Raw genomic sequence first — 121896 nt, 5'->3', positions numbered from 1 at the left:
TCTGAAACACTGCTATAAATTTCAAAAACTGAATTTTTGCCAACATTATATAAAGCTTGTCTAACTTTGCAACAGTAGCTACAAAAAATTGTGGGTGTTGCATGGTTAGGTCAATCACAAAATGAAAAACTAAGCTGCTTTTACATAACCATATCTTATTATTACAAATCTGGGTTTGGGAAGGCTAGAAAGATTTTGAACAATGGTCATTCCCAAGGTACCAAAAAACCAATAAACTGCTTTAATTAAAAATGTCTTTTTATATACTTAGTCTACTATTTAAAAAATTGTTATGCCAAAGGAAACCATGATCTATTTATTATACACCTGCATGCTGTTAATTGCATTTGTGTATATATCGTCATCTCAGTGCTTTGCTCATAAAAAAGACAGTTAAACATGAAAAAAAAAAACAATGAGAAACTCATTCCAAAATGAATTCTCATCACCAGTGCACATCAGTCATGTGATGAGAGAAAACAGGAGTGGTTTCGTGGGGTTCTGAGGAATGCCAGTGGGTAGTGCTCACACAACATCCTTCTGTGCATACTATTTACCCCTGGATTGCTTGAGGCTAATGTCTCAATAATTTTCCCTCCTTTTTTTGCAGGTCCTTCCCACAAAGGACTTGACTAATGATCCATGTACAAAATGAAGCATTTAAATTTATTCATTAATCATTCATCTCCAGCTCATTGAAAATGCTAAACTTCCACAAAATTAAGATTGAATATTGAAAAGTGATTGAGAGAGACAGCTCTCAGAGAAGATGGGGAAAAGCGGGGAATAAACAAAAAAAAAGAAAAAAGACAGAAAAGAGAGTGTGAGGGAGGAAGGGTATAGCTCAGCCAAGAGACTAGTTAGGGCCATGCAGGTATACTATCCACAGGATAAGGTCAGCAGGGTTTTAGTAGGTGTAATTAGATCCTGGAATCTGGAGAAGCGTAGAATTTCTGTCAACACGGCCCCGTAATTATTCTCTTTTCCAATTAATGGTGACATAGATTAATTATCTGATGAGGCAAAGCCAATTGCAATCATTCACCCAGCTAAAATTAGATCATTCCTGACAGCAGCATGAAAGTCACCTGTTTCATTGTTATGGATTGGACTGCAAGGAGCAGAGAGGGTGGAGAGAGTGAAGCATGCTGGGGTGTGGGGGGTGGGGGTATAAGTGAGTTGTCTGGCACACAGGTGAGTGTCCAATTACTCTGCTATCTGAACTGTAGGCATCGCCATGTTTAATCCATCGTTGTCCATGCGCCTCTGTTCGTCTGCTGCGGCAGCAACAGCAGCATCATGACCGGTAGTTGAGTCATCTGTCAGCAAGTAGAGGAAGGCAGAGATGCGGCAGATTGCTCTCGAAAACTCCTCCTGTTAAAACAGGCAAGCAAATGGAATCAATGAGAGCTCACTAATAAAGTACGAAGCAGAGGCAACGTGGCCAAGGCCAAAGCTGGCTGCAGCAGAGTGCTGGAGATGACTGCCACAGATGCTACAACCTCGCACTGTGCCTTCACAGCCACATCCTACTGAGAGCAGCCCCGGGCTCTGCTGTTTTTGTGAGAGCAGAGTGAGGGAGGGGAACGAGACAGAAAGAAAGAAGAAAAAGAAAAGAGAAAGAGATGGCATGCACTGCTCCTGGTGAACTGTGCATGTGGGTTCAGTGCACATCTGTTTTAAAAAACCTCAGCGACCAGTTTTTCTATTAAACTGCCTTGCACTGTCAACCAGCTTGGGAATCTGAGCTAGCCTAGCCATGCAGAAATTCTCTGACTAACAATTATATCAGAAACAAGATCTTGGATTACGGTCCCCCGAGAGCAGCACAGCGGGCATCCGCTCCAATTATTACCGGCCATTCACAACTCTCCACCCTGCTCTCTGTTGTTAGCAATTGTCAATTATGCTATCCCTGGTGTAAACTTGCATAACCCAGAAGTGAGTGCCCGATTTGGCAGCAGCGTTATGAGATGACAGCCTCATGCTCTCCCTCTCTCCTCTGCACTACATCCCTCCACTCCACTTGAGCTAGTTGGAGGCAGTCATTTGTGCCTTAGGAAGACACAGTGACAAATCAGTGGCGCTAGTTTTGTGATGGGCGTTCCTCTCCAGTGGGCGTGTGGGTGTCTTTTTGCCTGTGCAACCCGACAAAGAATTCAGCTGCTTAAATAAAACCAGTGTTGATCAAAGCGTTTGAAATATTGCGGGAGAAAGCGAATATACGCCAAGTCTGCTGGAGGCATCTGCTATGTTACTTCTTGTTACAGGTGCTCAAGCTGAAGATGTGAAGTTTCAAAAGTTGCTGATGCAGAGACATTCTCTGAGACACTCTGATAAACAACCATCAAACAAATCCATCATGCACAACATATAACCTCCCAACTTCACATCCTTCTAGGCTTCAAGTACAATATTGGGAGGTCAAATGTATAAGCTTAAAAAGGCTTTGCTGCTCATTTTGCTTTTGTGCAAATTAAAACCATATAAAGGATTACACTAAAGTCTAAATAACATGCTAGTCTTGCATTCCTCCATGACTAGTGTTACTCTACCCCATGTTCCTTCACATGTAGCATTGTAGGGCTGTTTTTTAGCTTACTTTGGCACTTTCCCTGCACAAACACACCTAGCAATTAAAAATAAGCTGAATCAGGTATGTATGAGCAAAAAAGATCACCAAACTGTGCTAGATACCAGCCTTCCAGGACCAGCACTGACTAGCATCTCTTAAAAATAAAGTTGCTAAAAAGGGTTCTTTGAAGCAGTGCCACAGAAGAACAATTTTTGGTTCCTTTAGGAATCTTTCAATGGATAGTTCCTTAAAGAACCATGGTTATGATCCTACCTTCATGACAACTATAATCTCCTATTTCCCACCTAAAAGCTTCAACTTCAGCTCTTTGAGGTTTTGAAAAAATTGACCTGCATAAAAAGCTTAACATTTGAATAAAAGAGCTGTTTGGTTAGGGCTTCATTTATTTTAAAAGAGGATGTAGAGTATGACAATTTCCCAATAATATAGTGCACATAAATGATACAAAAGCATGCAGTTTTACCAAAAAAACTCAGTGTTTATCATATAGACTATCATATACACAAACATTTAAAGACAAAACAAAAAAAATCGAAATCCTTAAAACAGGCTATTACTTCTTGTTCGGTGTGCATTTCCATATTAAAATGACCCCATGGATTAGCAATTCAAAGACGTCACTTCTTTCTGAGTGGGAAATTTTTGGCAACTTCCCAGGTCCCATTTGGTCAAAAAAGCTGCATAAATGAAACATGTAAGTGTGAGGAACTTTTTAAAAGACCTTCCACATGATGTAAAGGTTCTATACCAAAGAAAGATTTTTACTAGAACCTAATGTCAAAGCCAATAACTAGTCTACAGTTTTTTCTTTTAAACAGCTGCGTAAAGCTAACCTACGCTATGGTACATTTTACTTGTACTTTACGTTTTCTCGTTGATGTACACTTATGATGATTCTGTGCACTCCTGATAACTTTAATATGCTGTAGGCTGATCAGATAGATATATGTAAATATTGTTTTTGTAGCTTAGTTTCCATTCATGGACTGCATGGACTGCCTGAAGTGAATGTTGTTTTGAGCCCCTAGTGGTTGAATAGCATAAAAGCAAAGGGAGAAAAAGCTTGCATTTTCTCAACTAAAAGCATCAATTGATCCTTATATACAATTATGAAAAACATATGATATGATTAATGAAAACATCAAACTTTACCTGTAGAACTCTTTCCTCAGGAATAACCTGCAACTACTGTCACTTTAACTGTAGCACATGTTTACAATTGCACTATTGCACTTTACCACTCATTTCTGCTGCAGATAATCATGTTCCCGGCAAGGCACAGTACTATCCATCCATACCACTGAAATTTATATATTGTGTTATTTCTTGATTAATATATATGGTTGTACATATACTCTTTTGTATTTTTTTAATGTTATATCTGGCATTCTTAGCGAGGAGCAAAGTAAGCTTTTCATTGTATATAAGGAAACCTGTTTCCTCTGTACAAATGACAATAAACACGTTGAACTTGAACTAGATTTCATAGCATAACATGCCTTTGCCTGGGAATCTATTTCTGTGCCTCTTACAAACAGAAATAAGTATTTCTTTCTTGGTCTAGTAATCTCAAAGCAGAAGCTGGTGTAAGAGCTCATGGTCACATCATGACCCAGGGTTCAGGCACGTGTAATATTTGGATGAGAAAAATGGTCAATTCAAATTACAATACTGGCACCAAGCTCCGCAAAGATGGCAGCCTCCATTGTTTTCCTTCAAGCACTGAGATTCTGCAGGCGCTGAAATGAACAGACCAAGACCAAGCCTCAAGTTTGAAATCTTGTGGTGATCCTTGACTCTGAGTTAACATTTAAATCTCACCATGATCATGTCTGAACTCTTTATAAATAAAACATGAGTAAGACCTGACCTCAGATGATCAGATGTTGATTTAGATTTTTTTTTAAAAGGCTATATTAATGTGTTGCCAGATTAACCTAAAATACAATACTTCACTACATTCAACCCAAACAAGCTTCCTGCTTTTGCTAAAGTAAACAAGGCAGTTAAGTGGTAAACTGGGCTTGATCAACTGATTGTAGATCTAAGCTGTTCTGTCTGAGTTACATGAAGTAGGGGAGACTGATATATCAACCAATTTATTTGAGTTTAAAAATATGACAAGAATCAACCATCCTATTTGACTATTCACTGTTGAACCGACATTAGTCAGTAAAGCAGAATTAAAACCATTGGAACCTGCCTCAATGCCCTCATACAATTTTACCTCCTGTTATGATATGTTATAATGTGTCATAGGTATTTGAATGTAAACAAGACCACCCTAGATGAACTGGGTAAAGTATCTCTGCGCTATGTAGTATATACTTCTTAATATTTGCTCTCTGTTATAAGCATGGAACAATGCTGTGTGAGTAGCTTCCATGCTTTGTAAGGTCATTGCTGAAATATGCAAGACCATGACAAGAGGGTAGTAACAATGAGAATGAAGAGGCCCTAAGCTACTGTCCTACAGCAGCGTTAGACTGCATGGCAACTGTAGTGTCAAGTAAGCTGTAGCTCTTTGCAGCATTCATTCATTGGATTAAAAGAGTTCAGCTTGATGTCTGGCCTGTTCCAAGTGCTCCAGAAGTCACTCTTATTTTGCAGTCAATGCAAGATCTTGCTACGCGTACACTGAGCTGTGCTGTGGTAGGCTAAACTTTTCCTGTAACAAGTCAATAGGCTAGCGTAGCACAGTTTGCAGAACCAAAATCTATACTTAATTTTTCCCAACACTGGAATAAACCTTTATGCATTTTCATCACTGCCTTAAAACTGTCCTAGTGCAAACACTGCACCAGTGCTTGGATACTACATTTAGTCATGTTAGCAAAAGGCATACTAAACACTAGGTTCTGTCTTAGATTGAGTGAGTCTGTTTTGAGTACAGTACAATCTCCCTATGCTAGACCTTTTACCACTATTGCAGCAAGGCATTTCTTTAGTAACGTTAGCAAGGCAGCCATGGTGAAAGCTAGGTTGAGTGAGTCTGTTCCGTGCTATGCAGAAATTCAGCAGGGCTGCACTATATGCATTAAGGGCAGCACTAGATAGATCACTGAAAGTCATTTAACTACAAACTTTTTGTTTTCTAAGGTAGGCCTTTTACCATTATTGCAGCAAGGTTACTCTCTAATACTATAGTTATTACAGTATTAAATCACTGTGTGTGTGTGTAATGTGTGTGTGCGTGTCTGTGTGTGTGTGAGTGCGTGTGTGTGTGTATGTGTGTGTGTGTGTGTCAGTGTGAGTGCATTTGCGTTGAGTTGGGCTGGGGGAGGAGATCTATGCTAAGCTGTGACAGAGTTGAGTAAGGCTGCTCCTTTGTCCTTCACACTTGGAGGATCCCTAAGAACTCCTCGCCTTCATGCTTCATTCCCCAGGCCGACTTCCTGAGCTGGCCTCCCTTGACTGAGCCAGAAACACACCACAGCTCACCTCATTACAGCGACCACATCACACCCACAGCTAGGAATCCACATTTTCTGCATTAGATTTGATAAAGACCAAATGCTGTTAATTTGCAATATCGACTACCATGACTAATATTTTTTCATGTAGCTGGCGACAATACAAAGTTTTTGAGAGTGCACAAATCTCAAGGCAAAGTATTTTTGAGAAATTGTCAGTAAAATGATCAGTATTATGCTTGCTGGAAATGTTAAGACATGGTCTATGCTATGAAAACATCTGCTCAGAGTGTTCCTGCAAAGTCAAAATGGTCTTTCTGACACCATTTGAGGTTAGGTCATATTCAGGTGACAGAAGACAGAAACCCCCCAATGAGCCCTTTCTATTGTGATCTGACAAGCCCCTACATCCATTTACCAATTATCATATAACACAAATGGGATCTCTTACACTAAATCATCCTTAATTCCTCTGAGCAGAGTGGCCATTGTTGTGTATACACATTGCTTTAACACAAAAAGCTGCGTGTGTATGCATATGTCTGTGTGTGTGTGCTAAACAGCCCATACCTGGAGGGCTTTCATTTTCTGGTTGTTCTGGTTGGAGAGGGCCTGGAAGCTGGCCAGCTCCGCCTGGCTGTAGACGCTGCGGTGTTTGAAGTATTTCAGCATGGCTTTGTGCATCCTCCTCTGCAACAATGAAAGCTGGGGAGGAGAGAAAGAGCAAGGGAGAGAGGAGAGACAGAGAAGGAGGGAGAGAGAGAAAGAGGGAGAGAGAAAGAGAGAGAATTGGTAAGGCAGGAGAGGAAATTAATGGCAGTGTTCAAGAAGAATGATGGAGGGAAATAGAGAAAGCAGTCAATAGCCCATTCTGCAGTACACGGGCCTGACAGGAATTTCACAGTCTCCTGCTCTCCCTGCCCACTCATGTGCACTGGGCGGAATCCAGTCACATCTGGCTGCCAGGATGGGGGGTTAATTTTCTCTAAATGCTTCAGCGGTTTTGTTCTAGCTGAGGCAAACTCTGTGACTGCAAAGCTGATGAGTAAAATATTTCGACTTCAACCACTTTAACTTTTATACCAATCCCCTCAAGACATATTTTACACATACACAAAGAGTCATGAACCCCCTGCCGCAATTAGAAATTGTTCGGAGTCCACTGGAAGAAGACAATAAAATGGAGCGAGAGAGACCGAGACAAAGAGAGAGGGGGAGTGAGAGAGAGGGAGAGAGAGAGAGAGAGAGAGAGAGAGAGGGAGAGAGAGAGAGAAAGAAATGAGAGAGAGAGACAAGACATGCTTTTTGGCATACTTGTCTCGTAAAAAAGGGTTTCAATTCTGAAGGATGCTGTGGCTTGCTTCGCCCCATCTCTTCTCTTTTCCTTTAAGCTTATCATTGCTTGGCAATGTGTTCCTCAGAGCATGAAAGAACTAACGAGAATTAGCTCAGCCATCAACTGCTGAAGGAGGAGAAAAAAATGGATTTTATTCCTCATGGAACAGTATGTTAAAATGTCTAAACTAGTTTCAATATATTATAACTATATTTAAAAGAGGTAAAAAAGGTATACTCTCAAAAAATACTCTCAGAATAGATTGTTGCCATGCACGCAAGATGCTTCACAGATCAACAAAGACAGTGGTGCTCCTTCTCTTAACTACCTCTGCTCAACCAACAACACTTGCAGATACATGTATGTCATAGTGTGACCACTCTTCAACAGTCATTCAGTTTTTCCATTTTTATTTTCTCTAGAAACTTGATATAGCCTAGAACTGCACTAAGAGCTTACCTTCCTTTCATTTTTGTCTTTCTGTAATATACTCTAAGGCACATGCAATTACCATGTGTTGGCTGAGGAGTGGGGTGCAGATTATGGGCACTAATTTATCCTTGGTTTCACCCTGTCATCAGGAGATCACAAGTTTGAATCCCGGCAATGCAACCAAAAAAGTCAGTAGTGGTCAGTGCATTATCTACATAATAATAACACCATGGGTTTATATATAATAACACCATGGGTTGCCAATTTCATCTAAATCATGTTAAGGATGAGTAAGAATTGTCACGAAAGTAAAAAAAAAAATCCAATTTATATGTTAGTATTTTTAATCCAATTTGTATGTTGCAAGTTTTGATATGCAACTTAGCTTCTCTTTAATTTTATATACTCTTCTGTTTAGAACCATGCGATGCCTGAACTATACACTTCCAGAAGAAGTGTATCTGTGTCTGTGTCTGACGTTTAGTTTTGAGTTTCATATCTGTTTAGTCAAAAAGAAGGATGCATAGAAATTCTACTACGTCCAGCTAAAGCCTACCACACTCACCAGAGAAGTGCTGCCATTTGTTCGCAGTGTTTCTCACATTATAGTACCAAGGGTAGCTATAACACATAAGGATCATCACAGATGATCATTGATGAAGCTCATTTTACTTTATTCATATATATCTACATACATATTTTATTTTGAGATTCAAAGCTTTTAACCAGACAGTACAATAACAATACAACCCACCAATTCTACCACCCATAACCCAGACACTGACTATACAATTAAAAAAAAAAGAAAGAAAAAGAAGATAAAACAAAAAAGACAAGCAAGGTCCCTTGTCCCAAACCAAGTTAAAATGTTTACAAGCTCCTGGGCCACAGATACACAACCTCTTCATTGTAATAATATAAAACCTCTCTGATAACCAATGTTTGAAACGTTAATTTCCACTTCAAAAGAATAACCTTTCAGCCGCAAGCATACCAGCCAACAAGGCAACCATGCCAGTCATTATTATTGAACATAATAATTGTGGACATTGAATCTGATGATTATTCACAGATCACAATGATATTCCTATGTTAAGGACACCTCCCTGGTCACCATCAAAATACATAAATGTCTTGAGCCTTTTGTCCCTGAGGTCCTTTGCAGCATCTAACCCTATTCTCTGACCACTGCTCTCTGTATATGCCCATGAATGTACATGTGTGCTTAAATCACTATGATATACAAAAATGTATGAGCCCCAAATATGAATCCTGTCTTCTGCCTCTTTACACTTCTCTGCATCTTCATTTCTATTTCTCCAGTGTGAAATGCAGCATGTATTTCCAAGGCCTCATATATATATATATATATATATATATATATATATATATATATATATATATACACATACACACACACACACACACACACACATATACATATATATATATATGAGCATTGTATTATATAATGTACTCTTTAGCAGCATCTGTATTTATCAAAAAGGTGTAACAACTCCACTACAGGGCTAAAAATGCTTAAAGCTTTGCCTATTACATACAGCTGAATGTTGGAATATCAGATATTCATTCACCATCTCCCCATACGGCTGCCTATAGTATACTGCGTGTCTCTCACAGCATTTATGTGCATCAAACACGCCCTCTCTAAAAGTGGCAAAAACTGGAATCTTTAGTTTGAAAATAAACAACAAACTGTAAAAGGCTGAATACTGAGTAAAAGAAAATCAGGCTTTGATCATGAGCGTGGAGAATCCCGTCCACAGGATTTGCCTTTTGCATGCATTTCTCACTTGATAACATTCATGTAGTTAGATGAGGAGTTGTAGAAGTATTAGCCTTTTGGGGAACAAACAGTGTGTTTTGCTTTTTGCCTGAGTTGTACTGTCTGTTTCTGGTGGAAGGATAACACTGATATACTACTGAATTCATACAATATACTGTTGTTCTGTAGCAATATAAATAGCACAAACATATGGAATTATGACATGTAAGAATACACAGAAAGTATAGGAAGCAAGTACATTTTACCAAGCTGCATTTTGACAATACATAATAATTAAATTGCCCACAAATCCTGAAAAAAGCAACAAATAAATGCATTCTGTTCAGGGCTGATCACAATACAATTTTCAATGAGGTGAGATTTAGCCATTTTAAGGGTTTAGTTCCAAATCACATTATAGACCACTTTCAAGATTTTTTTTTTTAATGGAATACATTGAGGAGTGGGTTTTGCACATACAAAACATCTCAAAGCTATATTACCATTAATATAATCTTTAGTAGAGACATAAATATGGCTTTTCTGTTACATATCAGCTGTTATTCTTTTAAAAAAAATGTTATGTCCAAAAATATAACAAATGATAAACCAATTTGAAATTAGCCTCATCTTTTATGCTTAGAGTAAAGGCAGCACTGACTTCAGCATTACTGAAAATAAACATCTACACAAACATGATACTTTGCATTCATATATTCTATAATGCAGTAATGTGCAAAAGTTCAGTGTTGTGTAGCAATTTTTTGGCCATTTCTCCTTTATGCATTTTAGAAAGAAGAAAAAGAAATTTGCAAGGCAGCTAAGTTGCGTTTGTGTAAATGTTAGTCTCTTTCTGAGGGGGAACATAAAGTCAGTGACACCACTGGAAACCTTTTGTTGGGACGACACAACTGTAACTGGTTGGTTTTTAAGAGTAGAAGAATAGAAAAGTAAAAGTGGCAGTAGAGTGCACAAAAGACTGGAAATAAAAAATTAGTAGATTTGATACTATACTTTGTGTCATAGACTTTTGTGTGTGATATTGTTCCCTACCTTTTTTGGACACTGAAAAAGAAGGAAAAAACTTACACTTGATGGTTGATTTGAGTGGAAATTAAATAAACAGAAGGGCGGTGCCTGACTTTTGCATTGTACTGTATATAGTATTGCTAACAAATATCCATTTCATGTCATATCTTTTTTTGCACCCTCACTTTTCATTAGACTGCCTGCAAACCACATCATCCAGATGTAATATATACATCTAGCTAAATCGTTAACAAAGTAAAGCAGCTATTACAAACATCATCTGTCCAATTCTTTGCTGATGGATGCACATTATATTAACATTTGTGGAATGTTACAGAGCGATAAACTGACTTGTACAGTGTTCATATCCATTGCACTGCTGTTTCCATGCTCCTCCAGGTGAAGAATGCACACACATATACACGCATAAACATTAGAGAGTGGCTGTCACACTCCTACACAAGGCTTATCTCATCATGATTAGATTACTGCAGTGGTCTCCTTGCTGGCTGCCCAACTAAAACCAGCCAGCACTGACAGGCTGTATGGCAAGAGACCGCTATACGATATACCACTCTTCTCCATAAATCTCTTCTATGGATGCATTGACATCCATAACAGATCCTCTTTAATATGTTTTGCATTTTACTGGTTAACATACAGGTAAAAACTAGCATTAGGGCCTAACCCTGGTTCTAATGCTAATTCTACCCTCACGTTAAATCTGAAAACCTAATCCTAACCGTAATGCTGGTCCAAATCCCAACCCTAACACTGTTGAGAAAAAACAGTTTCACCAGATAGTCTACAAATAATCTGGGTGGGGCTATTCAAATAAAATGGGACAAAAAAAAAACTACAATTCACATTCCCTTTCATAATAGGCATAACTAAAGCTTGACCAGAGGATTGGCAATGAAAAATTCCTCAGTCAGGGTAGCTGAGATGCCAACCATAAAGAGTAAAACACTTCAAAAGTAAAGAGCCACACAATAAGTTAATGAAGTTAATGAAATTAAATATTTTGTCAGTCAGAAAGGATATGCTATATCATTCTTATGCATTGCTAAAATTTGCTAAACAATCTCAAATCTATACTAAGGAGTGCCCCTTCAGAAGTCAAGGCAACTAAAAGTGTTGTACTATTAAGCAGTGGAAAAGGTACACAGAAACGGTATTTAATATGTTGTCAAAAATATACTTGACCTAAAGTAAAAACTATCAATGTTTAAACTTACAATCGTATAAAAGTCAAAGGTAAATGTTTAAACAAATAATTTAAAACTTTTCTTTGTTTGGTGGTGTGTGATGCAACAACTTATTGGTGGTACTAGTCCATTGACAAAGATGCATTAGCACAGTCATGTGCAGTTTCATTTTACATTGATATGAAATTGTTTGATGTTTCAATGAATACAGTAAAATCAAACACAAAAGAAGTCAACTCCTTGTCCAGAGAAGAAGAGTAAAATCTCCTGGCCATTGAGATTTTCAACAAATATTTGAAAATCTAAATGAAAATGTTTTTTGGTCTTCAAAAACATGCAATTGCAGTATACATCTTGCAAAAATATTATTTAAGTATGTTGACAAACTACAGTTACTTAATTATATTCCATTTCTGTATTCATTTAACTGAAAATATTTGTTCAGAGTAGTGTTTCTCTGTGTCATGCCTGCTACCAATCCACATACGCTTTAGGACTACAATTCCCAAGATCCATTGCAGGATCACATGACCCAGGACACAACATCATCCTATCAGAGATCCAGATCACCTGAAAACTGATTCCTCACAGCTGTGTAGTATGGTCATGTGATAGTTTTGGATAGATATAAGCCTGGGCTTTAGTTTAGATCTTTGTGAAGTATTGTTTTCTTTTAAGACTTACTGAGCGTTCTTTCCTGTGTTTATTATCTTCATGTATGACTTCCTGCCTGTTATTACTCTTGACCCTGTTTTTGGACTTTCCCTTTTGGTACCTATGCCTGGTTTGTTTGCTACTTTGTTTTTTTCACTCTGCCTGTTTTGTGGATTTTGCCTTGCCTTGGTTATTTTACTGATTATCCTGGATATGACCAATGCCTGTTCTTTGACTCCTCTCGGCCTGTCCCCAAGTAAAAATTCACCTTTGTTTTTGAACTGTGAGCATCTGCTTTCTGATCACATGTCACACTCTGGTCTGTGCTGCTATTAGCAAGATTTTCGTATGTACGTGTGTACAGTACAGTGCATGTACAGTATCGTGCAAAAGTCTTAAAACTTAAAACATTAGACTAGGGCCTTGGTGTTATCCACTATATTATCCATTGCAAAAACTTGGAAATGTCTGCCACTACTGACTACATGAATTAGACACAGAGTTCTCAGTTGTAATTATCCCTGAAGACACAAAAAGAGCACACAAATAACCCACATACAGAGCATATGCTGCAGTTGCTTTTTGTGTATGACAGAGAGGGTGTTTATGTCTTTTCTTTACCTGTTTGTAATCATGAAAGTATTCTTCAGTTTTGCTTTTCTTGTTGAACACACACACAGCTTCTTGCCTGGTGATCAACAGAGCTTGCTGTGATGCACTGTACTCCTGAGCCAGCTCCACGTTTTCTTTTAGAGCTTTCTTCAAATTAGCCTGCATGTTCAGGAACATAATCACCAGTGACATTAACATACATTACTCTGAGCACCACAGGGGGGAGTGCACAATAATAAATAAATTAATTAATTAAAAAAACACTATGGTGACGAAAAAAGTAATTGCTATCTATATCAACAGTTTCTCTAAACAAGCAGGGTCAATTACCTACATAGGCTCTGAAAGATACTTTACATATGCAAAATGCTTAAAAATGTTTAAAAGCACTTAAATAAGAGCATATGAAATTGGAAATGTAAATTAGGAAAAGAACAAGCCTTCAATTTCAATATGCAATTACATATGCAACTACAGTATACATCTTGCAAAATAATATTTATGTTAATAAAATACAGTTACTAAATATTTTCAATACCTTTGTTCCATGAATTGAAAATATTTTACTGTTCTGTGGTGCTTAATTGCTCTGTGAGCATTAACAAAATTTTCATATGTATGTACAGTACCATGCAAAAGTCAAAGACCACTTTATATTTATCTGTCAAAATATTCAAGTACAGTTTACTCCATTCTCAAATTTCTGAGGAAATTGTATGTGATAATCCACTTTTTAGTTGCATAAAAAGGGGAAAGGCAAAGAAAAATAAGTGTAAAAACAGAGGTTTCTAAAATGTATGCACAGTTCTGGATATCTACATGTCCCAAAAGTATTGAGGTATTCTTATTTATGTTCTACATGTCCCATAAGAGCAAATACTGATATAGTTATTTTTAAATTAATATGTTCTAGTACTTAAGCCTTCCTAAATAGATGCAAATTTTTTCAAACAATATAACTTGTAAGCTCAAAAATATCCACAAAATAACAGATATCCTCCGTCATCATTAATCATAACAAAAATAAAAATGAACCTCACTGTCCCTATATCATACACACACCATTTACTAGTATCTGCGTGTCACATCACACCAAAAAACCTTTGCTACAACATAAGCAAACACTAATAATCAGACGCCACTTAGAGAAGCATGTAAACAAATTACAATAAATAACTGGCTGATTTGCCTGTCTCATCTCATCTCCACTCTGCTCTCACAGCTGCAAGCAAGCCTGAGACCAAGTGTTTTCTCCAGCATACCTGTACAAATAATGGTGTGCGTTTGGGCAGTAAAACAGTGCAGCTCTAACTGATGAGTGGAACCCAGCACAGGGACTGGCCGTAAACATGACAAATGCAGCCTATTGATTTAAAGCTTAATTACTGCATGCGGCACTGACAAAGCCTGTCTGACGCGCCCGCGAAGTGTAAATGGAACAAATTACGCTTTGTTGGCTGTAAGAAACTGATGGTGTCTGCACTTTGCATCCTCTTTACTTTTCTTCTCCTTGACGAGAATTGTTCTTGATCAAATAAAACAAGCAAGCTACTGGAGAAAAAAAAATTTTAAAAAAAGAATTCAGAATGGAGTACATCTTCAACTCCAACACCCTACTAACTTCCTTATATTTCCTTATACTAAAACGTCTGTTTATATACATATATCTCATGAAAAGAAGATGCTAAAGGTTTTGAGCAAAAAACAAAACAAAAAAAAAAAACATGAAGACAAGCTTATTTTTTTTCACCCAACAATATCTTAAAGCAACAGCACAGCCAAAAATCTAATTTACTCAATTTCCCCTTACTCAAGATGTGTGGTGCCTGAAGTTTCTTTTTTTTAGTGTTGTACTGGAGATACAAAGCTAATGTTCCCAATAACCTTATACCTCACCAATTAGCACTGTGCCAACTGCAAGCTTAAAACGCACACTTCATTTAGTCATCAGGTATTGTCAGACTTTGTTAAGTGGTTTCTGACACTGTATGATATGTTATTATCTTTAAAAAAAGAACAAATGTATTCAGCGCAGGTAAGAGATAGTAGCAGTGGGGGGATCATTCCTGTGTTCCCAGGGCCCTTTATTTTCCCACTGAAATTTCTGTTTGGAAACAGCTCTGTGTTCCCTCTTTGTAATTTTGAAGACAACCATGTATTCACAGGGTCCCTATGTTCACTTTATGAAATCTTCTAAGAAACAACTTGATATTCCCATTGCCACATGTTTCAGCTCCATGATGCCTCCATCATGTTTATTCAACAAGAAAAATAAGACTAAGTCTAAATAAAGACCAACTCAAAATTTGACTCTAGTGTAAAACTAAAGAAGCAATCTCTGGATGCTGTACATTTTGGCTAATCGACTAAATCTGGCATGATGGGAAAACTATAAATCAGATTATTTACCAATCTGTAGGTTTAATGTGGCACTGGGATACCGTTTGGGTCTTCAATTATTATTTTGACAAACACATTTTGAAAAAGTATGCTACTCTGAAAAATGTGTTTCACCCTTTCCTCTTAAATGACTTTAATAAAATAAAAATAAACTAAATTCATTAACAATTAAGAGAACATTAATCTAGCACTTTCTAATGCATCTGAACTCCTCAGTGCCTTTATTGCTTTATTTGCATCACACTATGTTCAAAGGGTCCTTGATCAAAAGCTACTGTCACACCCCAGTGACTGACAGTACATGTTGCATAGTGCTTATGTTGATAGTTGTACAGCAAACCCTCATGGCCATATTTAAACCATTTTCTTTTTGAACCTGTATAAGTGGCGACTTCTCTACTGACTGCATATGCTGTTGTTTTATTGTTTTCAGTGCGAGGGCCTGAAAAGGCGCTCTGCTCTACTGCCCTGCAGCCAGCTAATGGGAGGCTGGCTCTATGAGGGAAGACTTTTAATTCTGCGCCTGTCTCGCACCAACAACTTGTTTGGAGTTTGCTGCACCCGTGCGCGCATGGCGGATTAAGCTCCATTGCCTTTTCTTGTTTTGAACTAATGCATTCTTGATCACCGTTTAATGAAACTATATACCACATGGCGATTTCACATTAGATAAGCCATGTGAGACTCTCATCAGGCACGAGGCTCTGACTGGGGCCATAATCCTGAAGCTCAACTCCCCCAATAAATGGCTTTTCCAAAGGAAAATGAAGTGATAATTCATGGCTTTCATGCAACACATAACATATTATTTCTTACAGAAAATTATATGAGGCTGCATCACATTACTAGAACAAACATGTATTATCAGTATGACATCGAATGGTATGCAGCTGTGATGAAAGGAACTAAGGAAAGATAGGCACTGATCAATGAAAGTGAAGAATGGTGAAATAATGTTAAAACTAGCATTGTACAATTAGACACAAGGCATACTGCACTACAGGTATTAGAGCACTGTGGCTTGCTTTAAAAGAAAATCTCTAACACAATCTAATCCCCTGCTAAGTATGCCTATTCTGTATGTTTAATTCCATTTACCTAAAGAAGAAAAACAACCAAACAATATTGTGACTTATCAAATATGAAACAGTAAACAGCTGACAATACCTGAGTATCCATAGAAGATCTTTCAGACGAAGCACCCTAAAGTCCTAATCATCTGTTTTTCCTATATATGTGTATATACAGTATGCATACAGTACTTGATCATTAACAGGTACTAGATACACTATTTATTCTTAACTGTAGTAACATTCTTTCCCTGTAGGGTACAATACAATACGGCTGCAACTCAACATAATGATTACTATTATGTACTGTATCTACATAACAATGTCATTTTTAGATCGCCGCATTGATACAGAATTCAAAAGCAGTAATATGGGTGCATACTGAGTATCTTACAATGGTGTTGATGGTTGTATCTTTGTATTTGCATTTATGTAATGTAACATTTTATTCACAACCTTAAACACAAAAGGCACGATGTATGTCTGTTTCTTTGCTGATGTTATTAGCACCCTTTTACCCTGTTCTCCAATTGTCCGGATTCCCACAAGCCCCACATCGCAGATATTTGGGTGGTGGATCATTCTAAGCACTACAGTGACATTGATATGGTGGTGGCATGTTAGTGTGCTGTGCTGGTATGAGTGGTCACTGCTAGACTGAGTCCAGCACCAGTAATAGTCAGCAACAGTCCACCAACCAAAAAATGTCTAGCCAAGAGTGTCCTTTGGGTAGTGTCCTTGGACCACTGAATAGACCAACACAAACTGTGCAACAACAGACAACCTACTGTCTCTGACTTCACATCTACAAAAGTGTGGCTAACAACAAAGTCAGTAAAGACTCCATGTGCATTGTGCTAAAAGGCTCCTACTTTTACTCATTAGTAACAAAATGTTCAGGTTTTTTAGATAAAGGTGTAGGAATAGAATTTGCTGATCCCTGACCTTGATGTCCAGCATAACAGCCTGCCGCTGGGCCAGGAGGATAGAGTGGGCCTTCTCAGAAAGACCTGTTCTGCTTCTGCAGGCTGTTATATCGCTTTGCAGGCTGTTCATCACTACGGCAGCTGAATTATACTTATATTCCTCCATGTCAGACATACTCCTAAAAAAAAAAAAAAAAAATTAAACAAAAACACATAGTTTAACATAATGTTAGATAACCCTTTGAAAAACACACATTAATTTTAATGTTTTAATGTTTCAGTATTCCTGGGCTAGTTTCAGACAATGAAAAAATTGATGATTTAAGAGATGGTCAAAGCATATTACATTTATCAAAATGTATCAAGGCATACATAGCTTTTGGACTTGGCAGCATTTTCAAGATTTTGAAGTCATGTTTATGTGGGCATCAACAACTGGTTAGCAGATGAACACTTCACAAGTACCAGAAAACTGGAACTGTGCTTTTTCCACTGGCCATCAGTCCAATATGGATTCTAGTTTTCCAGTTGTTGGTACCTGCTCAGTACTGATGCAAACATGACCCACTGGCACTTGAGAATAGCGTTACCATTGGTGACTGGTTATGCATGCTACCACTAATAAATAAATATATAAGTAAATAAATAAATAACAGAATATCGTTTAAAAATCAGAGAAAACAGATACATGGACCAAATGAACTGGTGAAGGCACCGTTGCAAGAGTAGGGCTATCACATTTTTATTATTTTCCACAATCATTTAATCATATCATATTTTTGTTTTACAGTTACTTTATCTTTGCAAAAATGATTGTGAACTGTTTTTCTATCACTTACACATACAACAAATACATACAAAATTAAATAATAAATGAAAGCAAAAACATTCTAAGAACACACTTCTAACAAGTGTGGTGACACATTTAGTGTGTTGTTGCCAAAAAGCTCTATTTATGTCTCATCTGACCATAGAACCAATTTTCCAACTAAAGGTCCAGTACTGGCTAGCGAATACCAGGTTTGTGATTAAATTAAAGAAAAGGGTTTCTTCTGACACATCATCCAAATAGTTTGTTGGCATGGAAGTGGTGTCTAATTGCAATTTTGAAGACTTGATGATCCCAAAACATTTCTAACCAATCAACTTGCAATCTTCAATCACAGTCCTTGAAAAAATGTTTGCCTCTCATTTGCCATCATCCTCGTAGAGGGGCCCTCTTCCAGGCAGGTACACTACAGCTCCTGTTCTTTTAAAAATGTTTTGTGTCCAGTAAATGCTATAAATCTCCCAAATTCTCCTCTTTCGATTTGAACAGGCTAGTCGCAGTATCACCAATCACAAGGCGGATGTGCCCTGTACACAGCTTTAACAAGAGTGTGTTCCCCAAAGGTCTATCTCTGTCTGAGAGGCTAACCCAGCATGCATAACCAAGCTATTAAGCTAGTACCTTTATGCCAGTCATTTGTGTGTTCATCTATTTGTCCAACCAGTGATGCCAGAAATCCATGCATTCGTTTGTTCATCCATACATACAACTAGTCATGCCAATATTCTGTGTGTATACATACACAGTGTGTATGCAACAGTGAAGTAAATGAGAACTTTACCTTCTTTAAGACTTTACCAAAAAGCTAAATAAGGTTTTGAGCAAACTGTGGACATGGCAGGGTCTATTATACCACCTACATAAGGAGCGTTGTTGTATTAAGCTGCCAATTCAATTTGTATTAAATGTCAATTCAGCATGCTCATTGGAATATCAGGCCATTCCCAGTCAATTCAGATAGGTCAGAGTATGTTTTATGATATTCACTTCATATTTGTATTTTTAAAACTTTGTGTTCTATGGGCATTTTCTGCCATGTAACAATTTTTAATAGCCATTGCCTGGTTTATGAGGGTCAACACACTTTTATCTTGGTTCATTTGTGTGTTCTCTTTTTGTTTTCTGGGACTAAAATTGCTTTAAATGTTAGATTGTTCTAAATTTTCAGGAAGACACTGAAAGTACTGACAATAAATAACATAACAGTGTATTTTATTTTCACATGGCTTTAAATCACTGTTGCTTATGAAAACCAAATCATTTGCAAGATCATTCATTTAACACTGTAACACACACATACACTCACACAGAAGCTGGTGGAAAGGCAACTCAGAACAGCATGTGACATACCAGATTATACAAGTGGCTACCTGATTTGTATAATGTGTTGTCCAAGCAAATCATCTTCAAGAAGAATTTTGTTTACTATGTAGCAGATTCAAAAGTGTGTTTCTGTGAACTGTGTGAGGAACTCTCAATCTGCCAACTGTTCCTGTTTAATCTATCAGGTGTAAAGCCTCTATCTATGGTTACACTGTATCTAATTACAGAGACAAAATCTACAAAAGTCTTTGTTCCACTAGCAAGCAAAACAGCTGAGACCATGATTTGTGAATACTGTATATTCATCACATTTATTTAACCAAATCAGTTAGTCAAGAACACACCGTCTTTTACAAAATCTGGTAAAGGATCTAAACCACTTGTCTAACTACTTGATAAGTGAATTGATAATTATTTGGCTTTGTACCCATGGGCTCCTGTCCTTATGTTCAAAACTCACAATTTGTATAGTCCAATAGCTGAACATTAGAGATAGCAGTCACAAGCCATTCTTTTTGTAGAGTTGTCTGCAGCATCTGAATACTGCTTAAAGAAATTTTGATTATATATAGCTTCCAGACAGCTTCTTCCTCTTATTTTTCATGTGACCACTGTATTTTGAGATTATGGCTGAAATATCTGGTTGGAGGAATGGAAGTGTCATTCATTACTGATTTTAGCAGACATAAAGGAAATGTACTTACTTTCAAAATTATAAGTTTTATGTCTCTGAGACCTGAGAAAACACACAATGAGCAGCTGTCACTATATAATTGAATATATTCTGCTCTCATTAGAGTGGACTGAGCAGATCAGCAGAAAGCTAACCAGCTAGCAACCTAATGCTCTAATAATAAAACACTTGAAGTTCAAGCCATCACAGAAGAAGAAACTTACAAACTGTGATGTACAAAGTAAAGAATGTCATGTGAAGCTTAAAACATATATAAACTAGAGCCGATATCAAACTGCAATGCAGTGTTGAGACAATTCTGCTGGCTAGGAGCAATTTTCATGGTTAAAATACGAGGAGCACTGGTTTATTAAAATATATATATATATATATATATATATTTTATATATGAATATTAAATATTTCTAAATTAAACTGAAGAAAAAATGAAAAACAAAATGAAAAAGCTGAAATGAAATGACTTTATTCGCACAAGTAATTGCTGTAGGCTATAAACAGAATCTTCTCAATAAAGCATTTCTCTCACACAGGTTCAAGTTTCTGTTGACTTTTGATTACAAACTTTGGGAAACAAGCATGCAAATATCCCTACAATAAGACTATTCAAAGGCTTATTTCTTGCGACAGCATGTTTGGATGTTATAAGTATTTAACAAATTGTCTGTTTATGCTTCACCAGAAGTTCTGTCCATAAATCACTTGAAGCATCACGTGGTGCATGAATAAAGTGGATAGCTTTTTGAACATGCACATGTCACAGTATCACAATGTTTTTATCAGTATAGTAAGATTTACAAATCAGGTTGCTGCCATTTTTAGAAATAAGGAAGTGGCCACCCCAGAGCCAAGACCTCTATATCATTAAATGTGTTTGGGATTACTTGGTTTGTGAAAAGCAGAAAGTATAACCAACTTCTAAGACTGAATTTAGAAGGTGTAGAAAAATATCCCTGCACATTTATTTGAAAAACAAGGCAAGTCTCCAGAAAACAATGGAAGCTGTAAAGGGTTGACACAATAAATACTGAAATAAAATAAATTTAGTTGTTTCTGTGTAACTGTAAAAAATATGTTTTTTGCTTTCCTAATGCTTAAAACGAAAGTTGTACTAAATGGCTTTTTTGACTAGAAATTAAATAAATGAAAAGTGGTCTATATAATGTCCATACACAGCCCATTCTATATGGCTTTTATAATGCCTTTACTTACTGTAATTCTTCTATAACCTGTGGCATGGTGGTGGCAATATGCTCCATTATGTCTGAAGCTTTTCTGCATTCTTCAGACTTCAGTCTGAGCTCCTCAATCCTGCAGGATGTCTGTTCACACTTCACTGAGACTGCACTGTGAGCTTTCTGCACATAAACAATCCTACACTAAATACCATTGCAATAAGTGCACAACTCACAGAGTATAACAATAATAAAATCAAATATCACTGTAGTTACTTTAATTGAATTCAGATGTTCGAGACAGGTGCTCTTCTTCTTCTCAAGGTCACCACACAGCCTTTCACGTTCAGTCAGAATGTCACTCAATTTCCTTTCCAAGTTCGCAATTTTCTAAGAAGCAATTAGCAGAAACATTAAGTAAGCAAAATCATAAAGTATGATTTGGAAATTATATCAATATTGCATATCCATATTAAAATGCTAATACTTTAACAGTACTACAGCCAACACAACAACTACATTATGTAATTATCTTTATTGTTAACTGTCAAAAATGTGCTGGTCATCTTTGGCAAAACAAAGTGTCACAGCCTAATAATTCACTACAAAGTCATAGGCCAACTTGCGCTACATCTAATTGAAATCCCACACACATGAATAGTCTGCATGCTATATTCTTTATAACGATATAGTATAACAGCAGGTCTTTTCCCTAATAAAGATAAATAAATATCTTTTCCCTAATGTCTCTAGGCAGTATACTACACAATGGATCAAACTACTGACATATCTCACGTCTAAAATATAAAATGACAATTCATACATTGAATCACCGGCTTTAAGTATTTTTTTGATGTTGCAATATGTCTCTGTGTTTGCCTGCAGTTAATCTAGGTTTCATCAGCATCTAGCTGGACTGGCTCTAGTGTCCATATTATTGCTAAGTAGCTTTCCACTAGCTGAATCAGCTTCCTTAATGATACTGGTAAAGTGCCCCATCCCTAATATCGGTGTCAGGCTAATAACAGTAGAAAATAATGGATTTAACATTGAAGGAAAGGCAGAACATACACAATCTGATTTTGCAACAAACCCAGCCTAAAATGACAGAAGTGCTTACAGAACAACATAACATATAGAGAAGTATAGTAGCTGTGATTTTGCATAAATCATGTTTTTGACTAATATTTTTTCCTCTATGCCAGTGAATGGTACTTTTAGTTACTTAGGTGACTGAATGACAGTATTGGTATTACATAAAAAAAGAAAAATTAATATTGTGCAAGTAATATTGTAAAAACAGGATTAGTTCTCTGTCTGCCTTTGGTAAACTACTAGTTTCAGCTCCCGAGTGGCGCATCCGTCTAAGCGTTGGCCCTATCATCAGAAGACAGCGTGTTCGATTCCTGGTGATGCTACAGCCATCCGTAGCCGGGAGTCCAAGACAGCACAATTGGCCTCGCTCTCTCTGGGTGGGTAGGATGGCCCCTCTTCTCCCCCAATCACTCAATGCGATACTAGTGAGTGCAGGTGTCTATTAGCTGACATAACAGATCTGGCGGTTGGAGCTTTCCTCCGAGCGCATTCGGCTGTCCTGTGACGTTGCGTGAGAGGCAGTTCAAAAAGAAGCGGTAGTTGGTTTCACAGGTCTGGGGGGAAACCTGTGTTAGCCTTCACCCTCCTAGCATTGGTAGTATCGTGTTATTGGGGAAGCAGTGGAATTGGAAACGACTAAACTGGGGAGAAATCAGGTAAAAAAAATTTTTTTAAATGATGCTACAGCTGAAGGTTCCTGCATTCCAGAGTTCAGAGGTTCCTGCATTCCAGAGGCTCAAGTATTTCAGTTCCATACTGGATAGCTCAGCTATTTATCTCAATTTGATTCAGTTTATGGAATTTTTTTTTTTACAATAGATCTTGTTAGCTTTACAGAAATCTAAATCCATACACTCTAATAAGCATCTAGATGAGGCTATTCATGGTAGTATTCATTAAGTGGGCCCAGCGATTAAGAAAAATGTCACATTGGTGTCATATCAAGCACCACTGCAGTAGTCGTAGGTGAGCTGGTTTGGGTAGTAGCAGCTCCATAGCTACAGTTTTACAAGGAGACAAAATAAAATTGAGGTCATTTGCCTGTTGATCTTTGTCATTTTGAAATTCACCATTGTAGTCGCCTACAGGCATTTTGGTGACACCTGTGCCAACATCACAGCTCACTATTATGTGCACATGCTAAGAAGGGTCCACCACACAAACAATATGTGGTCAGTCATGGTCCTATGGTGATCCCTTTCCATACATGAATGGGGTAGGGGGCAGCTGATGTATTGCGCACCAGCAGATCAGGCTAACATCAGTCATTGTAAACCTACAAAAGCACATACAGCACTGTGGAGAAGCTATGCTTTTTTTCAGGAGATATTTTTGAGATAAGATAATTCATGTGTATAAGGAAGGGAAAAGTCAAAGGAAAATAAGAGAAAAATGAGGAGTTTCCAAAACTCGAAAAACTATTAAAAGATGTAGAAAAAATGGAACAACCACGCAAAACCTGGTCCATCACCCCATTGTGAGAAGACCCAAGAGAAAACTCAGTGCTATGTCAAGAAATTGTGAATCAGAAAAGTAAAAAGGCAAATAAGAAGACATTTTACCTATTAAACAAAGAAGTTGCTGCTGTTCTCAGAACAATGGACGGTCCACCCCAGAGTCTAGACCTCAACATTTTAAATGTGTTTTGGATTACTTCATTTGTGATAAGCAGAAAATGCAACCAACTTCTGAGACTGAACTTTGCAGGTGTGGAAAAAATATCCCCTGCAGATTAGTAAAAAATACAGGTTTTCTGCTTTTTTCCCCTAGTGCTGAAAAACGAGCAACTTGTACATAACGGCTGTTTTGACTAGAAATTAAATAAATGAAAGATGGCATTTGTATCAACAATACATAAAGACCTATGTCTTTTTATTCCATGACTCACAAGACATGTAATGGAGGTTTCTTTGTTATTGGCCCACTGTCATGCTTTCTAAAAAAGGCTCTTATTAGATTGTCACCTCAGTGGTTATCCATTTTTGCTTTATGTCAATTCTAGCTGAACCTGATTCAGCTAAAGGCCATTTTACATGGGTTACATCTGCCTGAACAGCCCTGGGGAGCCTAACTGTTTAAGATGTATGCGCAATGCCAACCTAGACATCCAACACTATTAGCTACATCAGTCTGCTTGGCCAATACAATAATATAGAAGATGAGTATCTTCTGTTCTTTGGACAAATTGGTATTTTCTTATCCAGTGTAAACCTCTAGCCAGTGGGATATGAAGTATGCTGTTAGATGACTCACATATTTACAAGGAGTGATTTTTATTGCTGTTTTTTTTTTAAGGAGGCTCTGAAAGTTTTGTGACTTGGTCATGTCATAACAGTAGCAACTACTTTGTTAAAAAATTGCAGTCTACATACTATATAATAATGCATTAAGTGAAGAGCATCACCTTTCCATGCATATGGTTACATGTGTAACCAATTTTACTCATTTTATAGTCCTATAATAAGGAATAAATTCTACTGGTCTACAGCTGATAAATAATTTTTGTTAAATTATTTTAGAGATTAATATATCAGAAAAATATTGGAACTTTGTTCATTGTTAACGTTTTTAATTTAATAGTGTAAATACGTCTCCTGTCTATTAACTCAGCGTGCTGAGTTCTGTCCTGTAAACTAGTTCTTTTTTATAGATTGTGTACATATAAATGCTGCATTTTGTTTTATGTAATTATGTTCTTTTGTTACATAAAACAGAAATACAAAGATTATGTAAAAATAACATCCCAGCAGAAACTTCACCTCAGATTTTACTGTGTGTATCTCTTTCAGCTCAACCATCTCGGCCTCCAGCAGGGAAGTTGTAGAGGTCACATCTTCATATTCTTTCAGTAACTCATTTTTCGCTCTCTCATAGTCCGCTTTTACCAGATTATGTTCTTCCATAATTGAGGATATTGCACTCTAAAGAATCAAGTAAACAAACAATGCAAATCTCATTATAAAATATATTTGTATTTAAAAGTAAGGTACTCACTCCCATTGTTTTTGCCTTAAAATGAAGAGTTGGCGCTCTTAAAAAATAATACTATAATACGGTAGGGGCAGGGTCATGGGTAATGCCCCCCCCCCTTTATTTTTCACAACACAAAGAATAACAGAAATATAGATACACAACAAATTAGTGTATTGCAAAAGCAGCTTGACTGGTGTGTACCATCATTCATTAATGTCTGTTCAAGAGCATCTGTAAAAATCATAAAACTGATATTTTAAACTGCAAATTAAATGATGTATAGGATAATATAGATCCTACATACTAACTCAGGAGTAAAAGCAGTAGCTAAAAAACAGCTCAGAAATTGGAGAGTTTACTTTTGTGCTATCATACAAATAGGTTTTGTGTGCTCACCTTTAGAGTTGCTATCACTTTCATCTCACTCATCAGCTGCATCTTCAGTTTTTCTGTTTCTCTCTAACAAACAAGGAAAATTATGCTGAACATTAAAAACTCTAGAACTCCACTGATCTCACTTTTTGTTCTTAATATATGGCACCTTTAACACAGTTAAATGTTAGGTTAAGGCTTTAAGGTGTAACTAGCATGTTTTTGGTCATCACTATTTTGCAAAACATAATACACAAAACATTATACTTGAAACATAATATTCAAAACATAATAAACTGATGTGATCAGCTCTGTTCAGTTGGCATTTCTATGAAACAGTCTAATTGCCACTGATTAAGTGTAAACCCTACATGGCAGTTACAATGCGGTAAAACCTACATTCTCATACAAATCTATTTTCTCAAGCTCAGTTTTTCACACAACAAGAAAAATGATATTATTTTACAAATGGACGTTTCTGAGGCAAAATGCTTTGGTTGGTGTCACGATTGGCTCCTCCCACTCCATGTGCCTATGTTTTGGTTTTGTTACTCTGCCCTTGATTGTGTTCACCTGTCCCTCATTGTCCCATGTATTTAAGCCCTGTGTTTGCCCCCTGTGCTTGCCAGTCTTTGTATGAATGTATTGGTCTATGTTTGTTTGCTTGAGTCTGTTTATAGTTTGTCATGTCTGAATCCTGATCTGTCCGTATTGGCTCTTTGACACTGGACTGTCTTGACCACGACCCTGGATTTGCCCATAATAAATCTCGCTTATCTCAGCGTGTGCGTCCACCTCCTCGCTCCCCCTTACAGTTGGTGGAAAGTAAAACTCAGTAATGTTACAAAGTTTGTTATGCCCCATCTATCTAAAAAAAAAAACTATATAAAACTATTAATTTATTTTTATAGCAATGAATTCTCAACTGTACCTTTTCTCTAAAGATGCACATTAGTTCTGTAAGATGTACCCATAAAATGAACAGAAAAATTATTTTAGAAGAAGAAGAATCGATTACTGGCTCACTGCTGGCTTAGCGGATGGCAGACATTAGAGTATGAAGCATTGACTAACATATGAAAGTTGTTCCTTGTTTTGTCACCAATATCAATACCAATAGGTATTGATCCCTGCCAATGCAACAGCCATATGTGCCAAAGACAGTATGACTGGCATAGGGGTGTTGGGAGGGGAAGATGAAAAATGATGTGTTAATATTATTTTTCCCTGCTTACTGGTCCATGTTAAAGTAACCTGAAGACCTCAAAGATCTGAAGATGTTTTAGAGGAATTATATTTAATGGAAGATTATAGGAAGACAATATTTGGTCTTTTAAATGATTAACTGCTCTTAATACAACCATGAACTATTATGATGATGATGGTGTTTAGCAATCTGTGTAAAGACTGGCATAAGATGATGAAAACATTAAAATATTCAGAAAGACACTCTCACAGATTAATGTGCGTTCAATACAATATTAAACATGCACTTGATCAATGGTGTTTTACCTGCAGCTGTGTTATCAATAAACAGCTTTAGGAAACTACTGTCCTAAAGTAAAAGCAGACCTGAGGCAAATAACTAAAATCAGACTTTTCTTACCCTCGTTCTCTGCTCCCACATGAAGGTTTGCTGCTCCAGGTCTTCCAACCTGGCCTTGGTGTTTGTATGCTGGGCAGCCTCCAGTGTCAGTTCACCCTTGACCTGCTCCCTCTCTTCCTCGTTTTGACTGATCTTCTCCAGGATCCGCTTACGTTCCCTCAGCAGCTGCTTCACCGCCTGCTTGCTACAATGACCAGAAGTGAAAAAAATAAATAAAACCATTTAAGAAAGAACAGTGTTTAAAAAAAAAATCAAAATAGAACCATGGTCATTCATTAAAATGTAAAAGTGCTTCATAAAACAATAGGTGCAAAACATAATGATGTTTGACATCTTTTATCCCACAGGGAATGTGAAACAAATCAATATGCAAGATATATTGCGAGTGAGATAATATAAAAAACCTTAATGAAAAGTATCATCACTCCAGGTCAAAATAGTGAGGTCCTCTCCTTGTCACAATACAAATCATGTCAGAAACTTGCCGGTGAATGTCTTTTTCTCTACATTTTAGAGAGGTTTAAGGGCACCCTGTTGGCTGCCAGTGCATTCGCCACAAAATTTACTACCAAGCTGTCTAATATAGCTGTTCTTTAGTTCAGTACAAATTCTGTCATCGATCATTAGGACTTTACTTGCTTCCATTAAGTGGGTCGGCTGGCAACAAGCACCCATGCATCCAGAGAGGATGCAGAAAAAATAAAACTACTTAATGAATGTCTTAAAAATCCCATTAACAAAAACATTTCTCTTAAAAAGATATGACAAAGAGTTTGCCAAACCAATAAACAAAAGAACACTACATGACCAAAGGCATCGTGCCTCTCCTTCTAATTAGTGAAGAATTACTTAGTGGATGCTTTAAGGTGCACATACTGCTGACACTGACACAGGTATTCAGTTGCATGCACAGACTGTATAATTTTCATAGAAAAGTTCTGCCTAGAGCAGCAACACCTAAGGTCACCATGTCCAATGGCAAAACTTGGCTAGAGGGGTATAAAGCTCCCAGCACTGGGCTGTGGAGGAGTGAAAATTGAGTTTGAGTGATACCTTTGCAAATTGCCTTTAATAAAATTAGCTCATCTCATGTCTCCAGAAGAACATTAATGTAATATGCCAGAAAGCAAAAGTTTATTTACTCCAGTTTAGCAATAGTTGCAGTAATTCTTTGGACTGAAAATTAGTATGATATCACTTTAATAGCTACCTGGTGACAAGTGGACTACAAACCTTTGGTGGATCCTTTTATTGTAATCCTCACTTTCCATCTCATGTTCTTTATTTTCGCCAAACAGATGTAGGAGCTCCTGTCGTTTCTTATTGAAGACCTCCTCAACCTCAAAAAGCTTTGGTTCGCCTTCTTGCCTCTGACAAATGACAAGCGAAACAGTCATGGTTTTGTACATGCATTCATCTATGTTCATCCTAAAGCAGTGAATACATTTACTACAATGCAAAGAAAAAGCTCATCTATATATTCAATACAAGCAATTTTGATTTTGTTTTCAAATGCGAAAAAGCCCAAAACACACAATTTGTCTAAAATTAGTCAATTTTTTAAATGACCATACACCCAGAATTAGAGAACATAATTTCATTTTTTTCTATTGTAAATACGTACAGTGCCACTTGAAAGTTTGTGAAACCTTTCTCATTTGGTGAATTTCTACATAAATGTAATAACACAAATGTATATATCTAACATTATATCTAACACAGTACATCTAACATTAAATGTTAGCAACAGTATGTAAAGCACTGCTTTCAGTGACAGGTGTGACTCCGTTGAGCAGCACTGACCAAACAGTTCCTGTAACTATTGATCAGCCTTGCACATTGACTTGGAAGAATCTTGGCCCATTCCTCCTGAAAGAACTGCTTCAACTCCGTTCTTGTACAAATGTCACACAATAGGTTATACGTGAACGTTTCTATTTGATTAAGGTCTGGACATTGACTGAGCCATTCCAAAATTGCAACATTTCTTCTGCTTTAAGCATTCTTTGTACAACCCAAATTCCAATGAAGTTGGGATGTTGTGTAAAACATAAATAAAAACAGAATACGATGATCTGCAAATCCTTTTCAACCTATATTAAATTGAATACACTACAAAGACAATATAGTTAATGTTCAAACAGATAAACTTTATCGTTTTTTGCAAATATTCACTCATTTTGAATTTGATGTCTGCAACACGTTCCAAAGAAGTTGGGACAGGGGCATGTTTACCACTGTGTTACATCACCTTTCTTTTAAACAACACTCAATAAGCGTTTGGGAACTGAGGACACCAATTGTTGAAGCTTTGTAGGTGGAATTCTTTTCCATTCTTGCTTGATATACAACTTCAGTTGCTCAACTGTCCGGGGTCTCCATTGTCGTATTTTGTGCTTCATAATGCTCCACACATTTTCAATGGGAGACAGGTCTGGACTGCAGGCAGCCCAGTATAGCACCCGCACTCTTTTACTATGAAGCCACGCTGTTGTAACATGTGCAGAATGTGTCTTGGCATTGTCTTGCTGAAATAAGCAGGGACGTTCCTGAAAAAGACGTTGCTTGGATGGCAGCATATGTTGCTCCAAAACCTGTATGTACCTTTCAGCATTAATGGTGCCTTCACAGAAGTTACCCATGCCATGAGCACTAACACACCCCCATACCATCAGAGATGCTGCCTTTTGAACTTCGCGCTGATAACAATCTGGACAGTCCTTTTCCTCTTTGGCCCCGAGGACACGACATCCATGATTTCCAAAAACAATTTGAAATGTGGACTCGTCAGACCACAGGACACTTTTCCACTTTACGTCAGTCCATCTCAGATGAGCTCAGAGAAGCCGGCGGTGTTTCTGGGTGTTGTTAATACATGGCTTTCGCTTTGCATGGCAGAGTTCTAACTTGCACTTGTAGATAGAGCGGCGAACTGTGTTCACTGACAATGGTTTTCTGAAGTGGTCCTGAGCCCATGTGGTAATATCCGTTACAGAATGATATCGGTTTTTAATGCAGTGCCGCCTGAGGGATTGAAGGTCACAGGCATTCAATGATGGTTTTCTGGCTTTGCCGCATACTTGCAGAGATTTCTCCAGATTCTCTGAATCTTTTGATCATATTATGGACTTTAGATGATGAAATACCTAAATTCCTTGCAATTGCACATTGAGAAACGTTGTTCTTAAACTGTTGGACTATTTGCTCACGCAGTTGTTCACATCCTTGCTTGTGAATGACTGAGCCTTTCAGTGATGCTGCCTTTATACCCAATCATGACACTCACCTGTTTCCAATTAACCTGTTCACCTGTGGAATGTTCCAAACAGGCGTTTTTTGAGCATTCCTCAACTTTCCCAGTCTTTTGTTGCCCCTGTCCCAACTTCTTTGGAACGTGTTGCAGGCATCAAATATTTTCAAAAAAACAATAAAATGTATCTGTTTGAACATTAAATATTTTGTCTTTGTAGTGTATCAATTGAATATAGGTTGAAAAGGATTTGCAAATCATCGTATCCTGTTTTTATTTATGTTTTACACAACGTCCCAACTTCATTGGAATTGGGGTTGTAGGCTAACTTGTGTTTTTAGGGTTGCTGTCTTTCTGCAGGATCCACCTTCTATTTCGGTTCAGTTCACTATGCTAGTCCTAGCATTCTCCTGTAGAATTTCTTGATACAATCCAGAAATTATAATGCCTTCAAATGATGGCAAGCTCTCCTGGTCTAAAAACAGCCCCAAACTGTGATACTGCCACCACCATGCACCACAATTTGGATGAGGTTCTTATGCTGGGATGTAGTGCTCAGTTCTGCAAAATACTACATCTCTCATTTAAGCCATAATGATACATTTTTGCCTTATCCATCCACATAACATTACTTCAGTACTCTTCTGGCTCATGAAGGTGGTTTTTAGAATACATACTATTCTTGTTCAGTATTTACCTGATCACGGGCTCAAACACTGGCATTCACCAGCATTTATGTTAGATGACTAATCCAGGGAAGGGTAACAATGGTGTGAATTTCTTACATTTGTACACTACCTGCCTGACAGTGGATCAGTGAAGTCCAAATTCATCAGAAATACATCTGGAGCCTCTTCCAGCCTAATAAGCAGTGGTAAATAGGTCCTCAGAAATCACATTCGCCTGAGACATAGCATGCCAGTGCATGTCACATATTGTGAGCACAAATGCATGTGTTATAGACTTGATGGTGAAGTTTTTTAAATATGGTACTGTCGGAAACACCCGATTGTTATCCAACTGATTAAAAAGGAATGAAAAACTATTTTTAATGTTATTTATTTTATTGGGTTCTCTTTATCTATTGTTATGATTTAAATGATGACCTGATCATATTTTATGATAAAGGGTTCACAAACTTTCACGCAACACTATATATATTTTTACATTGCATTTACTCATATGCCTTGTCTTGGCTCCTTGCTTTTTAATTCATTTTAAAACATCAACTGAAAAGGTACAAATATGTGAATGTAGTATACCTTTGAACCTCATTTATTATACAGAATGGGACCTTAAGACCACTGTCGCACTTTTGAGGGAACATTTATATTGTTCCTCTCTTGGTGAACAAAAATGTACATACACTGTAACCTTTTATTGGACACTATATGGGCAAATAAACACAGTGTTAATGAGGCTAGAACCTCTGCAGTTTTTTCCCCAACATACAGTTTTTATCCATGAGCTGATACTAAAATCCATTTGTGCACAAACAAATATGTTTTATTAACAGAATATATATTATTTGTAAAGGGTCATGTAATCTAGGCCATGAAAAAGCATACTGCTTGGAAGTCTTATGATGTTTGGCAATATGTACATAATAGAGGACAAGCTTTATTAAAATAACATGGAGTCAAAATAGAGTGTATGGGATCAATGCAACTTTATATATATATATATATATATATATATATATATATATATATATATATATATATATATAAATTATGCCACAATTGCGTTCTCTAACTAAAGGCAGTGAACATGTGCCTTTGAAGGTACCACCCTAGTGACTTGAGGGATACCACCCCAGTGACAGTTTAGTACCTTTTCTGAGAGGTAACCTATGTCACACTATCTGCTTTAAGAGCTATTTGTGACAGCATATAGAGTTACAAAAAGTGTGGCATGTCCTCCCTTTCAAAGTTTAGAAATAATGAGTGAACAAAATGGTGGTATTGTGATTATGAATACTATGGACTGGTGACCAAAAGAAATCATGGGCCTTTCCTGCCCTCCAGAGGACATGTGTAACGATGCTTTTAACATGCTTCCCAATCACATATTACCCTTCAGTTACTAACTCTAAAATAACCACCAATAACACCGGTAAGTGTTTTCATGTAATTAGCATTAAATACTTACAGGTAAATACTTACAGTTGTTTGGATTTGTTTCTGAAGATGTACAATTCCACTCTGTTTTTCCTGTACTTCTCTGTCTTGATCTTCCATCTTTGCTCTTAGTTCCATAACCTAGATCAAAGATCTAGTTTGTAAAGGGGAATTTCACTGATTTTTTCAAATTTTAGCAAGACTAATTTGTTAATATGTACACAGTCATACAGAGTGGTTTGATATGAAATCCTCCATTGTAGAAAAACGTACAGAGTCAGAAGTGTTCACAATAAGGGTGATAGGAACCAGATGCCCCAAAGCTCCCATACTGGACTCCTGCCACTTAATGGCAAATTGAAAGAGAAATAAAAGTCATGTTGCCCAACAGTGATGAGAAAACAAAAGAAACAACGCAATGTGACATGGTCAGAGGTGAACTTCATTACAGCAAGTGCGTTACTGCTCTAGACTTCAGAATTAAAACTGAATAGCTGTAGGCTATTCTGTGTTTAAAGTGTTTTCTTTACACTTCTCATTATGATTGAAAGGTATTCAATCCACGTGCTGTACCAAAAAACAATATTTTTAGTTTGTTATATTAAATTAAACTATCACTGTATCTTTGTTTGGCTTTAGGTCCTGTTGTGCTGTTTGCTGTGAAAGATCGACAGTTATTTACACATAGAAATAATCGAAATTGCAAGTATAATGTGTAGCATCCTGATGCTTACATCCACTTGAAGGGAAGACGGAACTCCCACATAGCAAAGATAACTTGAATTTGAGCACATCAGCAACTGATTTTAACTGGTGATGCAACAAGCACTACTGACCCCTGGTAAATGCTGGGAGTCCAGTATGGGAGACCCTTCCCCATATAGTTTATTTTTTCTTGCAAACAGTGCAAAGCTACGCATGTCAAATACACAAATACCAACACAAAACAATATAGCCTACCAACATACCAGAACAAGAGGCCTGAATTGTGTGTTTCTATGACTATATGTGCACATTTATTTCCAGTTGTAGTGACAGTAAATTATAAATTGGATTCCACTGTTGTTTGTTTTTTGATGATGAGTTTATAAAACTATAAAACAATGCAATTTCTTGATTTTTCCACTAACAATAACCAAAAATTAGACTTCATCTATTTTGCCATTTTTAAATACTTTTGTTTTTTTTTTTGTTTGTTTGGTTTTTTTTGGGGGGGGGGGGGGGGGTTGTACAAAAAAAAAAAATGACCAAAGGCAGACCCTATTACCATCACTGTAAAGAAATCTGAGGCGGCAAGTCTCTCTACAATGCAACATTTCACATCAAACCATTCCAAATGACTTTGTATACATCTGAATGATTAAATTATGCAGAAAGCTTTAAAAACTTGTGAAATTACATTTTTATGTTAACTAATGTTTGGGAGAAGCCAGGATGCTTATTGGCTGTTCGTGGGTCACAGAAGCCACAGCTTTGGTAAACATTTATGTAGAAATTAACTACTTTATCTTTTACTAAATAAAAGGAGGACATTCAAGGCAAGTCTTTTAAGAGTATACTAATATATTTCCCTGTATAATATTTCAGTAGTATGCAGTCAGACCTCCTTGTCAGTCATGTCATTAGGGAGATGGTACTTAGCAGAACTCACAATATCATTTATTTTGGTCTCTTGTGCTTCTAGAAGGGGGATCTGCAGAAGCATGGCATCAAGTTGGTTATTGTTTAATGCAACCTTCTCTTCAGTCTCACAAACTTTGGTGCAGTAACAATCCCAGTAAGACTTCAGCTGCTGGAGATTAGTGCTGAAAGCAGAAGAGGACAGCTGTTGTTCTCATGTACTTTTTATTTAACTCACATACAACTAATATGGTCACTAAATAAATATAATAATATAAAAATACTTCACTTTTTATATACTTCTGTAAAAAGTCAGAGACCATCCTTCATTTCATCTCATTTTATGTTGTTAAACACTACAAGAGTGAAGGTATTTTGACAGACCTGAATTCAGGTGTTCCATGCAGTCCCATTGCCACTGCCGTACAAAATCAAGCACCTAGTCATGTAGTCTACCTTTACAAACATTGTAAAAGAATGGGTCTTTCTAAAGAGCCTACTGAATATGAGCATGGTACTGTAAGTCACTACAACTGTTGTAACAAGTCAGTTCATGAACTTTCTTCCCTCTCTAGATATTTCATGATCAATTGTGAGTGGTATTACTGAAAATTGCAAGCATTTACACAGTACCACAGACATAAAGTGGCAGGCCACATAAAAAGTTACAGAGCGGGGTTGCCAAGTGATAAGCACACACTGCATAAGACGCAAAGGTCCAAACTACCTCTGGTGTTAACATCAGCACAAAAACTGCCAGGAGCTTAATGGCACAGGTTTCCATGGCTGAGCAGCTGGATGCAAGCTTTACATCACCAAAAACAATGCCAAGTGTCAGACGTAGTGGTATAAAGAATGCCTGCACTGGACTTTGGGGCACATGTATTCTGTTGAGTAACTAATCACACTTCTCTATCTGGCAGTCTGATGGACTTGCTTTCAATTTTTTATTTTTTTAAAGAAATCTGCATGGATATTTTTTCACACCTCCAAAGTTCAGTTCAGTCTAAGAAGTTGGTTGCATTTTCTACTATTTCACAAACTTCACACAACACATTCAGTGATATTGAGATCTGGGCTCTGGAGTTGGTCAGGCAGCTTTGCAAAGTTTCTTTTTTGTGTTCTTTTTCTCAGTAACAGCTTCTTGACAGCTATACATCTTTTCAGGCCACAGCAACCTGCTAAGCTCTCTTTTCACAGTGGAAAGATGGAGAGGCACACGAGAGAGGCACTTTTTTTTCTATTCCTCAAATATGAAAGCTTTAAATGCTGTTTATCTGATGTTGACAATTTTGGTGTTCTACTCATTTTTGAGCTCCATTAGTTTTAAGCAATTAGTGGATGTTTTGACTAGAAATTAAATAAATGAAGGGTGGTCTCTGACCTTTGCACAGTATTATTGCGCAGCAGCAGAATCACTTGCAATGCAGTGATAGCTTGGTAGCCTTTGGTTAAAGAAACTAACCTAATCTAAACATCTTCTGTTTGTTAAGTGTTAACTGGATGTGTAATAGCCACAACAGGTGAATTAAATCTTTCTATATTGTACAGTATCCACCTATGATTAAAACTATGAAAGCAATATCGTATTTCCTGGTATACCTCATAATACTACTAATATGATCATTAAAATAGTGTGTACAAATATTTATACTCGCTTAACCCGATGAATGTGTCTTTACCAAGTAATTTTCATCAAGACATTCATCAAGTACATTTTGGAGTTAGTTTTAGTGTGCTGATTAAACGTGTTCACACGCAAGTAAGGACAATGTGAAGAGCAAAGTAATAGCTTTACAAGTTTTCTATATCCTGCCATTGTTAACTATGACATTACAAAAGCACATAAGAGCTATTCCCATGTTGCTACCCACATTGATGTAATTGTAACAAACTTCCAAGGAGAAGCTCCAAATAGGGTTTGGATCTGAGAGTATCTTTAGTGCATGGCATTTTAGTGACCCCCACTGCCTCCTTTGCTGTAATACAAGTATTGTATGTTCATATTGAAATAGAATGAACTGGTGAAAGTACTAAGGTAAAAATACAATGGTAAAAAATAAGAATATGATGTAATTTAAGGCAATCTAATCAGTTCTTATGTTCAGGATCTGAATAGTGAAGGCACAACTACAAATGAAAATTAGTGTGGCACTGTCTATATTAGAATGATTTAAATTATACAACATATATCTTGCATATACTTGCATGTAAAAAAGCTAAAGTATCACATTAATATTGTCATCTGCAAATATAAGCCATAAAGGTGGTCTAACTGACTGACACATTTTACTTTTTCTCCCTATGCACCTTTGTGCACTAGTTAAATTTTTCTAATATGAATCACCATCAGTAAATTACTGTGACCTTGACAGCAGCTTTGTGATTTGCTGTATTTTTTCAGTATTGATACTTGATAATTTGGTGTGCAAGTTTTTTTGGTTTTAGAACATCTAGGACAGGGCTGCCAAATGCATGGTCCGCAGGACAACACTGGCCCATGAGGATGTTTGATTTGGTCCCCATGCCTCAGTCAGTGAGATGACAACAACATATTTTCATTCTATTTATAACCAAGTGAATTCTTAACTTTCTTTGTGAAAAATTGTATTTTAAGTATTTTACTATCTAAATATAATGCAATATACATGTTTTGGAAACTTTACTTCTGTGTTGTTTCATCTTTTTGGCCCTTGGTCCATTACAAACATGACCTTTGGCACCTAAACATAAAAAGTTTAAAAAGTCACCCCTGATCTAACAGATGGTTCCTTCTATCGATATACATATCAAGGACATTCAGAAGGCACAGTATAAACTTTTTTCCCTATTGATCTACCAATATATCCATGAAAACACTGAAGTAAATCACTGTTACTGACTCACAGTTGACCTTTAAGCTGACTATGACTGTCTTTGAGCTCCATGGTTATCAGCCCCCTTTCTTCATTTGCCAGCAGTTCCTCACTCTCCAGCTCCTGCTTTGACTTGCTCAGTTCATGGGACAGCTTGGAGAACATCTCTCTAGCCTAAATAAAAAAACAAAAAAACACATTCAATTCTACACACATATGAAAATGAGTATACATATGAGTCATACCACATCACACTGTCTAGGTATATTGAGAGAAGTGTTTCAAGGGGGTTGAGGGCAAGATTTCTTCCTGCATTCCTGGCTCAGATATCTTGCCCCATGTCAGTGCAAGATTACCAATTACCCATGATAAAACTCTCACATCAATTTGTCATCCACATTTTACAGAATATCTGATTTACTTGCCAAATTATTTTTAGACTTTTAGTTTCAAAGTATAATTCTAAATAATTTAAAATGAAATTAAGACCTCTATTCAAAATGTAAATTTTGGTCATTAATTAAATCATTATTGTGGTGAGAGTAGAGAGCAGGTGGAAAAGAATCTGGAGAGGTGTTGGTTTGCACTGGAGAGGAGAGGAATGAAGGTCAGTAGAGACAAGACGGAATACATGTGTGTGAATGAGAGGGAGGCAGGTGGATGACTTCAAATATCTTGGGTCAACCATCCAGAGCAATGGACAGTGTAGAAAAGAGGTGAAGAAGAGGGTGCAGGCAGGTTGGAGTGGGTGGAGACGGGTGTTAGGGCTGATGTGTGACAGAAGGATAGCAGCAAGAGTGAAAGGGAAGGTTTACAAGACAGTAGTGCGTCCTGCTATGATGCATGGTTTGGACTGTGGCTCTGTCTAAAAGACAGGAGGCTGAGCTGGAGGTGGCGGAGATGAAGATGCTGAGATTTTCGTTGGGAGTGACAAGGATGGACAAGATTAGAAATGAGCAGATCAGAGGGACAGTGAAGGTGGAGCAGTTTGGAGATAAAGCCAGAGAGGCCAGGTTGAGATGGTTTGGACATGTGTTGAGGAGGAATAGTGGATATATTGGTCAAAGAATGTTGGAGATGGAGCTGCCGGTTAGAAGGAGAAGAGGTAGACCTCAGAGAAGGTTTATGGATGTAGTGAAGGTGGACATGGAGATGGTTGGTGTAAAAGTAGAGGAGGCAGTAGATAGGGCAAGATGGAGGCAGATGATCCGCTGTGGCGACCCCTTAAGGGAGCAGCCGAAAGAAGAAGAATTAAATCATTATAGTGATTAAATTGATTGAATACAAATGTTATATACATTTGTTAAATTGTATTTTTTTTTTATTATTATTATTATTATTACTACATTATTATTGTATCCTGCCTTCCACCCGAAGACTGCTGGGATAGGCTCCAGCATCCCCCCGCGAACCTGACGGAGAAGCGGCTTAGAAAATGGATGGATATTATTATTACATACTTTACAACAGACTAGGTCTGTTTCCCTCTCGAAAATAAGTGTACTTTCCAAAACCTCTGTATCATACATTTTACAATACTTTTATACTTTACTTTTTGCATAAATCACTAATATCCAATGACAGCAAATGAGATCAACTGACCTCAAAAAACTTCCAGGGGAGTAGATTACAGAAATGCAGATCAAATTTCAGAATTAGACAATACCCACCCAGCAATTATTATACATATTAGATTTGGCCCTTTAATTTGGTAGAGAAAAGAAGATGGGAGGCATCTTATGCTGGAGGCTTTTTCTCTCAAGCTACTCCATATCCACTATATGGCCAGACATATGTGGACACCTGACCATAACACCTACATGAGCTTGCTATAACAGCCTCCACTCTTCTGGGAAGGCTTTCCACAAGATTTTGGAGTGAGTCTGTGGAAATTTGTGCCCATTCAGTCAAAATTTGACTGAATGACTCAAATGAGAAGGCCTGGCTCACCATCTATTGGGTGAGAAGGCCTGGTTCACCATCAATGCTGCAATTCATCCCAATGGTGTTCAGTGATGATGTGGTCAGTGCTCTGTGCCACTGGAGGTCCTCCACAATAAACTCATCAAGTCATGTCTTAATGGCCCTTTTTTGTGCACAGGGGCTGGAATAGGAAAGGGCCTTCTCCAAACTGTAGCCACAAAGCTTGAAGCATATAATTGTCTAAAGTCTCTTTGTATGCTGTAGCACTAACATAAACTAATGTTTAAAAGTAATGCACCTCTATTTGTGAGTTAGCTAACAAGATTCCCTAAAGGTCAACTTGCCTTTACTTCAACAATTCCATTTTTCAATGACATTCTGATCAGTACAAGAGGCATTTTGCCATCTTTCTATAGGTTTGTAACTAAATTATCTTCATTTTCAGACTCTTAATTCGAGGTTTGGAAGAGACTGTGGCTGGTAAGTGCTAGCACAACACCTGGAGAAGCTCAAAAGGTCAGAAGATTTATTACGCTCCAGAATGGTCTTCTCCTGATTTAGATTAAGGCTTACTGAGTCGATCTCTAAAGTCATACAAAAAATAACACTAATGAATCCACTGGAAGAGCGCACACCACACTTAATGGGCCACTTTTTTCAAATCTATTCATTAATAAATAAACAGTAAATAATAATAACGCATTGCAATTCACAGAAATATGTCATATTTCAGAACATATAATGATTTCTAGAACAACTCTTTGAAAAAGGAGAGTTGTAAGTCGCTCTGGATAAGAGCGTCTGCTAAATGCTGTAAATGTAAATGTAAAAAGGTTCTGTGCACATACATTATTATGAGCAAATAGATCTTTCACGTCTACAAGCAGGATCTTTACAGGCTGTATTTGGAGTTTTTTTCCTTTTTTGGCTTCTGCTATCATTACAAATGGTTCTATATGACCCTTTCTTTCAAGAATGTATTGATTTTAAGTTTTCCAAAGTAAACAGTGAGAGCAATAAACAACAAAGCCTGAGTGTTCTCACCTCAGCCTGTGCTGATTTGATCTGCTTCATGATTTCACTCTCTAGCTGTAGCTTCTCCTTCACGAGCGGGCCGTGCTTCTTCAAAAAATCGATATCCTCGACCAGCCGACGATTCTGCACCTCTGTGTGGCTCAGGCTGTTTCTCACCTGCTGCATCTGATCTTTCTTCACCTTAAGATGCCACTTTAGTTCATTAATATCTCTGATGCAGGCCTCGTATTCTATGAAGCAGCAACAGAAACAAGCAAAAATACTACAGCAAGAGTAAATCGACATATACCTATGCTAACAAACCTTTTGTTAAGCTGTTTATTAGGCAGATCATTACAGAGCAGGGAAAAAAAGCCCCTCAATTAGTCTCTACTCATTTATCGAATGGCTATGCACAGAAAAAACTGTGGTCAGTTAATTGAAAGACACATTTATATTAAGAGAGGGTTAGAGAAAGTAACACAGTAAAGTTCACTGTAACTGTTTGCCCAAAACAAGGGTCAGATTGGTCCCATTAGTGAATTACTCCAAAAAAAGTAACATTACTTTTCCCATCTATACATACACAGAGTTGGTTAGTGGATTTTTACTGAAAATTGAAAACTGTTTATCTTGGTTACTAACGTTGATAATTTACATATTAACCTTTTTTGCTCACCATGTAGAGGCTGCTGATAAAAAAAAAAAAAATTAAATAAGGAACCAACTTTACTGCTCAAATCTCATTTTCATCTAATTTTCATAGCTCTTTTCTTGTGGTGCAGTTCAAATGCCATATCAGCAGGTTGGCTGTGTTCATGACCGAGTGGGAACTGAGAAGTTTTCAACTGTCAAGTATGAATAATCCATTTGAACACTCTCCAAACTCATAATTCCCACTAGGAAAGTTCCACGAGTTGCTGGTATGTGACATCATCTCAACATGGTGTCACCCTCAGATGAAGAAGTATTAGCATGTTTTAATCTTTACAAACAGGTCCTTGTTTTGATCTGCTACTTGTCTAACGTTACAGTGTTAATAAGAGGATATGTGGATGATTGTAAGGTTACAACCTTCTGTGCAAAATTATTATCAAATAGCACTCCTTCATGTCACTTTTAGACACTGAATTAATAGCCTATAAAAGTAGGCAGTCCGAGTTGAAACATTCTCAGGTCCCAAAGTTCCCAGCTTTAATGCATCTTTAATGCAGTATTAAAGCTGACATTTCACTCGATCTGACTAACTTGCAATTGGTGGTTATAATTCTCCATTCAAAATCATTCACAGCTACCTATTTGCACTGCTGCAGGGAACTGCTGCTGCTTCCATAGACAGAGATTGTCTTGCTTTCTCCTCAGTGTCTGCCCCTTCAGCTTTTCTTTTTGCAGTGCCTCCTTGGCCTCTTGTCTGTCTGATTCCAGATGCTCCATAAGAGACATGACCTCCAGCAAGACACCATCCAACCCTTTCCAGAAATGGTCTAAACAATAACCATGTAGAAAAAAGACAAAAGTGACTTTTTTGAATGGTTGACTTGTTAGTTCATAAAGTTTATAATTTATAAAAGTGCAGAATGACAGAATGACACCAAGACGCAGGAGGGAAAAATAAACATACCATAATTACTCTGAAGACAAAGGCCCATGCCTTCAATACACAGTTCAGTCGGTGTTACAGGGATTTTAGAATCTACAGAATGAACCCTAGGAAATGTAAATGAAAGCGTAAAAAATAAACAAACAATGATATGATGCAGTAGCTTTGAGAATGATAGAAAGGTGCATACTTCCAAATGTTGCCATTTTGATTTTTGCCCTGAGAAAGATCATGCCGATTATAAGTTCCCTAAAACAGAAGAAATAGACTGTTCAACAAAAGCATTCACTTGAGTCACTTTTAGTGATAAAAATGTATCATTGAGGGTTCCACCAATTGTTCCAACAATGTTAAACAAGGCAGAAATACATGCACATCTTTCGGCCAGATTGAAACAGCATCTTATGACAGATGCCTCTCACTAAGCTCTCTTTAGACTGTTCTCAGAAACTGTTAAATCTAAAATAACTACACAAAAAATGTAGTACAAAAAATCAAAGTGCCAAAGTTAACATAAAAAAGATGAGCTCTGAATGTTCACTCACTCCATCCAATCACTCGCTTCCATTCCATTTTTAATTATATTTGTTTTTTACATTACAAATATAAACAAAAAGTAACAGATTAACATTATGTAAGGTTGAAACCAGCAATGACGCAATACCATGTTTTAAAATGTACTATTTATGACTGAAGCACTTCACTTAACATGAACATCATGCTTAAACACACAAAGAAATATAAAGTTGTAACAATGACAGCATGATGCACTGTGATTGTGTGCTATGGCTGGCTAGATTTGCTGCAAGAGTGAATTGGATTCATTCTTTGTTTACCTCCAATATGCAATCCAGCATGTTTGGTCCAATACGACACTCATAAGTACCAATAAACCATTTCCTGCTGAAACCTTCACTTTGACCTTTTTGTATATATGCACACAATTGCATCTGCAACATTCAATGAAGTTTCTCATCAAAGACACAGGAGTCTGACTGTGAAACAAGACTAGACAAACCTAGATGAATGCAAGCTGTAAGGAACATTGTCTATAACTGCTGTTAAAGCAGCAATTTGTTTAATGCCATGTTCTGTGATGAAACCGTAGTCCACTTCAATATTATTCAGTTGTTATGCAAAAGTTTAAGGGCCCCTGGTCAAATTACATGTTTTGTTATTAAGTGAAAATAAGCTAACACATCCTCTACATAGAACACAATTCTGTATACTTAATGCACAATCACTGTTTATTTGCTGAAAAAATATATTGGGAAACAAATAAAATATATTTTATAAAGAATTATGGTACATTTTGAATTAGATTTTTCCCAACATGTTCAACCTAGCAAATAAATAAAAATTGTGCACTAAAAGTTCGCAGAAACTGCACATATATATTTGCATTTGTCCTCAGTAGAGGATGTGTTAACTTATTTTCACCTTGAAAATCAATGAACAATTAACTTGATTCGGGGATCCAAATATTTGCATACAACTGTATATTTTTACTGCAAACAAATGGTATAGTTGACACTGTGCAACATTCATAGAATCATTGTACATGCACATTCCAGCAAGGTGGTGTCAGTCAATTAGGGACATTGTCTATCCTAGGCTGGTGCACTGACTGGTCCAGCAAAATTCAATTCTGTGATGTAACTTGAGCTTTAAACATGACCAGCAAAACTGAACATGTTACACATAATAACAATACTGAAGTAATAATTTTTAAATCTCATTTTCCGTTTAAGCTAATTGATACTAATATGTCCAGAGGTTTGTGGACGCTTTCCGATTCGTGAATTCATCTACATCTATGTGCTTTTCTAAGATACCTGCTGGCACCAGTTCTCCAGTTTGTTTTTTAGCTCTTGGATGTGGCACACTGCTTTCTTCACACATGATGTTGGAGTGTTTGTCAGCTCACAACTGTGACTGCAGCTATAGACTTTCTGCAGCTCTCCCTGGTCTGAAAAATAAATCAATGAAGACAATGCGTAAGTGAGTACAAACAATGTGTTCAAAATGATTACATACTACAGGAAAGGCAGACTTATCCTGCTAATTCAAATAGCGCCGACTTACAGCTCTACACACAAGTTCCATACAGCAAGTGACTTTTTCTGCTTGTCATATCAGTCGATCACATGTTCACACTAGAACTTAAATAAATGAAATATGGACAAAAATAAAGACTATAGGGGGAACCAAGCAATAGATTTAATACTGTAACATGTAAACATTACAGACAACAGACAAGCAAACAGGTTGCCAAAATCACAGTTAAATGTACACAGTGTCTTTAAAATGGCAGAGTGAGAGGAGTGTATAAATTGGTCTGACGCTAGAAGCCATCTTTGGGCAGCTGGCATGGAACAGGATGCCTTGGAGCCATTTCATGAACATGTGTGGGATCCCTAATGATCCTAAGCTCCAGTAACAGTCCTATACTTCCATGCCATACAAGACAACTGACATTTGTCAAAAATTGTCAACACTGAACTCAGATATGTTACCTTGTAAGTTGTCTCCACCTTCCTTAGAGGGACGTTTTAATAGTTCAATGTCAGGCATTGTACAAGAGGCATTGAAAGCTAAAAGAAAAAAAACATTGTTTAATTTTCAAAAAACTTCACACCTGCCTGATGGTGACAGGATGTAGGTATGCCATGCGAACTAAATCACAAACCAAAACTTAACAGATCGAATGTATACAATGGAACAAAAAAACATGAACCTTAGTTTGACCTCGGTCCAGACTTTCAGGTGGGAAAATGCCCTAAATCTCCCACACTTGTCATATTTACTACATAAGTAAAAAATGCACAGCATGCACAGCACAGCACAGCACTGAGCTATGCCAAACAGAGTCTTGAACCTTGCCCCCTAGTCACTCTGTTTGGTTTATTGCCCAAAGATTCTACTATATCAGCTGCATATTCTGATGTCCTTGCTTTTTGCACCCTTTTAGCTAGATGACTAATTTTTTTATTCAGTTGAAAAGTTCCACTCTAGCTTCATTTAAACATTGGCTGAGGTTGCCTCGCTTCTCTACATGTAAAAATTAGACATACACTTAAAGGTGACACGTCACTTTCTTTGCGTATGGGGCCCCTTTTTCTCCTCTGAGATCAAGCAGTTTGACATTCCCAGTATATAACAATTATTGGTTAAATTTTTTTTCTTTTTTTGGTTGTGCATGTGTACAAACAGTCGTGAAAAAATTAGGACACATTAAATATTCAGTTCTTTATTAAGAAATGTTCACATATCAATGTCTAATCTTGTTTTTATTCATCTCTGGAAAATAAATCTTATTTAATTGCAGGTAAACAACAAAAAGGTGTATTCTAACTGAGGAAGAAGTTAGGACACCCTACTCCCTAATAGCTAGTGTTACCCCCTTTTGGCTAAAATAACTTCAGTGAGACGCTTCTTGTAGCCATCTACCAATGTCTGACATCGGTCTGAGGAAGGTTTGCTCCATTACTCAACGTAGAATTCTTTCAGCTGTGAGATGTTTGAGGGGTTTCTTGCATGTACAGCCCGTTTCAAGTCACCCCACAGCATATCAATGGGATTAAGATCTGGGCTTTGACTTGGCCATTCCCGGACTCTCCATTTTTTCAATTTCAGTTTTCAGCCAGTCCTTGGTGGATTTAATGGTATGCTTTGGGTCTTTGTCATGTTGCAGGGTCCAGTTCCACTTCAGCTTTAAGTTTTCTTTACAGATGGTCTCACATGTTCTTCAAGCAGTCTCTGATATACAGTAAAATTCATGGTGGATTCTATTATGGTGAGCTGGCCAGGTCCCGCGCAGCAAAGGATCACCAACCTATGACACATCCACCTCTATGTTTCACAGTTGATATGAGGTTCTTTTCCTGGAATGCTGTATTTGGTTTACGCCAAACATGCCGTCTGTTATGGTGAAATAATAATTCAATAATTCAATATTAGACATATCTGTCCAAAGAACGTTATTCCAGAAGTCTTGGACTTTGTATACATTCTCTCTGGCAAACTTCGGTCTGGACTTCATGTTTCTCTTAGAGAGCAAAGGTTTCCTCCTTGCATACCTCCCATTAAACATGTACAGTTTCTTTCTGATTGTAGAGGCATGCACTTTCACATCAACAGTAGCAAGAGCCTGTTGTAGTTCCAGTGATGACATTTTAGGGTTGTTTGAGACTTCTTTTAGCATCTTCAGTGGTCTGCTGTTGGGGTGAACTTGCTTGGACGGCCAGACATGGGCATGTTGGCAGTTGTTTTAAAGGTCCTCCACTTGTAGACTATTTTCCATACAGTGGAATGGCTGATTTCAAATTCTACTGACATCTTTTTAAATCTCTTACTAGACTCATAAGCTGCTACAATGTTCTTTCTGATGGCCTCAGACAGCTCTTTCAATCTCACCATGGTGTTCACTCTCACTTCAACAGTCAGGAGCACACCATTCTGAATGTCTGAGGTTTAAAGAAGGCAAGCCTCCTTCAAAAGTAACAATGTTCTAATCATGTGCACCTGATGTGAAACAACTGTGTGTGATTTTAGCCATTTTAAGTGTGAATAAATGTGGGGGTGTCCTAATTGATTCCTCACCGGAAATACTGTCCTATTTACTCTACATTGTACCATAATCTCTGCAGTTAATATAGTGCAACAATTCAAAAATAATGTTTCTCAACATAAAGTAGCAAAGAATTTTTGCATTTCATCATCTACAGTACATAATAACATTAAAATATTTAGAGAAATCTCTGTATGCAAGGGGCACTGCATTAAAAACAGACATGACTCTCTAGTGTAAATCAATGCATGGGCTCAGGAACACTTCTGACAAACACTGTCTGTGAAAACAGTTTGTTGCTGCACCCACAAATGCAAGTTAAAACTCTAGAACACAATTAAGAAACGGTACACAAACAGGACCCAGAAATGCTGACACTTTCTCTGAGCACAAGCTCATTTAACATGGACTGAGGGGAAGCGGAAAAGTGTCCTGTGGTCCAATAATAATAATAATAATAATAATAATAAGTTGAACTTATATAGTGCCTTTACACAAAACCCAAGGTCGCTTTACAAAATGCATATCACCTTACACAAGGCCCGAGGAAGATGCAGGAGAAAAATGAAGGAGAAAAAGATGAGATTTCAATAAAGATTTGAAATGAGAAAGAGAAGAGGTAGAGCAAAGAGAGAGAGGAAGAGTTCCAGAGCAAGGGGGCCGCAACACTGAAGGAACGACCACCCATAGAGCTGAGCCTGAACCTAGGGACCACTAGAAGGCCTGCTTCCGAAGACCTGAGGTTACGAGTGGGCTTGTAGGGTATTAGAAGGTCAAGTAAGTATGCAGGAGCCAGGCCATGAAGTGCCTTGAATGTGAGAAGTAGAATTTTATAGCGAATACGTAAAGTAATGGGCAGCCAATGAAGTCTCTGAAGAACAGGAGTAATGTGCTCAGATTTTTTAGTGTATGTGAGAATCCGTGCTGCAGAATTTTGCACTATTTGTAACAACCTAAGTGACTTAGCGGGGAGCCCATAGAGCAATGAGTTACAATAGTCCAGGCGAGAAGTAACAAAAGCATGGACCAGAGACTCAGCTGCAGCCGGGGACAGTAAAGGACGGATACGTGAAATATTGCGAAGGTGGAAAAATGCCGACCTAGACAGAGACTTGATGTGCGGTTCAAAAGACAAAGAAGGGTCAAAAAGAACACCTAGGTTTCGGACAGTGACAGATGGAGTGATTGTAATATCATTTACAGTGAGAGCAAGATTTTTGAGAGCGTTAACAGTTGACTTAGAGCCAGTAACTATAAACTCGGTTTTGTGTGCATTTAAAGAAAGAAAATTTGCCCTAAGCCAGGAGTTCAGGTCAGTAAGACATCTATTTAACTGGGGTGGGGGAAACAGTGCTGCTGGTTTGAAGCTGAGATAGATCTGAGTATCATCAGCATAGCAATGAAAGTGTAAATTGTGACTACGAAAAATATAACCGAGGGGGAGAATATAGATTATAAAAAGAAGGGGACCAAGGACGGAACCCTGAGGGACACCATGTTCAATGGGCACTGTGTCAGACGTATGGTTCCCAATTGAAATAAACTGAAGCCTGTTAGTCAGATACGAGTGGAACCAGGATAGTACGGTTCCAGAGAGACCAATCTCAGTGAGCCTAGTTAAGAGAACATTGTGATTTACTGTGTCGAAAGCAGCAGTGAGATCAAGAAGCAAAAGAATGGAGATGCAACCTGTATCCGCGGAAAGGAGAAGGTCATTTAGGACACAGAGAAGAGCAGTCTCGGTGCTATGATGCAAACGAAAACCAGATTGAAATTTTTCAAATAGATCATTAGAGTTCAAAAAATCAAGCAGCTGGGAAGCCACAACCTTTTCTAGAACTTTAGAGATGAATGGGAGATTTGAAATAGGCCTGTAATTGCTCAAAATTGTTATATCTGAGTCAGGTTTCTTAATGATAGGTGTGACAGCTGCTGTTTTTAAAGACACAGGAACATATCCAGAAGTGAGTGAAAGATTAACCAAGTGGCATATTGGTTCGGAAAAGATAGAGACACAGCGTTGAAGAAGATGGGTAGGAACAGGGTCCAGTCGAGAGGATGAAGTCTTAGAGTTAGCTATAATATTGACAATAGAAGTTGAGTCAGTCAGAGAGAAATTTGAAAAAGAAAGTGACAGAGTTGGAGAGAAAACGATAGGCCCATGGTAGTCAACAGGGGTATTCAACAGGTCTTTATAGATGGTTGACACCTTGTTACCGTAGAATTTCAGAAAGGCATTACATAGATCAGTTGAGGCAGTATTTGGAGTTGATGGGGGTCGCAGAAGCTTATTTACCACTGAAAACAGAAGCTTGGGATTCTGACCAGCAGCACTGAAAACATCCGCGTAGTATGATGCACGAGCATTGTTTAGTGCTACTTTGTATGAGGCCAGATGATCAGTGTAAGCTAGATAGTGAACCTGCAACCCGGATTTCTTAAAAAGACGTTCTAGACGTCTTCCAGCTGTTTTCATATTGCGGAGAGCAGGAGTAAACCAAGGCGAGCTATGAGTAGAAGGCACAGATCTAGTTTTCATCGGTGCCAAGGTGTCAAGACAAGCACGTAGAGTACAGTTATAGAAAGATATAGCATCATCAGTGGATTGCATTGAACTAAGATGGGCAAAATTAAACGTTTCCAGAGAGGCCAACAGAGAAGGACAATCAATAGCCTTAACATTACGATAAGTAAGTACAGATTTTGAGTGAGGTTTAGGAACAGGTGGAGAGAAAGAGGCATTGATTAGTATATGGTCAGACACACCAACACAATGTCCAGCTATATTAGTAATAATCCCACCCGTAGAACAGATTATGTCCAGAATATGACCCTTCTTATGAGTCGGAAAGTCAACGTGTTGAGTTAGATCAAAACAGCTTATCAATGACAGGAATTCTGAAGAGGCAGAAGAGATAGAGTCAAGGTGGATATTAACATCGCCAAGAACAATGATGGAAGAGGAGAGTGAACTGGCAAACGCCAAGATCTCCCCAAATTCTGACAAAAATTCAGTCAGAGAACTCTTCGGGGGGCGGTAAATCATTAAGAAGATACACCCAGGAGCCTTGAGAACCATGACTTCAAAAGAGGAAACATCTTGCGGGTTGCCCAAAGTCAATTCAAAATTGTCCCTGAATAAAACCGCCAGTCCCCCACCTCTACCTGTTTTTCTAGGTGAGGCCAGATAATTAAAATTAGGGGGAGAAGCAGCATTCAGGTAAGAAAAGTCACCCGGTACCTGCCACGTTTCAGTTAAAAAGAAGAGATCCAACTGATGCTGGTCGATAAGGTCATTGACTAATGCAGCCTTATCTGTGAGCGAGCGACAGTTCAGTAGCGCCAGGTTAGATAGACGATGTGCCGAGATCGAAGGAGCAGACTGATGCGACGATGTAGAACGAGGGACCTCCAGTAGAAACCTACGGTTCACTCCACGATGCGCTCTTCCAGGGCGTCGCCTAAAGCAACGATCAGTAATCCGTACTGCAGGATGATTGATGCACAGTGGCTGAGGTGCTAGATAAGTCTGACATTTACGGCCACGATGTATATATCGGGGTCGTCTAGAGATGCTGATAGAGCAGCAAAGATTGTAATTGGGAGCATCAAGCCGACGGAAAGAACGCAGCCTTCGTAAGTCCTCGCTGGAGTATGAGTAAATAGGATACAGGCTCGGAGTACCAGTTAATTCCTCCATCGCCCGATCAAAAAATGATAGTCCGAGAAAAGGCAAAAGTAAACACACCGCAAGCCCATTTAGCCACCCGCACGACATCAGAGCCACAGGGGCGGTTCGTGCAAGCAGGCTCGCAGCTAGCAACAATAGCCGACGAAATTGCCGGTGAAACCAAAAGTTAGGAATGTGCCGTTCGTGCAGGCAGGCTGGCAGGCAGGCTCGCAGGCAGGCTCGCAGCCAGCAACAGCAGTCAATGAAACTGCCGAAATGAATCAACATTTGAAATTCTTTTTGGAAATCATGGACGCTGTGTCCTTCGAGCTAAAGACCACGCTTGTTATCAGTATACAGTTCAAAAGTAAGTATTCATGATGGCATAGGGGGTGCATTAGTGCACATGGCATGGGTGACATGCACATCTGTGAAGCCACCATTAATACTGAAGAGTATATACATGTTTTGGCAACATATGCTGCCATCCAGAAGACGTCTTTTTCAGGGAAGGCCATGCTTATTTTGGCAAAACAATGCTACATTCTGGACAAAAGATTCCTGGTGCTAAACTGGGCTGCCTGCAGTCCAGACCTGTCACCCAAACAAGAATGAGAAAACATTTCACTTTCAAAACTACTGCAATTGGTCTCTTCAGTTCCCAAATGCTTATAGAGTGTTGTTAAAAGACGAGATGATGCAAGCACTGTGGTAAAGTGTGGCTTTTTTATAATGCACTGCATTTCTCAGTTTCAACATTTAATACGTTGTCTATGTAGAATTTTCTTTAAAATATGATTTACATGATTTGCATATCATTGCATTCTATTTTTTATTTACATTCCACACAGTGTCTCAACTTTTTTGGAAATTAGGTTGTAAAAGCAATATTTATAGAGCAAAACCATCAATTAAAAATAGATAAAAATAGATTTTAAACATCTTCTAATGCATTCTGTGGTCATACAAAGTATTTCAAAGTACATGCTTATTGTTCTAGTGTCAGCTTTTGCTTTATTTTGCTGCTATATCATAACTACTTTTTTCTGGCCTACTAAAAACAACAACCGCCATTTGTTGAGCATTTTTATGTGTGGGCTTGGAAAGTGCTTGCAAAGAAGTTTGTATGAGTCTGTGATCCTGTTTGGCTGAAAATAGCAACAACAAGCTAGGATTATTCTAAATATATCCACCACTGCTGTGTTCACACTAGATATAATTCCTCATAGCAGAGAGGCATTAGGGTGAAATCTCTGATAACACCCAGGAACTCCACACCACACCGTAGAGGGAAAGTAAAGTTTGCATCAAAATGGAAAACTGGAAATAGGAATGTATGAATCTCCAGACAAAGCTAGTCTTTTTCTTTACCACATCATGATAAGACTGAGTGAGGTTGAAAATGAATTGGTAATTGCTATCTTCAACCCAAACTCTGACAAAAGCACATTGAGAAACAAGTGTGTTTAAAACACTTTTTACGATTTCCAAAATGATTACAATTTGGACCTTTTGAACATCCAGATTGGAAATCTTTTGTATCTTTCTAAGGACACTACTGACATGGCTAAAAAAAAAGCATGTCTGCAAGTGACATTTTATGCATAATTTCCTTAGCATCATACGCTTGTCAAATTAGCAAACTGTTACTTTCTCTGTTATTAGCTTTACTTCTTAAATGTCAAGTCTTCATTGTTTATTATTTAATAAATCCACTTTAGTGATCTGACCACTTTACAGAATAAAATTTGTATTCTCACCACATCACAAAAAGATGTACCTAATATTGACATCCTAAGAAACTAAGTGTCATTCTCTTTAAGACATTAGACCACGTATACACTACTCCTACACCTAACGGATTCACACGCACAATTGAATCAGACTATTTTGTAGCGTACATAGGTTTACTTCCGTTATAAACATAAGACTACTAATAAAATTTGAATTCCTTTTGCACAACCTAATTTCATAAAATAATACTATAAAATGCCATCTTGTAACATTAAAAGCAGCTTTGAATTCGCTTACAGGTTCCTGCTGTAATGATTCACTGAATCAGACGTTCGATGCATTAACATTGGCATTTGGAAAGAATCGGTTCTGTGAACTGCTTGGTGGATAAATCATTTTCATTGGAGTTTAAAAGCAATTAGCTAAGAATACTTTTCGTGGTACTACACTGCTGAAAATTACACTAACCTGGTTACGCTGAAAAAGAAAAGAGGGTAAATAAACTGAACGTTTGAGCTTGTCCTTTTTGTTGCAACTTCAGGATTTTCTCACAAATTTTCCTTGTTTTCAGAAATTTTATTAAATTAAGGTCAAGTTAACATTAGCTAGCCAATTAGAAAACTCACCTGATAGTGTCCAAACCCAGTGCGCCGGATGGCCAACCTTTTCTGTAACATTTACAGAATTTTCATTCTAGTCTCTCTTCTTTGTGACAAATAGACTACTAGATCTAGATCACTTACTCTGAAGAGCGAGGTTAGTCTTAGCTAACGTTAATAAATATCCAAACATAAGCTATATAGCTAACTAGATGATGTGTATCTTTCATTTCTGTCGGACTAGCTGGTCGTGGAACGGTTCCTAAGCAACAAGCAAGCAAAGTCAGTAAAACGTTGTGGACAGATAACGTTACATGCTGTAGGACGCGAGGACGTAAGCCAAAAGTGAAACACAACAACTCTCTCTCAAAACTTTTCCAAATGTGCCTTAAATCAAAGCCAACACTTGACAAAGTAGTCTGCGCCGCACTGCGCAAAACGTTTGCTGTTCGTTTTCTTTGAAGGAAGCACGAAACTGCGTAGAACTATTTAAATACTCACAAAACTTCAATTAACATAGATTAGCTCGGGTAGGAGTAGGAATAATTTCGGAATCGTGTCTGACAATAAATCGTGTCTGAATCTATCAAACGTTATATTAGATAGAAATGTCTTTTTAGGCGTACTAAATGAGCCTTTTTGTATAAACAATGCTTGTGCACAGCCCCGTGGAGAGATTCCGCATTACGTCATTGAAACAGACCTCGCTGTAGCAGGCAAGGCGAGAGCCAAACTGAATTCGGATGCAGTTCGTACTTACAGCTGCTATATGTTGGAAACGCTGTAGTTTGATATCAATAACATGTATTGTTATTGTGCAGGCAGACAAGGGGGACACCATAGTTTCAGCTGCAAACGCTTTCCGCGATGATGCCGTGGAAGCCTGGTGAGTAGCAAGTGCACTGCAAGCTGGATCCTAGCTATGCTATCCCTATGCTAGCAAAGCCTGACAATGGAACACGAACATACTTTCATTGTGTGAATTGCTTTTAGCTTTTGTACACAAACTGACGGAGCTAGCAGTGTAAAAAGAAAACATTTTCTGCAGTTTGTTCGTGTGGCAAAAGAAAAAAAGAGCGTGTCTAGGGCCGGATAAAATTAGTAAAACACAAAATAGGGCTTTGGAGACGTAGTCAGCGTGTCAGTTTTACGTCACGTTGTTTTGGGTACAATTGTTTGTTTGCTGTTTTGTCGTTACGTGGTTCAGATCTGTCTGTTGCTTGGTTAATGTCACTGTGGAGTTCTGTTGCACAATTTTGCCAAAATGATAACTGATCATTTTGACATTTGAAATGAACACCTACTGCTCACGTAACCTAACCCAACAGAACTGATGGAATTCATCAGATTACAAATATAGTCTATACCGGTATAAAGCATGAGTGAATCAAGACAGTTTCCACAAACGAGTTTAAGACAAGTCAACTTCAGGTTTTACAGTATTGCCTTTCCTTTGTTACAGTCACAGCACACCCCACAGAAACATCTACTGTCAGATTGCACGAACCCTGATTTGTCAGATTTGTCAGGCCAGCCACCAGCAGCTCACAACATCTAAGTTTGTTTTGTTGTTCAGCCCACACAAAGTGAATTCCTGTTATTCATTTGAGTGCTCATTTGCTGAGTAATGCTCATTGTAACAAGAAGTCTGAATTAGTTGCAGGGGGCCTGGTGTTAGATACATGTGTGAAATTGCTGGAAGTCATAATTGACTGACGATATAAGCACAAACCTAGCACTTTATTAAAAACACCTCTACATGTAGGTTGCAGTAACACACTATCACGAAACAAAGTGGATGATTTATTATGGTATATGGTTGCATATTCATACTGATTTGGATATTCTTTACAGTAGCAGTGTTTGGAACTAGTGCCTGTGATGTCTACAAATCAAATCTAGCTCAAGTCAGTGTTATTTACCATGCAAAATGACCAGTGATCCTACATGTGTCTTCACTAAGCACTTTATTAGGAACACCTGTACACCTACTCATTCATTCAGTTATCTAATCAGCCAATCATATGGCAACAGTGCAGTGCATAAAATCATGCAGATGTGGGCCAGTGACTTCAGTGAATGTTTACATCAGTTATCTCTGATGAGCTATTTCACTGTGGCATGATGGTTGGTGCCAGACGGGTTGGTTTCTGGATATAACTGCTGATCTGGGATTTTCATGCACAGCAATCTCTAGAGTTTACTGAGAATGGTGCAATAACGTAGAAAACATCTTGTGAACGGCAGTTCTGCAGACAGAAATTCCTTGTCGACAAGAAAGGTAAACAGAGAAAGCCACTTTTTATAATTGTGCTGAGCAGAAAAGCAGCATCTCAGAATGCACATGTTGAGCCTTGAGGCAGATAGGCTACAACAGCAGAAGGCCACGTCAAGTTCCACTTCTGTCAAGAACAGGAAGCTGGGGGGACAGGAGGCTCAGGCTCACCAAAACTGGACAGGTGAAGACTGGAAAATCATCGCCTGGTCAGATGAATCTCGCTGTATTTCTCAGCAGAAAGGTGATAGGGTAAGTTTTGGTGTCAACACCATGAATCCTTGGACCCGACCTGCTTTGTGTCAACAGTGAACTTTGACCTCTAGTTTCTCTATAATGCACCATTTCACATCAAAATGCTCTGAATATTTACATTTTTCTTCTGTCAAATGCATGTCAGTAATTTGACAGCATGTCGTGCTGCCTTTGACTGAAGCTTGTATCTTGGAATTTCCCACCTCTGACTAGTGAAACATCAAAGAAAACACCCCCACAACTAGGAATTTAAACTAGGAATGTCAGGATGGTGATCTCAACTCCTAGCTGAGCATATGACATTGTGAAAATAGCTGCTTACATTGTCAAAAGTAATACAGAACCATTCATCTACTTTTAAACGAGATTATAATAATACTTGTTTATCAGTCTATATACAGACACAGCAGTTGGTTAAATCTATAATGCTGACTAGAAAGTTAGCTGTACATTATAGTTTTAATGTGTAGAATTCATAAATGCTGTAATTCCTAGCTCAGACTTTCCACTTCTGAGCCAAGTAGAACACAAAATTAAAGTCAGCTGAATAGTAGATATCTAGGCAAGCAAGTTGGTGATGGTGGTTCTCAAACCAGTCCTCAGGGACCATCAGACAGTCTACATTTCGCTCTGTCCCTATTTGTTGCAAGTTGTGTTGAAGCAAACTAGTTTAAGAACTACTGCTGTAGAGTTTTGAGAGTCATATATATGTAGAGTCATATATATGTTCACTCCCCCTCCCCCCACACCCCAAACTGGTTCAGACTTTTTATGGATGCACTGCATATCTGTTTGCAAAAGGTGCTTCTGGAAAATCACTGTAATGTAGGGATGTTCATCAACAAAGTCAAGATCTCTTATTTTCAAAACAGAGTTAGGGTCCTTTCTGCTGAGAAAGCAAGAGGCTAAAAAGAGACTCTGCTTTGTGTAAAATGGGTAGTTACTGTGCCTTAGGAATGTAACCTTATTGGCCATAAATTACAGTGATCCTTTGCAAGCTTGTGCATTGTAATGTCTTATTTCATGTTCATATGTTATGATGGTGTAAAGAGAGAGGCATCAGTGGAGCTCCCTGTGACATAGCAGCTTAGGCTGGAGCTAAGGTAGCTGGCCAAGTTGGGCAAGAATGTGAGCCTCGCTCATTTGAAGTTAAAGATAGAGACAGTGCAAGCTGGAGCCTGACAGTTTCTAATTTCAACAAGCTGCTCTCGGCTCACTGCACTGCTTTTGTTGTGGTGGTAAGCCTGTTGAAAAGCAAGGGGGACATCTAAAGCAGGAGCAACATTAAAGGCAACAGAACATTAGTGTACATACAAGAGAGAAGTGGACCATGGTGCTCTCTGAAGGGTACGTCTTCATGCATGCTGTGTTGCCTTGAAAATCCTTGCTGTGTTTTCATGTTGTGTCAGTTTGACTGCGAAGTCAAGTGTCTGATCAAGTGTTGAATTTAGGGCTGTAACAAATAATTAAGTCTGAATACTCATCTCAACTAAAATGTACCTCCTTGATTAGTCTGCAATTAGTTCACAATTTGCACGATGACAGTACATGTTTTAAACCCTACTTCTTTTGTATGAAAGAGAACCTGATGGACATGACTGTTCAAATGCATTAATTTTTTGCCACATGCTAGTTTTATATATTTTTCAAAGAATCTTATTTCCTTTTTTAGTCATAACAGGCAGGATTTTTTTGAAAGGCTATGGTTTGTTATTGTTCAGTTAAAGCGAAATTCCACTTTTTTTTTCTTCAAAATTGCTGCACACTGACTAAAGACTTTGGTGCATTGTAGAGAAACGTATCAATTCATTTCTTTACAGGAACCAGAAGTCTGTTTTCTTTATACATACAGACAAATGTATCCATTTTATTTACTAACCCAAACCATCAGTGTTTACATGTGTTCTGAGTTTTTGTATGTAAAGCTGATCATGGTCTTTTCTTTTTGCACCATTTTGCCACACAGTGCCTTACATGTACTTCACCATGAAAGGTTTTTAAAAATACATGTTATACCAAAAGCTTTGCTCAAAACTATCACAACACAGTGTTTTAGGCATCAGGCAGCATATTCATAGTCATTTCATGGAAAAAAAAATCTGTGAGGCCTTAGGGACAGAAATTAGGGGCATTAAGGTCTGTAGACCTCTAGTACCTATCACATTCACTGAACAATCCTCATTGGGTAGGTTTGTCTAGAACAGAGTACATTAAACCTCTTTGAATGCTTTTGTTTACATTTTTTTGTGAACAGCTTTTTTTATTTATTGACACTTGGACAAAATTATACTGTTGTAAGTGTATATACAGCAATATCATGCAAGAGAAAAAATGAGTATCCTCACAGATCTTGATTACATTGTTATGTATGTTAGAAATTTAGAAAAATGGTGAAATTCCCCTTTAAGTTTCTTTTGGTTCATTGGCCTTATTAAAAACTTGGTACCTCAAATAATTGTCAGAATAATTGGCAGTCTACTCAGTTACTAAAACAATCAGTAGCAGTAGCCTTAATTGAATTTATGATATGTTAGGATATTTTGCTTTGACTTGTAAGATATTTATTTGTGTGGATTCTTTTTTTTCTTTTTTCTTTTCTTTTTTCTGTGAACATGCTGTTCATGAGCGTATCAGTCATTGGCTCGCATTCCCGTATTCATGGATTGGAGGCAGCGCATTCTCTGAACTTAATCATGCATTTCAGGCTGAGCGATGATGAGAAGAACTGGCTTGGAAGAGTTGAATTTGTGAGATTGCCAGATCATATCCCTGTTTCTCACTGATAGTTTAATCCATGTGTTGGCAAGTGAGGCTGGAATAAACAATCATTTGGACTGGGTTCGGCCAGAGTTGAGTTGAGTTGAGGAGGGAGGACGTGTTGGTTGTTGTTTTGTCATAATTCTGCATGTAATGTTTTGAAATTCATACTGGAGTTTGCATTATGTGTGTATGTGTGTATGTGTGTGTGTGTGTGTGTGTGTGTGTGTGTATATGTATATGTATATATATATATATATATATATATATATATATATATATATATATATATATATATATATATATATATATATATATATATATATATATATAATGTGTGTGTGTGTGTGTGTGTGTGTGTATGTATGTATGTATGTATGTATAATTTTAATTTTTTACCTTGTTGTCCTTCTGATGAGTTATTTCTGTCATTTGAGTAATACATCTCTCCATTGGAATGATGTTTTGAAAACGATTACTATAGTTACCGCATTAAGGCCCCATGTTAGAGAGGTATTTACCTGCTTTCCTTCTGCATTCACCTGCTATTAAAACAAAAAGCATTTTAAAAAACCAATCATCACAAATCCATCAATGAGGGTCTCCCTCAGTGTACTCGAGTTGAAATAAAGGTTGATTGGGTACTTCATTGAGTTCTGTATAGAACTCTGTAACAATCACTTTAAAATTCTTCAGATATTTTCAAATCAGGGCCACAGTTTGTTCTGACCTACAAATACTTCCATCAGGTTTGAATACTAACAAAGAGAAGCATAATGGGATAATATCATCATTGAAATAAAAATGGACTGCCCTCTCTTAGCAAAACAGTCATGATTTGTGACAAGAAATGGAGCATTTTAGCTAAAAATAGCTGTTTTGTTTGTGATGATGATGGATTTTTTATTCTGATGCAATCAGTTTAATCAAATGTCTGTCCTCCCATGGGAGAAAGCTGGCATGTCCCCAGAATGCTGAGTTCATTTCTGCAGCAGTTGTTCAGTGTTTGTATTATTTTAGGCTGGAAGAACATGTATAACATATAAGTCATGACTATTTTTAGGCTAGTTCATTGCTAACTGGCTCAAGTTCAAGTCCAGAATGCTATATAAATATTGTGTGTCTGGGGCTAAAAGTAGGCACTGATACACAAGTACTGAGGGCCCTATGAACACTGACTTTTCTTATGCCATTTGTTTCCACTTGTATATATGGCCCCATTTCCAAAAAAGTTGGCATGCTCTGCAAAATGTAAATAAAAAAATAATGCAGTGATGTGCAAATAATGTAAACTCTTTTTATTTGAACATAGTACAAAAAATAATAGATATTGAAACTGAGAAATGTTATTGCTTTTGAAAAATATATGCCTATTTTGAATTTGATGCTAACAACATGTTCCAAAAAAGTTGGGATGGTGCATGTATACCACTGTGTTGTATCGCCTCTTCTTTTACCAACATTTCCTAAGCGTTTGGGAACTGAGGAGGCTGATTGCTTGTTGTATTTCTTGACGATATCTTAAAGTACCATGATATTATATTTTGGTAATATTTCCTACCTCTAGCATACCCTCATATTCTGACCAAAACAAACAATTAATATTTTGATTTGTTGGACCACAGGACACTTTTCTACTTCACCTCCGTTCATATTTAATGAGCATGAGCCCAGAGAAGGCAGCAGTGTTTGTCGATCAGTCTATATATAGTTTCTTTGTTGCATGGCAGAGTTTAATTGCATTTGTGGATGCAGCAACAAACTGTGTTCACAGATAAGGGTTTTCAGAAGTGTTCCTGAGCCCATGCAATGATTTCCACTACAGAACCGTGTCTTTTTTAAATACAGTGCTGCCTGAGGGCCCAAAGATCAGGGCAGTCAATATTGTTTTTTGGCCTTGTCCCTTGCTTACAGAGATTCTCTGAATCTTTCAAGTTCTTTGCTATTTTTTGTTGAGAAACAAAGTGGTAGTTTTCATTTATAGACTGTATTGACTGGGGTATGAATTGTATGTTAGAAAACTTAAAAATAAATTATTTGCGATTTGCCTTTGTCGCAGAATAAGATGTAAGTTCTCCTAAAGATCTCTCTTATGGTAAGAAACACACTTATGTGTATGCATGATTAGCCACATTGATTATCTTTCTCCAGTAATTTTGGAACCTTTGGAAGGCATTGGAAGGTTTGTTATTGTTCAGCTCATTTTTATTGTTTGGCCCTCTGACTACTTGGTTAATGTTTAAAAATAATAACAAATGGTGACAGCCCCAGACACACATGACTTGAGTACTTGAGTTATATTTGACAGTGTAATGATATATTGCAGTGCTTTATTATTATTTTTAAAAAATGTTGAAAAAAGGGGCATCATAAGTAAACATAGCATAATTAAACATGATTTTTACCAAAATGTGTATAAATGCATATATTTGTATGTCCATGATTCATGATTGATTGATTAAAACCAGACTGTCCAAATCAAGAACAGGGATATTGGTTCTAAAATACCAGTGTTGCAGATATCAGTGATTTAACAAACTGTTTGCAAACTGTTTGATGCTTAAATTGCATCAGTGTGAAAATGCCAATTCAGTGGTATTAATTTTTTTGGAATGTTAGAATGTATTATAATTTGTTATAACAATATTCATCAAAGCATGGGGTGGGCAGTATGACGATCATTATTGTGATGTAATGTGATAAACTGCTATGCTTTAATCCACAAATATTGTTAATATTCAGAAAAACAAAATAGTTTGATGCTTCTTGTATTTCATGAAAATATCTTAAAGTACCATGATATGATATTTTGGTCATATTTCCCACCTCTAGCATACCCTCATGTTCTGACCAAAACAAATAATTCTGACTATTTGTACAAAAATGTATTGTACTGCAATTGTTGATTCCTCTACCATGTAAGCAGTTCCTCCAATCACATTTGTGTATTCCATTTACTTCTAAAAGTAATTCTAAATCTGTTTAAATAGATTTATGTTGAAAATCGAGATTTCATTTGATTCACTGAATCATTTTCCTAAGAATTTAGTTACCGTGAGGACAGAGATGTATACCTGATTGTGTAGACCTACTTGACTGTGAGAAGACCCTCCATCACTTACTGTTCTGTATGTCTATAGTAGACTCTTCTTCTCACAAAGGACGAAACATTCCCCCTCCCTTTAGGATAGGCATGGTAGGGCTGTCTGTTGCTGTAGCAATGTACCACATGATCAGAGGGGCCGTATTAGATTGCATGGGACGCTGTGCAGTCAGCCATGGCTTCAGCATTCTCTCCACCATTGTAATCAGCCTTGTCTGTGTGGCAGTCTCTCTGAGATCTCTTAGTAAAGAACATGACTCTTAAAATCGCATGACTACAGATGTGTCCTCTCTGCACAGCTCTATTCAAAACATTTCTTGCAGAGATTCAGCTGAATTTGATGATTTTCTTTAGTTGTAAATGTGACTTTTCTAATTCACAGTTAATGCTAGGCAATGTATCATTTACAGTACCATGCAAAAGTAAGAGACCATCATTAACATATTTGATTTCCAGTCAAAATGGCCATTAAGTATAAGTTATTCATTTTTCAGGAGTTGTTTCTGAGGAGATTAAATAAAAGAAAATCCCCTTGCAAGGGAAGGGGAAAGTCAAAGGAAACTAGGTGAAAAACTGGAGCATTCTTAAAAGATATAGAGGAAACGAAACTTCTAACAACCATGCAATACTTTTTAACAACACTTTGTAAGCGTTTGGGAACTGAGGAAATCAAGGGCTGTAGTTTTGAAAGTGAAATGTTTTCCCATTCTTGCTTGATATAGGTTTTTAGCTGCTTTGTCAGGTTGTTCATTCCATAGTGTGCCAAATGTTTTCAGCATGTGACAGGTCTGGACTGCAGGCAGCCATGCTGTTGTAATACTTGCAGAATGTGGTTTGGCATTGTCTTGATGAAACAAGGAAGGCCTTCCCTGAAAAAGACAAAAAGGCAGCATATGTTGCCAAATAATGCCTGTATAGCATTCAGCATTAATGGTGCCTTCACAGATGAGTAAGTCACCCATGCCATGTGCACTAATGCACCCCCATACCATCATGAATGCTGGTTTTGAAATGATAACAAGCTGGTGATTATTAGCCTGGAGGATGCAGTGTCCATGGTTTACAAAAGGAAATAAATTTTTTTTATTCTTTGAACTACAGGACATTTTTTCACATTGTCTCAGATCATCTTAACAGAGCTTGGGCCCAGAGAAGACAGGAGCCTTTCTGGATCCTGTTTATATGTTTATCTTATTTGCATGCTAGAGTTTTAACCTGCATTTGTGGATGCAGTGATGAACTGTATTCACAGACAGTGAGTGGCTGTCAGAAGTTGTTTCCACTACAGAATTGTGTCTGTTTTCAGTGCCCAAAGATCATGGCCAGCTAATATGGGTTTTCGGCCTCGTCTCTTGCATACAGAGATTTCTCTGGGTTATCTGAATCTTTTAATGATAATATGTATCCTAGATGATGAAATTTCCAAGTTCTTTGCTATTTTACATAACATTTAGGAGAAGCATTATTCTTGAATTGTTGCACTATTTGAAACATCTTACCGCAAATTCTAGATGGGCATATATTTTTCAAAAAACAATAGGAATTTCTCAAACCTTTGATATGTTGTCTTTGTATTATTTTCAATTAAATATCAGGGTTAATTATTTTCACATTGCTTTCTGTTTTTATTAAAATTTTGCACAGTGTCCCATTTTTTTTAAACGGTTATGTAACAAATATAGCCACATAGGCTCAGGATTGCTTTGGCACACCTGTGTCAACCACTACAATACAAAGTTACATCCAAAAATGCCAGTTAAAACTTACTTTGCCAAAAGGAACCATTATGTTAACCATTTCCAGAAGTGTCATCAACTTCTCTGGGCTCAAAGGCATCTGGAATTGACCATCACACAATAGAAACATGAATTATGGTCAGATCTATCAGTATTTCATTTTTGGAAGAAATGGATGCTGTGTTATACAGGCCAAACACCAAAAGCACCATTCAGACTGTTACCAGCATCCAAAGGCTGGTCCAAAAGCCAGGGCCTGTCATGGTATGGGTTTGGTGTCACTGCCCTTGGCAAAGGTAACACTTCTGTGAGGGTGCCATTAATGCCAAAAAGTACATAAAGATTTTAAGAGTAAAATATGCTGCCTTTGAGACCACAAATTTTACCGGAGCGCCCGTGCAGATTTCAATTTGAAGAATTTCATTCTGTACACATTACAAAGTCATGGCTGTGGAAGATGAGGGTGCAGGTACAGGATTGGTCTGTCTGTAGTCCTGATCTGTCCAAAATATAGAAAGTGTGCACATTTTAAAATGCAAATCAAAATAGGACAACAAAGACCATATACTGTTGCACACCTTAAAATTTGTTTGCTGAAAGAATGGGACAAAATTGCATCTGAAACACTTCATCACTTGGTGTCTTCAGTCCTTAAACATATTTTAAAACTTGTGAAATGGAATGGCATTTTATTTGTGAGAAAACAATAACATTAAGGTGGTAAAACATCAAATAATGTGCTGTTGTATTGTTATTAGTGTCGTACAGATCAAAAATAATATTTCGGTCATTGATAGATAATACTTATTTTGCTGGGTGCTTCTGTTTTATAAGAACGGCTGAAAGAACAAAAATGAAATACAATTTATTTTTCCTGTCTGGAAATTTGACAGAAAGACATTCCTTTAGCAAAGAGTAGTACTACTCAGGAAACGTGTTCATTAACTTCATTAATACAAACTATAATAGCATACAGTAAAGTAATATAGTAATATAGTAAGAATATATTGTAATTTTGATTTCTACAACCATTACTTGCAGTTAAAGCTTATGGAAACAATTATCAATTTTCATAAATTTAATTATATGAAAGTTAAATACATATACAATACAATATTTTTAAACATCTCAGAAGTTCTTATTTTCCATTTTGGTATGTTTCGTAGAATGATTGAGGATCATAGCAGCAGGACTATGGCAGACAGAAGACAACTGTTTGCCGAGATGCGTAAGTGTCAGTGTATTTTAGTTAATATCTACAAATACGGTTGAACACTTGCACTGCTAAAATTGTCTTAATGTTTGTCTTAATTGTTTTAATAGTTGAATATTAGCACAATATACTAACATTTCTGATCTTTCTGAACATTTCTGATAGGTGCTCTAGAGTTGGATTCCATCAGGTTGTCCACCTACAGAACGGCATGCAAGCTCAGATTTGTTCAGAAGAAGTGTAATTGTGAGTATGAACTGCAGTATCATGTGTCAAATGTTAGCCAGTGAAAATAGATTATGTTCCTGCTAGAGAACCTTGGATCAAATCAATGTAAAACTTCATAAAAAAACAAAAATGTCACTATTACTGTAAACATGAACATAAACAGGTATGGACCATTGCATTCCTGCAGTAAAAAAATACTTAGCAAAACAATTAAGTATGCAGACCTGAGAAATTTAAAAGGATTATTTTATGATTTATTTAAACCGAAGATATCAATACATATAGTAATAAGCTAAACATATACAAAATCATAATTTATAAGTAATTCTATTGGGATTCTGTCTTTTTTAAAAAAAAAACAATTTTTTATGTTGTTTCTGAAGGTGAAGTTAGAGAAATCTTTATTCAAGAAATGCAGTTCTTTTTTATTAGTTTGTAACAGATATCATGATGTAGCTTATATTCCTCTCTAGTGCAAACAGACATGAATAAGTACAGTCCAAATTCTAGTCAAAAAGCACATGTAAAGTCATTGTCACACCAATTGAGAAAAATAAGTAAAAGTAATTAAGGCCATTCATCATATTGAATCCTTAAGGGCTGATGCAATCGCATTCCATTCCAATTCTGTAGCTGATTTTTTTTTTACGACAATCGTTTTTGAGCTTATTTTGAAGATGAAAGAGCTGTCATCCTATAATTAAAACAGACAAGGATTTTATTGATAGGAATTTCAAACACCTGAAACAATATACACCCCAGAACTTGATAGTTTCACTGCAATCCCAAAACATATGCAAAAATGTGCCAAAAGAATCAGTTTTGCATACAGTGCAGTAAGGTAGGGGAAACCTGCCCATTTTATGTTTTGATGTGAAGTAGGCGCTGTGTGTGCATATAAAATTAAGTAATTGATGAGTAAGGTTCTTCGAGGTAATAGTCGGGTTCGAAAATATCAGATCCTACGTTGGCATGGAATCCAAACTGGTTCAGTTCCTGTTCTGTCATCCTTTTTCATGTCATTACAAAAAGTGCAAACAGATATTTTCTGCAGTTAAGTAAACTTTTTTGTGCTTTAAAGAAATTATTTTATGTGTGTATAGCAGCTCTTCTGTCTTTGCTAGTCTACTGTTATGTACAGGCTAGCATTTTCTCATTACACTCATTACATTTGGTAAAGGTTCAGTAGTGTTTTGATTATTTTCGTAGTGGCAAATGGAATGTTCAGTCATTTTTTTTTTACACTGATCCAAATAGAAAAAAACAAGTTACCTTCATTCTAATATAACTATATGTTCTCATAGATGCACTAGCAGAGATTTACATCATTGTCTTAGCCAAAAAAAGTGCATATGAATTGATTAACTGAAATGCATTATAGCATAATGAATATATAGATATTTATAGACAGTTCTTGGCAACAGACTGGTAGTATGCTGGGGAGCTAAACATACGACTTGTATCTGGCAAATTGCAAGATATACACTACATGTCCAAAAGTATCCAGCCAGTCTGTCTAATTAGTGAATTCAAGTACGTAAATGCACACTCATTGCTGACACAGACATTCAGCTGCACACACAGCTATAATCCGATAAAAACCCATTACCAATAGAATGGGTCACTCTGGAGCGGCAACACATGGTAAGGTCTAACACCAAGCATCGACCAAAAGGGGTACAAAGCCACTAGTATATTGCTGTGGAGCAGTGAAACTGTGTTCTCTGGAGGGATAAAGATCCAATACTTTTAGGATGAATTTTTATTTAATCCTTGTTAAACTTTTAAAGAAACATTGAATGAGCTGGTGTCTACAAACTTCTGTTTTAGTTAATTTAGTAAACCTAGCAGACCCTGATGTGATAACTACCCATTGTGATGTTTGTAACCTTACATTATCATTCTATATTCTTCTGTCTTCTTTTACCTACAGTGTACTTGGTGGATATCTGGAATTTAATTGAAGCATTCAGAGAGAATGGCCTTAACACCATGGACCTCAACACTGAGTTTTCAGTGGCCCGACTTGAAGCAATACTGTCTACCATCTTTTACCAGCTGAACAAGCGCATGCCCACCACACACCAGATCAATGTGGAGCAGTCCATCTTGGTACTCCTCAACTTCTTGTTGGCTGCTTATGATCCGTGAGTTCTCTCTATTTGTTCAGAAAGTGACCCTCTGTGTTAAGTTTAATTGTCCCCTCATGAACAAGCGGGAGGCTGCTCATGCTGTCCTTACTGTCCACACAGCATTATGAGAAATACTTTACCCAAGAAGCTGTAGGCCAAGAATGATGTTGGTAATTGATGATCACCATATGATTTGCATTTTAAAAGACATACCCTAAAAAAAGTTATATTTTTGCTTGTGTTAATCTTTAATTCTCATATACACTTTATGTTTGGTTATTATAATGGGTAAACAGTGGAAGTGGAGTTTCATAAGATACCATTGGGCTTATATGATCCTCTTGCTCTTGTGTACCTCCAACCGTCCTAATGCATGCTGCATGGTAAATGAAGACACAAAAGGAAGTAGGGTGGTGAGGGATTAGGGGGCTAACAGAGCCAGTGTTTGTGGTTTTGGGTGCACGCCAGTTCTGTTTCAGATTTGCAACCTCAAATGCAATCATGGACTAAATGTACATAATGTTTCAAATAGACTATTGAATACGACACTTTTGCGTAATTCTACTTTTTAAGAAAATACTCAATAACTTTCTGTTGCAGGGAGGGACAAGGCAAGATTTCAGCCTTTGTGGTGAAGATGGCCCTTGGAACGTTATGTGGGGGAAAGATTTCGGACAAATTAAGATGTAAGTGCCACCTTGAATTTTACCTTTAGACTGACTCATTTTCTTTAAAGTAATGTTGATTGATGAGATCTTAAACTAAGGAGCTAAATTTGCCCTTTTTATCATAATTTGATAAGGTCACAGAAACCGTCATTTTCTTGATAGTCATTTTCAGTTATTAAACAGGACCTTGACCTTGTTTAGTATCTAGTCAAAGGTATTGGTTAATGTTTAACTTTTGGGACGTTACTTTCACGTTCCTAAAAATGTGCATGTATTAACAGCACACTTCCATAGCCATCAATAATATTTATAAAATAATCCAAATCTTGCAAAACATACGCTTATAATAAAAGCAAATTCTGAAAGACATTGTTCTCTCACACAATAGTATCTGTATTCTCGTTCCAGGAAATTTAAAACGAAAATGCACATTTTAATTCTGCTATAAAATCAAGATAGATAGATAGATGTTGGATGGGTGGATAGACACATAGATAGATAGATCTATCTATCAAAATATATATAAACTCACACTCTTCTAATTATATGCATGAATTGAGTATGAATGTTCTACCTTTTTTTCTATTTCCAGATATTTTTTCTCAGATAGCAGACCCCAAAGGAATAATGATTTATTCACAATTTGACCAGTTCCTAAAGGAGGTGCTTAAGCTGCCTGTCACAGTTTTTGAAGGTCCATCTTTTGGCTACACTGAGCAGACCACCAGAACATGCTTTCCACAACAGGTAGGTAATTATTATTAACATTTTACAACAGGCGTATTCAACTGTATCTTGCAAGGTCCAGTTACATCAAATTTCTTGCTTAGAGAGATCCAGATAAAAAATGATTACCATAATGATTACCTTTAAATGCTTAACCATAAATATATATATAACCCTAACCCTATATATATATTATACACACACGCACAGATCAGGCATAACATTACGAGCGACTCCTTGTTTCTATGCTCATTGTCTGTTTTATCAGCTCCACTTACTATATAGGTGCACTTTGTAGTTCTACAGTTACAGACTGTAGTCCATCTGTTTCTCTGCATACTTTATTAGCCCCCTTTTACCCTGTTCTTTAATGATCAGGACCCCTATGGACCCTCACAGAGCAGGTACTATTTGGGTAGTGGTTCATTCTTAGCACTGCAGTAACACTGATGTGGTGGTGGTGTGTTAGTGTGTGGCTTTGGAGTTTTTAAACACTGTGTCCACTCACTTTCCACTCTATTAGACAATCCTATCTTGTTAGTCCACCTTGTAGATGTAAAGTCAGAGATGATAGCTCATCTGCTACTGCACAGTTTGTGATGGTCATCCTCTAGTTCTTCATCTGTGGTCACAGGACACTGCCCACAGGACGCTGTTGGCTTAATATTTTTGTTGGTGGACTATTTTCCTTCCAGCAGCGACACTGACGTGTTTAAAAACTCCAGCAGCACTGCTGTCTAATCCACTCCTACCAGCACAACACACACACCACCACATCAGTGTTACTGCATTGCTGAGAATGATCCACTACAGTTACAGAAATATGTGACATTATCTGACTTGGTATATTTTCCTGTAGCTAATTTTTGCTGCACTACAGAAGCAGCGCTGCTTTATGCTCATGTATGATCACTGAAATATCTCATGTATGTTAATCGGCTTTGCTATAGATTTATTTCAAGTGCTTGGTTAGGTTCACTGAAATCTTTGTTGGGTTTGCATCTGGACCGTGATATGCCAGTTGACAACCCCTGTTTTATTTTATAAATCTTATAGTAATTAAGATAGACAAACTCAATTTCAAAATATTGATGGATTTGGAGAAAAATATGTTATCTTGGCACTCTAAGTTTTCCACATGAAAATGACAGCCACTGTAGATTTATGTTTTTTCCAACATTCCTGATTCAGTGAAAAGGCTAATTATCAGCCTCTTGTGCATGGTAGCAGGTGTGTTACAGTGGTGAAAACTTCAGACTCTACAGTGCAGATTACAGAAACTGATAATAAACAAGTTTGCATTTTATTAATACATTATACAGTATAAGCCCAAAAATTCTTATTATAAATTAAGCCCTTGGGTCTCCTGGTGATCACTGGCCTTTTGTTTTTTGTTAAAGAAACAGATTTCCTTGAACATGTTCCTGGATGCCTTTATGTCTGATCCTCCTGCACAGTGTCTCGTCTGGTTGCCTCTTATGCATCGGCTTGCTAATGTGGAGAATGGTAAGGTTTTCATTTTTGGCTAGTGTGTTTATTACATTATCTGAAATGTGAACAAATGCAGTATTAAAGCTGTCAATGCCAGCATTTAAGCATGTTTTACCGACATCTGTTAAGGCTAGAGGGATTTCAATGCCTGTTGGATTTGAAATCGAATATGAAACTGTATAAAATGTTAAAATTGTATTGGCAATACACCCCGCGGTCTCTTCTGAGGGTCTCATTCATCATGTTTCAAAGACAATGATCAAAACTCATCAATCAGAACAAAGTGTGCAAGGAGGAGGAGGGGCTTATGCTATGCTCGCATATACACTCAAATGACCAAAAATGTAAATCACAGTTTAAGTTAAGGATTCTGGCCGTTTTAGCATATATCACGGTGTTTTGTACAACATTCAACTGAATTAGTTATAACTGCATCCTCACAAAAAAAACAGAAACATAACAAATTATTCAAAATTAGATATTTACAAGGGATCTGTTCTAATATACTTAAATGAAAGGCAATTATTGAGAGTAATAAGCTAATAAATATTATATATATATATATATATATATATATATATATATATATATATATATATATATATATATATATATATATATATATATATATGATAATAAATATATACAAACACATTCATACATACATTTCAACCTATGATTTTTGTCAAAATACCTTTTTGATATTTTGAAGTCAAAAGATTTAGATTTCTCATGAGTTTAACCTTTAAATAAAAAAAAAACAACATTCTTTAAAAAATTCCATCCCATGTTTTTTCTACCAACACACAAATGCTGTGTCTGAAATCACTGTACCCTACAATCGAAATTCTGGATCACCTATATAGAACAATTTTGGAGAACAGAATTTATGATCCAGACGCTGTATCCTTATGTGTGCTTGTTACTGTGCAACTGCAGATTCTATTGCGTAAACACTATAAAAGTCTTGCTACCAATAACTTTGAAGTTTGACTGCACAAATGTGAAGAGTCTACATACATTTATAACATGTGCATTATAGGTATCCCCTATCTGCTAGTGGAATTCTTTGAGTGCATTGAATCTTTTGCACTATGTTTTGGAACACTACTCTAAAATAGTGGAACCCCAAGGCACAGTTTCAGACACAGCTGAAGAGGTTTAATTCATAGACGGAGCCTTATTTTAGCCACTGTCTGTTGCCTGTTGTCTGGGGATGCAGTGCACCAGACAGTGAGCAGTGATCTAGGGACTGTTTTTTTTTTTTTTTTTTTTTTTTTTTTTTTTTTTTTTTTTTTTTCCATTTTCATTTGAAATATGACAATATGACAGATATGAAGTATTTTAGCCAATTGATCAATCAGGCTAATGTTAGCTTGGTTTGCACTGTGTATGTGTGTTGTGCTAATTTGTGTCGTTTTAGTATAACACTAATGACAAAATACCAGAGGAAGAATTTCAGCTGGTATACTGCCCACTACTAGTTGAAGCCCATTCAAGACGAGGTCTAATAATAGCTGCATTGTGATATGACAATCTGATCATTAGTGTTGAATTGGAAAGCAATGTGCCTGATTTTGGTCATTTTGCTTGCGTGATTCTTGCCATTCTCCTTTGATCCCTCTGGTCTAAAAGCTATTTACATACACTAATCACTGATAGTATTTATTTATTTTATTTATTTTTTTGCTTCTGAAATCATTTTTGATAAACCATTTAAACAATATGTAAGTCATTCCATGACAGTGGTGCCAAATGGACATGCTATTTTTTTCCCCCATCTTTTTTTTCACCATAGTTTCAGATTCAGTTATTTTCCCATCTCAGTAACTATTTTTCCTGTGTGAATGTGACTTAAGTTCTTGAGTGAGTTCTGAGTTCTTTTTTAAAAAAAACAGACGTAGTCCATATGTCTGGTTTTATCTACTAAATAAACAGTTTCTTGCACAGCCATTTCAGTGCTCTTATACTATAACAATCTGGTGCTGATATGCCAGAAGATGGCAAGACTGAGTATTTCTTTACTGGTAAAACTGATACAAACATAACTCTACCAATTCCTCATTTTAACACGAGGAGAGTGCCATCTTCCAAATCCTTTGGCCACAATATTGCGACCTTTATGTAATGCCACTTTAATGTCATAATTCTATGACTTTTTTCTCTAAATATTAAAACTTTATTCTAACTCAATATATTATGACTTTGTACTCAAAGTCTACTTTTTTTTTAAGTGAGCCTAAAACGCCATCGAACAGTACAGTATTTAATAAGGCTAAAAAGTTTAAGGTTAGACAATGAATGTTTTTATAATGATCGTGTGTGTATGTGCTGCTAAAATGGAAAACATATACATCTGAGCACAGTAAAGATTTGATCTTAATACTTTTAGTTAGTAATATTTGAGATGGAACTATACAGGTAAGAAAAATCACTTGCATTCCTAAAAAAAAATGTAAGAACTCATCTATTTCCCTATTCCCCATTTGCAATAAAACATATATTTAAATTCAAGGCATTTGGCAGATGCTCTTATCCAGAGCGTTTGATCATTTTACACAGGTGGGCGAAGGTAGTGTTAGGAGTCTTGCCCGTGGACTATACTTATTGGTATAGCGTAAGGTGTTCACCAAGGCAGGGATTGAACCCCAGTCTACAGAGTAGAAGGCAGAGGTGTTACCCCCTACACTATGCCAACCACATATTTATCTTGAAAAATCTCTAGAGCAAGACATCAAATGTAGCACCCTTCTCTTGGAGTGATCCATATAAGAAAAACGCAGGAGGATAGCCGTTTAGGAGATTGAACGCTATCAACTGAACACTAGAAACACTGTTCTTCCCTTTATGTCATATACCACAGTCATGTGATGTATGACATTGGAATGTGCAATTTGTGTGAAGAAAATAAACTGTAAGCTTAATGTGTTAATTCACTGTGTTGAGCTCCTGTATAATATACTGCTATAAACTTTCCTACAAAAAGCTGAAGGATGTCCTACGGCTCGGATCACATGGAATGCGGCCTGAAGTCCTTGTAATTGGGGAGGTATGGGGGAGGCTGTAAGATAAGAATGGCCCAGAACAGTGCTGCTCTTGTAAGAAAAAAAAAGAGACATAAGGGTTGGGAATTGGACACAATTAAATTGAATGAAAAAGCAAAGGCACATAAAAATGGTGGCACCAGTTACTAATTTTTTTCCCTCCTCTCCTCTAGTCTTCCACCCAGTGGAGTGCTCCTACTGCCACAGCCAGAGCATGATGGGATTTCGTTACCGCTGCCAACAATGTCATAATTACCAGCTCTGTCAGGAGTGCTTCTGGAAGGGCCATGCCTCTGGCTCCCATAGCAACCAACACCAGATGAAGGAATACACATCGTGGGTAAGAGGGTGACGGGTGTGTGTCAGGTTAGATGATGGTGCTGTTCATCCAGATAATGAAATTAATTTTGAATAGAGTGTGTGTGTGATTAGACTACCATGGATGTAGTCTTAATACTGTGTATTTCAAGTAAAAACTCATTACCCTCATTTTAACAGGAAGAGGTACTGCTTTCCCTTTGCAAATATTGCGACCTTTCCTTGTATTAATGCCACTTTAATGTTGCAATTCTGTGACTTTTTTCTCTAAATATTACCACATTTTTCTCAAATAGTACAACTTTTTTTCTCTAAGTAAGAAGACTTTTTTCTCTAAATAGTTAATTCTCAAAATATTATGACTTTATTCTCGAAATATCGTACCAGACAACTTTATTCTTGAAATTTTACTACTTTTTTCTTGAAATATTACGACTTTATTCTCGAAGTCTACTATTTTTGTTTTTATTTTTATTACACTGTCGTATTAAGGGGCCTAGCCCAAACCCTAAACAACAGCCCCAGGTGAGCTATTGTTGCTCCTAGACACTTTCCATAATAGCACTTTGGAGAATGGCATAAACAAATCCTTATTTCATCCTTATTAACTTTCTTATGGTGATTCTTATGAACCTTATTATATCAGGCCCGAGATGTCCATGAAGAGAAGAAACATCATGCAAACATACTACCGGACAGAAACACAAGCCCCAAAAAAATAAAAAAATGTCCTCATCATCTTTCACCATTGTGCAGAAATTTCCAAGACTGAGCAAATTATACTATGTTTGAACACACAGTTCATTCTTCAAAATTTCTATATTTTGGCATTTGATCATGTAACATTTGCCAATTTACAAAGAAGTATGCATCTAGTAAGTATCTTCTGCTTCTCCGGGGTTCAGGTCGCGGGGGCAGCAATGAGGCCCAGACCTCCCTTTCCCCAGCCACTTCCACTAGCTCCCCTGGGGGGATTCCGAGGCGCTCCCAGGCCAACTGGGCGATATAGTCACGCCAGCGTGTCCTGAGGGAGGCGTCCAGGAGGCATCCTAACCAGATGCCTGAACCACCTCAGCTGGCTCCTCTCGACATGGAGAAGCAGCGGCTCTATCCCTCCCGGATGACCGAACTTCTCACCCTATCTCTAAGGGAGAGTCCGGACACCCTGCGAAGGAAGCTCATTTCGGCCTCTTGTATTCGCGATCTCATTCTTTCGGGTCATTACCCAAAGCTCATGACCATAGATGAGGGTGGGAACATAGATCAACCGGTAAATCGAGAGCCTTGCCTTATGGCTCAGCTCTTTCTTTACCACAACAGACCAGTAAAGAGTCCGCATCACTGCTGACCCACCAATCTGCCTGTCAATCTCCCGCTCCCTTTTACCATCACTCGTGAACAAGACCCAGAGATACTTAAATTCCTCCACTTGAGGCAAGAGCTTATCCCTGACCCAGAGATAGCTCTCCGCCCTTTTCCACCTGAGAACCATGGCCTCAGATTTGGAGGTACTGATTCTCATCCTGGCCGCTTCACACTCGGCTGCAAACCGATCCAGCGAAAGCTGAAGTTCACGACCTGATGTCCCCAATAGGACCACATCATCTGCAAACAGCAGCAATGTGACCTTGAGGTCACCAAACCGGACACCCTCTATCCCCTGACTGCGCGTAAAAATTCTATCTATGAAAATTATGAATAGAATTGGTGACAAAGGGCAGCCCTGATGGAGTCCAACTCTCACTGGAAACGAGTCTGACTTACTGCCGGCCATGCGAACCAAACTCCTGCTTTGTTTGTACAGGGCCTGAATGGCTCATAGTAAAGAGCCATGTACCCTGTACTCCCAAAGCACCTCCCAAAGAATGCCCTGGGGAACACAGTCGAATGCCTTCTCCAAATCCACAAAGCGCATGTGGACTGGTTGGGCAAAATCCCATGAACCCTCCAGAATCCTGGAGAGGGTGAAGAGTTGGTCCAGTGTTCCACGACCCGGACGGAACCCACAATGGTCTTCATGGATCCGAGGTTCGACTATAAGCTGGACTCTCTTCTCCAGTACCCCTGCATAGACCTTACCAGGGAGGCTGAGGAGTGTGATTCCCCTGTAGTTGGAACACACCCTCCGTTTCCCCCTTTTTAAAAAGAGGCACCACCACCCCAGTCTGCCAATCCAGTGGCACTGCCCCTGATGTCAACGCAATGTTGAAAAGGCGTGTCAGCCATGACAGGCCCACAACATCTAGAGCTTTGAGGAACGGATCTCATCCACCCCTAGCGCCTTGCCACCAAGGAGGTTTTTAACTACCTTAGTGACTTTGGCCTCAGTAATTGACAAGCCTATATCCGTGTCCCCAGACTCTGCCTCCTCACTGGAGAACGTGTCGGTGGTATTGAGAAGGTCCTTAAAGTAGTCCTTCCACTGCCTAATGACGTCTCCAGTCAAAGTCAACAGCACACCATCTCCGCTATATACAGTGCTAGTGGCACACTGCTTTCCCCTTCTGAGTCACCTGACGCTTTGCCAGAATCTTTTCGGAGCCGACTTAGTCACTTTCCAAGGTCTCACCAAACTCCTCCCACAACCGGGTTTTTGCCTTGGCGACGACTGAAGCCGCAGATTGCTTGGCCTGTCGACACCTGCCAGCTGCCTCTGGTGTCCCACAGACCAACCATGGACTCCTTCTTCAGCTTGATGGCGTCTGTCACCTGGGATGTCCACCACCGAGTTCGACGATTACCACCCCGACAGGCTCCAACTACCTTGCGACCACAGCTACAGTCAGCCGCTCCAACAATGGAGGAACGGAGCATGGCCCATTCTGAGTCAATGTCCCTCAACTCCCCCGATATCTGGTCAAAGTTCTGACGGAGGTGTGAGTTAAAGATCAATCTGACAGGTTCTTCTGCCAAATGTTCCCAGCGAACCCTCACTATACGTTTGGGCTTGCCTGGTCTGACCGGCATCTTCCCCCACCACCTGATCCAACTCACCACCAGGTGGTGATCAGTTGACATGTCCAAAACACATGGCCGCAAGTCCGATGACACGACTACAAAGTCAATCATTGAACTGGGGCCAAGGGGTCCTAGTGCCATGTGCACTTATGGACATCCTTGTGTTCGAACATGGTGTTCGTGATGGACAAACTGTGGTTTGCACAGAAGTCCAAAAACTGAACACCACTCAGGTTCAGATCAGAGAGGCCATTCCTCCCAATCACACCCCTCCAGGTCTCACTGTCATTGCCCATGTGAGCATTGAAGTCCCCCAGTAGGACAATAGAGTCTCCAGGAGGAGCACTTTCAAGCACCCCTCCCAAGGACTCTAAGAAGGCTGGGTACTCTGAACTGCTGTTTGGTGCATAAACACAGTCAACAGTCAGGACCTGTTTCCCAACCTGAAGGCCTAGGGAAGCTACCCTCTCATCCACTGGAGAAAACCCCAACATACAGGTGCTGAGTCGAGGGGCTATGAGAAAGGCAGCGGGCAGGTGTGGGCTCTCACCATGGGCAACTCCAGAAAAGAATAAAGTCCAGCCCCTCTCAAGGAGATTGGACCCAGAGCCCAAGCTGTGTGTTGAGGTGAGCCCAACGATATCTACCCGGTATCTCTCAACCTCATGCACCAACTCAGGCTCCTTCCCCGCCAGTGAGGTAACATTCCAAGTTCCAAAAGCTAGTTTCAGCAACCGAGGATCAGAACGCCAAGGCCCACGCCTTTGGCTACTACCCAATCCACAAAGCACCGAATTCCTTCTACTGCCCCTCCCATCGGTGGTGGATCGATGGAAGGGGGAACTCATGTAGCAGACGCTCGTGGTGCGCCCCTCCCCCAGGCCTGGCTCCAGGGTGGCGCCCCAGAGATCCTAATCCAGGCAGGGTACACAAGTCCTTTTTTTTTCATAAGGGTGTTTTTGGATCACACTTTGTCTGACCTGTCACCTAGGACCAGTTTGCCTTGGGAGACCCTAGCAGGAGCTTTTGCTCCAGACAACATAGCTCCTAGGATCATTCAAGCACGCAAACCCCTCCACCACGATAAGGTGGTGATCCATGGAGAGGTATAAACGTATAATGAAGTACTGTTTGGACAAAAAGGCTGCTTCCTTAACCTTTTTAATTCTGTGGAACTGCCGGTCATTCCAAAACGCACTTTCATATTCTTTACTTCATTACTTTCATGCTTCGTAAGCTATATTCAAAAGGTGGGTGTCATATGGGGAATTGTAACTGTCTTTTTTTCCAGTCAAATAGATGGGTAATGTCATTTTAAAACTTTGTAATAAAAGAAGATAAACCTTTTTCTTTTTTTCTACTGAAAGTTGACCAATTTTTTACACATATCTGAGCTATAAAATGAATCTCAGATGGTGTCTCTTCAGTGATATGCACTGTTAAAAAATCATTTTTATAAGCAGTAAATTTTAAGCATATGGCATTATTTGTATGACCATAAAACAAATTTTCTGTTCATTTGAGAGGAGTTTTTACAAAAAAAACACCTACACTACATTTATTTGTTGCAGTCACTGAATAATTTGCCTTTGGGCATGTAAATTCAGAATAAACAAATTATATTTTGATTAAGTAGGGAGCCATATGTGCTTTTGATCTATACTAATTATTAAATTGTGTTCTTTGTTTTTGGATCTCAAATAAATGAGAAAGGACTTGCATAGGCCAAAAAGTTATAGTTTAAACCAAATAAAGTACTTTTTGTTGGAATATAAAGTGAGTGAGTGTTGTAGCTTTTTCCTAATATGAGTACTGCTTGGACACATTTGTTTGCTTCCAGAAATCTCCTGCAAAGAAGTTGTCAAATGCCCTGAGTAAGTCTCTGAGCTGTGCTTCCAACCGAGAGACGCTACGTCCCATATACCCTGATGCTCCTGAAAAACCCCTAAACCTTGCTCATGTTGTGTAAGTAAACCTCATAACATGTAAAAGAATCCTTTTTGATACCTGTTACAATAAGATGTTTAAACATGAAAGTAAACCTAAATGTTACCAGTCTGGCTTATTTCTGTAAATACATTTTTACACAGTTTTTACTGACAACTTGAGTATAATGGCTCTAGGATTTAGTCAGTGATATTCATTAATTAAGAAGTTGTAATTAATTTAGTCCTGTACCTTCACAATAAACCTTCACTGTGCTTTTATTATTGTTTAATGCATTCCTAACATTTTGCTGCTTTCTTTTCACTTTTTGCAACAAATAGGGACACTTGGTAAGTTGATCATATGTTATATTAACAAGCTCCGTTTCCAAAAATTGTATCATTGTAATAGTAGAAGCAATCCTTTATATGCTGTAAAATACATACATATACATAAGTGCTCTCTCGTCCTCTCTCTTACTTTCTTTTTCTCCCACTCTCTGTTGCGCGCTCTCTCTCTCTCTCTCTCTCTCTCTCTCTCTCTCTCTCTCTCTCTCTCTCTCTCTCTCTCTCTCTCTCTCTCTCTCTCTCTCTCTCTCTCTCTCTCACTCACACACACACACACACACACACACACACACACACTCTCACACACACACACACACACAGTCACTCACTTTCTCTCTAACTTTCTCTCACTCTCTTCTCTCTCTAAATTACTCTTTCACTCTCACTGCCTCTCATTCAGATTCTATTCTCTCTCTCTTCTTCTCTTGTCTTCCCCTTCGTGCCCCCCCTCTTCTGTTCTGTGATTGTTGTGATGTATGTGTGTGCTGCAGGCCTCCAAGACCAGTGAACAGTGGGAATGAGTACATGTTGTGTCACTCCATGCCTTCAACCAGCAACCCTTACTCTAGCAGAGTGTGAGTACAACCTCTCCCTACACACACCACTGTACTGTTCAAAATCACCTATAAAAATGCGTAATAACAAAGCCTCAGCAAAGGCTTACCCTGTATTTGTAGTTCTTCTATAGCAGTATCTCTACATTCTGTTCCCAGGGACCCACTATCCTGTACAGATCAAACTACATTGTAAAAGAAATAAAAGTCAGGTCAGCTTGCAATTTTGAAGCTTTTTTCCTCTCAACTTAATTGAGTCAAAAATTTTCCTAATTTATTCTTTTAGTGCTCCATAGACTGACAAAGTCCAGTTTAGGTTGAACTTACTCAGAAAAAAACAGAGAACAAGGTTCGTTTTATGTACTGCGTTGCACTACATGCAGTTAGCACTGATTATTATCTCTTCGTAATGGAACATGTTGTTTGTCTGTGTTCTTTAAATACTGACACTATCTTAAATATGCCCAGGATATTGTATTGTGATGCAACTTAAGCTTAAGTTTATCCTTTTCTTCTGCATTCTTCCAAAGCTCCTATGAGGACCATGCTGAATATAGCATGCTTTGCCTGCTGTAAATACACCTGAATCAATTCGTCATCTAATTAGTAAAACCTTCATGAGTTTAAAGTGACGGGAGTCAGGGCCAGAGGCTTGTGGGGTGTCAAGTTCCATTTCCCTGGTGGAGGTCACTGAGGTAGTTGGTAAGCTCCTCAGTGGTAAGGCACCGGGGGTGGATGAGATTCGTCCAGAAATGCTTAAGGCTCTGGATATTGTGGGGCTGTCATGGCTAACACGCCTTTGCAATATTGCATGGACCTCGGGAACAGTACCCTTGGACTGGCAGACTGGGGTGGTGGTCCCTATTTTTAAAAAGGGGGAGCCAATGTGTGCCAATTATCGGCGTATCACACTGCTCAGCCTCCCTGGGAAAGTCTATGCAAAGGTGCTGGAAAGGAGACTCCGACCAATAGTTGAACCTCAGATTGAGGAGGGACAATGTGGATTCCATCCCGGCCGTGGAACAATGGATCAGCTTTTCACCCTCTCACAGATTGTTGAGGGGGCATGGGAGTTTGCCAACCCAGTCTACATGTGTTTTGTGGGCTTGGAGAAGGCTTCAGCACCTCCAAGTCTGAGTCCATGGTCTTGGCCCGGAAAAGGATGGCATACCCACTCCAGGTAAAGGGAAAGGACCTGCCCCAGGTGGAGGAGTTCAAGTATCTTGGGGTCTTGTTCACGAGTGACGGGAAGAAGGATCATGAGATCGGCCGTAGGCTGGGACAGGTGGCAGCAGTAATGCGGTCTCTGTACCGGACTGTAGTGGTGAAGAGGGAGTTGAGCCAAAAGGCGAAGCTCTCTGTTTACCGGTCAATCTACATCCCAACCCTCACCTATGGTCATGAGCTGTGGGTAATGACCGAAAGAACGAGATCGCGAATACAAGCGGCGGAAATGAGCTTTCTTCGTCGGGTGGCGGGCTACACGCTCTGCGATAGAGTGAGGAGCTCGGTCATCCGGAAGGAGCTCAGAGTAGAGCCGCTACTCCTCCGCATTGAGAGGAGCCAGCTGAGGTGGTTCGGGCATCTGATCCGGATACCCCCTGGACGCCTCCCGGTGGGGGTGTTCCAGGCACGGCCTACCGTGGTCGCCCTAGGACCCGCTGGAGGGATTATGTCCCCAAGTTGGCCTGGGAGCGGCTTGGGGTCCCCGGGAATGAGCTGGAGGAAGTTGCGGGGGACAGGGTCATCTGGGATTCTCTGCTCTCCCAACTGCTACCGTGACCCTGTTTGGACTAGCGGTCAACGATGGTGGATGGATGGATGGAGTTTAAAATGGTGCATTAGAGCAGGGAAAGCACTAAAATGCAGTTCAAGCATACTCCAGGACCAAGACTGCTTTATATTACTGCAAATAAATCTACACAGTAAAATCTAATGAGTCTGAAATGATAGAACAGTTTAAGGTAATGTTTGTAGCTGCTGCAGAATTGAAACAGTGCTTACAGTTAGGAACCAGAGTGTTAAATGTCTTTGTATTTTGTGGTTTTGTGTGTTTGTATGTACATGATTGTTTATCCCTATTTTGATCCCACTCTTTTACTGGTGCAACTAGAGGTGCAAATGATGATGTCAAACAGAGAAAACTCCTGGCTAGAGCTGCCCCAGACCTTTTGAAAGGGAAAGGGTAAGTTCTCCATGTATAACAAAAGCATGAACTAACCACATAGAAAGCAACAGGGAGGTTTACTTTTAGTGTCTAGGTTTATTAAAGCTGTCAATTCATCAATAATTATTGATAATTATTATTTGTGGTTCAAATTGATCAATGTTTTGTTTTTTTTTCTGAACAAAAGATGAAGATACTTTGTCACAGATGTAATAATAAGTGAAATTTTATTTTCTGTTGGTTTGTAATTAATGGCTGAATCTCAAATGGCTCTCTACTCTCTATATAGTGAATTGCATAAGTCATAAAGCTATGGCTTCTACACCCAAACAGTGCACTGGAGAGTCATACAGTGGATTGCCAAATAAAAATGTTTTTTTTGTTCCACATATAAAGCACTATTTTAGAAATTGTTACCTACATAGTGCACTACAAGAGGAGTAGACAGCCATTTGAGACTCAGCCAAAGTGTCTCAGCATAAATATGAAAGGGATGTCTGTGTATTGAATTCAAATCAACTTCAGTCAACTAGAGTTTTTCATTAGAGTTGTACAGGAGGAGCATTTTTACTGATAAAAATACACTTGTTGCTGGGGTAAATGGATTTAAACTATTTGTGTATGTGCCTGTAATGCTTGCACAGTATTGTGTATATGCATTGCTTATTGTACATTTAAGGATATTTCTTAATGTTTGCCTGATGTAATTAAGGCTTTGTCATCCCCTCTGGCACAAACAGAAACTTTCTAAGAAAGAAAATCAGAAAAAAAAGAAACTGTCCAAGACAAACTGTGAAATAACTTGTGATAAATAATTAGAAAATTATGAAACAATTTATGTGTTAAATAATATGAACATTATTTTGAAACCACAATATTATTATTTTTCAAATATTGTAGAACATAAATGTTACATTTTTCAAACTTGCCCTGCCTTCATTCATTAGCTGTGAACAATTGACTGTAACGCAACATTTTCCAATTTTTAAAAATGTTTTTTATTAATATTATTCATAGTAGTAAGGCATGGTCAATGTTAGTGATCTAATACGTGCTTATGAAACACCTTTTTCAGGGTTCAGTACAGCTTTGATATTGCGGACAGACTTGCAGATGAACATGTCCTCATTGGACTATATGTGAACCTCCTCCAAAAGAGCCGCTCATGGTTAGTGTGACCAGCATGGCTGTAGTTGCACTGGAGGTTTCTCTCTTTGTCTACCTCTGTAGTCACCATCTCAGTCTAATCATAGCATCCAGTTTGGCATTAACATAATGAATCTTTAAGATTAAAGCATTACAGTGGTAAAGTAAATGCTAAGCTTGCAAATGGACACTACATAGCTTGCAAATTTGACACTATATTTAATATAAACATGAGATATTCATATTTAGATGAGTCTAACCGGTTCTTCTGAGAAATAAAGTGTCACCAGATGTGGAATAGTAACCATTTTAGCCATTTGCAGCTTGTGAAAAGGCAAAGCGTTTTTTTTGGAGGGTACATGCAATTTTTCCCAATAACATTTAAGTACATTAAATTCTTCTTGCTCTTTTACTTTGATAAAGATTGATCTTCCATTGATCAAACTTATTTTTAGCTTCGTCTGTGTTGACTGTTTTGATCTTCTAACTAACAATTATTGGCATACATATGAGGTGCTCATTCATGCATTACAGTTTTTTGATGTCAATCCCAGTTTAAAGTGTAAGATAGGGCCTTACTCCTGTGAACAGTATGTGGCTGATTTTAAAGGGCTTGCCATTAAAATGTCCAATAATATTGGCCACAATAATTATATTTTTGTATTTTCATTTTGTACTATTTTGTTAGTTTTTAATATAACAGTGATTTACTGACAGGTATAACTGACATTTAAGGTTATTCCCTATCAAGAGATCACAAGTTTGATTTCTGGTGATCTTGCAAAAAGACTATATTTTGAAAATCAGATCATCTATATCAGCTGTATAGTGCTGGCCAACTGATATGAGTCAGGCTCTATTTTTGGGTTAAAATATCACTTTTTAAACAAAGCTGTAAATGGACCTGATTTATTTAACTAAATACTATTTGTTTACTCAAGGAGATGCCACCTAAAGGAGATTGGGGATTGTAAAGTGGTGCCAGGGGAAAGTGTAGCAAGGCAGCATAGGGTGGTTGTCTGTAGAATGAGATTAGAAACAAAGAAGAGGAAGAGAGTGAAGACAGAGCCAAAGATTACATGGTGGAAGCTGAAGGAGGAGGATGGTTGCAGGCAGTTCAGGGAAAAATTGCAACAGGCCCTTGGGGGCAAGTGAGGAGCTACCTGAGAAAATACAGCTAAGGTGGTGAGAGAAACTGGCAAGAATGTGTTGGGTGTTTCGTCTGGTCAGGTATGAGAAAGTCAGGTGTAGCTGAAAAGTATGTTAGGGTGGTGCAGGACATGTATGAGGATAGTGAGACAGTGGTGAGGTGTGCAGTTGGAGTGACAAATGGTTTCAAGGTGAAGGTAGGGTTACATCAGGGATCAGCTTTGAGCCCTTTCTTGTTTGCAACAAGTAGAGGTCGTAAAGTTAGATGACTTCAAATATCTTGGGTGAACCATCCAGCGCAATGGACAGTGCAAAAAAGAGGTGAGGAAGAGGGTGCAGGCAGGATGGAGTAGGTGGAGACGGATGTCAGGGCTGATGTGTGACAGAAGGATAGCAGCAAGAGTGAAAGGGAAGGTTTACAAGACAGTAGTGCATCCTGCTATGATGTATGGTTTGGAGACTGTGGCTCTCTCTAAAAGAAAGGAGGCTGAGCTGGAGGTGGCGGAGATGAAGATGCTGAGAAGGCCAGGTTGACATGGTTTGGACATGTGTTGAGGAGGAATAGTGGATATATTGGGCAAAGAATGTCGGGGATGGAGCTGCCGGGTAGAAGGAGAAGAGGTAGACCTCAGAGAAGGTTTATGGATGTAGTGAAGGTGGACATGGAGATGGTTGGTGTGAAAGTAGAGGAGGCACTGGATAGGGCAAGATGGAGGCAGATGATCCGCTGTGGCGACCCCTAAAGGGAACAGCCGAAAGAAGAAGACTATTTGTTTACTCAAAACTTCATGCAATCCCTACAAGTATCTCACTCTCAATGCTTTTTACAGGACCATTCAGCAAGTTCTTGATGAAAAATCGTTATACCTTGAAATGTCTCTAGACCTTTAAGTATTGATTGTTAAACACATATATCTTTGTCTCACTTGTGTGGGCAGATGGAGCATGCCTTGTTTTGGTAATGGCTGTATTAATTAGTGTTTTTGGAGAATTTTGTACAGTTCATGATTTGTCAAGGCTCTCTTTTCATTGTGGGTGTGAGAACCAAAGAACAAAATATCAGAGTGATTTTAGAGTAAGGAACTTTAATTTGCCCATCTCCACTAAGGCAGAAAAAAGTTAATGTGTAAGGAAATTATTTTGGTTCATCAGGATACAAACAAAGTAAGTGTGCCCTTAATGGTACAGCAACGGTTTTAAGGTCCAACTTGTGTAACTTAAGTTTAGATTTTTTTCCCCCAGGGAAAAGGTATATATTTGTACCTTTTTGTAAGGTCATGTTTTAAAAACAGCAGTAAAAAAGGGGTGGAGTCAAGACAGGCTGAGCGAAGTCAATACAACTAATACAAATTACAAAAAAATTACAGTACAGGTATGTTAAAAACATACCACCCTAGTGACCATGGGGTACTGCCCCAGTGACAGTTTAGTACCCTTTTTATGAGAATGTAGTCCGTGCTTCATCCATGGCCACCACATATTTTGTCAGAGAGAAGCTAAATCCATATTATTGCCCATTTCTGTTTTATTCATTTGGCTTTGGAGCAACAAGTAGTTGCATACAAAAAATACTGACATATACTTTCATACTGAACTAATGAAATACTGAACATACTGAACATACTGAACATGCTGAAAAAATGCATAACTTTTGCAAAGGCCAAGTTTTATTTTTTCCTTTAATTGGTTAAATTCAGCAAATACACAGTGATTGTGCATTAAAATCTGCAGAATTCTGTTGTCTGTAGCAGATATGTGCTTACTTTGATGCATTGCCTGAATTGAATGCTTGTAAGATTTACTTTTTTTTTCTCTCCTTCTTGATTGGCAGCTTGCTGGAAAGTAGTGATAGTAACCAGGATGATGAGCACTGTCTCATCGCCCGCTATGCTTCCCGGTTGGCTGCTGATGGAACATCAGTGGTAAATCAATCACAGAGCTTGGTCATAGTTATAATGACTACACCCACATATTTGGAAAGATTAATCATTTATTAATGTCTAGTGGGATGCGGAAACTAGTTAATAGTTTTTTTCATTTCATTCTCCTACTGTAGGTTTGCATTATTCTGGTGTATATCTAAAAGCTACAGATAGATGTCAGTAAACTGCAAAATGAATTTTTTTTCTTTGTAATACAGCAACCCAGAGCCCCAGGTGACATCTCTGTGTCCCTGGACACGAACAAACAACAGAGGCAGCTCATAGCTGAGCTGGAAAGCAAGAACAAGTAAGACAGGAAAATCCCACGACCTATACTACATACTGCATTTAACATGCACATGCACAGCATGGATGTTCCATTCCCTTTGTCCGTTTCTCAGAAGAACATGCATGGTCACTTATTTCACATCTATTCATTCAAGTATCTTAAGGTTATGCAAAGACTGTGTCAAAGAGTATCCTGTGTCATGTGTTCACAGGGAGATATTGCAGGAGATTCAGCGCTTGAAGCAGCAGCATGATGAAGCATCTCAGCCACCAGCTGATAAAGGCCAGCAAAACCCTACACTGCTCGCAGAGCTCAGACAGCTTAGGTACACAGCTTTGTGCACTTAAAACACCACTTTGTGGAACTTTGTGATTTACACCAATGAGGAATGCTCAGGGCCTTCTAGGCCTAATTATTTCTGAGAAATAAAAATGTGTTAATTTGTATTTAATATAATTATGCTAATTGTATTTAAATTCTGAAAGTATTGTAGTCATAGTGTTATTTCATTGTTTATTTTTGGGTGGAAGCAAAAGGGTTAAATTCTTAACAGAAAATAATCAGCTATTTTTTCCATGGTATCTAAATATTTAAGTAACACTATCATATTTTAGGGCTTCAGTTTTTACTTGTTTAATCACTTGGTCTTAGTCTTAAAACAAGTGGTTAGTTGTTTGAGGTGAGCTCCTGCCCTTTGTGGATAGTTTTGTTGTTCCCTGCTTTAGACTTGTCACACTTAAATGTTTCAGATCATCAGACTACTTTTAATACTAGACAAAGATAAGCCAAATAAGCACAACATGTTTTTAAAGGATGATTTTATTTATTGAAGGAAAAATGCTTTTCAGCCCTACCTGGCCCTATGTGTAAAAGTAATTGCCCCCTAATTCAACTAAGTAACCAAATTTACTGACAATCGATTATTGACTGTCGTGGTAAATTTTATCCGCCATACCCAGGCATGATTAAATAGACATCTTAAATAGAATGTTTGGCAAAGTGAAGCAGGCTAGAAGATCTCAAAAAGCAGTGCATGGTGGCATGTTCTAAAGAGATTAAAATACAGATGCACAACATCTACCAGTCTGGAAATACTTACAAAGCCATTGCTAAGGCTCAGGGACTCCAGCAAACCACAGTGAGAGCCATTATCCAGAAGTGGAGAAAATTTGGAACACTGTTGAACTTTCTCTCCACTCATTTATTCAAGGAAATCCTTCAATTTTTTACCTGTCTGTAGCACTTGATGCAAGCTCAATTTTTCTCCTTTTTTCACACCACAGGTTTTCAGTGTTTTTCTTGATAAAAGTTGTCCACTTAAATGTGATTTGATGGCACAATAGAATCAGACTTTGTGAATCTGAGAGTTGTGATCTGTAATCTGTAATGAGTGATGGAAAGTATGGAAACCTATTTCAAACCTTCTCTTTGTCTTCGTCTCTCACTATTTATTTCACTAGACAGAGGAAAGAGGAGTTAGAACAGAGGATGTCTGCACTTCAGGAGAGTCGAAGAGAACTAATGGTGCAGCTGGAGCAGCTCATGCTACTGTTAAAGGTGAGATAAACAGATGAGATCCTCACACTGACACAGCATTGTCATTTTATCAAATATCATATTTCATTTGTGTGACCATGGCTTCAGAAGGGGCCACATCATGCTTGTTTCTGTAGGATTTGTTGCTCATTTTGACCACAACCGGCCTACTTTGACTGGATGAGATAATTTCACTGACATACAAACTGGCGAACAACAACGGACAGCTGTGTTTGTATGTGTATGGTTGATTGTTGACAGACTTGCATGAAACAATGTGCTAAACATAAGATATCTCTTTACTAACCACTAACTGCTTCAGAATAGCTTTAGTTTTAAGTCATGATGGTAGGAATTTCACAAACCTTTCAATCCGGCAACTGTATCTTGGTGAGATTGTCTCAATGTTGTTATACTGTGCAGAGCACAGTTTCCTGTCGCCCTATACAATCAATACATAGAATTTGGTACACATAGCAGAGTAGACAGCCAGTAAAAGCATATCTGTGAGTTGGGCCATCTTGGCATACACTGTATAGTATCCAAAGCCGATACTCATGCCAGACCTCTCCTTTGAAAGGTTTTTTTTTTTTAAATATATATATAAGTGTAGACGTTTTATAAGTATATGAGAGACTGGGAAGAACAGTGCTAAAATAAGCCTACTCTCGCATGGACTTAACCTAAATATCTGTTTTGGTTTCTTCCCAACACAAGTCCTTTCTCTGACCTTAATGGAAAGAGCTAGTCTGAGTCTCAAAAGATTCAATACTTTTAAAGTGAATGTTTTTCCTTTGGAAGTTTTACTCTCTTTTTACAGTGGCATGCAGTGAATGAAGCTGTATCTCTTGACACTTAAAGCAATAGTTCCACCCTCTGTACAATGTATGTTTAGTTCCAACTCGCATCTACTACTGCGTTCAAGTGGTGGAAAACTAGGAAATATCAATTTTCCAACTTGTAAATCACATTCAGCTGAAAAAAAGTTGTTTTTACTAGTTGCAAATTCAGGATTCTCAATGATACATTCAGAATTCTACATTTGAATGATACATTTAGTTTACCAGGTCTGATGTATAATGCAGCTTTTCACCTTTTCCACCAAAAAAAACTTATCAGTAAATGTGAAAAATATATATCTGATTCACTGCTATGTGATCAAAATGGTTTTTAATATAACAAATAAGGGTGGGTTAAGTATTCTTCAGGCCTGCATGTTTACTTTATATTTCAGCAAACACCCAAATGGAGTGAAGCTGTAATTATTAGTTAAACATCTGGTATATGCAACCTACTAATTAGCATCTGAATGCAGCAAATTATGCAGCAGCCCCTTACCTAAGACTAATGTATCTTATTCAGCCAGTCAAGGACTGAATGGGGCAGACTGTGGTTGGAACTACCCTTGGCAGAAATGTAGCTCTCCAGGACTTGGGTTGGTGATCCACTGTTTCAGATCCAGTAAAAGACCACAAAAGTCACTTTAAAGTCTAATAATTTTGTTTAGAGGAGCTGAAGCAAACAGTACATTTATGACACCTACATTGAGTATGAAAACATGTACACTATATTTCCATGTTTGTCTGCCTTCACACTCATATGAACTTGAGTGACTGCCCATTCTTAATCCGTAGAGCTTAATATGACGTCAGCCCACCCTTTGCAGCTATAACAGCTTAAACTCTTCTGGGAAGGCTTTCCACAAGGTTTAGGAGTGTTTATGGGAATTTTTGACCATTCTTCCAGAAGCACATTTGTGAGGTCAGACATTGATATTGGGTGAGAAGCCCTGGCTCACAGTCTCCGCTCTAATTCATCCCAAAGGTGTTCACTCGGGTTGAGGTCAGGACTCTTTACAGGCCAGTCAAGTTCTTCTACATCAAACTCACTCATCGATGTCTTTATGGGCCTTGTTGTGTGCACTGGTGCGCAGTCATGTTGGAACAGGAAGGGGCCATCCCCAAACTGTTCCCACAAAGTTAGGAGCATGAAATTGTCCAAAAAAGGCTGAAGCCTTAAGAGTTCCTTTCACTGGAACTAAGGTGCTGAGCCCAACTGCTGAAAAACAATTCCACACCATAATCCCCCCTCCACCAAACTTTACACTTGGAACAATGCAGTCAGACAAATATAGTACTCCTGGCAACCACCAAACCCAGACTCATCCATCGGATTGCCACACTAAGAAGCGTGATTTGTCACTCCAAAGAACACATCTCCACTGCTCTAGAGTCCAGTGGCAGCGCTTTACACCACTGCATTCAATGCTTTGCATTGCACTTGGTGATGTATGGCTTGGATGCAGCTGCTCAGCCATGGAAACCCATTCCTTGAAGCTCTCTATGCACTGTTCTAGAGCTAATCTGAAGGCCAATTGAAGTTTGGAGGTATGTAGTGATTTTGACTCTGCAGAAAGTTGGCGACCTCTGTGCAGTATGCGCCTCAGCATCCGCTGACCCTGCTCTGTCATTTTACTTGTCCTACCACTTTGTGGCTGAGTTGCTGTCATTCCCAATTGCTTCCATTTTGTTATAATACCACTGACAGTTGACTGTGGAATATTTAGTAGTGAGGAAATGTCACGACTGGACTTGCACAGGTGGCATCCTATCATGGTACCATGCTGGAATTCACTGAGCTCCTGAGAGCGACCCATTCTTTCACAAATTTTTGTAGAAGCCGTCTGCATGCCTAGGTGCTTGGTTTTATATACCTGTGGCCTTGGAAGTGATTGGAACAGCTGAATTCAATGATTTGCATTAGTGAATACTTTTGGAAATATAGTGTACATTCAACCTAACTTCTCTTTCTAATTACAGACCCATCTCACTCCTTCCATTTTTGGCTAAAGTAATGGAAAGAGTGGTTGAATCCCAACTCCAGACATTTCTCAGTGATAATGCCCTCTATGACCAATTCTAGTCTCGTTTCCATACTCACCACAGCACTGAGACAGCTCTTCTGCGAGTAGTTAATGATCTTCTCCGGTCTGCTGATAGTGGTCCTCTCAGTATTCTCCTTCTCCTCGACTTAAGTGCAGCATTGAATACTGTTAATTTTGATGTTCTAGTTTTTTGTCTCTTCTCTATTGGTATCACTGACACAGCCTTACAGTGGTTCAGGTCTTTTCCTACAGACAGCAATTTATCACACTAGGTTCACACAAGTCCTCCACCTCTCCTGTTACATGTGGTGTCTCTCAGGGCTCAGTTCTTACACCCCTGCTTTACTAAATCTACATTTCACCCCTTGGCAAGATCATTCGTAGCCATGGCCTTAACTTTCACTGTTATGCTGATGATATTCTGTTATATCTGAATACCCTCAGAATCACCTCCCAATACACTAATCGATTGTATTTCTGATTTAAAGCTGTGGATGCTTTAAGTCTTACTGGTTGGCCCCAAACCTTTACTAGCAAAATCATCCAATTTATCAGTTAGGATTGATGACCTGCTTGTTAAGCCTGCACCTGTTGTTAGAAATCTTGGTGTTTTACAGGACCAATCACTTCATTTTGATCTGCATGTCAAGTTCCTCACTAAGAAAGCATTCTTCCACTTACGTAACATTGCTCGTCTTCGCCCGTTCCTGACTGATAATGATGCAAAAACTTTAGTTCATGCCTTCATTATGTCCCATATTGACTACTCTAACTCCCTCTTTGTTGGACTCACCCATACTAAACGTTCAGCTCACATCACCCCCGTTCTCTTTCAACTGCGCTGGCTACCAGTCCCATCCCATATAAAGTTTAAAATTTTACTACTCACTTTCAAAGCCCTGCATAACCTTGCTCCCCCCTACCTCAGAGAACTGTTGACCTCTTACATCAATCACGCCTGATGTGTTTTTTTTTATTTTTATATCAATATATCATAGTACTATTTTGATTCTGGTGTGGTGTGATATTTGGATAAAAGGGAAAAACTGTGTCACTTTGGTATTATTAAAAAAATTTAGTGGTTGTTATAAAAGGTACCAGAACCATGCTCTTAACAGGCCTATTAATAAATTTGTTCATTTGTCTACCCTAAACTGATCACATACCTGTGTTAGGCAGATCACATTGGTTTTGAGAGCCTCAACGGGTTTGTCATTTCAAAGAGCAGGATTGCTACATTGTTTGATTGCTTGGTATGATCACATCATAGTATGGTAATCAGATGATCACTGAGACGAGAACGTTGATTAGATTACTGGTGAGTGGATGCTTACCTTGATGATTGTGATTGAATCAGCCGTAGGGGCTTTGCTAGTTTACCAAGGCTAGGCTTGTTAATCAGGATTGAGCATGTGCATTCTTTTTATTAATTTTTTGCTGTATTTTTTTTGTTGTGTATTTTGTCCCTCGTTTGTGACATTTTCTATTTCTTCCTGTGTCAGACTCAAGGCCCTGCACCCTCCCCTCGCTCTTCCCCAAGTCACACACTGAGCAGCTCAATTCCAATGCCTGTCCAGTCAACATCTGGTAACACTACGCCCAGTCAAACACCTCAGGATTCACTCATGGGCCTAGGAGGAGACGTGCAGCAGGCCTTTGCTCAGAGTAACTATAGCAACAGTACAATCTCTTCCCTAGAACTTTAAGGGCCGACTGTCCAGACACTGCCTAGTTTGTAGTGGACAACTTCAAAACCGGCTTTCACACTTACATTACACTTATATACACTATTGATCTAGATCAGCTCCCCGTGCCCATAGTTGATGACGTTGATGCTTTATTCATAGTTTGAGTACTGTAAGCCTGATATCACAGCTGCTTTGTGTGAAGATTTTTTCATTTTGCTATAGGCTCCAGACGCAACTTAAGAAATGACCTGCTCGTGGCTGCAGACTCCATAACCAGCACAATGTCCTCACTAGTTAAAGAGCTCCACTCAGGTAAACTGCTCATTGAAACTTTAAAACGCAAGAAACCTTGAAGCTAGTAGGTTGATCTGGGAACTGCAACACATACAGTATATAAATAGCAAAGCTATCTGTTGGTAAACAAGCACATTCTGAGAGATGCTTTAGTGATATAGAAGGGAAAGGTCTGAAACACTGCCCTCTGTTGGCTGACAAGGCACCATTCTGTTCATTTCTATTGAGGTGTAATCTCAGTGTTCTCCCAGCACAGTCAAGTTTGAAAGCTTTAAAGGGAGAGCGCATAAAATGTGTAGGTAAACATTTCTGAATTCATAGCATGAGGTTGTGTTTTTATTCACAACATTTCCTTTCTAGAGGCGGGCAGCGAGAGTGACAGTAATGTTGATACAGAAGCTGAACGCTCACAATTTGATGACTTCACATCTGCCGCTGCAGAAAGTCTGTCTGCACAACTCAACCACTCCAAAGCACGGTAACCACAATCCTACTAGCCTGGTTCTAGATTGTCTCAACATCTGAGAGAAATCATGGTAGCAGTTTTCCAGAAACATTTAGATTTGCTGATATCTCACAATGAAAGTGTGTGGGTTGAAATCTGCCTCACTCTGAACAGCACAGTCCTAGAATAGGAAAAAATACTTAGGTGGCAACTAATGCTGTAATAATCAAGTCTGGTCTCAAGACATTTCTTTATTTTCTTGGGCTTGTCTTGAATTCATAAAAAAGAATGTTTAGTTGTATTTTCATTCAATAAAGAAAGTACATTGAATGCAAATGTAATTCAAGAAATAGTTACATAATTAAATATGTAATGATGCAGTTTGGGTTAAACATTATAGAAAATGAAAGTTAAAGAAAATGAAAGATAGTTCTAGAATTTGAGTAAATTTGTAAACTCACCACCAAAAAATTTCAAAAGATCAAGACAGTTGGATTAGCTACAGTTAAAGATTAGACTTCTCAAGCTTTATTCTCTCTCTCATTTGAACTCTGGGCCCCCTTTAGACTTGGTTTTGTTTCAGTCTCAAACGGTCACAGTCTTGGACCCAAATCCTGTCTTCTTTTCGACTTACTGCATTCACATATTTAAATTTCTTTTTTAACATGCCCCAAGTGTTTGTGGTATTTTGTCTGATTGAAGTGGCCAGCGGTCTTAAAACAAGTATTTAAACACTGCTCTATTCCAGAAAAGGAAAGGCTGATTAGCTTTTCACCTTTATTAATTAATCAAGAGACCTTCTCAATCCTAGCCCTATAGGCTGCATGCAGTTGTTTTCTTTTCATTACCACTGGTTCATTGGGTACTTAGCAATCCTTCTTGTACCTGAATCACCCTAGTTAAAAGTATAGTAGGCCGACGTGATCTCCAGGACTGGGATGGAGAACCACTGCAGTAACACGTTTCAACATTAGGTGTCATCATCAAACAAAAAACAGAAAATTCCAGCATTTTACAATCGGAATTGTGGAAAGGGTAAAGAAAAACATGTTCTGAGTCAGTTATAAACAGTAAAATAAATAAATCTATCTGGTCCACTAAAATGCAAAGAAACTATCCAAATTTAAATAGGGGCACAGGGGGTTGGGGAGGATCTAATTTTTTAATTTATCAACCAATTTCCTGAACTTCTCAAGTTTTAAATAAATGTGAGACAAAGTCTTTTTTTTCCTATTTAGCACATACTTTTACTTTTGGTCAAGCAGGATGATGAGAGAAGAAGGCTACAAGAACACATTAGAGCAGCGGCTGGAGAGGGAGTTGAAAATGGAAGAGCAAACAGCGGCAGGGGAAAGTCTACATGGTGAATATTATAATAATATTATAATAAATGATATAATTATTAATTTTCAAGGAACATTCAAGGAAAATGTAACAGAGAATGCACAGAAGCCTCAACACCTATATGATTTAGTGTGTCCATCTTTACCTTTATTACATCTTTCGGTTTTCTTGGGAAACTTGCTTTCAGAGAAGTCTGCTCAGGGATGTTTTTCCTCTTCTTGAGACCTACACATCCTTTCAGACCCATAGTTTTCCTCTCACAGTGGAAGGATGAACAGAGAAGTGCTTGTGGATTTTTTTTCAGATCTGAAGCAAGAGTGGAGCTTGATTTTTCTCATCCCTCTTAAAGATGAAAGCTCTAAATACTGTTTATTTCATGATGACAGTTGACATTTTTTTTAACTTCAGGTCTGTTTTTCACTAATCATCTTTTGACATTTCCCTTTCTTTTGCAAGTGTCTTATTTTATATCTAATCTATTGAAAAAGAACTCCTGAATATACCCTGTGCTTATTAGCCATTTTTGACTATATTAAATAAATGAAGGTGGTCTCTGACCTTTATTCATTACTGTACGTTCAGAAGAAAACCTGTTTACCTAAGAGCAAGTTGGTGTAGTGAACACTCACAGGCTTATGATGTAAGCATCATAATGCTTGATGTTATGATATTAAGATGAATATATTATACAAACAGCTTACACATTTCACAAAACATCAGTATTGCAGATTGCTGCATGAAACTTGTTCTGTGGTGCAAATTTTGCAGACCTACACAGTTAAACCTTTTTAGAGGGAAGATGCCTCTTCCACCTTGTCCTCCCATCTGGTGTGTTTTGTGTGCTGTCTTTCTGATGGAAACTGTTTGTTGATACTGATTGTGGTGAAATATGCCTGTAGGCCCTTAGGTGTTGATTCAGAATTGTTGGAGAGTGCCTTAAGCCTCTTTCAGTCAGTGAGAGGGGTGCAGGTAGCTGTACTTGGTAGACTGTTGGTGTTCTGGAATTTTCAGAAATTGGAATAGCTTCCTATTATGTGGCAAAATCTTTCTAGGGGCCTCCAAGAACTCATTTAATCATAATATGATACCACTATCATATAGTTCAAAAACTGGAACGATTTACAAAGCTGGTCCTTCAGTACTTTCACTGGTAACATGCTAACCATTTGAACCTGCTCTTGTGCAACTAATGCAATTTATCTCTAAAGCATTGAAATGAGATTCAGAAATATATAGTCACATGCAAACATGCATATCCCTAGTCAACCCGACATGTTGATTATATGTGATAATTAAATGTGATAATTATGTGTTTTTTCCCACAAGTTAAATTTACTACATTACCGATAAGTATGCATTCAGATATGCAGAGGATGTGTACATATTTTCATGTAATTTGACCATGACTGCCCAGACATTTGCATATGACTGTATGCTAAAGTGTTTCTAAAAGTAAGTTTTCTAAATGATTACTTTGCCATGCCACAATATGGATATAAACTTATATATTAATCAGGTAACACGTTACTTCAACCCTGTTACATAACATTGACATAACCATGTCATAAAGATGACATGTTGTGTCATTAAAGATTTTTTTTTAGTAATAGAGCAGAGTCCTGTTACTATTGTTTGATGTCATGATAGCTTAGTAAATATAGCATGCGACATAAGCAATCAAACATTTTAATTTTATGGTAACATGACCTTGTTATATTACTGAACAACATCTGCCATGACATGTTTATGGAACCATTATGTCAGTGTTAGGTAGCAAGGATCAAGTGTTATCATTAATCAAGCCACACATTATAATTACCTAAATTAATTCTAAACATCCTTATTCTTTTTTTTCCAGGTGATTTTGCGACAGTAGCTCTGTTTTAATGGTAATGGTAAGTAAGTTGCCATGACACACAAAATGGGTGATTTATTAAAGTATAGGGATGCATATTCTTACTGACTCACATATTCTTTACAGTGGTGGTGATTGGAGCCAGTGTTCTAACATCTACAAATCAAATTTAACTTAAATCAGTGTTATTTACCACCCAAAAATTACCAGTGATTCTACATGTATCTTTTATATATTCACCAAGTACTTTATTAGGAACACCTGTAAACCTTTCTCATGCGATTATTTAATCAGCAGTGTCAAGTAAGGTTCACATCAACTATCAGAATAGGGAAAATCTCAGTGGTTTTGACTGTGTCCCACTCAAAGAAAGCACCTCAAAATGCACAACATGTCTAAACTTGAAGCAGAGGGGCTACAACAGAAAACAACCACACTGAGTTCCACTTCTGTCAGCCAAGAAAAGAAAGCTGATGCTGCAGTGGGCACAGGCTCACCAAAACCAGACAGTTGAAGACTGCTGAGGCACACAGATGTTAGGGTCAGAATTCAGTGTTAAAAGCATGAATCCATCGCCCTGTCCTGCTCTGTGTCAGTCCAAGCTGCTGGTGGTGGTGAAATCGTGTGGAGAATGTTTTCTTGTCACACTTCATGCCCGTTAATACCAATCAATCTTGCTTGAATGCCACAACCTATTTGAGAATTTTTGCTGACCATGTGCATCCTTTTGGACGTGCTATTTCAAAACAGTCGGTATTAAATGGAATTGGCCCCCTTTTGCAGATATAGCAATCTACACTCTTCTGGGAAGAACTCTTTGGACCATGTCCTTAGGGAGCTTGCTCTGTGTACAGGGGCACTGTCATGCTGAAACAGGAAAGGGCCTTCCATGGAAACCCGTTCCATGAAACTTCTGATGCACAGTTCTTGTGCTTATGTAGCTTCCAGAGGCAGTCTGGAACTCTGTAGTGAGTGATGCAGCAGAGGACAGGTGATTTTTATTTGTGCTATGTGCTTGAGCATTCAGAGGCTCCTCCCTATGAGTTTGCTTGGCTGAGCTGTTGTTGATCCTACACTCTTAAATTTCTCAATAATAGCACTTACAGTTTAGCAGGGCAGAAATTTCATGAAGCGACTTGTGGCAACAGTGACAACCTATGACAGCACAATGTTTAAAGTCACTGAGCTCTTAAGTACGATCTGGTCTGCTGCCAGTGTTTGACTGACTGGGGAGATTGCATGGCTGTGTGCTTGCTTTTATACACCTGTTAGGAATGGTTGTTGATGAAACACCTGAACTACATAATTAGCAGTGGTGTCCACATACTTTTGGCCATATAGTGTAATTAAATTGCTAATGGTAAAATAATAGTAAATGCACATTTTGTACCTTGGGGGTATTTAAAGAAAATGCATTTTATGGCAAAACCTTGTCTCAAATCTATTGTAGAACAACGTCTCAATCATCAGCCAATGTATTCTCAACCATATCTGTGAGGGATAACATGTATAACATTTCAAATAAATGTTTAAACTGTCTAGATTTTTTTTGGAAATGATTTATGTCAAAACACTTCATAGCATGTAGCATGATTTGTCTAAGGTATGATTTTAAGTAAGATTGTGTTCTTTTACAGGCAGGAGAGGATAAGGCAGTAATGAAGCACTGCCCAGCATCTACACCAGGCTCACAGAGCACATGTCTACTGAATCAAACAAGCACTAACACCAGTACTGTAAATATACAAGTATCTTTGTGGAACCTACAAAATGATTTAAGAAAATAAATACTGTGAACTCACTCAGAGGTTGTGAACAGTAACACCACTAGTGCCATAAAACCAAGTACCAGGAGGTTATTTTATGTACGTTTTGTGAACATGTGAGCTTTTTTTTTTTTTTTTTGTATTTTTAAGAAGTGGTGGGCAAATCAGGCTTAACAAAGCTGCTATGTTTAAAAATACCCTACATGTCGATCCTCACACTGAAAATCCAGGCTGTGTTTGCCTGCCAAATTTGTTTCTCAGTATTACCTAATAAACTAAGTTAGGAATGATAAGTAGTTTGGTTTTCACTTCAAGCGTAATGCCTTGAGATTTTAAGGTAGTGTTTCCTATATACATCGCAAATGACTATGCTGCCTTAGCTGATCAGTTTGTCTGTCAAAAAAAATTAATTGATTTTAGAGTTTAAAATCATGTCTCAAATTATATTGCGATAAAATACTTTGAAACATTTGTGATTTGCCGTGTCATTTTACTGGAAGGCTTATATTTGCGTGTAGTCATTTTACTCAATGAATTTTAAGTGGTAGTGGAAATCAGTAATGTCCAATTTGTTGAAGTTCTTTTATACTGAATTCAATACATGGAACAGAAGTTTTAAAAGATTCAGAGAGCTGCCCAAAGAAAGCAAATATTTGAGAAAATAAGGCATGGAAATTATATGAAACCAGATGCTTCTAAAAATGGCGCAAGTTATAACAGTACCAGAGTGCTTAGTGATAGAAGTCAGAGACTACCCTTCATATAATTAGTTGGCCATAAAAACAAGCTGTTAAATTTTAGGAGCTATTTTGAGGAGATTAGATATGAGAGAATCCTCTTGCATAAGTAAAGTCAAAGGAAAATGGGTGAAAAAAACAAAAAAACAGGAGTTTCCAGAACTTCAAATATATTTTATATAAGACATGGTAGACCACAAAAACTGCTGCTGTCAGATAAACTCCTTAAAGCTTTCATGTTTGAGGGATAGGAGAAAATAAATCGCTTTTCCTTCAGACGTGTAAATATCCACAGGTGTCCATCCTTCAACAGTGAAAAGACAAATCAGGACTATGGGTCTGAAAGAATGTGCACCCATCAAGAAGGCATTACTCTGAAAAAGAAACTAAACAAAAAAGAAAATTTGCAGATCAAACAGTGAAGCTGCTGGTATTCTCAAAACAGTTGACTGGCTACATTATTGAAAGTGTTTGGGATTATGTGAATCATGGGAAGCAGAAAATGTAACAAACATCTATGATTTAACTTTGGAGGTGAAGAACAATATCCTTGCAGATTTCTGAAAGAAATGGAAGATATAATGAAGGCAAAGATATTTGATAATATACTACTGTGTAATTATCTGTTAAATATGTTTTCTGCTTTTTTGATGCTGTTAATATTTTGTACATGGTGGCCATTTTGCCTGGAAATTAAATGAAGGGAAGGACTTTTGCAAAGTACTGTATATAAATTCTATACATTCTTTCCTGATAGTAGTGATGTCTTTTAGTTTGCTGAACATGACAACAATGGAAAACATATGCCAATATTCTTTCAGCCACCAGATCAAACCAGTCATTGTTCTGACGACAATATGGAAGATTCTTTGGAGAATCAAGTAATTGCAAGGGTACAGTAATGGATTACATCACCTTTTATTTATTTATTTATTTTACTTTTCATATACTTTGTCTAACTTACTCAAAGATTTCTATTTCTTTTGCGGTTACTGTAAGTTAAATATGTAACTCATACTGAAGGTAGGTACTAAGTGAGTTTGTTGTTGCTCATTTTTCCACAATTCTGCTCAGGGGAGACATTAATTCAGCAAAATGTTGAGACAGTAATCAATACAATGAAAATTACATTTGCACCTAATAGAAGTATAAAAGTGGCAGACTTTTTAAATCACTTCAAATGATACTGACTCTCTTTAGATTCGCCCTCCTTTCAACCACAGCAATTGTTAAATATCTTATTCCCGTCCCTGGTAAACCAGTGTAACACCCACATCCACATTGAGAAATACTGTACATTTAGCACTTTGAACTGGTTTGTTCCATTTTGAATGGCACAAAAATAAAGAGATTACATTGCACTGGTGTACTGATAGCATTAGATAACATCTTTACACTGTTGTAGGACTTGGTACGCTTTTGGTAAAAGTGTTTATTATTTTGTTTTTGTATCTATGCCTCACATATTGTCTTGAAATACAGAAGACTGGCATTTACAATTTCCATCATTCAAATTAGCATCTTGGATTCTTTCCTCTGCTTTCCTGCAGAGTTAAATTCCTATCTGTATCTAACATGCTGCCACCTCTTACACTATGTGGACAAAAGTATTGGGACACCTACACATTACACCTACTGAAGCTTTTATGACGTCCCATTCTAAATCCATAGGCATTAAAATGGAGTCGGTCCCCCCTTTACTGCTGCAACAGCTTCCATTCCTCTAGGAAGCTTTCTATAAAATTTTGGAGTGTGGCTGTGGGAATGTTTGTCCATTTATCCAGAAAAGCATGTGTGAGATCAGACAGTGATGTTGGACAATAGGGCCTGGCTTGCAATTTCCCTTCTAGTTCATCCCAATGGTCTTTTGATAGGGTAGAGGTCAGAGGTCTGTGCAGCTAGCACAGAATGACTAAATGACTGGTGGCAGTACTCTAAAGCAATTATAAAAAATTGCTGGAAGGTTGTCTTTGGAAAATCTCTCACTGAATCTCAAACAAAACCTAGATTGTATGGTCAAATGACCCCAAATGCTGGTTTGTTTTTGTCACAGACATCACTGTTTTTGCATAAAAGGGATCTAATGGTCTGAAAGCCTTGTGAACTTCTAGTTTCATTTTAGAACAAAATGTGTCTGCCTCAGCAGTAGCTGTGAAACCAGAAACTCGTGAAACATTGGAACATCTAGCAGATCTGTCTATCAAAGCATTCCTCTATATCCAAAGAATAGTGGCTACAGAATTAAGCTGATGAGAAATAAATATCCAGGGCTCTGAGGGACCCGAAGATATGTCTATTTCACTGCATCCAGCATTAAGAACAAGTCATGGGAAAGCACGCATGTGTTGAGCATTTGTTTTCTTGCTGGAATGCTAGTCAGTAGGCCCCGGTGTGAATACTTTTTGTAGCAGTAGGACTTAAGGTGTGTATGCACTGTTCTTTTAATAATTAGACTAACTAGCTGAACGCATGCTCTTAGTACAAACAGTGTGCTTAATGTGGATTATGAGGGTCCTCTCTTTACAAATTAGACCACTTCACATGTATGCACAGTTGCACATGTGCAAGTGGTCCAAGCCATGAGAAGGTAGTAACTCACAATGCATGCTTCTTGGACTGGATTACAGATGGAGGACCTTTATAGCTTGTTCGAGGTGGCAAGTTCTGCTTCATGGAGTGTCAAGTTCAGCACAATTGCAAAATGCCTAGTGTGTCTGAATAATTAGCCTCTATATTGCCATTTTTACAGTTCTGTATCAAAAGTTTTCATGGCATTAGCATTTGCTGTGTTTCAGTAATCTGTGTCATATAAAACACTCATACTCAGTAGGTAATAATGAACTAATGATTAGGGTAGTTTACTATTAACTAAGCAATAACTAGTGAGTCTCATAGAGAATTACTTGGTAACTATGGTTTCTTAGAATAACTACTCATAAATTACCGATCAATTCAACATTAGTTGCTCAATAGCTGAGTCTGACAAGGTTCCTGCTGAACCTTATGTAACTGATGTAGTGTATTCCAACACTTCTAACAGTAGTGAAATACACTACACAGTGTCTATACAATATAATGGATTATACCCTCCATTTCTATTCACAGAAATGGGTATCCTTATAGAAAGCTGGAACATCACACCACACTGTAACTGACTGGTGTCCCTCATGTGTTTGTGTTTATTAGAAAGCTTAAAATGCTAATGCACATCTTCATATTTGGCAGTGTGAACAAATTTTCAGTAGACCAGTCTGCTTACCTCTCATCTTTAGAAAAGAAAACATTGTTTTCTGCAGATGCACATGCGAGTGTTTCTTCTGAACAGCAGTTCTCCTCTTGAGGGCAGGGTCAGGTGAAGAGAGGGCTCACAGAAATATCTGAATGTGTATGTGTCCTGCCTTCAAATTGACTTGGTTCTACATATTACCAATTGATTGTGTAATTGCTGTCTGTTAGGTGATGCCTGAGGTGTTGCTGTTCTTCATCAGGAGCTAATGATAATCTGGAACTATATAAAATGAAACACTGGTAACTCATTATTAATGAACTAGGAGTTACTGATGATGAGGAACAGTATAAAGTGCAACATGGTATCTAATTACTAATGAACTAGGAGTTAATGATGATCTGGAACAGTATTATACAGTGAAACACATGGCAACTCATTATTAATGAACTAGGAGTTAATGATCTTAAACAGTATCATAGAGTGAAACATGTTAACTTATTACTAGTGAACTAGGAGTTAATGATGATCTGTGGCAGTATTATAAAGTGAAACACATGGCAACTCATTATTAATGAACTATAGGAGTTATTGAAAATCTGGAACAGTATTATAAAATGAAACAAATGGTAACTCACTATTAATGAACTAGGAGTTACTCATGATCAGGAACTGTATTATATATTGAACTACATTAGAAATAAAAAAACCCTAAAGAAAAGATATACTGTAGTACAAAAAATATTAATGAAGAATGTTTTTAAAAAGTAAGAGTAAATAAGTTGTTTATTGAGTCCTTTTTTATTTGTGAACAGTCCAAATTTGAAAACATCCCTATATAACTGAAAATAATACAACCAAACAAAATGAAATCAAAATTGTCATTGTCAGTGTCATTACTACTGAGTTTGAGAGCCAAGACAAATCACTGTATATTGTGATAGTATATTAGTTACACATTTCTGCTTCATATCTGAGGCACAAAGTTTTACTGCCTATAAGCTTAGCTCATATTAGCTAAATTAACTTGCTAGCACTCATAACAGAACATCAGCAGCAGCTTTAGTTTTAATAAAGCACTAACATGTGCTGATAATTTTGAAACAACATGGTAATACAGACATTGTACAGGAAGACTGTACTTAGATTTGTTAGCAAGCATTACTGCTGCAGTCTGAATAAACCCTTGAATCTTAATCAAAAGTCTCACATTAGTGGCCCGGGGGTCTGCCATGAGTCTGATTCACTCATCATACATCAGGAGATACAGCGAGTCAGAATTAGCTAGCTAACCCAGGGAAGTTTTCACATTTGGACTGTTCACACATAAAAAAAGGTCCCAATAAACAAATTATTTACTCTTACTTTTTTCAAAATGTCTTTATTATTACTTTTTTGACTACAGAACATCATTTCTTTAGGGTTTTTTATTTCTAATGTAGTTGCATTTGTAATACTGTTCCTGATCATCCTTAAGTCCTAGTTAACTAATAATGAGTTACAATGTGTTTTACTTCATAATACTGTTCCAGATCATCATTAACTCCTAGTTCATTAAAAGTAAGTTACCATGTGTTTCACCTTATAATACTGTTCCAGATCATCATTGGCCCTTCTGCCCTGATCGGGTGCCACTGCTCACCAGCCATTGGCTTGACCACCGCTGTTTCTGCATAATCATAAGCTAATCAAATTAGCCACTGCTTTCTTTTTTCCCCCACTTTGTTCTATAATACTTCATAGTAACAATGTTTGCTATCCGGTGTCGACCAGAGGAGGATGGTTTCCCTTCTGAGTCTTGGTTCCTCTGAATGTTTCTTCCTCTTTTAGGGAGTTTTTTCTTTCCACTGTTGCCACAGGCTTGCTCATGGAGGCTTGGACCTGGATATTTTTTTTCTTTCTTTCTGTAATACTGGTTGATCTGTAAAGCTGCTTTGTGACGACACCTGTTGTAAAAAGCGCTATATAAACTTTGCTTGCTTGCTTACTGTTCCTCATCACTAACTCCTAGTTCATTAATAATGAGTTACCATTTTTTTCATTTTATTTTGTTCAAATCAAATTTATTTGTATAGCGCTTTTTACAACGGATGTTGTCACAAAGCAGCTTTACAGAATTTCAGAAAAGAAAAAGTTTCAAGAGAACTGTAAGAATGTACAGAAACCCCCCAGTGGGCAAGCCAGGGGCAACAGTGGCAAGGAAAAACTCCCTCAGAACTGAGGAAGAAACCTTGGGAGGAACCAGGCTCACCAGGGGGGACCCATCCTCCTCTGGTCAAACTACCTACAAGTGATTATATTACTAATATTAACAGCAGTAATATTAGTATTAGGAATAACTAGGAGTCTATGAGAACATCAGCGTAGGGTGGGCAGCTCATCCAAGGTAGGTGGTTAGGGCGTGGGCAGCTGGTCTGAAGTGGGTAGCAGGACGGCTCGGCAGTCAGTCGTCCTTCAGTGTCCAGCCGGACATATGGGTGATTGTATACTCGGAAAGAAAGCAGGTAAATGGAATTAGTTTTGTTCTATCCGTTTGTACATAAACAGGGAATGCAAACATTTACAGAGTGTTCCTGATCATCATTAACTCCTAACGAAGAACAGCAACACCTCAGTCATTATCTAACAGACAATAATTACATAATCACTTGGTAGTATGTAGAACCAAGTCAGTTTGAAGGCAGGACACACACACATTCAGATACTTCTGTGAGCCCTCTCTTCAACTGACCCTGCCCTCAAGAGGACATTAAAGGAGAACTACGGGCACGTGTTCCTGCAGAAAAGAATGGTGTTTTCTTTTCTAAAGATGAGAGGTAAGCAGACTGGTCTATTGAATGCAGAAGTATTTTAGCAGTTCTCCCATTTGTAGGATGATGTTCAAATTGGTTCACACTGCCAAATATGAAGATGTGCATGGGCATTTTAAGTTTTCTGATCAGAACAAACACATGAGGGACACCAGTCATTATTGTGTGGTGTGATGCCCCATCCTTCTCTGAGGATATCTGTTTCTGTGAATAGAAATGGAGGGCATAATCCATTATATTGTAGAGACTGTACACTGTGTAGTGTATTTCACTACTGTTAGAAGTGTTGGAATAAACTACATCAGTTCGTAGTTCAGCAGGAACCTTGTCAGACTCAGCTATCGAGCAATTAATGTTGAATTGTTCAGTAATTTATGAGTAGTTATTCTAAGAAAACATAGTTACTTAGTAATTTTCCATGAGACTTCAGTACTTGTTAAGTTAATAGTGAACTACCCTAATCATTAGTTCATTATTGTTTACTGAGTAGTTAACTTGTAGTCCTTTCTAGTTAAGAGTAGTAACTTAATGCAGAACTACTTATTTGATCCTGCTTATTTTCTGATTAATTACTCATTAAATACAAAACAGTATTGTAAAGTGTTACCAAATTTATGGAAAATCGCTTTGTTTTGCTATAAACTTGACATAGTTTATTGCTTATCTTTTTGATCTTTCATTCAAAATATCAACAAAAATCTAATCTTTATTTGACATACAGTGATAAAAAAAAAAAACTAAATCTTGAAAAAAAAATCATCAAATAAACATTTTTCTCAAATCTCTGTGTTCCACAATTGTTGGCACCCCTTCATTTAATCTTTGCAAAGAAAACTAAGTCTAAGTCTTACCGGCTGGTGACATGGCAAGAGATCTAAGACCAGTTCTCCATGCACAACATCTCTCCAGAATCTTTAGAGTCTATGGTCCAAGCTTATGGATTCTCCTCTTCAGCTCACCCACTTGTTTTCTATGGGGTGTAGGTCAGTGGTACTGAGATGGCCATGAGAAATTATTCAGTCAGTGAACAATTTTTGGGTTGATTCCGATTCCTCCTCACTGTGCATAATGCCAGTATAAACACTTGTCCTCTTCCTAGCAGATTCTTAAGAAATCCCATTGTTTTAAATTTCTTAGTTATTGTTGTTCTGATAAAGGAAATGGCATTTTCAGCTGTTTGACCATTTTCTCATAGCTATTTCCTAATTTGTGCAGCCAAACAACTTTTTGTCAGCATTGCTGTTTTCTCTGGTTTTTGTCATAGTGATGGATGACTAAAGGAATTTGGCCCATGTGTCACCTCATATTTATACTCTAGTGAAACAGAAAGTCATGTCTGAACATTTAAGTGCTCCTACACATAAAATTTGAATGGGAATATACTTTAGATTTCAGGCATAGGAATTTGTAGGATTCCAACAACAGTGGCACACACAAATTTGAGAAAAATATTTACAAAAAAGATTTACATTTTTTTCTTTCAATCCTTGTACTTCAAATAAAGGTATATGCAAATAATTTTTGTTATTTTTTTTACATGAAAGATATAATGGATAATCAATAAAAAATGTTTTTACTGTCCATTTTGCTGACATTTACCAGGGTTGCCAATGTTTCTAGAGGGCACTGTAACAACCTTGAGCTAATACAATAATGGAACAACCTTTAAGATGGCAGGAAATATAAAGGCCAATCAGATGAGGGTGTGAAATAGGCAGAGGATCACAACTGATTCTTTAATTTTTTGTCTCTAAAATACTTCATTCTGTTTTACCCAACCCAATGAGCAAGCAAATTTTGTGATCAAATTCAACCACAATATACCACTGCCTAATTATTCACTTAGCAGGGCAATTAATACATAAAATTTAAACTGCACATAAAAAGACATTTTTCATACACATGTTTCTAATATTTATCATTTTCAAGCTAGCAAGGAAACCTTCTCTGACTTCTCATTTATAAGACAAAATTTCACTCTGGAAATTTGAAGTCTAAAGTCCTTACAGTCATTCATACAATTCTAACATGCTAGTTAATTCATATTTATGGCATTTGGCAGATGCTCTTATCCAGAGCGACTTACAATTTGATCATTTTACACAAGTAGGCGAAGGTGGTGTTAGGAGTCTTGCCCAAGGACTCTTATTGGTATAGTGTAGGGTGCTTACCCAGGTGGGGGATTGAACCCTAGTCTACAGCATAGAAGGCAGAGGTGTTAACCACTACACTACACCAACCAACCTTATAATATAATCCTTTTGTTTTGTTTAATCTCTGCCAGCATTTTAATAATACAAAATTATGGAAAACATAATTTATATCAGTTAACTGTTTAAGCTGACGCCTATGTAAACTGTATCCTAATATAACTGTTACAAGCGTTAAACATCCAAGTTTAATCTAGAATGGGCAAAAAATGTGAATCTCTTTAAGCTTTGGGCTAATGTATTCCTGGAATCCTATTGGGTCTCTAGTAGGAATCGGCATTGCCACATATGTTTTTCTACATTTTTGACCAAGTTCTGATTTTTTATTCACAGTGACCTCTGATCAGGGTTTGCAATTGGGTATCAGGGAGGGTCTGTGAGCTAGTTGAGCATTTTTGCTACATGATAGGTGTGGGTGGTGGAAAGAGAGATAAAATATGATATATTATTGGTTAATATAATTTTTCCCCTCTGGTGCGTGATAACGCAATTAAAATTCAAAAGCTGTTTTAGATGCAGGTAAAATTAATAACAGGTTATAGGGGTTACAAAAGCAATTGGCTTAATATGACCAGGCCATGAACTAACAAGATCAATTTTATAGTAGGGCTAACAAACGTGTATCACTGTCCTAATCATCGTCTGGAATACAGACCCCGGGACTTATATACCGCACATGCAGTTTTGCCATTTGATAGTATTTGACAGTAATACTTCTGACATCTGGCAAAAGATCAATTGCAATACTGCTTGGAATGGGGGATGCCATTCTTGGTCCGAGTCCACGGGTGCTCTTTGTGTCGGATGAAATTCAAGGCGTGGTCCGTTTATGACCAAACCTCTGTTGTGAGCATTGCCTCGATGGAAACATGCGTTTAAAATGTGCTATTTGTCAACACTTCTGTTTGCACTGTTCTAGTTTCCAACAATATTTAAGTTGTTCTCAAATTGTAGCGCACATTTACGTTACAATAACCCATGTTTTAACATGGTATTGGAGTGTAGCTGGTCAAAAAACCCTCCACGCGTCCACATGTCATGCCTACACCAATCGCTGAGAGGTGCTCCTCGTCAAATCGACCTCACTCGAAGAAAGGGTTTTTCTTCACTACGTTTGAGAATGACTGTTTGAGGGTGGGGTGACTAAGCGAAAGCGCATCTAGCCGAGTTTGGAGTTCAGTTTACGGGTGAGTCCGACGTTGTCTGAAAGTGTATGTAACTGGCAAAGCGATTTCGTGACTTCTCTGTTCTTGAAGAGCTGTAAAGTAAACGATATCTGTTTCTTAACAACTGTAAAAAAAATCCTGAGAAGGCTAGCTTGTTGGCTGTGCTAGCGAAGCAGCAGCTGCTCTGAGTCAACTGTGTATTAGCTATTAGCTTTTATGCAATAATAGCTGTCACTGTTTACTGTGTGATCGCATTGCCAATAAAAACATTGATGTTATTTTGCAATTTACCGTCGACGGTTTTCTTTGGCTTGAAGCTCTGAGTCAGTCCACTTTTATGGAATTTTATTTAACGTTATTTCTGGTCAGCTGGACATTACAGCATAAAATTAGCTTTCTGGTTAGCTTTTTTGCTGACAGGCTTCGTTTGTGGGTGCAGGCTGAGATAGCTATCCTAGGTTAGCTAGCTAGTAAAACGATGTATGCAGTAAGGCACTTGGTCACAGGTAACATGCTACAGATTGTTGAGTTGAGGGAAAAGGGAAAGCCGACTGGCTAACTCTACATTAATTTGGGTGGCTCCAAGCATTGACTCAACTAGGCTGCTTTAATCAGAAGAGGCTGTTGAAAAAAGTTGTAGTTTAAGTGAATTGTTAAGTGAATTTTTCCACTGTCACTCCCTGATTACTTGAATGTCACGTTTTAACTTTGTTTCATTGCGTACAAAATAGTACTAATAAGCTTCGCCTTCTGTTAAGCAATACACCAAGTTTCCTTCAGCTCACCCACCTTTCAGCTCACCTTGCAATGTAACTTTTGCATGTATACAAAGATATATTAAGAAATAATAGCTTAAGAATCGACCCCACAAACATTCACACTGTTAATTTACCATTTTCTCTGATGGACTGGCAACTTGTCCAGGGTGTTTACTGCCTTTCGACCAAAGAGAGTGCTGGGATAGGCTCCAGCACCCCTTTGACCCAGAAGGATAAGCAGCTTAGATGATGAATAAATGAATGAATTTGCCTTATTCCTGTATAATATAGTTTAATGCAGACTAATTTTTTAATGTTAAAGCAAGTAAGCCTCCATAATGCCCTGATACAGAGGCACTTACATTCATACCTTGGATATCACTGTTTCCCCTGTTTTAAAACACAATTCAACTCCTCTGCTAGTTATTATGGAAGCATTGATATGGGATTTCTGGACAGATGCTGATGTCCATTATTTTTAATGTACATATATGTTGATGCCAATACCATTGCTGATACATAAATAATTAGTTAAAATGTCTGTATCAAAGGTTTACATTTACCTGGATTAGCATTGTTGAGAAATCTTAAATTTGCTTCTATAGATTTGCTAATGCAGTAAACTGCATAACATGCAGACATTGTAGTGTGGTCGTCAGGCGTCACCTCAGCATTCGACTCTTCTGGAGTACAATAAATGCATCATCAAATATTGGTTTGAAATATCAATCAAATCTAAATGTGTACACTATCAATATTTGTAAGCAAATATTTGCTGATAGTAATATGATTCCAGTATCTAAAAAATCTAAAAATGTCTTCTAGTACCTCAATGTGGTTAGCAGTACTTCAACTGGAGGTGTACTTTTTGCTAAACTGTTTATCTGTTGTGGACCCCCAAGACTAAAATTAAGCACTGTTGATCTAATACTAACCTTCATAATATAGTGTTGTAGTTGTAGTTACTTAGCTATTCATGAATTCTACATTTGTGACTATACTTTCAGTAATACCTAATATTAGCTGTCATTGAAGTTACAGGGTAGTAGTTGCATTCTTGATTGTAAGCCTGTGTTGTATGGTAATGTTGTGGTCATATTGCTGTATAAGCAGCCTAATTACCAAGATGCTCATCAGACTGTCCAGTAGATACAGAAAACAAATGAGTTTACAGATTACAGTTCACTAGAGTATGAGAACCTGCATTTCAAACTAAAAATCAACTCTGTTCACTAATGGTTTCATTTTAGAATAAATGTGGTGACTTCTGTTTGTTTTTTTTCTCTGCGGTCAGTAGATTTTTTTTTTTCTTGAGTGCACTGTAGAAGTAATGTACTTTCCTCCACTGCAAGCAAGCTTAAGGGGAAGCCAATAGTGTGCCACAGTAGCTACTGAGCAAAATATTATTGCTTCTGTGAGTTATAAAATGTGATGGAGTTGGTTGTGTGCATGATCACCTTTATTTAAGAGCACAAAATCACCAACAGTTTGTGGTGAAGGAATAAGGAAAACAATATGGCTTAGTGATGCACAGTGAAGTGACAGCACTTCACTGTGCATCACTGTGAAGTGCTGTGGTCTTTCATCTCCTCAAAGAAATACCCAAGTTCCTTGACAGCAAGGGGAAAAGTGAGCCAGAGTTAAGAAACCTAGAGTGAATTCTCCAAGTGGCCCTTTTGGTGGACATCACATTTCACCTGGACGCAAAGAATCTCCACCTCCAAGGGAGAGAGAATCATCCAGGTAACATGCTGCATGTGGTTCAAGCAATTTAAAACAATTCAAAAGTAACAGTATTGTGCAACTGTTAAAGAGCTTCTTTACCTATATGAAACAGATAACCACCAATGCAAGATGGTCCAGCATTTGACCACATATTTCCACTTTTGTAGCACTTCAGCCAGAGTACATTTTCATATGTTTTGGAGAGATGGAAGGGAGAGTTTGAATGAAGAGTCCATGACATGAGCAAGTACAAGACACATTTTGATTTCCTTTACAACTCTTTGTGATTAATTTGTGTTGGCTGTGGGTGTATTAGATACAAGCCTACAATAACCATAAGGTATTACGCTGTAATAGAAGTGAGGTTAAAAATGACCCACAGATCCTGTCGCCGAAGTTCAGTATTGCTAATCTGGTCTGCAGCGAGAAAGACCTCTGGCCTAAGAACAGCTGTCTAGTATACTGTCCTGTGATAGAAGCGCATCTGGCGCTGGCGATATAATATATTTCACCTGCTTTAGGCGTTCAGAAGTGCCGTTTTTTATGTTTTAGCAAGAGTGAAATCGCCACTCCCAGAGTCACGTGATTAAACTGTCGTCCAGCTTGCCAGTGACGTCGCTGTCGAGACGTCAGAGAGAGAGAGAGAGAAAGAGAGATAGAGAGAGAGAGAGAAAGAGAGAGAGACACAGAGAGGCTGACTCGCCCGCCTAGAATAAGCAGCGCAAAGAGCCGAGGCGCGGCGCAGGGAGTTGCGGTGGTCGTTCTTTCCTCATCTGGAGCGAACAGGCAATCTGTTCAACGTTTCACAAAACCAAATGCCAGGTCCTACCCAAGCACTGTCCCCAAATGGAGAGAACAATAACGACATCATTCAGGACAATGGAACCAATATCATCCCTTACAGAAAAAATACAGTGCGAGGAGAGCGCGCCTACAGGTAAATCAGTGCAGTGCTCTTTTTGACGTGGTATTTCTAAAGCTAAGTCAAACGTCAACATAAAAAGGATTGACTCGCCGTGAAAGTCTATTATATAACGTTACAGGCTATAGTTTATTTATACATTTAATGTAAACATCTTTCCGTATGCAGCAGCTGAAAAGGGGTCGTAATTGTGTTCCAAGGAAGCTGGGCAGAACGTTAGCTAGCTGCCTCCTAATCATTGTGGCTTTTCTTGACCCAGCCATAGATTTTGGCTGTGCAGACTTTTAGCTAGATGACTCCATTTAACTAACATACTTAAAAGTATTTGTCTGGATATCAGCTGTTATGCATGATTCTTGCGGTGTTGGTTGAGGAAAATCCTGAAGGCAGTTACTCAGAGTCGTGTTGATACTGCGCTATCCTGGGCTTGTAATCTAAAATAGGCTAGTGTCCCTTTAGCTAGCCGTTGCGTAATGTTAATCGAATAATTTCCATAGTCAAATACGTTCAACCTTTTGCTCTTAAAGGAATATTTAGCTATCAATATTATAGTATACACTGATAATAAAAGACACATTCATTCCAGTCTGGGAATACCGCGGGGCGTCTTGGATGTTGGTTGTTAGCTAGCTAGCATAGCGGCTATCCTATTTTTTTGTCCTCATCTCTCTCAGGAAACCTCACTGGAGGTAGCTAACATTAGCTTGCTATCCAAATCGTTAGCTAACTAGATGGATCCTTCTCCAGTTGAGGACAGAACTTTGCTGTTCGCTTTGACTGTCTGATAACTGTGTAGGTTTAAGAGGAATGTCTGGTTTCGCGTAGGTGATGCGCACTTTAATCGCTTTGGCTGTAATCGGCCTAGTGCAGGCAAATGACCAAACCTTTTATCTGGAAAGGCGACGTATAACCTAATTAAAACGTTGGCGTTGTGAAAGGAATAGGGATACATTTTCTTAAGTAGACCAAATGGCTTTCGAGAAGCTTGCACAAGACATGTAAATCTAAAACGTTACGAGGCAGACTTTGTTTACTGTAGCTACAGTTGTTAGGAACCGCAACGTAATGTCTGTATACAACTGAATACCTGACGCAGTCAACCTATAGGTTTGTGGTTTGTGTCATTTTCCCACAAATAACCAACGATTCTTAATTCAGACTCAAATGTTTAATGGTATCTTTTTTTCATGTTCAATTCCTTACCTTGACTGTGGAGATGGAAGTACCCCCTCCATAATTGAACTCTCTTCTTATAGTGCTAGATGCTCCATTCCATAGCCAGGCTTGAAATTGTGTTGCTGTGTTGTTTACCCTGTAGATTTAATTTAAAGAAAAGGGAAACTAGTTAATGCCAGTAGGCCTACACCTATAGATATATACTGCACTCATGGCCTTGTCCAGGGTTCTACAGTTGCAGCCATTCATATGATAGTTCTTGGAAATTGTCAAGGTTTGAGGAAAATGAGAAAATGATATTTGGTGTGACTCCTTTGTTTTTAAAAAAAGATTTCACAGTATTGTTCAAAAACACCATGACATGTAGATATGAGGTGCTGGCAACTGATTTTAAAACAAAACGTTGTGAGCAATATCCCTGAGACCCATTTGGTTTCAGTTACTGTAGTAGGTATCTTTATTATAACATGAAAACATTATTGCTTACTCTGCTTCATTTGTTTTTACGCTTCAGTAAGACACTTGTGTAGAAGCACAAAAGTATACATAGCCGACAGTCAGTATTTGCATAAATAGGACCTAATTGACTTCAATCATTTTGCAGGCTGCCGTTGTTTTTGTCCTCACTTACCTAAATGATGATGTAATAGGTTTTATGAAAGGACAATAAATGAAGTCGAATTCGTAATGATTTATTTGTGACAGTTTGTGTACATGTAGTTTTATATGTTTGTAATTCACACATTGTAATTCATTAATGACTGCTGTCAAGAGCCCTGTTCGAGATTTGTATAGCCATCCCAGAGAGTGTTGTTCAAGCCTTTGGCAGTTGCATAAGAAGTACGCGCTAACAAACATTTGGTGAAACATTATCTTTGATTTAAAGCAGAAACATTAAAATGAGCTAAGTCACAAATAGCTAATAACTTAGTTTTTTGTAGTTATCTTTTAGACTACTTATGATTTTTTTTAAAAATGGGCTGTCTGACTGGCTGTTCAGAAGAAGGAACTGAAATAGTTGTTAGTGTCTAGAGTCTTAGAGAGCCCATATCATGGTTAACCTAATTTTTCACACTTTCTGAATTAAAAAAGATGTATAAATTTCCATCTTTTCAGCTCTGCCTATTATCTCTATTATAAGGAGTGTTTCAAGCTGGGCTGCTTTTTGAATAAGGTACGGTACAGGGCAAGGCAACCAGAACAGAGGTCATTTACATAAACAAGTCTTATAGGCATAGTGACAGAAACAAACTGTTTAATTCAAAGACAAAGTTGAAAATGATCATGTAAAAATAAAAAAAAATAAAATACATGAAAATAGTAGGATATGGGTTTTTAATATACCTGGTCCATGGGCATATTAATATGTGGGAGAATATTATTCTTGCTATCAGTGTCGTATCACTGAACAAGACATGAATTTGGTGTTAAAGCTTTCAGTGATAAAGATGACAGTTTTCCTTCCTGTCCTTCACAGTTGGGGCATGGCAGTCAACGTGTATTCTACCTCAATCACCCAGGAGACTATGAGCAGGCATGACATCACTGCCTGGGTGAATGATCTGCTCTGTCTAAACTACACGAAAGTGGAGCAGCTCTCATCAGGTAAGTCTGGTACTCAGTCTGAGCAATCATATAATAGCAGAACATTTGAATATTATAGCATTACCATTGAGCCTAAAAATCTATACGCATTGTGCATTGTATGGTGCCTATATTTTGTTTAGTCTTATGCTTGATGCTATCTATACAATTATCCAGAGCTGATAGTGAACACTGAAGCTTCTTGATAACTAGGATTTTGCTTTGTTTTTCAAAAATAAAATCTACTTGGTGCTGTTTAATTCTGTTATTCAGACATAGTAGCATCAATATTCTGTATGTTTTGTAAAACGGTGGCGTTCTCATGCATTCTTGACTGTATAATACATGATATGGCCAGAAGTATGTGGACACATTACCGTCACACCTATATGAACTCATTGGACATCTTAAGAGTTGGTCACATCTTTAGAGTTGGTCCCCCTTTGTGGCAATAACGGTAATAATCTTTTTAGAGCATGTATTTGTGCCCATTGAGTCAAAAGAGTATTTGTGTGGTCAGGCATTGATGTTGGATGAGAAGGCCTGGCTTGCAAATGACATTCCATTTCATCCTAAAGATGTTCAGTGCGGTTGAAGTCAGGGCTCTGTGCACAGCACTGCAGTTATGCCAAACTTATCAAACAATGTCTTTATGGACCTTACTTTGTTTACAGGGGGGGCAGTCATGCTGCAATAGGAAAGGGTCTCCCCATATTGTTGCCACAAAGGTGGAAGCATACAATTGTCCAAAATGTATTTGCATGCTCTAGCATTAACCTTTACTAAAACTAAGGGACCTATCCCAAACCCTGAAAAACATCCCAGACCCCTATCCCTCTTCCACCGAACTTCACTGCTGGCACTATGCATTCCGGTAGCATTCTCCTGGCATCTGCCAAATACAGATTTTTTTTTATTAGACCACCAGGTAGTGAAGTCATCACTCTAGATTTTCACTGCTGCAAAGTCCAGTGATGCTGTGCTTTACACCACTCCAGCCAACGCTTACAGGCCTAAGATCACTATGCACAGTGTTTGGCTAAGAAAACCCTTTTAATGGAGGTACTAATGTGCAGTTCTTGTGCATTTCTTCCATAGGCAGTTCGGAACTCTGTACTGAGTGATGAAACAAAGAATAGGTGGGTTGTACGTGCTTCAGCAATCAGCAGCCCCACTCTGTGAGTTTGTGTGGCCTGTTGTTTCGTGGCTGAGCTGTTGTTTTTCTTGTTATAGTAATAGCACTTGCAACTGACAGGGGCAGATATAGCAGGGCAGAAATATCAGTAACTTGTGGCAGAAGTGGGGTTCTATGACAGTTCCATGGTTAAAGTCACCAATTCACATTAGACCCATTCTACTGCCATTGCTTATCTGTGGAGATTGCATAGCAGCGTACTTGATTTTATACATCTGTTCGCAATAGGTGTGACTGAAACCTGAATTCCATAATTACGATGGGTGTCTACATACTTTTGACCATATATTGTATGTAGTACTGTGCACAAATTTAGGCATGAAAATGAGATTTAAAGAGCTTGTTTATCTGAGTAATAAGTTATTTACTCAGCCCTATAAATACAGTAAATAATAATATTAATATAGTAAGTAGTGATTTACATATGTCAGTATGTTTTACCATTTTCCTACCTCTTCTCATTGCAGTCCACCATTAATTGTAGTTATCCTACAGCACAAAGATCAGTCTTATAGGCACAGTAACCGAAACAACTTGTTTAGGTAAATGACAAAGTTAAAAATGTTCTTGTAAAAATTAATTATAAAAAATAAAATTCTGTCTAAATGCAAAAGCACTATTTGTGTTCAGCGAAGGGCAGTATTGTTGATTCTCCTTGTTGCTTGACTTATTACAGTCAACTAACATTTTAATATACCTGGTACATGTATTAAAGTGTCCTAAAAGGATTAATATGTGGGAGAAGATCACTCTTGCTATCTGGGTCACGTCAATGAACAAAACATGAATTTGGTTTTAAATCTGTATTTCAACTGAAACAAAAATGGAGGAAAATGTTTAAATTAGTGTGATTAAGCCTTTGGTGGTTCTAGTTTTGTGTATTTCCATTGTGAAGGTATTCATGAATGTGGGTTTTCAGTGATAATGGTGAGCAGTAAGTTGATATTTTCTCACTATTAATATTGATACAAAAATACCAATACTATTAATACAATAAGTAGTGATTTTATGTATGTCAGTGTGATTTACCACTTTCAAACTCCTCTTAATGGCAGTCCAGTATTAATTGGAGTTATCGTCCAGCACCTGGTTTGGCTAATCAGTCCTTCATTCTGTTAAATCAGCATTGAAGTTTATCACATCCATATGATGGATGGGGACATCAAGGAGAACCATCTGGAACCAAAAAATATTTTTCAGACCAGCTCACAAGATAAGAACTACATTGAAATTTGAAAACAAGAAATTGTAGTTACTTTAAATTCTTGTTTGCTGTATTTGTCTATGTACATTATAATGATTTATGTGTTTTACCATGCTTATTGCCAGACAGATAAATGGTTTTAAATAATATGATAAGATGCCTGAAAGTTTTGCATGCTGTATATACTGTGATAAATACTGTTACTGTTATATATGGAAACGAGCTGTCTGAACGTGGGCAGTAGGTACATCTTATTATTTTAGTTCACTGAATAAATCTTTTTTCATTCACCAGCATAAAATTTATTCTTATTTATTTATTCTTAAGTACTCTTGCTCTTTCACAGAAGGGAGGTTATTATACTTGTATAATATACTTGTATAATATGTATATACTTGTAATGCCCTGAGTTCAAGACCAGTTAAACACTTACATCACTACTCTAATCCATGAATTCAGTCTAGTAGTAATAGCAGTATAAACTCCGAAAGCAATGACTTGCAATAGGAAACAATTTTTTTATGTCCTGATACATTCTGGTATTGAGCAAAGTGTTTTTGGTGTGCTTACTGCTGTCCCTGTTTTTACTGCTAAACTTCAACCCTCAGCTCTGTTGTTATCTATGGAAAATAAATAAATTGATTTCACATCTTTCTTCTAAGTCATTTGGTTTTATCAACTTCACTTTTATTCTTCAGAATGCTTGTCAACTGAGATGCATACCTGCTCTCTGTGAAGTTCCTTTCTGCTGTAATTTTGTCTTTTTTTAAAACGGATGGGGCTAGATGTAAAACTTTTTATTTATCCACTGGTGCTATGTTCACATTGTAAGCATCATTCTTTATATTAGTGAGCCACTGACAGCTCTAATCTAATCTGTTCCTGCAAGCCAAGGATAATGAATACTGCCATGCAAGCTAGCTGTGTCTCATGATACCAACAGTGGATAATATTAGTGCAGAGGTACACAACTTTGGTCCTGGCCAGTGACAGGCACAGTTTGGTGATTTCCCTGTTCAAACACAGCTGATTAAACTCTTTTGTTAATTGCCAGGTTTTGTTGGAATTAGGGATGTACCATATCGTATCATTCGCGATAATACGGGTATAACTTTCTAAACGATAAAAAAATCCATATCGTGATAACAGCGATATTCTGACTTGTTGACGTAATGATGTCATGTGCATGGTCGAGAGGTCGTTGCGCGAGTCATTTTGGAACAGAAAGAAGTATGGCGCAAAGCAGCTCTTTGGCGGAGTTTGTCCCAAAAAGGGGAGCGACTTCAGTAGTGTGGAGGTGGTTTGGTTATAAAATCTCGGATGTACAACAGATCACAGTAATATGCAAGATATACAAGAAGCCCGTAACAACAAAAGGGGGAAACAACTAATCTGTTTCACCACCTCAAGCAGTAGCACTCAGTTGAGTATGAGGAAAATCAAAAATGGCTGTTTACACGAAAAGACTTCTGCCAATCCGATTGAAAACAATCGGATTACAGATTCAGACTGAGGTGTTTATATGCTCACTCTATTCAACAATCTGATGAAAATCTTCGTTTACATGCTCGCTACAAGTAAGCCGATGCAAAATGACGCGCATGCGTGGAGCAGCGCTTAGAGTAGACGTTACCATGACAGCGAACAATCATGTGAGGTCCAGTCGGCGTGAGATGAGTTTCCAGTTGGCGCGCTTGTGTTTTTAATGGCTTTATGATGTCGAGAGGAAGACGTCGTGTTCCGAGACACATAAACTGGACGTCCGTCCCACCGCCGTCTTTTAAAGCTCAGAGCATAAACTTCGTCTCCTCTGTAGGCCAGTTTCTGCTCCGCCATGTTGAATGGTATAAACCTTTTCGCATGCGCAGAACGTACTTACACGTTCCGATTGGAGTGGAATCGGATTCAGGCGTTTACATGGCTGTTATTCTTCTATTTAATGGATTATTTAGAGGATTACTCACCTCATTCAGTCGGATAGAAATTGCATTACGAATGGCGTCAATCGTATTAGACTATTCCAATTGAGGTGTTTACATGGATGTATTCCATTCCATAATCTATTAAACGTGGCTAATGCCATGAAGAGTGTTCAACAGCCAATAGCCACGTTTAAATGCATCCAAATAATCTGTTAATAATCCGACAAATATATCAATCGGAATCAGTTTTTTTGTGTCTACTGAATATTTTAAACATATTTATACTTAATAAAACGTTAACATTTATTTTGTTGCAATAGCGTGTTTTTGAAATTAATTAAATGTTATTCAGTGTTTTGTCATATCGCCAAAAATATCGTTATTGCAAAAATACCCTGAAATATCCTGATATTATTTTAGAGCCATATCGCCCACCCCTAGGAGTGCTTGAGGAAAGAAACTACCAAACTGTACTGGAGATCATTCTTCCAAGACCAGAGTTGTGCAACCCTGTAAAAGTGTGTATCACACAGGCCTTGCCTGCTTGGGTGGTCTTGTGATAGCATGAACTAGCTAGGCATTTTGGGTTTATACAGTATGTTCTTTTTGTAGTTAGGCAGTGTCAGTGAATTCTGTCAGGAATAAGTCAAACTGTTTGTACCAGTCTGCAGCAATTAATTCTGTCATATTAATGGGACACATGTAAGACTGTAGTAATGAACACATAAAACTACAAAATTTCATTGGAATTCCCCTGTAAATAATGGGATGATATTAAGGACATTTTTGTGAGAAGGTGTAATGTCAGTACAGCATTCATTTCTGTTTCATAAAAGAAAATCACATATTATGATAAAACTCATTCACATTACTACTATGCACAGATATCATATGCTGTTTATTTGTTGTTGATTTAAATATTCATTTTTATTTAGTTGTTGGCCTACTTCCAACTTCAAAAATGTTTCTGAAAAAAAAGGCCTATGTAGGAAATGGTTGCTTAACATATCTGTCATAATTGTCATAATAATGTGGTGGTTGGCTAGTGTAGTGGTTAACACCTTTGCCTTCTACGCTGTAGACGGGGAAGAAGCACCCTACACTATACCAATAAGGGTCCTTGGGCAAGACTCCTAACACCACCTTGGCCTACCTGTGTAAAATGATCAAATTGTAAGTCGCTCTGGATAAGAGCGTCAGCCAAATGCCATAAATGTAAATGTAAATGTAATTCTTCACCCAATTCAACCTGCTGGTTGTTTGACTTCCAACTCTACAAAATTGCTCTCCCCTTAGTTGCCTCCATCAGCTTTTTCTCTCTTATTCTCCTACTTTTGGAAGGCATTGCCTGCTATAAGCACCCAAAATTAATATTACATAAAAACAGGCATTTAAACATTAATGTTACAAGTTATCTGATAACAAAAAATAAGGTGATTTCTATCAGCTACATCTGCTTATTGGTTGAACAGCTGCACATTGTTCGGAAGTGTTATGTGGAGATTTTTATTCAAAAGGAATCCCATTGGTTATACCATTCAGCATTCATCAGTGCTACAGTGTCATAGGACATCAGTTTGCATCACAAATAGGCTGTTGCTTGGGCATCTTAAGTGCACGTCTTAGCAAGTGATACTAAAAAAGAAAAAAAAAACAACCAAAAAGTAACATTAAATGTACTGATCCGACACAGGCAGTAACACAGGGCTGACTTGCATTATTATGTTACGATAATTATGCACAATAATGTCTTGAAATGCCACTATTGAAACACCCCATGGGCTATGTTGCATGACATTTAGGTTTGTGATCTTTGTTTTAACGCAGGTGTAAGTGCCAAGCAGAGATGGGGTATAAAAAGATCCTTTGAAACATGTCCAATTCTTCCCAGACATAGCTCAGATAAGGCAGTCTGCCCAAGCTAAGTAGTGAGAGAAGACGATAGCTTCAAAGAAAGCCCAATATGAGAGTTACAAGAGGCATTAATGTAGTGTTGACGCAATATGCTAAAAGTGAATTTGAAAAGAAGTTTCATATATAGATATGTTTTTTTCTGTTTTCAGCATTATTTGAACCTGACTAGTTCAGAGGGGTAGGTTCTATAATAAAATTTGTAATGGATTTATAATGGAACCTATATATATATATATATATATATATATATATATATATATATATATATATATACACTGCTGTGGGCTGTATACTTGTACATGTGTAAATATGTTGGTTTTCATGATGCAAGTATAATAAATGGTACAACAAGTGAACAGTGGATTCAGAACAAGATATTCTTGCTGCTTAATTTCCATATATAAACTGTCTGGATTCGGCAGTTACCAGTATGTTTTAAACGTTAACAGTGTTTGCATAGTACATTAAACACTTTTATTTCAGAAAAGCGAGGAAAATTGGGTTTCATTTGATATGGGCCATCAAATTATAGAACCTCCACAGGTAAAACTAACCCAGTAGAGCTTTACTATTTGCTCTTTAATAGAGCATTATTAATAGAGTTTTACTATTTACTCTTTATTTGATTGAGGTGTGGACTTTCAGAAATGCCTTTTTAATAAGTGGTTTGGTGGTGATCTGCACCATGTTTTGGTTTTCCTGAGTCATGTGACCAACAAAGTCACCAGCAGTAAGCCTGTAATAAGTCAAATGTATATTTTCATATCTATGATGATGCATCTAAGATGATGCCAGAATGTGATAGGACATAAGCTGCATTATGGGGATAGATCGGCAACTTAGTTATATCACTGATGGTCTCCTATGTCTACTGTCACAGTAAGAGGCAATAAGGATCCTACAAGACTTATCTTGTCTTTTTGCAGGTGCTGCTTACTGCCAGTTTATGGATATGCTATTCCCTGGCTGCATCAGTCTTAAGAAGGTGAAGTTCCAGGCCAAACTGGAGCATGAATACATTCATAACTTTAAACTTCTTCAAGCCTCCTTCAAGAGGATGAATGTGGACAAGGTAAGAAATCTGGCAGCCAAACTCAAAGCAGACAAGGTCAGGAAGTGGGGGTACTGCGACAAGAGTGCTGCGACATCCCAACTTTCAGAACTGCTGAAAATAATAATAAAATAAATATTTTCAATTATAATATTTTCAGTATAATATATATTTGATATGTTTTTGTTGTAGGGTGAGTTTGTATTTTTATTTCATTGCTTAATTTATGCATTTTTTAAAGTCAGCATTTAACATATTACTAAAATTGTTATTATATAATGTTTTATATATATTTGTAAAATATAGCAATTTCAATTTCAATCCTTTTTTGGCTATAATTAAATTGTAGTCTCAGTCCAACTTAGGATCATAACTTTTGGAAGCAAACAGTTGTGAGGATGTTCCCTCCGTTCTTCTTTAAAACTTATTCAAACATCAGCATCTAAAGTTAACTTAATATAGCTAAACAACAAACATTCATTTTAGTATTAAAATGATGACCTATTAAAAACAACATTTGACCCCAGGGGATGCTTGAATGATATCAAACAAACAAATGATACCCAGGTAAGCCATCCTGAAAGGAATCAATTAGATCTTCATCCAGCAGCAAACCGATTTGATTTAAATATGTTGAAATAGGACTACTAAATTGGAGATACTGTTGATATTAAAAACTCATAAAAAATAAGTTCAGTTTCTAGTTATTTCAGATGGTGGCAGTGGTCTTGAGAGCAATTTCCATGTTACCCCAAGACTGAAATCAGACTGAGCCAAAATGATGTAAAGACTGAGACAGGACTGACAAAGTTCATTTCTGAGCACATGGTGCTAAAATGCAGGCAAGTTTAGCTGGGCAGAGCTATTTTAAATTGTTCTGTATGTCTGCATAGAATGTATGTGACTTTGGTAGAGGTGAAAAATGCCCAGATGCAATATTATTATTAGTATGTTATTATTTACATGCCCGTCTACAACCCTATAATTTGCATAACCATACCTGTTGATATCAACCATGCATGACATCAAACATGCCTGTTGACAGGTCAGTTCCTTGGGAAGGGCATGAAAAGTGCCGACATCCCCTTCACAGTTTGGAATGGGTCATTGCTGTTGCTCCATTGTCATTGTTTCGTTCTTCACAATACCTGCGGGGATAGAACATGGGCTTGTCTGTGTAAATTTTGGAGGTGTAAATATCAAGTCAAGACTGTTACGCTACAGTGTAGAATTTTGGAATCGGCCAGTTTGCAAATGCTGTATTTGCATTTAAGAGAGGACAGCATTGTTTGATGTTCAGTTCCATGTACTGAACTCTCCTTATTTAATCATGCCAATGTCAATACAGTTTTCCAATTCATGGCACCTTTTGAGTGCATTCTGTGTATTCAAGTGTATTACTGCCTTTCTGTGATCATGACACATAACAGTGCTTGCCATGCCATAATCTGTTTGGCTGCCACCCAGCGTAATTCGCTTCATATTTGCATAAAGTTTAGCTACAGGGAGACAGATCAGAGGTTGCTGCGTGGAGCATATTCCAGCTGTCTAAGAATAACACACACAAAAAAAGAATAACTGATTATGAAATAAAAAAAA

At 37.9% G+C, this 121896-nt stretch overlaps 3 protein-coding genes across 12 annotated transcripts in view; 2 read left to right on the top strand and 1 right to left on the bottom strand.

Moving 5' to 3' along the window:
* Positions 1-645: 645 nt before the first annotated feature.
* Positions 646-53376, bottom strand: LOC108439742 (coiled-coil domain-containing protein 178). Its single transcript, XM_037537104.1, has 20 exons — positions 53242-53376; positions 44425-44502; positions 43744-43877; positions 42099-42157; positions 41930-42015; positions 41604-41792; positions 40339-40559; positions 37403-37545; positions 34548-34701; positions 32942-33037; positions 28760-28896; positions 27527-27710; positions 25945-26007; positions 25335-25496; positions 21757-21870; positions 21518-21663; positions 17482-17641; positions 13076-13225; positions 6580-6714; positions 646-1374 (listed from the first exon to the last, which is right to left on the bottom strand). Exons 2-20 carry the CDS (start codon positions 44480-44482, stop codon positions 1207-1209), a joined length of 2559 nt encoding a protein of 852 aa, XP_037393001.1. The 5' UTR covers positions 44483-44502; positions 53242-53376; the 3' UTR covers positions 646-1206.
* Positions 53148-98795, top strand: dtna (dystrobrevin, alpha). Of its 8 annotated transcripts, XM_017718291.2 has the most exons (23): positions 56188-56358; positions 63774-63835; positions 63986-64066; positions 65982-66195; positions 66781-66866; positions 67441-67595; positions 68975-69080; positions 72283-72449; positions 77226-77350; positions 77653-77661; positions 78150-78233; positions 80326-80397; positions 81455-81547; positions 84506-84596; positions 84815-84903; positions 85097-85210; positions 86346-86442; positions 90808-90970; positions 91216-91305; positions 91648-91765; positions 92971-93095; positions 94935-94971; positions 96569-96674. In XM_017718291.2, the coding sequence occupies exons 1-22, from the start codon at positions 56342-56344 to the stop codon at positions 94961-94963; spliced, it is 2187 nt and encodes a 728-aa protein (XP_017573780.1). In that variant the 5' UTR covers positions 56188-56341; the 3' UTR covers positions 94964-94971; positions 96569-96674. The 8 variants fall into 8 exon arrangements, with proteins under 8 accessions (XP_037393007.1, XP_037393005.1, XP_037393006.1 ...); XM_037537108.1 differs by lacking the exons at positions 56188-56358; positions 81455-81547 and adding an exon at positions 53151-53367 and having other exon boundaries at positions 96569-98795; XM_037537105.1 differs by lacking the exons at positions 56188-56358; positions 81455-81547 and adding an exon at positions 54989-55008 and having other exon boundaries at positions 96569-98795.
* Positions 98796-106750: 7955 nt separating this feature from the next.
* Positions 106751-121896, top strand: part of mapre2 (microtubule-associated protein, RP/EB family, member 2) — a 20614-nt gene continuing 5468 nt past the window's right edge. Inside the window, exons 1-4 of one of the 3 annotated variants that reach the window (XM_017718299.2) lie at positions 106763-106867; positions 109201-109347; positions 112905-113032; positions 120173-120318. In XM_017718299.2, coding sequence (XP_017573788.1) covers positions 112912-113032; positions 120173-120318 — 267 coding nt within the window. In that variant the 5' untranslated portion in view covers positions 106763-106867; positions 109201-109347; positions 112905-112911. Of the gene's footprint in view, positions 106868-109200; positions 109348-109996; positions 110267-112904; positions 113033-120172; positions 120319-121896 lie in introns of those variants that run through there. The other 2 variants (XM_017718298.2, XM_017718297.2) reach the window with 2 other exon arrangements.

This window comes from Pygocentrus nattereri, chromosome 3, assembly GCF_015220715.1.
Source record: "Pygocentrus nattereri isolate fPygNat1 chromosome 3, fPygNat1.pri, whole genome shotgun sequence".
Classification (NCBI taxonomy): Eukaryota; Metazoa; Chordata; class Actinopteri; order Characiformes; family Serrasalmidae; genus Pygocentrus; species Pygocentrus nattereri.
This window is presented reverse-complemented; position numbering and strand designations above follow the sequence as displayed.

Excerpts from the sequence above, each read along its gene's own strand:
- LOC108439742 (XM_037537104.1), bottom strand. The coding sequence starts at position 44,482 with ATGCCTGACATTGAACTATTAAAACGTCCCTCTAAGGAAGGTGGAGAC. Across the intron at positions 17,642-21,517 it reads CAGGTTATAGAAGAATTACA|GAGTATGTCTGACATGGAGG; the intron begins GTAAGTAAAGGC and ends TTTTTTTTTTAG. Across the intron at positions 13,226-17,481 it reads CTGTTATGCTGGACATCAAG|GCTAATTTGAAGAAAGCTCT; the intron begins GTCAGGGATCAG and ends CTGAACATGCAG.
- dtna (XM_017718291.2), top strand. Across the intron at positions 84,904-85,096 it reads GAGCTGGAAAGCAAGAACAA|GGAGATATTGCAGGAGATTC; the intron begins GTAAGACAGGAA and ends ATGTGTTCACAG. Across the intron at positions 85,211-86,345 it reads GCAGAGCTCAGACAGCTTAG|ACAGAGGAAAGAGGAGTTAG; the intron begins GTACACAGCTTT and ends TTATTTCACTAG.